The sequence below is a fragment of the Marmota monax genome, unplaced genomic scaffold (genome assembly GCF_021218885.2).
Source record: "Marmota monax isolate L192 unplaced genomic scaffold, Marmota_monax_Labrador192_F-V1.1 WCK01_AAM20220418_F8-fsc00050, whole genome shotgun sequence".
Taxonomy (NCBI): Eukaryota; Metazoa; Chordata; class Mammalia; order Rodentia; family Sciuridae; genus Marmota; species Marmota monax.
In genome coordinates, this window is record NW_026694552.1 from 8,863,312 (window position 1) to 8,997,684 (window position 134,373).

Sequence of the window (134,373 nt, forward strand, 5' to 3'; positions counted from 1 at the left end):
ATGCTTTATACAAAATATAAATACAATGCATAGTCTTAATATCATAGAGGACATTACAGATAAAAGAATCAGTAAATTTGAACAGGGAGTGACAAAAAATGACTTGATTTGAAGGAAAGAGAGAAATAATGTTGAAGAAGCCTCCCCTGAGTCTTAGGGTCCTATGAGACAATACCTCGAAGTTTAACATAGATGTAATTAGATTTCTAGAAAGAGAGAAAAGTATGGGTGGGAAAATATTTGAGGACATAATGACTAAAAACATTCTAAATTTAGTGAAAGTGCCAATAAGCTCAGTGAACCCTACTGTAGGGTAAATACAAAAAAAATCATTCATGGACACATCTTAGATATAATTCTAAAAAACAAACTCTCTTGAGATGGATAGAAAATTATACTAGAGGGAAATTGGGATATTCAAGAATGACAGAAGAGTGACAGAAATAATCTCTGGGTAAATATAATACACTATTCTTAAAGTTTGAAAATCAGTTATAATGGTTGAAAATAAAAATTATAATACAGATGGGGTTTCAGTATATATAAATGTTATATATACAACATATCACAGAGTTTAAGGGGCTCATAAAGTGGTAAAATTTCTACATTCCACTTGAGGTGATGAAATATTAATTCCAAAATTAAAAATTCTAAGTCAACTAGTTCTAAATCCCTATAGCAATCACTAAAGATATGAGATTTATTTAAAATTAAATGAAGTACAATAGTGAAAAATACCCAAATGATAGAAATAAAGCTGGAGGGTAGAAGCAAAGCACCAAACATAAAAATAAATGAAAATTGTAAACTAAATCCAAATATTGCTAATCATATTAAATGCAACCAATACAAAAGACACTAAACAAAAGATAGAAAATCAAGGTGACAAACACTCTTGTGATAAAAGAAACTGAAAAAGACAGAAAGAAACAGATAAAAGTAAAAGTATCTAGTGTTCATGATTGGAAGAATTAATATTGTAAAAATGCTCACAACACTCAAAGGGATCTACAGATTCAATATAATATCTTTCAAAATTCCAATGGTATTTTTCACAGAAAAAGCAATCCTAAAATTTGTATGAGACCACAAAAGCTGCCAAGTAGCTAAAGAAATCTGGAATTTTTTTAAAAAAAGCTGATCTGAAAATCTACTATAAGATTCTAGTAATCAAAACAGCACAGTACTGGCACAAAAACAGACACATAGGTCAATGGAACAGAGCAGAGAGCTCCAAAATAAATTCGTTTGTTTATATCCAACTGATTTTTGACAAAGATGCCAAGAACATACCATGGCAAAAGAATAGTCTTCAACAAACAGTGATGGGAAAACTGAATATCCTCATAGAGAAAAATGAAATTGGACCCTTATCTCATGTAATACACAAAAACAACTCAAATAGATTAAAAATTTAAATGTAAGACTTGAAACTATAAAAGTATTAGAAGAAAATATAACATTTTAAAATATGCATGCATTTAACAATAGAGCTTTAAATACCAGAACAAAAATGGTTTGAAATAAGGAGAAATACACAAGTCCACAATTATTGGCGAAACTTCAGTACTCCTCTGATAGTACCTGGTAGAATGAGAATACAGAAAATACTATGAAAAACTTGGAACTAATTGCCATTTATACAACACCTCACTGAACAACAGGACAATACACATTCTTTTCAAATGTGTGTGGAACATATACCAAGAGAGGGCATATTCTGGGCTATAAAACAAACTATGAGAAAATTTAGAATAGAAATCATGTAATGATCTTAAGAAAATTAAACTAAAAGTCAATAACAATGATATTCAGAAAAGAAAGAACTCATTTCTACATAACTCATGGGTCAAAGAGTAAGTCTCCAGGGAAACTTATTTTTAAAATATTTCAAGCTGAAAGTAAAAGTGTAGCATGTCATAGCTCTGAGACACAATTACAACAGCATTTAAAAGGAAGTTTATAATATTTAATACTTAGAAATAAGCAAGGTTTCATTTGGTTAGATGAAATAAGCCAAACTCAGAAAGTCAAGGGTCATATGTTTCTCCTCATGTATGGAAGCTGGAGAGGAAAAAGAAAAGAAAGTTGGGGGTGGTAGAGATCTCATGGAAATCAAAGGGAGATCAGTAAAGGACCAAAAGGTGGGAATCAGAGAGGGAGAGTGGAAGTGATGGGGATTGATATTGGCTAAATTATATTGTTATACTGTACATATGTATGAATGTTAAAACAAACCCCTTCAATATGTACAACTATAATTCACCAATAATAATGTAGGAAAAACATTCACAAACCATTGAGGATTTTTTTAAATGGTGGAGCCATTATATTTGAGATTGCTGACTACATAAGTAGTGTTTAATCATGAATAAATACTATCCATGAAAACTAAGAAAGAAAAGGGAAAATTAAAAAAGAAAAAGAAATAAGCAAGGTGTCAAATCAGTATTCTAATATCCATTTTGAGAAACTAGCAAAAGAATAGCAAACTAAACCCAAAGCAAGAAGAAATGATAAAAATAAAACCAGAAATCAATTGAAACTAAAACTTGAAAAGCAGATGAATATCAACAAAACTAAAAGCTGCTCCAAGGAATATGAAAATCTGCCTGTGGACAAGGTGTTGTTCTCATTTTGAAAATAATATATCTCACACATACATTTACTAATATTTTTCAAGATAATATGAGTGCTATTCCAATTAATAGAGCATTAGATCTTTTAAACATATGGCTGAATTCCTAGTAATTTTTCATTGTATATATTCTCTTTTTTTATTGGTTGTTCAAAACATTACAAAGCTCTTGAAATATCATATTTCATACATTATATTCAAGTGGGTTATGAACTCCCATTTTTACCCCAAATACAGATTGCAGAATCACATCGGTTACACATCCACATTTTTACATAATGCCATATTAGTGACTGTTGTATTCTGCTACCTTTCCTATCCTCAACTATCTCAATCAGTAAACACTAGAAGTACATCTATTGTCATGAAATAATCACTGAAAGTTTTGATTGACAAAAGAAGTCATGTGTGTGCAAAAAGTTGAGAGAAAACATTGAATTAAATATAGTACACAATTTCCTCACTTGGTAAGGCATCAATTTGTTAGCAATAATTAACACATTAGTTTGAATTAGTTGGTTTGCTTCAGGGTAAGGCGTTAAACAATTCCATTCTAAAAGCAGAATGGAAATCAGAAATAGTCCTTAACAGTTCTGGTGAGTTCAAAAAGTCAGTCTTTGGGGTACCATGTGTACTTGGGAAAATCAATTACTTTTGTATTTATGAGATTCACACTTCAATGGATGGATTATTGTTTGGTTGGTAGCATTCTAAAGAGCCAAACTCCAAATGTTAGAAAACACTCAAGGAGAAATCAGAGGATTCAACCAGGGATGGGAACTAAAAGGGTGAAGTAGGCAACCAAATATGCAACCAAGACTAAAGTTTGTTGGGAGGGCAAGGACAAATGTTCCCCAAATTTTAACAAACTGCAGTCCAGAGAAGATGGTTAGGTTTCCTTTCCTTTTGAGGGTCTCCCTTCCCTTTCTTCTTTCCCAGAAGCTTCTCCTCCCATACTTGCTATCAAGCCTTGCCCATCTCATCAACTCAGAGTCACATTTTTCTATCCAAAGTCATACAGTCAGCTGGAATGGTCTTTGTTTTTCTGGAGGGGTTCACTTTCCAAAGTAGTCAGAATGTCTCAGTATTCTTGGAGCATTGTCCTCAGTTTCTGAAACTTCAAGGTTCCCCCCCATAGGTCACATTTGTGACTTCAAATACACACTGACCTTTTCCTTTCAACCAAACATACTTCTTCTTCCCCTTTGTGCACCAGAGCCTTCTCTCAAGGCTGTTGTCTTGCTCCAGGCATCCCCCTGACCACGGCTTGGGGTTAATATCTGGTCCTTTCCAATCTCACCCCATGTGATTATGCCTTTGTTTCAGATCCAGGAAAGTAATCATACTCAGACTGGGTCTTCACTAGCAAAATCAAAAGGGACATTTGAGGAAACAATCAGCCAGTCCTTGCAGAAGGGATTTTTTCGATTGCCTGACAACCAGCTGATTGCCTCAATTCTTCTCCCTGCCTGACATGACCTCAGGGCCATAAGTGGCTACTCCACCCGCCTACCCCCCAACACACACTAACACAGCAAGTGCACAGTGATGACTTCAGCTGTTTGAGAAGAGGCCATATCCCAAGAGGTCCTCCAGAGAGCTGATTTTCTTAGAATTTTAGAGAACAAGTCTCCTGAGAATTGGGCTGAAAATTCGCCTTTCTCCAACTTCTGTCTGACTGCCACCTAGTGGCATATGGGGGTGGGGTGCAAGTGCTCCAACAAGGTGCACTCAACTAATGGATGCATTGTCTATAAATTCCAAAACATATTTAAAACAATGAAATAAATGGTCAGAGTTTTATTATTACCATGCACCTACAATTCTATACAATATCATTGGTAAAACACTCCTCATTTGGTATATCACTGTCCCCATTTCACACCTGAGTGGTTTGCTCATCCCCTTTGGAAAACAATACAATACATTAGACTGAGTTGTCAGGAAATAGTTTGTATTTATATCCTTTCACCCCATAAAATTTTCCCTGTCTTGTGTCCCTTCTCCTTAGGGTCCTATTTTTTTATTTTTTCTTGGTGTAATTACTTGGGAAGTTCTTTATAGGGAAAGGTTTGTAGTGGGTGCCCATCTTTCCCTACTAAGGACACCTACATTGTAACAGGAGTCACCTGAAGAAACAATGTTTTAGTCCAACAGTTGTACAAACCCTTTTAAATCAGTGAGACCCTATTTTAAAGTAAAATATGCTGTGGAACCCCAACTTCTAACTCTTAAGTCTCACCTTCATACCATTTGCTCTGGAAAACAAGCCCCCAAGACCTTCACTGTCATAGCACCTTGAACTTGTCCATTTCCTACCATGTACCACATCTTAATTATTTGTTCAGTGTCTATATTCTCTAGTAGACTGTCACCTCTTTGCAGGCAGCTACTGCTTCTATCTGTTCACTGGAATCCCAGAGCCAAGCATAATGTTTGTTCCATTGGAGGTGTTTCATAAATAGCTGATGAATGAACAGAAGCCAGCCCTCCTATTACTACAACCCCAAAGTAAGTGAACACTGGAAATAGCCATGATACATATTATACTGTGAGCTTTTGTTGAAATTATGGTTAATAATAATCCTCAGATAATGTTTTAGATAAAAAGGACAGTTAACCAGGTTTCCCCTACATTGTAGTCAAAAAATGACATTTTAAAAATAAATGTAGCAGCTTCAACTTCTGGTTTCTGGTGGGTAGCTTTTTCCTCTTCTCCTTGGTACTAAAGTCAGATTCTTGTTCTAAGTCCTAGCTGAAAATTTCCTGTCCTTTTTTATACCAGGACCCCCAAAGGCTTCTCTGCTGGCTATCTCAGGTTGACACTTCCTTCAAAGCCATGCTCAGGTTCTGCCTGAAATTAACCCAAGAAGAAACTGATTTCTCCCTTCTTTGAACTACTAGAGTTCCAGGACTAATTTTTAAAGACATTTACTGGTCACTTGCTATCATGAGGACTTTACATGATCTCATTGAACCCTTACAAGAACCTATAAGACAGGGGTTGTTCTTGTCCCCATTTTACAGAAAAGGAAACTGAGATGAAATAGAACAGGGAAAAAAGGAAATGAATCATAACCATGTTTTAACTCTCTGTCTCCTGGTTTCCTCATCAGAGTGGACTCCTCACTGGCTTTGCTCCCAAAATTCTTATTTTATTATTGATTTTGGTGATTCTTTGAATAAAAATGAAGACTTTAGGCTAAAGCCTTTCTGAAGCCTTTTCTTTTTCCCCTGCCTTACTTTCTGATGAAGAGGGTTCCCTACAGGAATACGTTCCCAAACTTCAGAATTCCTTTTGCACCCGTTTCCTCCTAGGGTAGCACAGAACCAGGTCCAAATGAGTACTAACAGACAAATATGCAGATTGGTCTCAGTAACCCAGCAGCCCCTTCCCTTCATCAGAACCTCTGCTACTTCCCACAGTAAATAAACCCCAATGTGGGCATTTTAGAGAAGTAGCAGGTTCAGAAGTAAAAGAAGGAGAAAGCCAGAAAAGCAGAAGTAACATTAATTTTTCTTACAAATGGTGGAGGTTAGGGCTACAAAACCAGGAACAATACACATAGCCTTCTTAGTGCTGCCCACTTTTCTTACTCCCCCAAACACACACAGACACACACACACACACACACACACACACACACACACACTCCTCTGCTGCTTCTACTGTCTGAAGGATCTCACTCACTTTAACTGTAATTATGTAATTGGGAAATTCAGCTTGAGGGTAATAAAGAATAATAAAGTCTTTAAAAGTGAAATGGCATCTGAAAGTTAAGTAACGATCATTCATTTCACTAAACTTGCTTCCTTCCTAATGCCAGACAGCTGCCCTGAAGAGATTCAAGGTTTGATTCGTGAGCCAGGTGGTTAATGGTGGTGCCTATGGTTGTTTGTGGAGCAATGCAAGTGGGGTAGTTGGATCCATAGTTGAATTCAAAGGGTGTAATGAAACCACTGGGTACCTGGAGAAGGCATGATGAAATGGAGGAAGAAGAGGAGACTGTCAAGTACAAACTTTGTCTTTTTTGAGATTTTTCCTAGAGCCTACCCTTCATGACCCCTGCCAGCCATTCTACCCAGAAAAAGGAAAGGAAAATCCCTGTTCACTTCTCTTTTCACCACCTGCCACTGCCCCTAGCCCCAGGACCAAACATAGGCAGGTACTAATTAGTAGTACATCTAACTTGGCTACATTTAGGATTCAAGAGGTTTGTGTGGACTGGCTTGAGAATCTGAGCATCAAATAGAATGGTGTTTCTATAAGAAAATGCACGCTTAATTGTAAACTTTTGGCTAATACTTCATTTCTAGATTAGGGTCTGCTTAGACTTGGAGACAATTCAAAACTCCTCTTGTCTACATTAACTTGAAGCCAGGCCTTGAGTCTCTTGTATGTGTAGTTTTGTGAAGGCTTCATACAAGTCAGCTTGGAGCCTAATTATTCACACACACACACACACACACAGAGAGAGAGAGAGAGAGAGAGAGAGAGAGAGAGAGAGAGAGAGAGAGAGATACAGAGATATATAAGCATTCAAATATGTATTATAGGTATTCTAAATATTATAATATGGCATAAATAGCATATATACTATATACAATATAAACACAGAAGTTACTTCTCAATCATAATACTGAAGTCATACCAAGAACCCTCCACAGCTGAGAATCGCTGTGAGACCTATACCAGAAATGCAGAAACATCCGATTTAGAATTTTAAAGATGGAATTTAAATTTAAAAAGTAAATCCAATATTTATCACTTGTTCTAGATGACATTTTGTTGTAAATCATTAAGTAAAGCAAGCAATTTTTCATTTGTATTTGTTAACACAGATTTTATTGGTTTTCCTTAGAATAGGGTTAGAAAAAATATCCTGAAGGACTGTCTAGCCCCAGCATATTTAAGCATTCCCTGAGCTGCTTTCTTTTCCAACTGGAGAAAGAATCTCATCTGATGGACTCTTCACTTGGCAAATATTTACCAAATGTCTGGAAGTGTTAGGCACTGGGTCCCTGCCTTCTCAGAGCTTGCCAATCTAATTAGGAAGACTGTGGCTGGTCAAATATTTCACATTTTTACATATACAGTCATGTGTAATTTAATTACCAGGATATGGTCTGCGAAATGTGTTGTTAGGCAAATCAGCTATTTGTGAACATCACAGAGTATACTTACACAAATCTGGGTGGTATAGCCTACTACACACCTAGGCTACATGGTATATAGTCTATTGCTTCTTGGCTACAAACCCATATGGCATTTTACTATACTGAATACTGTAGACAATTATATCAAAATGATATTTGTGTATCTAAACATATATAAATATAGAAAAAGTACAAAAAGAATATGATGGAAGATAAAAAATGATACAAGTATATAGGGCACTTATCATGAATAGAGCTTGGACTGGAAACTTTCCAGGTAACAGTGATTGGGAGTGAATGTCAAAGCCTATGACATTTCTGTACATGACTATAGGATTTATAAATGCTGTATACTTATGATGACATGTAAATATTCATAATAATTGAACCTTAGATTACTGTAACTCTTTTACTTTATAAAATTTTAGATTTTTTCCAAACTCTTTGACTCTTTGGTAATAGCATTTGAAATATAAGCACATTGTACAGCTGTCCAAAATTATTTTCTTTCTTTACATGTTCATTCTGAAAGTTTTTTCATTGTTATTATTATTATTTACTTTTAAAACTTTTGTGTTAAAAATTAAGGCACAAACACACACATTAACCTAGGACGACATGGGGTCAGCATCATCAGTATCACCGCTTTCCACCTCTACATGTTGTCCCACTAGATCATCAAGGGTGGTAGCACCCAGGGAGCCATTATCTCTTATGATATAATGGTTTCTTCTGGAATACTCCTGGAGAATTACCTAAAAGTGTTTTAAAGTTAACATTTTGGGATGAGGGTATTGGGAATCAAATCCAGGCATGTTCTATGCCACTGATCTATATTCCAAGCTCCCATATTTTTATATAAGTAGAAGGAGTACATTCTAAAATAATAATAAATAATACACTATAGGAGCTGGGGTTGTGGCTTAGTGGTAGAGCTCTTGCCTAGCATGTGTGAGGCACTGGGTTTAATCCTCACACCACATAAATAAATAAATAAATAAATAAATAAATAAATAAATAAATAAATTGTGTCCAACTACAACTAAAATAATTTTTTAAAAAATATACTACAGTAAATGCAATAACCAATAGCAGACATTTAATATCATTATCAAGTATTATGTACTCTATGTAATTGTGTGTGCTATACATTTTATGAGTAGCAGATGTGGCAGCATGCCATGTTTTCTTTTACACCAGCATCACCACAAATATATGAGTAACACATTGGTGTACCACATTACAACAGCTAAGACATAACCAGATAATAAGATTTTTTTTAGCTCCATTATAATCTTATGGGACTACCATTATATATGCAGTCTTCCATTGACTGAAAAATTGTTGTGCAGTGCATAACACAGCATGTGAAAGGTAAAAATCTTTAATGTCCCCATCTCTAAAATAGGTTCACAATGGTCCCTGCCACATATAGCTGTGGGGAGGATTAAATGAGAAATAATGAATACTACAGTGGCTGGTGCAGGGTAAGAACTTCTGTTTTTATTTCCTGTGACACAGAGGAGGGAACAACTAACTGTGCACTGAGGAAGTGGACAAGATCTCACATGAGCAGGGTGAAGTCTTAAAAGATGATGTCTTCATTAAGTAGAGACATCAGAGGATGAATATTCCAGGCAAAAGGTGCTCTGTGTGAAGGCATAGAAGCATTAATGATAAATTCCAGGAATAGGTATTAACCTGCCATGGTTGGATGATATAGCACATAGAAAGGGAAACGGTGGAAAACTACGAGGGGGAAAGGCAAGGCTCCACAGAAATGGTAATGTTTGGAATGGGTTTGAAGGTTGAGAGTAGAGTTTACCAGTCAAAGAACAGAGAAGAACTTTCTGGTGGTGAAAAGAGCATATAGAAAGACAAAAAGTTATAAATGTATGAAATATTTTGAGGACTGGGTGCTGTTACTGAAGCCCTGAATTCAAGGAACCACCTATACCATTTGGAGATTTTAAGTATGTCTAGGCATGTTGGTTAAATTGGTAAAATAGAACTTGAAGTTAGTTTGAATGAGAGTTTTGGTGAGAAACGGAAGCAGTACATGAGCCCCAATGGGGAGAGTCTTGTAGAACAGTCTTATCTGTGTCTTGGAGGGATGTACTCAACACAGACCCTGCACACTGGCAATTAATCCCTGAGAAAAGGGTGAAAGTAGTATGTGAAGGATTTGTTTCTATGAGAACTCTGTATAGAATACAAACTCCCAGAATGATTTGATCACTGCTTTAATATAAGGTGACATTAAAGTAATATGGGGTGAGGCATTTTCTCCACTTATTCACAGAATAAAGTGCTGCTGAGAAACAGAGGATTACAAAATTCCAAGCACCACCACCACGGTGACAACTGTAGGCCCTCAGAAGAAATCCCCACCACCAATAGCACAGGAGGTGTGTGGAGATGAGGACAGTGAATGGGCTTTTTTTTTTTTTTCCTAGCAGTGCCTATCACAGAGGTAGGTGTTGGGGAAGAAAATCATCTTTCACTTTCTTAGGTGTAGTGATAGTGACCCATGAATTAAATTAGCAAAGGATGGATTAACAGAAGAAAAGGCACATTATTTTTATGACTATTTACATGTACAGAAGTTCACAAAAAGAAAGTAAAACTCAAAACTGTGGTCAGACTTAGGGGCTTAAATACCTTTTAACATAAGAAAGAGGATTTGCACTTCAAGGGATGATAAATTATGGAGAAGTTACTAGGAAATAAAATTCACATGGGGGAACTGATGGGAGATAAAAGCTCTTTCAGTAAGATTTGTTTTTACAAACTGATTTGGTGTTGACTTCCCCCCCTTTAGTGATGAATCACTCTTCTATCTTTGGTACAGGGGAAGGGGGACTGTCCTCAAAGGGAAATTTGTGTCAAATAAGGAAAGGGCATAGAACTCTTCCTGCAGCTATTGATTCTCATTTGCCTTTAGTTCAGAATAATCCTTATGCCAAGTGGCAATATTTTTTGAGTGGCAAATTCTTCAAGTCATATTCTTTGACTTTTCTCCAAGAGTTAAAGCAAAAAATGAATAAAAGGGAAGGTAACATGAGAGTAGGCAAGACTTCCTGTTGAACCCATTTGAGATGATCTTTGGTGCTTCCTTGGAATCATAGTGGGGCTAGGTGGGTGAAGAAGATGAGGTTGGGGAAAAGATCCTGCAAGAGGAGTTGACAGAGAAAGCCTATAAACTTTATCTCCATTTAGAAGACCAAATTCACAAGGCTGGATGAAATCTGGATGCAGCTAATCAGGAAAAGGGAAGAGAGCAAATGAAACCAAGATGTCAAGGGAGGTGGACCAATATTGGGATTTATAGCTCATCATTCCAGAAGAAAGTAAACTGGATTTATAAGCTAACAGATCAGTAGGACTAGGTGTACCTCAATGTAAGGGGTTGGTAAACAAAGGCTAAAATTTCATCTAAGTTGTGAGTCAGGAATTTTGAGTTCTGGGTGCACCATGGGGGAATGGCTCCTCACTCATCTCAGATACTAGGTTAACCGCCATTGTCCACTATCTTCAATTTTTCCTTTCTATTGTATTTCCCCCATATTTAAGAAAAAATTGCTTTTCTTTAACCTCATTTCCTTCTCTAGCTACTTCCTTCACCATACCTCTTTACACTCTGCAAACTCTTCTCCAAAAAGAGTTGTTCTGAGCTGCTATCTCCAATTCCTCATCTTCCCATTCACTTCTACAATCCACTCCAACTAGGCCACTGTTCCAGTCACTCCAACAATACTTACTCTTTTTTACTAACCCCAACACATAATTGTGTCCGTATATGTCCTTATATTATTCAACATCTCAGTAGGAGTTGATACATTTGAGTCCTCTCTTGAAGCACTCTCATAGTTTGATTTCTGTCATCGGTCACATTTACCTGATATTGGAGGTTTGAGGGAATTTAGTCTGCATCAACATGCATGACAAAACTCTTCCCCTCCTCTTTATACACATTTTTTGTATAAAAATGACTAGCAGAGGACCAATATTGAGTTCCTTTTTGAATACATGTCAACAGCATAAAGGGAAATGGTCAAATTTCAATTTCATGCTATCCTTGAATATCTATGATCATTAACGAATGCTCATTATGTACCAGACACCATTCTAATCACTTTATATGTGTTGACTAAAGTAGAACTCACTATAACTTTGCAAGCAAAGGGTAATGGTACTACTATTATCCCATTTTCCAGTTGGGGAGACTGGCAAACAGTCGGCAAGTGAAGAACTGGCTGAAAGATCCAGGTAGCCTGACTGCAAAGTTCACACTGTTAACCTCTATGCTATGGTATGAGAGGGGTATCAAGAGGACTGTAAAACCACCAGGCTTACCCATCACATGTTACCCAGTCCCAGGTCAGAAAGTCAATTACTCACAAGACTTGCCGGCAGATGACTTTTCAAAATTAAAATTTTATTAATTTAAAAATCCAGAAATACAGTGACTACATAAATAAGTACCATATTCAGGTACATGTCCTGTGAGAAGACTGTAAGGGTAATACTGTTATGTTACTCTTTACTTGTTTACATGAGTTAACTAGAAAGTGGCTAAACTGCAAGATGGTGCTTATGGTCTTTGTTGTTCCAAGGGTTTATGATACAAATAAATACACAAGAAGAACCACATCCATTCTTCTCTACTAACTACAGCTGGCCTCTTTTCTCCCCTTTTTCTATGTCCTACTCCCTACACAACACCAAATACTGGGGTTTCTAAGTTGACTTAACACAGCTCCCAGCTCATGCTTCCCACAGCACTTTGGAAAGGTGTGTCCCAGCACTGGGAGCCTATCTAGGGAAGCTCTCTGGTGTTCCCTTAAGGCTGAGCTTTCAGAGAATATCTGGGTGGGAAGGCTGTAGGGGGAATCATCTAGAAGGGAAATCACCACTTTTCTTTAGGATCTGGTTACTGGCCTCCATGCTATCGAAACACTGCCACCTCGGAGAGAGACAATGGCTGCCTAACCACCCCTTCCCCCACCAGACACACACAATATTGTGTGGGGCATTTCAGCCCAGGACGCCCTACTTCCCATTCCTAAGGGGAATGTGTGTGATGGGCTTGGTAAGGGCTTGTTCTATGAAGTCCTGGTCACAGGGCCCTTGCATCTCTTATGAGGACTGACTGTTATGCCAGGATGCCATCAAGACTGGACCTTTTATGTTTTACCCTACCAGTGTCAAAACACTAAGGAAAACATTATCTCTCCTATGCCATGGAATAGGAAATAATGGGATTTCTTGGTCTTTAATATTTCAAAGTACTCACTAGAGTTCATTCATGTTCCTTAGAGGAGACAAATCCAGAGGGACAGCTTGAGATCCTTGCTGTGAAAAATTTACGTTTCCCAGAAAGATGATTTCTAAAGCTGAATCTCCGAATGGATAATTTATGTTCTGGTATTGGACTGCAAATAGACATTTTAGGAGTAGCCTTCCCTAGAATCCTCAATTCAAATCCACTCTCCTTAGTAGATAAGGCAAGGATGATAGGAGGGTTTAATCTAAAGATCTTTATCAGAATTCTCAGCTCCCCAAATGCACAATAACTCAACTCTCTTAACTGAAGAACCAGCATTCAGAAGCTCATGAGGGTTGAGCCTCTTTGCAAAGTAAAAAATAAACTCCTGTAACTTCCCTTTTAAGGAGCTTCTACAACTTAATAACTCCACCTCAATTTTCTGGCTAGACAACTATGGCCTTAAGAAAATTAGTATCACTCTATTAGTGGGTGAGTTTTATTGCTGTGAAAACAAAAATGACCTATTTTATTATTATCAATTCCTTTCTTCAACAATTGCTTTGTCTTATATTGATTTAGTTTCTGGCAATTTTACCTAATTCTAGCTTCTTTATGGAGACTCCATATGCTCAGGGAGAAAAGAGAAAGTATATCATTAGGGAAAATTTATTTATCACTTCAAAGTGATTAAGGCCATGACATAGTGCTCTTATTCTTCACCTTGCCACTATTGTTGGTGACTTCAATGGCCACCTCAAAGGCCTAGAGGCAGAGCCTTTTTCTTCCAATTCTTTTTTGTTCTCCATGGGTACCAACACTCTCCAAGGTACTTCAGAGCCAGACTAAGGAAAGAAGGGCAGAGTCTAGGCTGGCTTTGCCTCAGAGTGGACACTGTAATTTCACATGCGTGTGGTTGTAATATGTATGTGTTCATGCCTGTGAGTATGGGACGTAATGTTTTTATAAAGAACAAAAGACATTCTGAGATTCAAGGATTATAATTTCATACAAATAATTGATCTAAACTCCAGAACTTCTACTAAGCAATTCCCTTCTCTTTCTTTCATTTGAATAACTTTCTAGATAGAAACCCTAGGGTTTTGTTAGCTCTTTAACCTGCAAAGAAATGTGATTCTCCAAGAAACTAGAGCTGCAGTGTGATCTTCAATCTCCGCTCCTCCCATTAATCATTCAAGACTCTTTGAGTCTCTTTAGAGAAGATGTTTAAGGGCTGACACAACACTTCACATAAAGGAGCAAGTTATGCTGTGCATGGCATGAATAATTGACTGCATCTGAGTTTGGGGTTTGAGGGCACTGTTGACTTAAGCAAAATAAGCCGGCAGTCCAGCTGCAGCTTGGGTTGTCTTGCTTGACCCTATCAAATACTGTCTGTCTCACCTAACAGTGGCCCTTTTCAGACTTCTCCAAGTACAGAACCTTGACCAAATCTTCAAGTTCTGTTCTGCACACACGACTTGAACACATCTGGCTGATCTGAGCTTCTCCTTCGGTGAATATCTTCCACTGGCCTAAAAGGCAAACACACAATGTCCAAGAGACGGTAAGAGCAGAGCACAGCAAATTTAGAATAGAACCAATACACACCCCCATCCTACTCATGGACCCACCAGGAAATCTGAAACACAAACATACAAACAGCAGGTAGTATCAGCAAAAATGGTCCCCAAAATACCTTTCTGGGAGCAGATATGGAAAACAAGGCATGAAATTTTTACTTCAACACATGGCATTTGTAAGAATCCCAAGAATAATACATAAATGCCTCCTTAAGAGTAAAACCTAAGAATTTTAGAGGGAATATTTATAGTATATTTAGCATTTGCAAATGCTCTACTATCTGTTAGCTATTTAGGAGGTTCATTTGGCACCAGGTCAGAAAAGGCACCGTGGAAAAATAATACCTACTACATTACTAGTGCCTTGCTTAATCTTAGGGACCTTACATACTGTTGTGGATTACTGGATTATTTACCAACCTTTTCTTTATTCCTGAAATGTTTTTGTCAAAAGCCTTTCACTTCTACTTCCTTCATATTCACGTGTTGTTCTTTGTAATTCCTCAACCTCTTTAAATTCTGTCTCTTGGCTCCTTACAGTGTTTCATTCTCATGTCCCCATATCCCTTTCTACTTTAAGTAAACTCAGCTATATCCCTTCATTCCCGTTGTCTCTGCCCACTCTGGAAATTCTCTTCATTCTTCTTATTATGATTATGGGGATGATCCTGGAGAATCCCTAATCCAAGGTCAGAAAGCTCCTCTTAACCCCAAACCTATTGTGAAACTCTTGCTTTCCTTAGCTACAATTGAACATGACTTCCTCCACTTGAGACCTGATGTCGTCTTTTATCCTTTCTCTCTTGGATTCCTCACTTTTCCCAATTCTCTCTGATTCAATGGGAAGTTAGAAGAGAAAAAGAAGGTCTAGGCAAGCAACCAGGCTCTGCTAAGTGCCCACTGTAAAGGAGTTTGGTTTATTTTTCTTTGTTCCCAGGTGACCCCATAGAATCATCTCAATATCTGTTTCCTTTAGATGCATACAGTTTGAAGCAAATACTATCTACCTCCATTGTACATTCTAAATCCTAATTGCTAAATCATCTTTTAAGTCCCCTGGAGCCGAGTACAGTACCTTGCTAGGTACTTAAATACATTCTTTGAAATTAAATGGTAATTTCCAAAGTCACATCATTGATCCTCGGATGCTAGACTGTGCCTCCTTTACTCCTTACACACATGTAAGGACTCCCACCACTTTCATTCAAATTTTTATACTATTCATTTAAATTTCTATCAGTCCAGCAGAAGACTTTGGACTTAATTAACTCTATTTCCAGCTACCTATTAAATAACTGTTTTCAGATGATCCTCAAGCATCTTAATTTAAACATGTTCCAATTGATGGGAATTTAAATTAGTACAGTCACTATGGAAATTAGTATGGAGATTAAAAAAAAAAAACCTATGAATGGAAACACTCCATATGACCTAGCTGTACTATTCCTTGGCATTTGTCCAAAAGAACTAAATTCAGCATACTATAGTGATATAAACGCATCAATGTTTATAGCAGTGCAATTCACAATAACCAAGTTATGCAACCAGCCAGATGCCCGTCAATACATGAATGGATAAAGAAAATGTGGTGTGTATGCCCAATGGAGTTTTACTCAGCCATAAAGAAGAATGAAGTTATGTCATTTGCAGGAAATGGATGGAAGTAGAGAGCATCAGGTTAAATGAAATAACCCAGACTCAGAAAGTCAAGGGTCATATGTTTTCTATCATATGTCAAAGCTGGGGAGGAAAATGGAATTTCATGAAGATAGAAGACCAGTAAAGTAGAGGAAGGGGATCAAGTGGAGGGAGGAGTGGAAGGAAAGTGGAGGAACTGGGAAATGAAACTGACTGATTGTTATGTGCATATAGTTTGTATGCCACAATGAATCCCACTCTTCTATATAATTATTATGTACTAATAAAATCTTTAAAATATAGACACAAGAGTTTAGCTATAATATAGCCTGTATATGGACTCTAATAATAATGATAATGATAATGAAATTCGTATCTTCCAAGTGAAACACACATACTCTCTATCTTTTCTACTTAATACCTGCTATTCTTAAGAGTTTCCTATGGGTACATGGAATTACTATTCTCTAAGTCTACGGAGTTGATAATATTGGAGTCACTTCTCTCTTTGACACTTATCTTGTTGATTTAACCTCAGAAATGCCCCTCATAGGAAGCTCTCCTCCCCTGTCTCACCAAATTCAGAAAGAATCATAGTTCCTAATTCAGACTGTTGCCAGCTCATTCACTAATAGTTCACTTCTCACTCCAACATCAAGGACCTCTGCCTAAAAAACAGATCTGAACACATTCACTTGCTTAAGTGCTTCCATGGGGGTTCTTTGGCCTGTAGATCAAGTCTAACTTCTTAGCACAGAAAATTGAACACTTCTAAATCTGGCTTCATCAAAATAGGGGCTTAATGAATCTATCCAAAAGCCCAGAGACATCTTTCCAAAGCACCATTTTGATACCACTCGGCTGTGTATACTTTGTGGCAACTCCCTCAGTTACCTGTCCTACCTGTGAACTTTTCACTGGCTTCTTCTAGGCCTACTACTTCCTACCAATTCTTCTCATCTTTCAGTGCACCCTATGTGGCTTTGTGATTGTTCCTCACCCCCACCCACATTTCTTGTTTGCTCCTGTCTGAGGCTTCTCTTAGGCTGCACCCTCTTCCTGGACTGATTTCTTGACCTGGTGCCCAGTCACACCCTTCTCTTTCAAAACACACCTCCTCCCCAAGTCTTCCCACCTGGCTCTCATCTCATTGTTCTTTGCAGATTCCCCTGAGCACTTAGGTATTTAACTCCTCAGAACTATACTAATTCATGAAGGCATTTTCATGTTCTGTCTCGCCCATTAGAATTCCCTGTGGATAGAAATTTTGTGCCTTTTATTCCATTAGATGTGCTCCCCACCCCACCTCCCCAATGCCTAGCAGTATCTAGTCCCTAGGCTCCATCTAGTGTAGAAAGTGGGAGAGTTGCAAGCATGTTTGAATGCCTGAATGCTTTTAAAGAAACATGACCACCCAGGGACATTTCTGAAGAAGTCAAAGAGCTTCGATACAACACAGGAATTGATATACATTCCTTTTTTCCTCTCATCTCCACCACTAGGGAACATAACCTTCCAGATGTGAACTGTTCACAATTATACCAGACCTGGAATATTGGGAGGCTTTCTCCAACCCTCTTGAGACTTTGGGTTTAGCAGTTTTATAAAAGACATTCAGGGATGCTTGACCTGAGGTAGCTTATACTCACACTACATCTGGGTTTGTATTCATCATGTCCAAGCTTTTCAGTTCACATTCAGAAATCTTATTTGCTTATAAGTCCCCCAGGGAAGAAATTGAGCATCCTATAATTTTAATACTGCACATTGTTAATGTTCACTGGGAACACAGAGGGACTACAGTTGTAGCTATACTATAGTGAAAAGCTGGATGCATTTTTCAGGGAGGAATAAAGAGAGGTACCACTTACTCATGGTTGTCCTGGTCACCAGCTTGAAATGATGGAGCTCCTCAAACATCCTTTTGGAGATCTTCTCAATGTGGAAGTGCTGTAGAATGCCTGGGGCCGAGCACAAAGTAGGGCAGGTGGTCAGGCACTCTCTATGAGCATATCATCTCATTACTGGGGCTTAGGAGTATCGAGCTAGGCTGTGTAATGTGCTTAACCAGGAACTTGGATGGCTCAAAGGTTATAATTGACTCCATTTGTTTCCTTGGCTCACTGGCCTCTACTTGGCTTCTCTAGGGAATGGAGATAAGGGAGATAGTGTTGTTGACCACAGGACCTCCTCCTAGGGAAAGCCACATGGAATCAAGCATGGGTGCTGGTTGGAGCTTCTGCAGCCAAAGGCAGTATTAGAAATTCTGCCTTTGCCCCAAATCTGGGTAGACTACTATATTTATGCCAAACCACTGGGCTGCCCTCCTGGCTAAACAATGAGAGCCAACAGTAGGATAGCAGGCAGGTTATTTGTATAGATGGAGAAGCCATGCCTGTTCCTGAACTCACTGAAGAGCACATTTATCTTTGGGAAATATTCACAGCTCCTTTAGCCTTTCTTTATTAAAAGTAATAGGGAGAGTTAAAATAGAGTAATCTGCAGTCTCAACCTGGCCTGGGTAGCTTTAATCAGAATAATAGGTAAATAAATGAAAACTGCTTATTAGTTAAGCAGCAACATGTCCCTAGCCCACTTAAATAAATCCTCAAGAGGTCTACAGGGGGCAAATGAGATTAAGTCTGAGTTTTTCTCTGATCACCAACACAGACCTTGATGACCCAGCACTGTGAACAGGAGGCTATTTAGATGCTACACTAGAGAGTTGCAAACCATCCACATATCTTAGTGGGGAGAGAAATATGAGGTGACAAATACTGGGCCTACTGCTGGGGAAGCCAATAGACCAGTGCCTAGATGACCAGTTATAGACCCACTATGGAGTTAAAGATGGAAAAATTGACATGCCTAAGTATAAAGCCAAAATAAAAATGGCCAAAAAAGCACGTGCATTCTAGCATATTTCTTTTCTTTTCTTTTTTTAAGTTTTTTTTTTAATATTTATTTTTTAGTTTTCGGCGGACACAACATCTTTGTATGTGGTGCTGAGGGTCGAACCTGGGCCGCATGCATACCAGACGAGCGTACCACTTGAGCCACATCCCCAGCCCTAGCATATTTATTTTCTAAGGGGTGAGGAAGAACATACTCTTCAGAGAAACAAAGGCTGTTATGAAAAGGGAGAGAAAAAAATCCCCTTTTTTAAAAAAGTATGCAAGCAGTATTCCTGAAAGTGTGGTTCAAGTGTCACCTGCATTATAATCATCAGGCTATGTTTTAAACATGTAAATATTTAGGTCCTACCTAAGGACTGCTGAATATGCACCTCCGGGATAGGGCCAGATAGCTGCATTTAAAACAGCTCTCTGAATGATGCTGAAGCACACCAAAGGTTGAGCACTTTCAAGCTTTAAATGGGAGCCAGTAGCAGGAGGATGTGTAAAATTTTCCAACACTTGTGTATAATTTTTTACACTTGGATTCCTGGAAAAGTTGACCAGACTAGATCAATACCAGCCTTATACCTATAGAATGGTGTGAAGAGCTGTAGGATCTCAGTGAATAGAATGTGGCTTGTTATGGTTGTCACTGTGAGTAATCAGAAAAAGAACTGGACATCATGACTGGGATTGTTTCTCCATAGAGTCTATAATCTTGTCAAGTCAGTGATGATGTTTTTAATTTCATACCCCAGAACATACAACATAGTTCTAGGGACTTAGCTTCACACTGAATAAATGGGTTTCCTGTTTGTTAAGCTTTGTATTGGAGAAGCAGAGCACAGTTTGGTAGTTTGCAATCCTGGCTACAGATTAGAATCACGTGTGGAGCTGGAAGAACAAACACTGATGCCCAGGCGCTACCAAGACCAACTAATCAGACTCTTGGGGTAGAGCCCGGATATTTGATATTAAAACAAAGCAAAATCGAAAAACTTGCCCAGATGATTCTGATATTCAGCCAGGATTAAGACTCACTCCTTCAGCTTTTGGTGGCATGAGAAAGACCATAGGAACAGCAAGGGTTAATATTAATACTAATCTTTAGCACAGACCATGGTTAAATATGAAAAGCCATAATGACAACTGTGTTAGACATGTCAGTTTCTAAGTAATCAGAAAAACTTCTGATTCAAACAGAGAAACATGTTGAAGCAAAATTAAGATGAGTCTTTCCTTCCTTCTCTGCCCCCATCTTACAAAGACAAAAAAATAATGTTATCTTGCTCACCCTTTCGAATGGTCCAAACATGGACCTCTACCTGAGGTGGTCTCTCTGTTTCCAGTGCTATTTTTCTGGTAGTCTCCCCATCCTCCATGAACACAGACTCATACACAGGCATTGTTTCTTCTCCACAAAAGTATCCTTTGCTGTCAAAGTTTTGGCCTGGAAGTTCTTCTGGAATTAGGGAGCAAGTAGAAAAAGTAGAGTTTTATCATGGGTTTCTAAAACTCAAAGTGAACTTGTGCATTTACCTATCTCACTGTTAGCTATAACACCTTAGATAATCAACAAGAACATTTTTACAGAGACAGATTCCACTCATATTTTATTAGCTCAGGCTACCCTTTAGCAATCACCAAATCAGAAAGCAGCACGCAGCTATTGATTGAAATCCACATGATGACAGAATCCATAGTTGTATAGAACACTGGCCCACCAGCTAAACTGGATCTCCTTACCATCATCCTTGAGAAACGGACTTTTATGAGGAAAAAGAATATAGCCAGGTATAAATATCTTTGGCACTAAAGGGAACATAGGATTTTCCATACTGGATCAGGATAATTCTCTGTCCAGCCCAGTGCTGCCAAGAGAGGCCCAGGGAATGGGCAGACAGAGGGCCTTGGTTAACTTCCCTGACATCATTTACGTAGAAAACATTCATGACACTCATTTATGTGCATATACTTGCCCAACGGATCTATCCAAATTGGCTTGACATTTCTGAATGCTCTTTGATTTGTTTGTAAGGGGAATGATAATACCGGATCAACACTAGTGCCAAAACCTAGATGTCAGATTAGTCATATGCATGCTATGCCAAATGAATGGTTAGGAGACACAAAAAATTGATCAAATCCCTCAACTATGGATCATTTCACGTGTAAACTAAACTGCTGGATTTTAGCTCCCAGGCATAAAGGTGCCAGCCCCCTAATATGTCCCCATTCTACTTCACCCTCCCCTACCTCAGCCCTCTTCCCCCAAAAGTTCCTCCTGGTTGGTTATCAGTGAGTTAAGTTTCTTTGCTAGCTTCGTAATCAGCACCCTCTTCAGCTGTGTATTTAAAGTGTACACTCAAATCAGGAACAACAAAGAGAAGCCTTAGACACCCTGAAAACTTTGAGTATGTGCAGAAGCCATCTGTAAGAATGTCTGAATTGTCGAGGATGAACCTGCTGAGTGTTGAGTGCTTTGGAGCTGTGACTCTAATTGGGGAGACTCACTGTCAGCCAATCAGACACATTTGGACGAGAAGTTGTAATCAAATTGCTATTGTATGTCTCTTGCTGACCTGATTAGCTTTCCCACCCCCACCACCATTTGGCACTGTAAGGACAAAACTATCATCTTTTCTTGACAATTCCAGGTTGGATTACTCAATTTGTGGATTATCTCAGAATCCAGCTTCCTTTCTCCTTTTGTCTTTCTTTTCAGCTATTTAATTACTTGGCAGCCCAGTCTTTTTGGTGATATGTTAAGCAATTAAAGGATGTTTGCTAGCACTTTCCAAATGGGTGGAGGGAGGAGGTCACTGAGTTTACAGGGACTTGTATGTGTACAACTATCACCTTTAGAACAAAAGATAAGTTCATTTGTTAAACTTTGCTCATATCATTGGCTTAATATTGGCTATGGCTATCACTGATGTATGAAATTCATGATGTCACTGGAAATACCTGTAATATGCTCAAAGTCCTTGCAGTATACTGAAGAGTCCTTCTACATCACCACCCTCTCCCCTCCAAGAGCTGAATTTATTAGACCAAAGAGATCTACAAACAACAAAAGCCATTAGTGACTCAGCCCTGGCTGGCACTTGAAAATACTAAAGGAAGCAAAATTTGTCTTTAGAAGGACCTATTCAGCAACATCTTCCACTTTCCATACTCTTACTTGAAGGTGCTTTCTGACCACTGCATGCTCACCTTACTTTTATTTCCTTATGCCAGGCATGCCACATTTGACGTCACTTCTGACGATTCCCATTTCCTGTACGAATGCTCTTGTCAGGAACCCTCTAGAACTATGAAATTAATAAACCATTCCTTATGGAAGTGGTGACGACTGATGAAGAAAATATGTGAACTCAGTTCAGGTAAGTTTGAAGTCACAATGGGGCATTTTATGCCAAAATGCAAAAGGAGTATATAGGGACTTTCAGGTATCAGGGTGGCATAACGTATGTGAGAGGTGAGTTGAGGAACCTTCAGGAAGTTGAAGTCTTACCCAACCCTGTAGGTGACCACTGATGTGCAAGGCAAGGCCAGCTTCTCCCAGAGTAAAGGGAAGAGAGACAGGTAAGATACATCCTTTTATTTTGGTCCTTGTTCATTACTGGTAGAGTCTGCAATCAGTTGTTGCAATTAAACTTTTGGCTGGATTATTAGTGAATTTTATTTCTCTATTACTTTATCAATATAACTGAATACACACTTCTTTTTCCTTAGATCTTCTTCCCTCTTCACTCCCTTGTTCTTTTTCCTCTATTGTCATTTTTTAAAGAGGCTCACAATGTCGTGAATTTCCCATTTCTCATCTCTTCACATCATAGAGGACTCTACTCAAATATTATCTTTTTAGAGAAATCAGTCTTTGGAAAGTGCTTCCTACCACAGTCACTATCAGTCCTTATCCCATTTGGATTTTTTTCACAGTGCTTCATCACAACCAAAAATTATTTTATTGATTTGGGTTCACTGTCTTCTCCACTAGAAAGTGAGAATCGTCTCTTCCCTCAGTGTATATAAGTTTTTTTTTTTTTGCACACAGTAGGCACTTAGCACATATGTCTAGATCAGATGTATACAGAGAGGCACATCCGTTGGTGTTCTGTAGTTGCTGAGTACCTGGAACAGATGCCCTATGTCATGTTACTGGGACAACGTGACTAGCAGGGATGATTCAACCTGGAGACAATCATGTCTGGCCCAGGGAGAAATACATCACCCAGAATGGGACAGAAATTCTCTCCTTCCATGTTGCCAAGTCAATCTATCTCCACACATCTGATCAGGATAGGAAATAGGAAAAGCAGGCCTTTTAGAGAAACTGGTTTAGTCAATCAGATTTTTCAATATATTGCCCACTAGCATTTTGCAGGCCAGGTTTTTCAATGTCTATTGATCATTTAAAAAAAAAATTATTGGTACTTTTTAGTAATACATAATAATAGAATTTGTTTTGACATATAAAAAATATAAGTGCATGGAATATAATTTGCTCTCATTCAGTCCATAGTAGTTCCAGTTTCCCTCTCCTCCTCCCTCCCCTATTCCCTTGTCTCTACTCTGCTGATCTTTCTGATATCTATCTATCTATCTATTTATTTATTTTTAAGGTAGTGCCTTGTGAATATACACGAAGGTGAGATTCACTGTGGTATATTCATATATGTACACAGGAAAGTGCAGGGCAGTTTTTAAAGTAATGACTTCCATTATCTTTTCGAATTTAGAAATATTACACATTTACTACTGAAAATTTAGAAAATACAAACAAAAAAAGAAATAAGAATTACCCATAATTAAGTTACCCACAAATGACCAGTGTAAACATTCTGCCACATTACCTTCCAGTTTAAAAAGTCTAAGCATATATGAGCATATTTATTTATATATAAATATAATCTAAGCATATATATGCATATACTTTCTTTTTAACACAAAAATGTGTGACCATACTAAACACTTTTGTAGCTTGCTTTTTGTACTTAACATATGGCAAATAACTTTCCATGCCATCAATTCTTGGTGTACAATTATTTTTAATGGCTATTTAATACTACATAGTACAACTACACCATAATTTCAACATTCCCATGATGGTGGATTTACAGATTATTTCCAATTTTTCAAATCCTTCTTTGTATATTTTTGTGTATCTCTGATTATTTTCAGAGGACACCTGGGAGTGGAAATGCTTATCCAAATATTTTAGTAAACATTACAAACCTGAGAGGAAAACTATTTGAAAATTAATGCCTACTTTGTATACTGTTCTCACAACTTTTAAGTTCTTTTCCTTTTTGTTTGAATCACCAACATCAATAAAATCCTAAGCACACAGTGAAATGTGATTTGGTCTGGAGGTCTGAGATTCAATTGGAATATTATATAGCAAGAGGGTTTATTTTATCTTGGGTATTTGGGTAACTATTATATTTTGTCTGAAGTAGCTTCTATTACTATTTAAACTATAGATGTTAGACCCTTGACAGAAAATTATGTTGGTGGAACTACAAAGATGATGCTAAAGATTTGGAGATCCAGTGAGACCACAGATGTGGAAGTCATAACAGATCACCATAGCTGGATGACCTCAATATCCATATCATCCTTAGAATGAGGTTTCTCTCTCTCCCCCTAATAAATACATTTCATGAATTCTTATCCCTTCTTTCTACTCTATGTCAGTTAGTTCTTATCCTTCCTATCCATTCCATGCCCCATTTACTCTGGAAGATTGGGGTCATTATATTGAGGAAGATTTTGTTTGTGCCTTAAATCAGCATCTCAAAGTTTAACATACAGTAAATTAAAATCAACTGGGGATCTTGTTAAAATGCCAATTCTGTTGTAGTAGGTCTGCACTTGTAACTGGCTCTCAGGTACTGCTGATCTACCAGCCACACTTGGAGTGTAGTTCCCAAATTGTCTGCGCGTTAATATTACCTGGGGATCTTTAAAAATTTCCAAAGCCCAAGACACACATCAAATTGATTAAATCATAATCTCTGGGGATGGGACACAGGTATTTTTAGAAGCTCTTGGGGGATTCCAATGTGAAGACAAGTTTGGGCACCGCTGGCCCACATGAAAATGCTTCATTAATACACATCGACTAAGTGCATGTTTGCCTGTTAGTAAAGAGGGATTGCCTAAAGTGAAGGAATGAATGATTTAGCTCTCTGCCTACATTAAAAAAAAATGTTTGGTTTCTCATCTGTGTTGATACAACTTATTTGTAGAAGGCATGAGAAATGAGAAATTCATGTGCCTGGGAGTAGCTACTTCATTGACTGTAGAATATTAGAACTGAACAGACTCTAGGATATCAGCTGCTCTAACCCTCTCATTTTGCAGAAAGGGAAACTGAGGCTCAGAGAAGTTGTTACTTGGTCTCAATCACACAGGAGACCAGTGGCAAGCCACAGTTAGAATACTTGATTACTCATCTCATATGTTGTCATTGCCAGGACTACTGATTATGTTTTTATTTAACTCATGTCTTTAAAACAAACCACAATTTAAATAATTACCTTGCCTTTTTAAAAAATTAGTAAACATTTTCTGCTGGAGAAGACAATACGGCTGAAGTTGACCTGAGTTACAGGCCTTGGTCTTTTTGTTTATTTGCTTGTTTTTTAGCTTGGCCAGATTTACTTTTTAGTTATTTATTTTTATTGGTTCGTTTTAGTTACATACGACAGTAGAATCCATTTTGTCTTAATTACACAAACATGGAATATATCTTGTTCTAATTCAGATTCCAGTATCTCTCCTTCCCCTCCCCTCCCCCCTACTCCCTCCCCTCCCCCCTACTCCCCTCCCCCATGCTTCTCTCCCCTCCCCTTCCCCCTACTCCTCTCCCTTCCCCCCTACTCCCCTACCCCCTACTCCCTTCCCTCTACTGATCTTTCTACCATTTACACATAGTGATCTGTTTTTATTAATTTATTGTGGGCTTTGGTTTTTGTTTTGTTTTGTTGGTACCAGGGATTAAACCCAGGGGTGCTTAACCACTGATCCACATCACCAACCCTTTTAATATTTTTATTTAGAGACAGCATCTCACAGAGTTGCTTAGGGCCTTGCTAAGTTGCTGAGGCTGGCTTTGAACTCAATCCTCCTGCCTCAGCCTCCTCAGCAGCTGGGTTTACAGGCATGAACCACTGCACCCAGCAGGGCCTTGGTTTTTAATATCAATTAGTTCCATGACTTTGGTGAAGTCACTTTGTACACCTCAGTTCCCTTGTCTTTAAAAGGCAAATAATATAATTATAGGATTTTAGTGTTGGGAGACAGGGCAAGAGGGGAGATAGAGAGCAGTTAGATAATAGGTGCCAAAATACAGGTAGGAGGAATTGGTTCTGGTGTTCTACAGCATAGTAGTATACATAATTAAAAGCAATTTATGATGTATTTCAAAATAACTAGAAGAGTCCAAAGGTTTCCAATACATAGAAATTATAAACGTTGGAGGGGGTAAAAATGACAATGACCCTGATTTGTCCATTACACATTTGATACATCTATCAAATTGTTATAGTATGCCCCATAAATAAATACAAATATTATGTCTCATAAAAAGAAAATGCAAACACAAAAAAGAAAAGAAAGGATCCTAGAGATCAATTGTTCTAACCTTTTCACATGAGGCTGATGAGGCCAGGAGTGGATATGGCACATTTTTAAAGTTACACAATAACTTACGTTTGAAGCTGAACCTGGTCTCCTACTATAATTCATCTATATTTCCTCCTACCTGAAAAGTGTAATGGATGTGACTGTGCTTTGATGAGCTAAACAGTAATAAAATTAAGAGGTTCTACTGTTTTTCCTAACAATTATAATAACCTAAACTCTCTGCTATTTATAAAAGCAAGAGTAAATAAAGCACTTAGGGCTGTCTGGGAGGTGTGGTAGACATGAGGAAATCCCCAGTATATCTCAGAGTAGTAAATTTCTTCTAAGTAATCATCTTATCAGTCCCTCAATTGAAGTTAATTCTTACTAGAACTATTATCATTAGAATTATATGACAGGTTAATTATGTTTCTGATGCCCAATGAAAGTTGAGAAGAACTATGTGTGGATCTCAGTCAACCAAAGGCAGGGCCTCCAACCAACGCACCTTTTGCCTTTTTACCTGGACACACCTTGCAGCACTTTCCATCTATTTTTTGAGGATACTTGCAGGGATATCGATTGGGGCAGTGGATTTTCTTACACTCTTGCTTGGTGACATTACAAGTGCACAACACACACTCCACAATGCCAAATGCCCGGAGGTTTGGATGCCAGGACTCGCCATGAGAATAGGTCTTTCCATTGGAAACACACACTGGAAGAGAACATAGGACTCAAAATTAAAGGCAAGGGAGCTAAGATGGGTTCCTAGGCATGCAACCCAAGGCCTAAACTCCTTAACACATGGAGCATCCTTTGTTCTTGTCATGGGCATGGAGATACATTTACAGAGCAGTCTGTGTGACCAAAGCTCAGCTTGGGCCACATTCTACCATCATCAGTTATCCAGGTTCTTCATCTGCAGTGGCCTTTGAATGCTCACAAATGGCCTAATACATATAGGCAGATAGTGAACATTTTTCAAATATTTATTTTTTTAGTTGTAGTTGGACACAATACCTTCCTTTTATATATTTATTTTTATGTGGTGCTGAGGATGGAACCCAGGGCCTCACACGTGTTAGGTGAGCATCTACCGCTGAGCCACAACCCCAGCCCTAGTGAATATTTTTAATGCAGACATAAATGAACACGTGAAAGTGGAGTTCTATCTATCCTGAGAACCTGCTAAAGAGTCTACAGTAGAATGTGGTATTAATATCTACAGTGCCATAGAAGATTTCTATGGCACAAGTTGATACATTTTTAGGCATGAAATTTCCCAAGCAAATGTGCTGATGAGGGAGGATAGATGCAAAAACTACTGCTGTTCCCAAAGGGCCAGTCTCTTCCAGACCCTGAAGCCAATCCATTCAAAATTTCAAATAGTATGAGAGTCTGATCCACCAATATGGGTGGGTATGGAGCTTAATGCTGCTTGTCCACTCTGTGGTGTGGAAAGGCAGCTGTTAAGAAAAGACTGAAAGGGAAAGGGCCTATAACTTGTGAAGGGGTGTTTTTTTATGACTCTAAGCTTCAGGAAATTTCCTCAGTCTCCCTCCTTGTAGTGGCTGTAGAGATTGGCTACAGTGAATTACTGCCCGCTCCACAGATATCCTTCATCACTCTGGCATTTGTTGAGTGGGAAGTATAGTTTGTTTCTGAAGGGCCTTGAAAGACCAAACACCCGGGCTGCAATCTGAGGTGCCCGTGAATGGAAAGGGTCACAGGAGCATCCTTCCATGCGAATCAACTTAAAACTTATTAGGCTCCTACGGTAAGCCATGGACTTAAGCCCCAGGGAACAAAAAAACTGTACAGGTCTGTGAATGGGGGAATTCTGAGAATGAGTTCTCTCCCCTTTATAAAGTGCTGAGATTGTGGAGATTTCAAGCTGTGAGTGGGTCTGAGTATGTTTTTCATTATTCCCATCACCTCATCACACCAAGAGAGACCTGTCGGCATCCCAATCAACAACATCTCTAGGGTGGGTTGTATCACTTTGGGTGGGGTTGGGGGGTGAGAAATAGGCCCACTTGGGGCGTTTCTAGGAATTGACTGATTTGGCTGCAAGACAACAGCTCAGGATGAATCACTGGGCTATTTCTTTCTCATCAAGTCCACTGGGTCACATTAAGAAATATGAATGATATTGGCTGCCTCTTACTGTCCTTTGCAAGAGCTGCTAGAATGCTGGGCACTCTATGGGGTCAATCCATGTAAAGATTTCCAAGAACCTCAACATGAGTCAGAATAGAGACTTGGTACCTAAACTGGGGCTTAAGGCTGTAGACAGAACAACAACAAAAAAAAACCAGACCAGATGTGTTATTCTCTTGCGTGCCCTCACCTCTTGTTTCTCCTCAGAGAGTGACACTCCCTTCTAGGTAATGTGGGCAAGTGCATATGTAGTATGCTTTAAGAAAATTTAGGCTGGATTCAAGTTCAAAATGGTGAAGTACTATTGCTTCTCCTCTTTGGTTCCAAGAGGGAACCAATAGATATATCTGAAAGGACCACATTGTTAGCAAAAGGACTAAGGAGAAGGGTGAGCCATGCTGAGGAGCAAGGCAAGAAAGGCCTCTCAGTATCATATAGCTAGGTTCCCTCTCCTCTAAACATGTGGAGTAAGGGAATAGTCCAGACTGGGTAAGAGCCCACACTCAACAGTGGGATATGATGAGGTCAGTTCTCTAGAGGAAAACCCAGCCTTCTCCCCACCAACAAATTCTCAAGATGATTTTCAATCATCCAGCTGGGGAGTTGGGAGCTGGGGGTGGACACAAGTGATTCTCCAGTGAACTATAACAGAAAGGTCAGAAGAGAACTGCTGCATCCAAGTCAATGGGCACAGATGAATAAATGTAAACCAGCTGGAGCTTTTATAGAACACAGAGACAATCAAGGGATGAGCCTTACCCTGAAAATGAAGAAGCCTTATGGAAATTATGGGATTTAGGATTTTTAAAGTCCATTTCCCCACACTTGCTTTAAGGCTTTGAAATACTTTCAAAGCAAATGAAATCTACTAGGGGAAATTTGGATTGAAAAATAAAACTGCATCTTTACTTAACTCCTCCTCATTTCATAAACTGGTATCAAAATGCTTTAGAACATAAACATACTAAGTTTTGAATCAAACACAGATCAATAGCAAATATTTCCAATTATTTTAATACATCACCATTTTATTAATAATCTTATTTAGACTATTCTTTTAAGCCTGTAGGTTTCAAAAGCAATTTAATTTTTATCTGTAATCTGAAATTTACATCTAACTAGTAACAGATGTGATCAACTAGCTTTGGCTTGACGAGCATTGTTGAGATTTATAGTAGGGGTTCTTTGTAATGGATTGTTTTTCACCCCTGTTATTCAATCATTTCGTTTAATAATTTATTACTTTAACTCATTCAGAGAACTGCCTTTCATTTGTTTTTCCTTTAAAGGAAATAAAACATGTTTGTGGTTTGGTAAAAAGGAACCAGCTGAGCTGTTAGTTTGAAGAGCTGGTTGACAGGATGCCTAAAAAAGTAAGAAGCAGTCAATTGTTTGATTGAATTTCTCCTCCTCCTACCTCTGCTACTGGGGTTGGATCAGTGGAGGCCAGATAATTCAGTAAAGGAGAAAACAGGCCCTGTGCATGTGTGTGGGTGCTTGCTGCAATCACTTGGTCAGTTGAGTGGGCTGTAGGTCAGTGTTAACCTGATCAGTTGTCCTGGTGCTCAGCCAGGTGGTTTCTGGATTTTCCCTAAATTACTCATTTCTCAAGACAATCTCATATGCTCCACATTGAACCAGAATTTCTGAGCATGGGGCCTGGAATATTTAGCAAGAGACCCAAGAGAATCTGGTTTGCACTGAGGTGTGTGAACGGCTATTTCTAAGGTGTGGATAAGAGCTTCAGAATGTTTGGCACTTTCAATGTTGGGTGCCCTACTGAATGAAGACCCCAGGAATTTTCTCAAATGATCCATGGAGGCAACTGAGAAAGCATGGGGGGTGCTGTTTCAAAAGCACAAAGGGAATTTGTCCATACTCCTTTAGCTGCATTGAGGGAAGTCCAAAGATTACCCTGGAGTCACTTGTTCACAACCACTTTTGTAGACTTCTGAGTGACCCACATGCAAATATGTGCTGTTGGTGGGAGAAAGGGTCCTTACCGGCTTCAGCCCTTAAAAAAATATGTGGCTGTAGTACAAAAGGAGGATGGTCCCTTACCTTGTCCGTGCTTGTGTTTGTTATTGATGACAATCTGCACGATGGTCCCTGATCCTTGCTGGGAATCCATAAGAGCTCCCCGGTGACTCCTAGCCCCTGGAAAGCGAGACAAACTTCCAGCCTGTCGGTTTGGTGGAGGATCATGATGAGGGCGGTGGTAAGAATGTCTCTATAAAATGATAAGAACACATTTTGTACAAAAAAAATCCTCCAACGAAGTGGCACAGATTGAGTTAGATACATTAGATGACATTTGATGATTCTGATTTTTAGTGATGAACTCAGATCTTAACTGCATGTTTCCCTATACCAACAGAAGTGAGAATGTGATCATCTGAAAGCAGCACTGGCAATGTCTGAGGTTTTTCTCTTTCCTTGCAGAAGATCAGACTAGATTCAGAAATAAATTCCTGAGAGAAAAAACAACCAAAAAGGCTAAAAGTGTCTTTCCTGCTCCTCAGACTCTCAAATTTTCCAGTTTCAGGGTTAAGATAGTAGTCCACAACACACAGCAGAGGTGATGAAGGGCACAGGAGAAGTCTAAAATGCTGTGCAAATCAGGAGAAGAAAGAGAGCTGCTACTCAGGAGGGTTTGTGACCTGGGCCATTTCGGGTGGGTAGACTTTTTACAGGCAGTTTCTGGGGAAAATTCCAGGCAGAGGTTTCCAAGTTGAGAAGGTGTAGCAGAGAACATAGAGTCCATAAAAGGGAACAGCTGAAGGATAACATTCCAAATGGGGGTTGGTGCCGGATCATGGAGGACTTTAAATGACAAGCGAAGGGGTGAGGACTTTATTTGGTAAACGATAGAGGTGGGAGTGTGGAACCATTTGAAGGAATTTTTTTTAATGAGAGAAATAACTTGATTACAACTGTGTTTCACAGCATTGAACTCTGATTATGTGTAGGGTAAACTAGAGAGGAGAAGGTGGGAATCAACTACAGTCTTAATAAGATGTACTGAGACTGTAAACACAGGCAAAATGGCATAAGATCATACAGCAGGCCATTTTAAAGACAGCACAAGACAGGATTACAATGCAAACTCCAGAGAGTCAAGGATTTTGTTTTTTCACTGCTGCAATTCCAGTGCCTAGAACGGTGTTTACCATCTAGAAGGTGGTCATCCAATACTTGTTGAAAGAGAGAAACTATGATCCTTAGGAAAGCTCAGAGTCTTGTAGTATAAATAATCTAAACATTCTTTGTTTGTGTATGTGTATGTGTGTGTATGTGTGTGTGTGTGTGGGGGGACTGAAACCAGGGGCACTTTACTACTGAGCCACATCCCCAGCCCTTTTTATGTTTTATATAGAGACAGGGTCTTGCTAAGTTGCTTAGGGTCTTGCTAAGTTGTTGAGGCTGCCTTTGAACTTGTGATCCTCTGCCTCCCCAGTTGCTGAGATTACAGGCATGAGCCACCATGCCAAGCTCCAAGCATTGTTCTTTCATCAGGGGTTCAAGACACATGGTGAGCTCACTATCCTGCTACCTACTCTTCTCCCAGGAGTTGTGGCAGGCTGTGAGTACAGGATTATACAATGGGAGAAGAATAGAATCTTAAGGTTTAAAGCCTTTAAGATAAATAACATTAACTGTGTTATGAGTGAAGGAGGGGAAAACCTATTTAAAAATCTTTCATAGGCAATTAAAAGGGAAGATCCTTATATTTAGTGATAGAAATAGCAGGGAATGTTGGGAAGATAGTTATGGGGTCCTTTGACCCCACCATCCATTAAAAAATGATTAAAGTTATGTACCACAGACACACATGTTGCAAATTTAGCTTTGGGAACTAATATTGCTCTCTTGGCAGGAGGAAGGAAGAGTGAACAGGAGCTAGAGTAAGTGGACCTTTTCTAGCCTTTTGAAAAAGAACATTATTATCTATATCTAAAAAGAACTCATTCTGGTGCATTGTTATAAAAATTCACACACATCAAATGTTACAAAAATTTGTTATCATGCACATGAATAGGATTTTCAGAGCAAATATTTCTCATTCCCACAATGGCTCATATGTTTTTTTTTTCTGCCATAATCACTCACATTCCACAAAGGCCATTACAGATCGTTCTGTCCTTTCAAAGTTTTGCCAAAGTAACACAGAAAAGAAAGTTTGCCTGGTGGGTGTCCGACTGATGCTAAAAGAAAGGAGTTCAACAGGGAGAGAATTAGAGGGAAGGTCACTAACCCAGGAAAAGTTGCAAGTACAAGAAGTTCTCTGATTCATAATGGTGAGCACAAATTGAAAAGCTGTTCTTCAGCACCAGGAACTGGTAGGGTGGGAAAATGATTTGAGACAAAAAAAAAAAAAATCTCAAGGATTTTTATCAGAGGCACTGATGTAGACTAGTAGTCTCTCACAGTTTCACCTTGTTGTATTTTGTTTTGCAAGTAGAGAAATTGAGGCCAGAGAAGAGAGGCAATTTATTCAGGATGACAGTGAAGGTTGAGTTTTTAGAAATGGTAGGAGAGTAAGAATGGGGGAAAGCAGAGAGGATGGTGAACAGGAGGAAGAGGAAGTGGAGAAAGAATGGTCCACAAACATTTGGCTAAAAGCTGCTCCAAAAAGAACTTTTTTTCAAAATAGAGCTCTTTCAGCTATAGTGTTCATAACCACTGGTTCTCCAACTTGGCTGCACAGTAAAATTGCCTGAGAAGCTGTAAAAATACTGGTGTCTATGTATGAACATGGCATAATAAATACAACTATTAGGTTTAATTATAATGTACTAATAAAACTTTTTTTTAAATGCTAGTACCTGGATCCTAATTCCAGAGACTCTGAAGTAACTAGTCTGAAGTGAGGTCTGGACAGTAGGATTTTTCTATAAACCTCAGGAGTCTCTAATTTAAAGCCAAGATGGAGAATCACTGACATGGATTTTCTGTTTGGGGTCAGGGGTGAGTAGTGATGGTGTGTGGTTTTGATTTAATGGTTCTTTTTGAGTTGTTCTTCTATACAAATGAAAAAGTCTTATCGAGGGCCATTCTGACTTTGTAACTTTGAGTAAAGGAGGAAAGACGTAAATACCTTGGATTTGTAAGTGAAACTGTGGCTTATCATAGAAGTTGGTTGCAATTAGGCAACGTGCAGAGGCTGCTTGAGAAAACAGGTCAAAATCAGTTCATTAGAAATTACCATCAAGCTATGCTTTGTTGTATTTTGCTCAATATTTTTGTATGTCTGGTTTACTGACTTGAAAGACTGAAAAAAAATTTAGGTTTTTGAAATAGGCTCTAAAACAGTTATTTTCTGGTGTTGGAAAATACCCTCCATTGTAAAGGCTCCCCAGGATTTTTTTTCTTCACTTTTCTCGGTTTAAGACATAAGAGTTGGGAAAGTATGGGTCAGGGAAGGATGCAGAAAGATCAATTAATAAGTACTAAGTTTGATCAGTAAGTACTAAGTTACAGTTGGATAAGAGAAAGACGTTTTGGCTGGGCACAGTAGTATGCTGGGAGGCTAAGGCAGGAGGATCACAAGGTTGAGACCAGCCTCATCAATTTTGCAAGACCCTGTCTCAAAATAAAAAAATAAAATAAAAAGGGCTGAGGATGTAGTTCAGTGAAAAACTAACCCTGGGATAACAATAATGTACCTTTTTTTTCAAAACCTAGAAGAAAGGATATTGAATGTTTTCACAATTACTAAATGATATATATTTGAGAAGTTAGATATGTTTAACATGATTTAAACATTACACAATGTATATATGTATCAAAACATCACATGGTATATGTATAATTTTTATTTTTGTATAATTTTTATATATGAGGTAATTTCTAAAAAGATGTAAAGGTTTTCTTGTCAGAGACAGGAGAACATCTGAGTCCAGAAAGGGCCTTTGCAGTGGTAACTTTGTACTATAGATTTGTAAGATGTTACCTTGGGGTAAAAAGTGGGCAAAGGGCATACAGATCTCTCTGTATTATCTCTTACAATTGCCTGTGAATCTATAGTTATCTTAAAAGAAAAATCTTTAATTTAAAAAGTGTTTTCAGAAAGTATTCTAAACCACATAGCCATAAAAGTATTATATTCTAGTCACTACTAACCTACAATAATCCCTGGCTGGAAGACACTTAGGCCAGTTTTCTTCTTAAACCACTGTTCTGACAATGTGGATGAGACCTGGATTTTTACCTCTTTTATGTTGTTTCTATTCCAAACTCCTTTTCTTTTTGAATAGCAAATTTCAATGCAATTAACTGGGGGCAAAAATCAGTCTGGCTGTTGTGCAAAAGAAAATCATGCCTGCTTTCATGTTTTAGCTTTCCACTCCTTGCCTCCTTTTCCTTCCTCACATCGTATGAGCATGCACATGCGCATACACACACACACACACACACACACACACACCCCACTTTGTCCAGTGGCATAACGACCAATTTATGTAAAATTATGACCTGGAAGTAAAACAAAAATGGTTTCAGGTTTTTACAAAGGAGACATATTTGAACCACTGCTTCCTCTTCCTATTCACTTCATAAAACTTGGTAACCTGATGGTTTTCAGCCTACTTAGCCAAATAAACCAATCAGCTGTGTTTCTGTAGAACTGAGGTTTTGATAATTCCCCATAAAATAGGAACAGTCTACTGGATAGACAAAACGTTTTGGGAGCTGCCTTTTTGTTTTACCCCAGTGCAAGAAGTTGAGCCTGCAAAGGATATTCAGAAAGGATTCTCTTATCTTTTTACATTAGGCTGGGCAAAAGAAAATACCAAATTTAAAGAATTTCTCTCTGACTTGAGACAAACTAATGTGCATTAAAATCAATGAAAAGCCCCATCTCTACTCCAGCCCTCCCTCACGTACATTTCATTGCACCTTCCACAGCCATTCAGTCAACATGAATTTATTGGGTGCGTGCTATGCACCAGGTATATATTTTCATTACTACAGATGATATTTATTATTCAAATCATATCCCATAATATCTATCCACTTTAGAACAAAGAAAAATATTTACTTATAATAAAGTGGAACCATCTGGCCATTTTATTCTACCATTCCCAAATGTTTATAACTCCTTTGAAAATCAATAACTATCTCAAGGTCCTGCATTCTATACATAACCTCTTTTGCTAGAAGAAGTCCTAGATGAAGTCTTTCCCTATCATAAACAGTTTAGAAAAATATTAAATCTGAAAGACCAGAGATGAGGTTTGTGTACAGCATAAAATGAAGTCAAGAAGAAAGGCTAATTAATAGCATTACCAGAACAACCAGTAAGGTGATCACAGTGCTTACCATGAACCCTAATAATTTCAGGTGACTGGGCCATAAATTTGGTTTGGAATGACATCTGATTGACAGCCACTACTTTAGTTACTCAGCTTCCTACCACAATAACAAAAATTCGGGGCTGAGATAAAGAGGGCATTCACACAGAAAACTGAGACTGATCCCATTTCCTGCCATGATCTGGAAGACATCTTACTGTTATGGTTTAGATATGAGGTATCCTACAAAATGTCACATGTGATACAATGCAAAAGTGCTTAAAGTGAAATGATTGGGTTATGAGAGTCTTAACCTAATCACACTTAGTCTTAATGTAATCAGTGCATTGAACCCCTGAAAGGGATTAAGTGAGTGGTAACTATAGACAGGTAGGGTATGGCTGGAAGAGGTGGGTCATTGGGGGCATATCTTCAGGGTTTATATTTTGTTGTGATGAGAGCTCTCTCCCCTTGCCCCTGCTTCATGAGCCATGTCCTAAGCTGCTTTCCTCCTCCACATTTTTTTTTCACCATGATGTCCTGTCTTGCCTTGGGCCCAGAGTGATACAGCTGGCCATCTAATGACTAAGACCTCTGAAATTATGATCCCACCCCCCAATTTTCCTCCTCTAAAATTGTTCTTGTTAGGTCTTTTGGTCATGATTGTGAAAAAGCTGACTAAAATTCTCACTATAAAACAAATACAACTGGATGGAGAAAAGCTTCCTCAAGATCTATATTAAATGGCAAATGGGGAAGCCCACCCTGTCCTGTGGGATGCTGCTGTTTTGAGATATCCAGAGGATCGTTCTCCACTCCTGCCATAGTCCTTCAATATTCACTCAGAAACATCAATGTCTAGTAAACAATATCACTGGAGAAAAATGCAAATAGAAAGTATTTAATCTCACTGCTCAGGCTTTGGGTTGAATGTTGGCAAGCAGGGGGCATGTAAATTAGATGTGATCCATGTGATGACCAGGAAGCACAGACTCAGCAACACTGTGATGTTTGTATTGGTCATTTGATTACAAAAATTCTGGACCCTTTCCTCACACCCTCACTATCCTCAGGTGTGCTCTATAATTCCCTAGGCTCCTATCTTACCTCCAATGCTTGCTGAGAACTGGCTCCTAAGGCTTTAGAAAATTAAATTTTATGCATTACAAAACTAATTCATGCTTATGGAAAAAGCATCAAATAATATAGAAGACAAAGTAAAAAGATAAATTTTACCAAGCCTCCCATTCTTCCTGTTCATTTCTACACTTCTATGATTACCATTTTTAACATGTTGGTATGTGGTCTTCCAAATCTTTTTTCTTTTCTTTTTTTAATTTGTTCCTTTTAGATATACATAACAGTACAGTGTATTTTGACATATTATAAATACATGGAGTATAACATAGATTCTGATTAGAATCCCTTTCTTGTGGTTATACATGATGTGGTGCTTCACTGGTGTCCAGATCTTTTTTACATTCATTTATATACATGCACACACAATTTTTATGTAAGGAAAGCACCTTGTTTTGTTAGATAATATATCTCGGAGTTATCTCCCCTTGACTATATTTATATATACTGCATATACCCATAGATTCAGTGTATTTAACCACACTATTATTAATAGATGTTTAAGTTATCTCCGTTCTTTTTTTTATGAAAACAATGCTGAAATGAATGTCCCTGTACACTTTATGAATAGGGTGCAGTGAACACATTTATGTAAGTCCCTTCTGAATCAGAACATCTCCTTTTCAGACACTAAGAACTTAGGAGTGTTAACTCTTCTTACACATACATTTTTGTAAAGGGGTTCTATTTTGTTAATTATTTCAAAATACTACAAAGGAACAAAAGATAATATTACTGTATGTAGAAAGATGTTTACTTGTGTGGTTTATTCTAAGATTAGCAGTGATAGCAGAAATGAGATGCTATGGGGTGAAGGGAGGAGAAGCTGGCCCTCATCTTTCCTTTATTTTAACCATCTGATTGAGAGCCTTAAGGCTTATGGGAAGATTTATATGAACAAGTCCAAATTGATCCAAAAAATCCCATCAAAAGGATGGAATGGACTACTTTACAATCACACAGAAGACGCTCATTGTTGAGGATGGGGTAATGACTTGCCTTCTTTACAGGGGACATAAGATTTGGAGAATCATCCTGAAAGGGTATAAACTTCTGATTTAGATGAAGGGCTGTGGTTTCTTTGTGTTTGTATCCTGGCCTCAGTTAACCTAAATGGTTATAGGTTGGTGATGATGTCATGCTAATTTCTGAGGAAAAAGAAGAAAACTGGTGTTAAAAAGGACCCTTTTTTTGGATTGCTGGGATAGTAGCCACAAGGAAAGGAAAGCTTGGCTGTGGAGTATTGAATTATTTGAGCTATTCACACTTACTGCTTCTCTGTTGGCAGGTTGCCGGAAGATATCACCATCAGAATGTTCCCACGACAATTCTCCATCCCCTGTTTATTAAAAAGGAATAAAGAAAAAATAATACATACATAGAAGGGAAAACTATCACCCTTGTGACCCCAAAACATTTTTGGTAGTATGATTCCAAAGTTCTCAAGACGTTTTAGCTCTTGTGGCTACTCTTCAAGAAACAGTACTGAAGGATTTCTCTGGGTGTGCCTCATGGTTCAAAACAACTCTGAAGAAAGCTGCCACTTTCTAAATAGATCATCTAGCAATATTATCGTGAGTTGGGAAAATAATCACTTTCCATGTAATATAACCAGCATTGTCACTTTTGCTTATTATTCCAGTGACAGTTTAGCATTTTACAGGTCATATTTAATTTGTGTTTAAACTAGCCTTACACAATGAGTTTTCAGAATTTGGTCTGTCTTGATTTGTTCAGTTCACTATTATGTCTCTGAGAAGGTATATGCTTATTTGAAAGTTAAGATAAAACTTGCTGTGATTACAGTATTTACATAACAAATATCCAGAATGCTCTCATCTATTTCTGCCTGACACAATTTTCTGTAGGTCTAATATGGCCCAGTTTTTGAACAGCAAATGCCTATCATTGCTGTCTTCCAGAGTAAGTGCTTTTAACAGGAGGATTCTACTTTAAGCATTGAGAGCAACAAACATGCAACAGATATGAATATTCCTTAGCTGACTGAAGGTCAAAATAATAGGTTAATTTCCAAGAACCTTGTTTTATCTATGACCAAACAAACAGATGGGAAATGGTCTTAGAGATGGTCTTACAGATCTTTTCACCACTCTAAATAAGTACTATATAAATTATACATATGGCTGAAGTTAAACACAATATTCAATCAGATATTTTGTGGGATAACAAGAAATATGCAAAAGTATAATTTAAATTTTTCTTTTCTAATTAATCTCTCAAGCCTTTAAAAACCTAAAACTAAATATTATTTAGTTAATGGTTCAATCATTGTTCAATAAACTGTTAGGGAAATTTATGCAATATCATTGGCTTTAAAGGACTTGAAAAATACCTGAAAATTAGTTTGATGGCAATAATATTATCAAGTAGTCTCTTGTTACAAAGTATGGATTTAACCCTTCATAATTCAAAGATAATCTTATGGAAAAAATGATGAATTTTGAAGACTTAATTGTGATTACTAATCTTCCTAAAACACAGCTTTGATTGTATAATCATATCATTCTCTGATCAAAACCCTAAGTGAGTCCCCATCCAAGACTCTCTACAATCAGCCCCTACTTCATCTTTATTGAATACCTACCTTCTATCCAATTATCTCAGCTACTCTACAATGGGAACCATTTGACCTCGTTGTTTCTCATTAAATATGTGACTCCCTCTCTTGCTTCTATGCTTTAGCTCATGTTCTTTTCCCACCCCTCCTCCTTTTATTTCTTTTAACAAAATATTGTTAGTTATATATGGACACAATATTTTTATTTTGTTTATTTTTATGTGGTGTGAGGATCGAACCCAGTGCCTCACATGTGTGAGGCAAGCATTCTACCACTACCTAGAGCCACAAACCTAGACCTTTTCATTCTTTTTTTGAGACAAAGTCTCACCATGTTGCCCAGACAAACTCCTGGACTCAAGTGTTCCTCCCATTTTACTCTCCTGAGTAGCTGAGACTACAGGTGTGCACCACCTTACCCAGCTTATATTCTTCTTTTGAAATTACCTTACTATCTCCCAATCCCCATAGCTCCTCTATGCCTATGAAAAGCAGTTAGGATTTTCCTCCTCTACAAAGTTGTCCTCAGACACACATGTATTTCTGACTGCTTAAAAAACTTAGTGTTATGTAGCCTTAGAAATGTAGAAGATTTCAAGCATGACTTTGTTCAACTGCTCCATTTAACAGATGGAAAAACCAAGGCTCAGAGAGGAGAAGTAGCCATTTACAATCAAATCTTTAACAGTACCTGACACATAGTAAACAGTCAATACTTGGCAAATGATTAAATTGGGAGGCTTTTCTGATCAACCTAATAAAATTCAAACCCCCATCTGATTTTTAAAAATTCCTTCTTATTGCTCTTTCTCTTTAGAACTTGTCACTATCTTACATTTTACATATGTTATTGTTTATTGTTCTTTTTTGACACTATAATCTTCATGACAACAAGGAATTTGGTCTGTATTTTTTATTGATATAATAAAAGTACCTTGAACAGTGATGGGCACATAGTTGATACTTATTCAATATTTGTTGAATGAATGAATTCTAAAACATTATAAATATTTTGTGCTACTAAATGTTTACCAGGTCTGCCTTATCTCTCTGAGTAGAGTATAAATTCCTTGAAATGAAAGACCATGTTTTAGAACATCTCTATATCCCCTCAATCACTACTTCTTGAAGGGTGGTCCCTACATGACCACATCAATGTTTATAGAAGCTCAATTCACAATAGCTAAGCTATGGAACAAACCTAGGCATCTTTCAACAGATGAATGGATAAAGAAAATGTGGTATACATACCCAGTGGAATATTACTCAGCTATAAAGAAGAATAAAATTTTGGCATTTGCTGGTAAATGGATAAAACGAGAGACTATCATGCTAAGTGAAATAAGCCAGTCCCCCACCCCCAAAAAGATCAAATGTTGTCTCTAATATATGGATGCTAATACACAATAAGGCTGGAGAAGTATAGAAGGTTCTTGCATTAGACAAAAGGGGAAATGAAGAAAAGGGACGGGGGATGGAAATAGGAAAGACAGTAGAATGTCGGACATAATTTCCTATGTTCATATATGAATAACCAAGCAGTGTAACTCCACATCATGTACAACCAAAATAATTGGAAGTTTTACTGCATGTATATATGTCAAAATACACTATACTGCCATGTATAAATAAAAAGAGCAAATACAAAAAGTGTGGTCCCTAGACCAGAGCATAAACATCACTTGGAAATTTGTTAAAAATGTAAATTTTGGACCCCACAATACTGTATCAGAAACTCTGGGGTGGAGCCAGTGATTTGGTTTTTGATAAGCTCTCCAGGGGATTCTGATGCATGCAGGAGTTTGAACATAACTGTACTGGAGAATTGGCATATTGCTGGGTACATATCAGGTTCTCAATGTATGTACTGAATTAAACTGCAGTCAAAAAAATAAAAACAGAATTAAGTTTCTGGGTAGTCCACTCTCCTCTTCCTGGTTATTCCATATCTGAGGCAGACAAAGACTGCATGAAGACGTAGGAGAAACCTTGACTGTCCACTGTAAGAGTGAAGATTACAACCTTTGGTTGTAACTAGGAAATGATGCTCACGAGTCCGTTAACATTCATTAAATGCCATGTATTTGGAACGCCTGATATTGGCAGGAGGAGGACAGAAATCAGGTTGGGCTCTTGCACTCAAGATATGTACACCATGATTGGAGGTGACAGGAAACCAATATAGGAAACAGCCTCAAAACACAGGCAGATCATCAACTGGAAATACAATTGGAATATGCATGCTTAGGAAATATTGAATAGGAAGATAAGCAGTCCGATATAATTGCAGAAATCTTCCTAACAGATCTAAGCCCCATTGTTAGAAGTAGATGTTGCAGAGCATAAATGGACAGCAATGGTGGGCAGAAAGTATGTCTTCTGAATAGAATGACATTTGCAAAGAATCAGAGCTTTGGAAATAGAAGTCATATACTGGAGGTAGAAGGCACGTTGTGGCTTGAGCAGAAACTAGATGTGAAAACAAGAGAAATGGGCTGTTAACTGCATGGGACAGAGAATGCAGGGAGAAGGAAGGAGAGAATGGGGTGGGCTGTTGAGATAAACAGGGGTAGTAAAAATCACCACATGGATTTCAAAAATAAGCTCAAGAATTCATGTTTGCTCCTGTTATCAATTTTTAGGTAGGGATTCTTATGGTAAAAATGGAGTTTGTGGAAGCTTCTTCTGGCAATGAAATGTAGACTAGTCAGGGAGCAAGTGTAATCTGGAAAGCCAATCAGGAGGCTGCCACAGTAATAGGTAATAGGCCATGAGCATCTCCACAATAATAGAGAGGAAGGGTTGATTTAAACTACTGCAGATAAGAAAAGAATAAGAACCTGATGGAGGATCTGATCACAGAGGAGAAAGGCAGAAAAGAAAACAGTATAAAATGACTCTGGGGTTGCAAATCTGGAAAGCTGGAAACTGCCCTTGACAGTGATTGAGTAGGGATAAACTTAGATTTACTTGTCCCATTTTAGCTGGCAGTGGTGGGTCTGAGCCAAATGAAAATACACTAGAGAAAAGATTAGAAACCAGGAAAGATTTAGCAGCAAATGGCAAAATGAAATGTAAAAGCTATAGGATGTGGCTTCAAGCCTAATCTAAGTAGCTAAAAGAAAGAAAACAAATTACCAAAGAAAAATCATACAATAGCTCTCTTCATCAAATGCCCTTTTTAAGTGTAGATTTCATGATTGGTATTGACACAAAATGTTTACATAGCATGGCCTTCTCAGAAGTTCAATTTAGTACACTTAGACAATGGAGTTTTAAAAATGACTTTTAAGTTAAATAGTGTCTTTAAGTACTTATAATCTAGTCAGAATGTTGAAGCATTGTGGACCCATATAGTGCCTGTTACTAATTAACAGGAAGGTAAGATGGCAAAGCAATTAGGCAAGTCAGTATCAAGTATGGGAGCAGAAGATTAATATCCTGAAATGAAGGGAAGGGGTAGGGAGGGGAATAGGAAAAACAGTAGAATTAATTGAACATAACTTTCCTAGCCTTGCATTTGAATACATGACCAGGGTAACTCTGTATCATATTCATCCACAAGAGTGGGATCCTAAATAGAATAAGTTATACTCTATGTATGTATAATTTGCCAAAATACATTATCCTGTCATTTATAACTAAAAAGAACAAATACAAAAATGAAAAATAAGATTAATACCCTGTGGCACAATTCAGATGAATTTGTTACAATCTGTATTTGAAAACCTGAGCACTTTTATATAAACTGAAACAATTTTACTCATTAAAAACTACTAGAGCTATTACTTTTGAACACACACACACACACGTGATCTCTTAGGAACTGATAAAATTTCTGTTACCTTTGAGCTTTTGAAGTCATTAAAGGACATTATCTAAGAATGGATGTTTTGTTAAGTAACACCTGAAGGTTCCAATATTTTAGTTATCCTATTTAAATTTAAACTACGGTCATACTGAAATGATCTTCTTAGATGTTTACACTTTTTATGCCCATGAATGGCTCTCTAGACCTGGGTAGTATCTGTCTGGATAGCTGAAAATAGGTACTGTATGTCAATTTATTATCTCCGACATTATATCTTGAAAAAAAAAAGCACAAACACCCTAAAAAACCTGTTTCTTTGCTTTTTTTCTGATTCACTGGACAATTTTTCTTGAGTGAGATGGAACCTCTTTCTTTCAGCCAAGGCTTTTTGTAAAAAAAACAGTGATTCTAATGGAGACAGATGGATTCTAGTTAATTCTGAGAAGCAACAAGATGTAATTTTAACCAATTTTTTAAACCAAAATGAAAAACAACTCTAGTGTACTGTATGTCAAACAATATTCATTTAACCTTAAAAGCCACATGTGTTGTTTATTCAAACCTCAATTATACTCTGAGTGGTACCCTATGGGGCTGGAATGGCTTGGCTTTTTGGTAATGGGAGAAATGGAGAACAAGTATTTGAAAAGTGGTCAAAATCTAAGCTGAAATTCAGACTGTTTATAACTCCCATGGCTTCCATTAATCTCTGGTTGGCTCAAGCAGGTCAGGAAAGTAATTCCTGTGCTCTCAAAATGACCAAGTGTACAGTGAGATTCTAAGATGCCCACGAAGATAAGCCTTAGACAGCAAAACTACGCCAGCATGTGGCCACTTCTGAACCACACAAGACAACATAAATAGGATAGCCATAGGGCCTGATTTATTTGGGATAACCTAGTTTTATCGCCTATTTTTTCTGACAGGCATAATTATTAAGATTTCCCTCTTGCTTTCAAAAGCATCTTGGTTTGGATGGTAAACTACTTAGTCACTCCAACCATAAAGCAAATAGAAATGAAATGAATCCTCAAGACAGTAGAGTGATCTCTTCATTTTCAGAGGAACCAGTTGAAATCAGCAAAATTAGAGCAAATAGTGAAAGGGCTTTTGAGGAAAAGTGAAAGAGAACAGAGAGGAAGAAAGAAACCCATCATGAAATCTCCACCTACCATGTTCCAGGTTCTACATGAGGGCACTTTATTTGCCAATACTCAGTAATTGAGCTAGAGATGAAGGAGCAGGCGGAAGCAAATGCCCTCAGGGTGCCCCTGCCAATCATCTAACTTTACAAATTCTGCTAGGAGGAAGCAAGCACACTGAAACTTGAGGGAAGCTTTAATGGACACTGGAATAAGTTTCTCTCTTTATAGACATTTGACCTTCCAATAATTGTATGCATATAGTAGTATAAGAAGTCTTCCAGTATCTTGTAAGTGGACAGTCATTTTTTTTAGAATATACTTTATGGTCAAATAAAGCATTTTATTATTTGGTCTGTCAATACAAACTAGCATTTTAAACAAAATATTTTCAGAAAAATACTAAGAAACAGAAAAGGGGTAACTTCCTGCCAGAACTAACAAGCCAAATCTGAAGTATTCAAAAGTATTTATCCAAAAAATGAGAAATACTTAAATTTTTTTAAAAAAAATGCATGGGGGAGAGAGTGTGTATGAGTGTGTGTATGAGTGTGTGTGTGTGTGTGTGTGTGTGTGTGTGTAGGAGGGAATCAGAAGAGAGTAGATAAACTACTAGCTGGCTGGTATCCAGAACCTACCCTCTGCTTTTTCAATGGAGATATGACTAAACAGATCCAAGTTCATGGTTAGAAATGGAGTCTTTCCTTTCCAGAGTAGTCCCAATGTATCTGTTAAATTGTTACCATATTTTGCTCCTGGGAACACAGTCATCACAAAGACTGTCTCTTCCAGTGGCCCTGATGAAAACAGTTCCCCAAATTGCTTAATTATCCCCAAGTTGAGAGATGGTATATGTAATGACTATGAGAATGAACTGGAATGAGACAGCCTGGGTCCAATCCTGGTTCTGCTACCTCCTCCTGCATGACTTTGAGCAAATGAATTAGCCTCTTTGTGCCTCAGTTTCCTTATTACTAAAAGGAGAGACAATAATTGCTCCCTTACCTGGTTAGGATGATCAAATGAACTTGTATATACAAAGCACTTCAAACAGTGCCTGGTACACAGAAATTATCGTGCAAGTATTGTCTGTAAGTATTATTCCCCATTACCTTTTCTCTCCTCCTTTCCTTCCAGTTCTTTATTCTCTTATCAAAAATAAGTTACACATGGGGAAAACCCAGTTAAGGGACTTCCACAAATGTGATAGGTATTTCACAGAGGAAAGAGTTTAGATTAAATAAATAAAGCCTGCTGCAAAGGGCAAAGTTATGCTTTCACATAGAAAGGAAATCATTTTGTTTCTAAACCTTCAGAAGTCAGGGTCCTAGAGACACAGATACAACAATAATAGCTACAGAGATTCCTTCAGCTCAGACCTCTCTGGCTTAGAGTCTCTCATAATTATGCTACTCATCTCTTCATTTTCATCTTTTTAGAAAACGAGTAAGCATTTTAATTAAAACCCTTTTCTCACTTGGCTAAAATGAGGCTTAAAAGTATAGGTATCTTCTTCATTGAGATGCAGTTCAATTTACATAGTTATAAAGTAGGGAGTTAAAAATTCCAAGTACCCAAATAAAATTGAGTCCTGTGCCACCACATCATAAGCTGAAAATAAAAAGCAGGACAGAGAAGGGAAAGTCAATGATCTACCCGTGTTTACGGCCTGGTCAACCTAGAAAAGAAAGAGTCAGTCATAAGGTCCTTCTTTGCATGAACATGATGTTGACTTTCTGTCCTACCTGAAGAGGATTAGATTAATAGGTGGAAGTAGAGGACATGAATCTGGTTTTAATAGCCAAAGCAAAGCAGAAAGTGGATGTAGTCATACTGGTTCCTTGCTTGTAAAACAACAACAACAACAACAATAAAAAACAAACAAACAAACAGATAATCAACTTCCCTTTTCCTGGACTGTGGAGATCCAGAATTTGTAAGTTCTAGTGTGGGTAGTAGTCAAATATGATTCCTGTGCCTGACAGTACTCTTCTTTCTCATGATTCTTTCATCTGTTTTCACTGTTAGTCAACAAATCAGATTGATTCCTATAGAGGTTAGAATCTAAACTCATGAGGTCTGTTCTAAAGAGAAAAATGAGTACATACAATAGTGTGTTTCTGGGCAGTGATGCCATTCCTTGAAGTGATCAGAAAGACTAAGTCTGAAGAAAGAGTGGCTGTTAATACCTGCAAATAAATAACTGCTGTGAAATGCTTCAAAGGAAATTCCTTATTTTTATTATAGAACCAGACTCATACACACACACACACACACACACACACACACACACACCCCTCCAACGTTATGAACAGGGTAGGGCATTATTGACCCTGATAGGAGATTCCAAATGGCCAATTGGGAATCATGGTTATCAATTTGTTAAGTTCAATATGAAAGTCAACACTGTCCCATCCAGTCTGAAGGATTCTCTGTCTAGGAAGAAATATTCTAGACATAAAAGACATGCCAAGAAGGAACATGATGACCTAAGAGGGGTGGAGGTCCTGGGATAGTCAGTAAGCATGTGGAGATGAATTCTGAGCACAAGGGATGGAGAGAGAATAAAAACAACACAGAAAGTTTCCATGGAAGGAGAACAATTCTACTTAGAATTTAGAAGAGGAGAGTTAGGCAAGGATGGAAAATCTCTAAGATGGTCCCTATTTCTGAACATAAATGATTACTAATGGTCAGACTATTTTGTAGCTTTGAAAAGATCCAAATATTTCAATATATTTTGAAGCACAGGTGAGAACATATTTACTCAAATTTTGAGCTAATTTAAAAATATTTATTTTACTGTGGCAAGAACATTGAGGCATGATATTATACAGTAGATCTCTGTAACTTATTCATCTTGGAGGAATAAATGGGAATTGCTAGTCAAAAGGCACAAAGTTTCAGCTATGCAAGATGAATTTTGATTTTAAGTAGTAATTCTTCTCAATAACAAGGTTTCTTTCCTATCATTATGACCAGGAGATGGTGATGTTTCTGCAGAAAATGTGGGTCAATACACAAAGGATTCGAAATTGATTTATTAAGCTCTACATTTGGAGATGCTGTTAGCTCTTTAGTTTTCTTTGATTTAAAAAATCTGAAAAAATTAGCAGATTTTTTGATGTTTAGAAAACAACAAAGTATTTCACACACCAATTCCCTAAGATTCAAGCCGAGGTTGCATCTGAGGTGCAATTTTTTGTGTGTTTTCTATTTTTGGAAAGAGAAATCAAGAATTGCAAGAACAATAGAAGTTGTTTGATACTGAAAAATTACTTTTAAAAGGAGCTTCCACTTTCAATTACCTTGAAGGATTTAGCAGAAATATCTCAATTTCATGAAAAGAGACCACAGCTCTGTCTTTGGGCTCACTTGAGTTGGGTTGGATTGAAAAAAAAAAAAAAAACTGTGTTTAGTCTTCTGCCTCCACTGAGAACCCTATCAAGAACTTTCTGTGACTGTGACTCTCTTTGATTTTAGTGTATCCATCAGCAAAATATATGTTTTTTTTCTATAATAGGAGATACATAGGGAGACAAGATGGTCCTTTACTTACAGAGGTTCCCAAATGAGAAACCAAGATACACAAAAAAGATGGCCAATACAAGAAAATATATTTAAATGCTAAATTCTATTACTGTCATTTGGATGTGATTTTTCTTTAAGAGGTATTATTAATGCTTTTCTTGGTAGACTGGATTAGTTCTTGCAAGAGCAGGTTGTTATAAGCAGGTTAGTTCCTTTGTTCCCTTCCTCTCTTCCACAAATACTTGTTTCCCTTTCCACATTTTTGCTGCATGGAGTAGCAAGCATATGGTGGTCCTCACCAGAAGCCTAGCAGATAGGGGAGCCCAATCTTAAGACTTCCAGGCTCCAAAACTCTGAGCCAAATAAAGCTGTTTATTTTATAAATTTCCCAATCTCAATTATTTTGTGATAGTAATAGAAAATGGACTGACTTGTATGAGCTAGAGTAAGCTCTGAAGGTGGTCAAAGAAGGGGATCAATGAGGATTAGAGTGATCAGGCAGGGCAATTAGAAGAGGTAGAACTTCAGTTGGACTCTTCAAAGATGAATGAGATCTTAATTATGTAGGAGAGAGAAGAGGAACTTTTCCAAGCTTGTGGAGAATAGAGCTGAAGAGAAAGAAATGGGGAGAAACATGACAAGTTATAGGATGAAGAGCTGAGCCAGCCAAGAGCAGGTGTGTGTAGTGATGTTAAAGAAATGAGGATGGGGGGGGAGAGAAATTAGGATGGGTAATAGATTAAGGAATGACCTAACTGTTTTACAGATGATGCTTAAAAACAACCTGAAGGGGCTGAGGAAGTGGCTCTTTGGTAGAGTGCTTTCCTAGCATGCAGGAGACCTTGGGTTCATACCCCAGCACCACATAAAACAAAAACTAAAAAAAGAAAAAAAAATGCATGCACATTGCAAATGCATTCATCAAATTACCAGAATCACTTGGTAAAGATACGCATCCAAAAAAAAAAAAAAAAAAAAAAGAAAGAAAGAAAGAAAGAAAATAAGCTGAAGAATTTAGATTGCATAATATGGTAAGAAATGGTAGTAGCTACAGTAAATCAACATGACCCAGTAGTTCCTTATGAAGAAAATTCCTACAGTATTGGGGAGAACATACAACGTAGAAAAAATAGCTTAGAGACCAGTGTAGCATGGAGGGGCTGCTGGTTTCCTAGTTGGATGATAAGTTGGGAATCCCAGGAATATAACACTGCTACCAGTTATATCTCTCCCCTTCCATTCCATTCCATTCTCTTCCCTCTCTGCCGCCTTGTGTGTGTACTGGTGATTGAACACAGGGGCACTCAACCACTGTGCCACATTCCCAGTTCTTTTTATTTTGAGACAGGGTCTCATTGTTTAGGGCCTCTCTAAATTGCTGAGTCTGGCCTCAAACTTGCCATCTTCCTGACTCAGCCTCCAGAGTCACTGGGATTAGAAGCATGGACCATTGCACTCAGCTTATCTTCTTAACTTTGAGCCAGTCTTTCCTCACCTTGGAGAGGGTGAAGAAGAATGTGTGAGGCTGGAGTTGAGACTGGAGAGATAGTCCTAGTAGTCTTCTTTTACCTCTCTGTCTAGGATGGCCCCCCTCAATTACTGACTTTCATAAAACCTGCCCTTTTTGTTATATAGTACCATTGCAATTTTTGGTTTACTTATATCATTACATGCTAAATGTCTGTATTATCCACTAAAACTTCATTAGAGTCAGTTCCATGTCTGTTTTTGTCTACCATTGTTTCTCCAGCACTGGCACAGTACCAGCTACTTAGAGGTTACTTAACAAATGTCTGATGAATGAAAGAAAGTAGATATTTACCCTTGGGACTCTTTAAGCCTGAAGACAGAGCAAGAGACAGATGGGATGAAAGTGGTCCCCTGTGGTTGTGAGTGGGAGGTTGAGGCCTTGATGTGGAAAGATGGGCAGTGCAGTTACTCTCTGAGGAGTATCTGCCAATCCCGATGTGCTATGTATGTCTCTCCTCCCCCTTTACTCTCTTGCACTAGGAGAGGCCTTTGTGACCCTGCTAATGGACTCAAAAAAATGGTGTGGGGGTTAAGAATTTGGGACTCTGGAGTCACAGTAACTGGGTTCAAATTTTAGTTCTGACACTATCATGTACCTTTGGGCAAATCACATAGCTTCTCTGCCTACACTTTGTTGTCTGTAGAATAGAGATTAAAATAGATCGTACAATTGTGAAGATCAAATGAGTTATTGCATACATAAGTGCTTAGAATACCCCCTGGCACATAGTAAGTGCATATCATTTAGTATATATAGTGTACACACACACACACACACACACACGACTTTCAATATAGTCAATGACCTACCCAAAATAATATTCCCTTGTCTATAATCAAGTATATAGTCTTCCTCTTTGCTTTGGCAAGATAGACAGAAGACAGGCAAGCAGAAATGATAAATGGTCGAGAGAAGCTGGGTGTGGGTTTGGGTTTGAGGCTTGCCTGCCCAGAATGTGGCCGCAGTACAATCTTTGAAGAGATCTGGTCTTCTGATAAAGTTTCCCTTAAGGTTCTAGTGGCCGTTTATGCTCTGCTTTCAGTTCAGAAGAGGTTTGCTGAAGTGCCAGCAATGACATGTACCCTGCCAACACTCTCTTGAGTGTCCTAGCCTCACAGACATGTCTAAACAACCGAGGCTGGGTCTGAGATTCAATCCACATCTAGGATTGCTGTCTGATCCAGGGAGAAAGGCACAAATTAGTGTTTGGTGACAGTGCAGAGAGGCTTTTTCAATGGGGTCCTTTATATGAAGGTTTGCAAGTTCAGCACTCAAAAGGTTATTTCTTCTTCTGTATTTGGCCTGCAGTTAGGGTGGCCAGCACAGGGGAGAAGTGTCTGGGTTCCCTGCTGTGTGAGTAATATGCTTATATAAGGTACACCTTTGTAAAAACATCATTTCAACAGAAAAAAATAACTAGGTACTTCAAAAATGAGAACTTCAAAGGAGTTTCAACCACATTATATACAACTGAAAGATGTAAAGAAATGGGAGGCACAGAAAAAACAACAAATTTTATAAAAGTGTAGGACTTAGTCTTTATAAGGAAAGATGAAAGGAAACGGTGTATTTAGGCTGGAGAAGAGATGGCAAAGGAAGAATTTAATGAATTGTGAAGTATATGAAGGGACAATACATGGTCAGGAAGAACTAGCTTTCATGTTCTGCTTCTGAGAACAAAATAAAGGGAAAGAAATGTAAATTGTGATAAGAGAACTGAAGATACTTAGTCCCAGGATCTGTTACCACAATGAATAGAAAGAAAGTTCTATGAGGCTTAAATACACAAAAAGACAAAGCTACTGGAAATTGAAGAGAGGATTCAGTTCTATTAATTCCAGGTTAATAATTGCCACTTCTTAAGCATTTTTACAGTTGAGAAATGCAAGTTTCTAATTGGAGTAGCTTGTTTAATGTAACTGCACTGTCAAATCTATGTGTTTCTGACTTCAGAACCTATGTCCTCTGCAATTCATTGTCTCTTGAATACAATAACATGTGTTTTCACTGTTTCCTTTTCTTTCTATTATTAATTATTCTTCAGTTTATATTTCACATATCCTTTACTCAAAACAAAATAATCTTAGCCTAAGAACTGTTTTATAGTGACCAGCTGGTTATATTAACAGCCAGATGTATGTTTCTGATCAGTATGGATTATTTTCCATTTGGGGAATACTCAAATTAAGTTGCAGAAAAAGATAAGAAGGCAGGTGAGGAATAAAACATCTATTTTTTCCTGAGTGAAATGTAATAACAACACTGTACAGATATATATGAATACATTTTAAGAAATAGGTATGAAAAGACCTGGGGCCTTACCGAATGAAGCATAAATCAAATTAGGCCGTAACTGAGTTTATGTTAACTTTTAAGTGCTGGGACAAATCGCATATTAAGAGCTTTGTAATGTATTGAACAACCAATAAAAAAATAAAAGGAATGAGCATACACTGATAGTCAAAACTGGGTGAGTTATTTCAGAAAGAAATATTAACTGTTGGGTCCTAAAGTGGGATGGAGGAGAAAAAAATCTAGGGAGCAAGACTAACAACAAATCATTTCCTATTGACTATGAATTGATACATAGTCAGTAACATCTTCCACCGATGCTATATGGTGATTTGTTCCTCAAAGTTTCTGAACTTGGAGTGGAGTCCCCCATGTGGCAGCATTAAGAGGTGGTGTGGAACATGTAAAAGGTGGAATGACTATTGGAGGTATTGCCTTTGGAAGGCATTAAAATAGTTTTCATGAGATCCTAGTAGCTCTCCAGAGATGGTTGCTACAGATAAGCAAGCCTGACCTCTTCCCTACTCTCTCACCTCTTGTCTAGAGGAGATGTGATCTCTACCTCTTGTATGTGGTCCACTATCATACCATTTGCCATGAGGTGATGCTGTCAGAGGGGCCTTCACCAGAGCTGGTGCTTGGACTTGCAGCCTCCCAAATGGTGGGCTAAGTAAATCTCTTTTCTTTACAAACTTCCCAGCCTCAGGTATTTTGTTATAGCAATGACAGACTGATACAACAGTCAGTAAAAACAATAATTATATGCCATTTTAGTACTTTAGTATCTAATTCAAGTCCTGGGCAACCTTCTAGTAATCTTTCCAACCTAGTGTGCAGTCATTTAAATAGCACCTACTCCATGCCTAGTGCAGTGGGGGAAATAAACATGAACCAGAAAGAATTGATGCCTTAAGAAATTTATACATTATTAGGGATGAGAGACACAGATATAGATAATAAATGACTAAGATGACAGGTGATAAATGCTACCGGAGAGACACAGGTTAAGTGCTAAGGGATTGTAAATGTAGAGGCAGATTTACTCTTAGCTTGCAGGATTAAAAAATGCTTTTAAGTAGTACAAAAATTAGGGATAGAGGTGGGAAGGCAGAGAAGAGAGAAAGGCCTTCCATATAGTGTTTATCAAAATATGTCCTGATGATGATTAACTGCATTAGTACCTAATTAGTGCTTTGGAGATAGGTCTTGAAGGTCTGGCAGGATCTTCATAGGCAGGAATGAAGGGAAATAATTTCCCACTAAGAGGCACCATTCCCTGCTCCCACTCTTAACTTACTTTACTGTACATGTGCAGTTTTTACATAAGCGGTCATTCTATCTCCTTTTCCTCCCAGTTCCTTATCATAAAATGGCCACCACTCATTCACCCCAAACTTGGTTACTATATGATTGGAATTAGACTACCTGACCAATCAGAAATCAATATTAGTTACTTTTCTATAGTTTATTTGGGTCTCAGACTTTTAACAGGCTGTTTCAGCACACTAAGATACATAACCATGGTTCCAGGCTATCTCCAGTTGGTTATGTGATTTTGGAATGTTTTCTCAAACTGATAGTCCATACACTACCATTCTGCATCAGAATGATGATGCAATCTATCAGATTCCTGGGCCCCAGTCCAAGGCCACTAGATCAGAGTACCTGCAAGTATGTTCCAGAGATATGAATTTCAACACATTGTCTAGGAAATTTTGAAGCAAAATAAAATTTGAGAAACATTAAAAGAGGGAAGAAAGAGCAAAAGTACAAAGGTAAGAAAGCACAGGAACAATATGAGTGAAACCTGAAGGGTATGAATGGAAGAATATTGGGCTGTAGAGGTAAATGGAAGCCAGACCAATGGGGGATTCTAGCATCAGAGTCAGGGGCTTGACATGTATTCTAGTGGCAATAGGCAGCATATCTTTCAATGGCAGAGTATCATGGTTAAGAGCTCAAATCTTGAGCCAGGCTTCCAGAAGTCAGCTCTTAGCTCCTAAACTCACCAGTTACTTGACTTTGTGTAAAGTTCTTAAGCTTTCTCTGCATTGGTTTCTTCATGTATAAAATGGTATAATAATAATAGGACTCACCTCATAGAATTGTCATGAGATTAAATGAGTTCATATATGTGAAATGCATAAAATTGGGAGTGGAACATAGTAAATATGATGTGTCAGCATAAAGACTTTCGAAAAGGCGTGTAACAAGGTTAAGGCTATCTTTGTGGAAGGTTAAGATGGCAATAATGCATATAAGTCACCAGCCTGTCCTTGTTGAGCAAACCCTATATTTCCTCTAACTCATGTTTCTCAGCCTTGGCTGAACATTGGAATCACTTCCTCCTCCTCCTCCTGGTTGGGGCAGAAATCCACCAAGACAGTTCTGATTTGAGAATCAGTGTTCTAAGTATATTTCAAATCTGTCCCATTTCCATTACTGACTCCTCACTATATGCAACACAATAACCTAGGTTCTTTTGTTGTGTTATATCACTTAAATTTCAGAACCATTTTTGAGATGGATGCTAATGTTATCCTCACTTTAAAAGATTGTTTGGAAGGTTGAATAAGGTCATGTAGCTAGAAAGGAATAGGCAGTTTGATTCCAGAGGCAGTTTGATTCCAGAGGCACCACCCAAAACCACCACTTGGTACTGTGTCCCCAGTCCAAACAGTCACCCTTTCACACTAGAGAGGTCACCTCCCTGGTCTCTCTACTTGCATTATTGCATCCCTCCATTTTAATATGGAAATTACAGCCAGTGAAATCTTTTGATACATCAACTGGATAATGTCACAATCTTGCTCAAAAATTTCCATTGATTTCCCATGTGCTTAAAAGCTGAAATTAAAACTTCTTCCCATGGTCTTCCAAGTCATGTATGGTCTCACTCATCTGTCCACCTCTCCAGCCTCATCTCATTGTCCTGCCAGTTTCAACCACAATCACCATATTCTAGCCACAGTTGTCCTCAGGCTCATTGTATGCTCCAAGCTTCCCTACCTGGGGCCTTTGAACTTTTTTCCCCTCTGCCTGGAATACTCTTCCCCAGGCTCTTTACATGGATGGCTCCTTTCCATCTTTCAGATCTAAGCTTAAATGTCATCTAGTCAAAGGTCTTCCAGACCTGTTGTTTCCTCAGTCCTTTATTTCTTTAATAGTACTTATGTTGTTTACATTTGGATATTTTTCATGTATTTGTTTATTATTTGCCTGAATGGTAGAATGAGAGTTCCAGAAGAGCAAAGAACATATTTGTGCTGCCATGTATGCTACATATAGTTGTGTAGGTTATATAATGCATAAGGGTGCCATAGCTAAAAAGATGCATTCCCAAAGACTTTCTGGCAAATGGCAATAACATATCTTAATAAGGGGCCACTTTTCTGTGATACATATAATTCTGCCATATAGTCTAGGAGTACCCTATATGTCTACTCAATTTACTAATGTATACCTACTTTTAGCACCTTGTTTTGCATATAGTAAATACTCCAAAAACATGTTGATTGGATATAAGGAAAGAAGACAATATTAGGATATTGCCAGTGGGAAAACAGAGGAACACACAAGATGGCTGATAAATTTGGTTATTTATGAAGAGGGAACAAAGGCAAAATTAAAAGTGACTAGTTCTGACCCTAGAAGCCTAGAGGGGAAAAGTGGTACCATTCTTAAAAAAAAAAAAGAATGGAACCCAAAGAAGAAAAGACTGGTTTGAGAAGATGATGATGATTTAATTTTTTTTTCATTTGAGAAGATGATGCCTCCTATTTTGTTGTTAGTGAGCTTGTCATTATTTTATTGCGAGATTTTAAAAATAGAACTAACTTTGGTCTGCACAGTCTTTGAAATGGTTACACTAATACTTTGCAAGGTCTGTTCTTCCTTTAAAGGATGTGCATGGAAATGGTTGTGTTTTACGATACAATAATTTAGGGACCAAGCTAGAAAGGATTAAGGAAGGAGAGATAAATATAATCACTTTCACATTAGATGACTCCCACCCAGTATTCCCTGCTGAACTCCAACACAGTTTCTTTTAGGCTGTGGCCCTTAAAAATCAATGCTTTTATTCTTCTTTTGTGAAGCACTTCTGAAAACTATGATTACCTTAGCCAATCTCCTTTCCCTAAGAGAATAGACAAATATTTTCCTCTTTTCTAATTTCTGCTACTCAGGATGGCAGCAGCCCAGGTCTTGGTATGTGAAACACCTACCTCTGCATACCCGGCAGCAGGAATCTGGAACCGAGACTGGGAATGCACAAGTTAATTTGGGACAAGTCTTGAGACCACAATACACATTCCCCTCCTGCCAAGGAGAAATAGAATTAAAATCAGAATGATCTGGGATAATATTTTTAAAGGCTTATCTCAGTACCAAGGATATAGTAAGGACTCAAAACATGGTGCTGCTCTCCCATAGTCAGTTCTAGGTACTTCCTTCATTTCACTATGCATTTTTTTTTGCTTGCTTACTATTTCTCCTTGCCAGAGATTAAGTCTGAGAAGAGTTAGCAAGCCAATCCTAGCATCCTGGTTGGTCCCAAGTGGTAGAAAGTATTCTGTGAGGGCTGATATGAGCCTTTAAAATATCAAATATAGTCTTGCTTCTTCCTTCTTTGTAAACTACATACCTTGGTTCCCATTATACCCGAGATGGATGTTGGGAGCATAAGGGCATGAAGATTTAGGTCAAAACTACTGTTTGTAACATTCATTAGAGTACCTTTTTCAAACCAGAAAAACAGGCTCTCTTTGAGGTAATACAAAATTATACAAAATGGTTTGAATTATGCAGCTCAATCCAGTGCAAGACAAGAGAGAGGATTCAATTTGCTTGCTGGTTACATCTGTCCTTGCAATAATTTCCATTTCCTAAAATTCTATCTTTTGAATGGTGTTCCTTAAACCTTTCTCTTAGTTCTTAGAAGCATATCCTTCTGGGACTAGAAGGTTTGCTGAAAGCTCATTAAGAAATCAAGGTCACAACAAAATTCTTCCATATTACTGAGATACTACATGTTTACCATAAATCCCAAAGGGAAGATTCTAGAAATTTCCTTAGCTATCCAGTACTTAATGCCCCTTACAAGTAATGAAGTTATTTCTATACCTAACTTTATTCCTTAATGCTTCATTTTAAATATCCATTTTGTACTCCATTTCCTAGTTTTATCTATGCTATTCTCTGGAGTGCACAATTAGGTAAAGACAGAATGAGTGTATTTTATTTGTGAACTATATGCAGTTCTTTCAATAAGTGATGTCACAAGAATTATTGTAATTAAGCATATATAGAATTTTCTCATTGTAGCACACCAGGAATTATCTGGTTAGTAAAATACTTCAGAGATGGAAACCAATAGATACCACATTTTTCTTTGTGAATTGGATCGAGTGGCCCTATCCAATGATAATGGCCCTAGAATGGCACGGAATTTTCGACCAATAATATTTTCAGTGCTTCAAATAATTATGACTCCCTTAGATAAAGGCTTAGGTGGTATAACAATTATCAAAAGGAGTGAAGATCAAGTCAAACAGATCATCATCACCCATTTAAGCAGTCTTACAGCTTTAAGCCTGGGACAGAACTGGGCCTGAGCTCTTCAAAGGAGTTGGTAAAAATTGGGGAGTTTGGATTGGCAGGGAGGTTTATGATTTGAATATAATTTATCTTTCATTCAAACATCTTACAGTGTAAGCTCAGAGGAAAAAAACACAAATAAAGAGGAAGCTTTCTTATTTGGGTAGGAGTTGGCAGGGACACTGAGAGGCAAGGTCTTACCGAACAGCTGCACTGGGTGCACTGATTGGGTTGCCGGTTCTGAAAGAGCCCTTCAGCCACGAACAGCTCCCCATGTTGATAAGTAGTCCCATTGTACTCACACGACTTGCTGGTCACCTTACTGTTCACTGGGGGTAAGGAGTCTTCTGAAACAGGGTAGAGAAAACAAAAAAACACATAAAGTATTGAAAACATTGCAAAGAATTTCATAAATCCCAACAGCAGATGGGGCTGTACTACAGAGAGGGAGTTAAAGGACAATCCTTGCTTCAGTGGCTAATGATTTCACATAGACTAAAACAGCCGACAAAAATAGAAGCTGACATCATCATCCATTCATTCTTTTATTTGTTGGGCATTTATTGAGCACCTACTATGTGTCAGGCATTGTAATAAGCATTAGAGAGAGAACAGAGAACAAAGACAAGGTCCCTGCATTGATGGAGCTAATAGTCCTAGATAAATGAGATATTAACTTGCCTGAAAGGAAACAGTCCATGTTATCTCTTTTAAATCTTTTCCACCTATTCATTCAGAAGAGGAACAGTCTATTATAGCTACTATAGAAACTTTACCTTCTATTGTGTTGTTTTTTTGAGGTGGGTAACCAGGGATTGAACTCAGGGGCACTGGACCACTGAGCCACATCCCCAGCCCTATTTTGTATTTTATTTAGAGACAGGGTCTCACTGAATTGCTTAGCACCTCACTGTTGCTGAGGTTGGCTTTGAACTCATGAATCACCTGTCTCAGCCCCACCAGCCGCTGGGATTACAAGCATGCACCGCCTCATCTGGCTTCTATTGTGTTTTATATCAGTTCTTGGATGCTTGTTCCGGCCTTTGCAGGTTTTGCTTATTGTTAATCCCTCTACCAAGATTGCTCCTTCTCTCCACTCTCTTCCAGTTACTGAAATCCTAACTGATACAGACTCTGCTCATGTTTCCTTACCTCTACAAAGTATTCCCTAATAATCCCAGTCCACCGTCTGGAATTCTCAGGGAATAAGATGTCTAAATCACACAATTCAATATTTGAATATTATTAGAACTCATTTGATATCTGAATATTATTAGAACTCATATTTGTGAATCATGGTAACCTAGAAAACCATTTACAAAGAAGCTTCATATATATTGTTATAATGGAGCCTCAACAATGCTGTGGATCAAGTAGGGTAGAGTCTTATCTTGTTTTTCATTGCAGGGAAACAAGTAACTGAGATTGAGTGACTTATCTGAAGTCACAAAGCTAGTGAATGGTGAAAAGAGGAATCAAGATCTGGTTTCCTGAATCTAAAGTTCACCTTCTATCAAACAATATATGCATGTGTGTGTGTATTACTTTTTAAGAACCAGGATTCTCAAATGTCTCTTTCCTCCATGGAGTCTACTGTAGGGTTACCATGTAGCAAAGGGTCAATATACTCGGTGAGTTAATTCTAAGTGAATGATCTCTAGAAATCTTTTCACTGTGTTTCCTTCAGTACTTGATACATATATATATGCACACACATCCACACACAAACATACACACACCAAATAATAATGAACATGTTCTAAGATTAAACTGATCATTGATTTATGAATAATCAAAAGGCACAAGCAGAACTTGGAAAATGCCTGCCACAGGACAGTGAGAGAAGAGAACGAGTTGGGTGTTTCATTAGAAGCTTAGAGAGTTGGACCATCCTTGCTATCAATCAAAACTATGATGAATATCAGTTTAATTTATGTGGACAAATTATACCTCCATATAACTTCTTTTAAAAAACAAAATGAAGCCCAATGTGGTGGCACATGCCTGTAAAGTGACTTGGGATTCTGAAGCAGGAGGATTATGAGTTCAAAGCCAGCCTTAGCAATTTAGCCAGGCCCTAAGCAACTTTACAAGATGCTGTCTTAAAATAAAATATAAAAAGTACTGGAGAAATGGCTCAGGGGTTAAGCGCCTCTGGGTTCAATCCCTGGTAGCAAAAATTTAAACAAAAAAAAAATGAAAATAATTCCCAGAATGTAATGGAAATGATTGATAAAGAGCAATAATTTCTATTTTATTGTGTGATAAATGCTAAAATACCTACAATACCCATAATAATAATATAACAATACATGAGTTCTAACTCAATGCCATGCACAATGGAGAATTCTTATGCACACATTATTTCATTGTACTTACTAACCATGTTTTAATGTAGACATAATTGTGCCCTTTTTGCAGATGAGAAAAATTAAGGCTTAGAAATTGATTTGTCCAAATTGATTTGTCAAATAACTTGTAAGTCGGCAATACCTGGATAAATTAATATCTGACTGATTCTAGAACCTTCCATCCTAGCCACTATCAAGAAGGGTACTGACCACTTCAAGTCTATAAAAAGGAAGAGATCATTTAATTTGAAACCCAAACCAACAAAATGTGAAGGCTGTGTTGTCTCTCCACCACCATGTGGCCCCAGATATCCAGAAAACATAGGCATTTTCCTTCAGTTTCAACAATTAGAGTAATAATTAAATTTCTATACTTTGCAGCATTTAAAAATTTTTCCTTAATTTTGCTTTAAAAAGAAGAAGTCTCCACTCCGAGGAAAAGTTTAACTTATACTAACTGCCCCTTTCACTGGGCTAAGAATCTAGCTTCTGCCTATATGTGCATATATCCAGATAGCAGGAATGAGTAAAACTCATCAGAGAAAAGACAGGAGTGGGATCATTTGCTCACGGGATCTAATTATTCCAAATCTCAGACTTTTGTGATAAAGGAAAAGTATGATGATCTACAAAATAGTATTTGCCATGGCTTTGACAGGAGCCAGTAGATCTTTGGAATGCCCTCCTCCAGGAAAAGTTTGGAATTATTTAGCCTTAAAAAATGGTGTTGGAGAAGTTAGCCACCACCCCCCCCCCAAAAAAAAAAAAAATGCCGAATGTTTTTTCTGATATAAGGAGGCTGACTCATAGTGGGGTAGGGAGGGGGAGCATGGGAGGAATAGACAAACTCTAGATAGGGAAGAGGGATGGGAGGGGAAGGGAGGGGGAAGGGGGTTAGCAAGGATGGTGGAATGTGATGTACATCATTATCCAAAGTACATGTATGAAGACATGAATTGGTGTCAACATACTTTATATACAACCAGAGATATGAAAAATTGTGCTGTATATGTGTAATAAGAATTGTAATGCATTCCATTGTCACTTATTTTTTTAAAAAGATCAATAATTTTTTTTAAATGTGGAGCTGGTGTTGTGGCTCAGTAGTATAGCCTAGCACATGTGAGGCACTGAGTTTGATTCTCAGCCACACATGAAAATTAATAAATAAAATAAAGATACTATGTCCATCTAGAACTAAAAATATATTTTTTAAAAATGTGCATCGATTTTTATAATTGGTTTTCCACTAAGGTATAAATGGCAGTGCAACTGTGGAGTGAGTTTTTCTACTGGACGCAGAAAGTCTTCCTTAGAATAGTCTTGGGAGTAACCTGGCATTGGAATCTATTAATCTACTCAACAGGAGACAGGGAGAAAGCAAGGCAGGAAGACAAATGAGAATCAAAGAAAAATAAAGCAATTATGGTCAAGCTTACAAACAGTGTATGCAATAAAATTAACATCTTCTCACTTATCATTTTACTCTTCGAACATCCTTAACAGTGTAGGCAGGAAATTATGAAAGTGAGGCCCAAAAGATTTAACCTATGTCATACAACTGCTTCCTAGGCACTCCTCTGCCTTCAAGCTTATGTTCTGTTTGCAGAATGGATGTGAAAACTTTGGGATAGGATCACTAGGTCATAACACTAGCATGAGCACCAATTTCCATAACCTTGCACTTTACCTCTTTGGGGCTCAATTTTTCTAAGAATGGGGTATGAGACTCGATCTCCCCTTGTCTCTTTAGAGGGCCAACACAGTATGCTTCCCAATCACAGAAGCAAGAAAAGCCACCTCAGTCTCTACCCTCTCCTTTCCCAGATTTTCGGAGGTGGCTGGGCTTCTAACCAACTGTCCTTGGAACAAATTCAGTGTTTCTGGCCAAAAACTGGCAGAAAGTCAGTCTAAAGCCATGCTGGCTCCAAGACCCCTCAGGAGAATGCTACAACAAAAATGACCAGGCTACATCTCCCCTGTTTCCAGTCAAATTCCCACAATGCACTATAAAAAGGAGAGGAGGAAGAACATCACACAGTAAGCAGAGCAGCAATAAGGCATATTAGTACAAATGTGATGAGAAAAAAGCACTTCCCTCAGGGGAGGAAATCTTATATGTAAGCAGAATGATTTCTGAGGTGCTCAAAAAGCACCATTTATTCTAACTATCTCGTAACACCTTTTCTCTCACTGATGCCTGAAATGGCTGCTTTTTTACCATCAATTTTTGCAATCTCAAGACTTTCCATGAGAGGCTATGCATTGTCAGTAATATCTTAGTGGGAATAACCATGTTCTAGGTTTTTTCTGCTCTTCAAAGTGCCTGGAAATTTACCAAAAAGTCTGTGGTCCTACCCCACTTCCTTTGGTACATTATTCTTCCCTTTCCTGGTACTACCCTTATCCCCACTCACTGGAACCCCAAGTCTTCAATCTGTTTGCTCCTTTCCCCTTTCTCCCTCCACCCTCAGATTTCCATTTTCTCAATGGGATGGTTCTCAGCTAGTATATATCCAGTTCCACATCAAGCTCCCATTATGACAACATAAATGCAAACCTCCCCAGAGCTTCGAGGGATCAGTTGCTAATTTCCTCAGTGCCAAGCTGTACCTTCTTTAGACATTGCAATCATTGCTCTGGCTTCTACTTCACTTTTGATACCTGAGCCTCATTCTAATGTTTATCTGGTACTCTGACATTTTTACTAGCACATCTGCAATCAACTGGTGGGTGAAGTGATGGAGGAAGGGAATGGAGATAAAGGCTTGAAAGAAGAGGTTTATACTCCCTTTAGTTTCCTGTGAGGTACAGAGAGAGATGCACACATAGATCCATCAAAATATAATTGTATAATCCAATTGAGGAGAAAATTGTAGAAAGGCTGGGAAATTCACTGCTTGTGAATTGTGTTTTTCAGCTCTGTATCTCATCATGATGCAAGAGAAAACAACTGAGCCTGGTCTTTGGGATCTGCAAACATTGGATCTCTAGGATCACAGATGCTACAATCTGAATGTTTTTGTTCCCTCAAATTCATACATTGAAATTCTAACCCTCAAGGTGATGGTATTAGGAGTTGGGGCTTTAGGATATAAATGCTCTGCCTTCATGAAATCAATGTCCTTATAAAAGGTCTAAAGTGGCTTGTTTACCCCTTCTATCATGTGAGGTTTCAGAGAGAAAGTGTCCTCTAAGAACTACAAAGTGGAACTTCAGCAGACACTAAATCTGCTGGCAACTTGATCTTGGATTTCCAAGCTTCTATAAATGTGAGAAATTAATTTCCCTTGTTTATATTCTACTCAGTTTATAGTATTTTGTTATAACAGCCCAAAGGGACTAAAACATACACTTTGGTATGCTTCTGATTTGTGATCCTGGGAAGACTACTTATCTCTTTGCACCCAGGTTTCCTCACCTTAAATATACTTTGATAATACCTTTGATAAGTCTGCCACAATGCCAGGTTAAAGCTACAAAGATAAAGAAGATTCTTCTCTAATTTCAATAGGATAATGTTCTCATTAGAGGAGCAGGTTTTAAAAGGTGATAAATAATAATGTATTTAAATAACATGTAAAGGTTCATAATAGAAGAAGTCAAATATTACAAACTGCCAAATAATATCAAGTGGGAAACAGTATCTTGGGATTAAAAATTCTATTTGTCCCTAATATATAAAGAGTTCCTAGAAATCAATTAGAAAAAGGCAAATGATCCAATAGAAACAATGTGCAAAGAATATAGACAAATGACAGAAATGGCTTTTGAAATAAGGAAATATGTTCAATTTCTTTTTAATTCCTTCCTCCCTCCCTCTCTCCCTCCCTCCCTCCTTTCCTTCCTTCCATGCTGAGGATTGAACCCAGTGCCTCACATGTGCTAGGCAATCTCTCTACCACTGAGCCAAAATCCCAGCCCCCAATTTCTTCTTTTGTGTTTTTTAGATATACATGACACTAGAGTATATTTTGTCATATTTACATAAACATTTAGTATATCTTAATTCTAACTGGGATCCCAGTCTTGTGGTTGCCCCTAATGTAGATGTTCATTGTGGTGTATTCATATATGTACATAGGAAAGTTGTATCAGATTAATTCCACTGTCTCTCCTATTCCTATCCTTCTCCCTTCTCTTCATTCCCCTTTGTTTAATCCACTGAATGGAAAATATGTTCAATTTCATTTGTAAGATAAATATAAATACAAATTAAATCTGCATCAAGATACCATGTTTTTATTTATAAGATATCAAAAAAAGTATCCAGAAGTTTGAGTAATATACTCTCTTGGAAAGGCTGTGAAGAACCGATAAAAACAATATGGATGGCAATTCAGCAAAATCTACCAATTTGAAATACACATACACTTGACACAGCAATTTTTCTTTTAAGAATTCATTCTGCAGATATATTTTCTCACATGTGAAATATATAGCAATTATTCATTACAGCATTGTTTTTACTGGCAATACATGGAAACAACTTCTATATCCATCACTAGACACCTGGTTAAATTTGTGGTGACTCATTAATGATATATTATGTAGTTATATAAAAGAATGAATATGCTCTCTATGCAGTATGATAGAAAAATATATTATTAAATGAATAAGGTGTAAATGATGTGCACAGTGTACTAAATTTTATATAAAAATAATATAATTTAAAAAGACTATGTATTCATTTTACTTGTATTCTCAAAAGAAGACCTGAAAGATACATTAAAATGTACTATAAGATACAGGGGAGTTATTCTTGTGGGAGTAAGATAAGAATAGGTAGGATGTGAGGCAGTGGTGAATCAGACATCTGAATATATATATATATATATATATATATATATATATGTGTGTGTGTGTGTGTATACACCTATGAATATATATATATATATATATATATATATATATATATATATATATATATATATAAACACCTACATACGCATTCACATTCTTGAATTATAGAAATGTATTTCTCACTCAAAAATTAAATTTAAAAACTATGCTTGAAATAATTTTACTTGGAAGGTCATGAGCTGGACTACATGACCATTTTAGATCTCTTCTAACCATAAAAAAAAAAAAATCAGTCTTCCAAATCTGGTCATCAGAAGCCCAGATCTGTTCCTACTAGTCAGACAGACCATAGTTAAGATTCTGTGTTCTCAGTCTTATTTTGATGAAGGGGTTTTCTCCTAGCAACACTATTCAGCACCTCTGGGAGAAGATGGAGCTATTGCATTGCTTTCTTAAATAGTTTAAAGTCATTATACAAATTTGGGCTGGCTTTTAGGCCTTTAAATGGAAGGAAAGTAGAAGTAGAGGTACTGCTTCAAATTGGTCCATCAGCTGAACTGGTGATGCCTACAATCTAAGTCCTTCTTTTCAGAGCTCCAACCAGCATCACTTCTTTTTGCCCCTTGATGTGATGACATAACTGGATCTACTTTTCTTGGGCAGAGTATTATGACTTCCAGATCTTTCCCCAACTTTCTTTGGCCCACCACATTGAAGTCCTGCTAGTGGGCCTCAGCATTAGTCCCATTAACTAATTCATACTAGGGGTTAATGGAAGACAGAGTCATATTCTAGATAATTATATTGTGATATGGGCTTTTGAAAGTGCTTTATCCATATTAAGGTTGTAGAACACAGAGCAAAGGGTGTGAAACTCCAGAACTTAGGATTCATGTGAGAGAGCTTGCTGAAATTGTAGCTATCAAGATCTGTGCTAATAAGGGGAAAGGCCTTACTTTATAATGTTCCATTTGTATTCAACTAACCTACTTAGTTATTGTTTATTATCTAAATTTTGTATTCAACTAACGTATTTAGTTATTGCTTCCCATCTTTGAGCCTCAGTTCCCCTGTCTGTAAAATTGGGATAAAAGTACCTGCCTCACAGGTGAAAGAAGCAAACAAGATAAGATATAGAATGGGCTCAGCATAATACCAGATACATATTAGTGTTATAGTCTATCATTTGTATCTTTTAGCTAGCTATAAATATGGGATTTCTGGATGGAAGAAAGCAGACTGGTAAGGGAAGAGCTATGGGGTGACCTAGTCCTGTCAGTGACCATCCTCTTCCCACACTGGAGACCATGCTCCTGCATAAGGCTGATGCTGAACTCCAAACGAGCAGTAACACATTTTAGTCAGTATTCTGTATTGTAACTTAGAAATTCTCAACCCCTGCACCATAGTGACAGCACTGTTTTCACCCTCATGCAGTTAATTATTGTTTCTCTACCACACAGAAATTCTCAGCAATTGCCAGACCTTGAGTGGTGACTAAAGAGTCACTTCTGAGCCATCAGATTCATAATATGTGCTTTGGTATCACATTATGCTCCAGTTCTAAGTTGACACCGTCTGTCCCATCCCCTCAGGTCAGCAGGAGGCCAATCAGGTATGATTTTTTTTGGCCCAGCATTTTCATTATGGCCAGAGGCATTTACCAAACCCGTACACTAGATTCTGCTTTGGATTTCCTGAAGGCTCAGACAGGTGGACTTAAGGGTAAAAAAGGCCACAAACATATTTGTGATTATGAGTGGTCCTAAAGCCAAGGAAAAGAAAGAAAAAATGAGCTCCTCAGACAACTGTCCCACTGTAAGTTAGCCATCATTTCCAATCTCCCCTACTGTTGCATGTTCTCCAAAACTGCTAAACAAAAGTTATTCTTGATTGGTTTAAGTTTCATCTGTTTTGATCAGTATCTAAGCTGCTTTTCAAAGAGGATTTTACTTTTTCCCATTTAGGATGCCTCTCCACTTCCCCATTTATCGATCTTGCTACTTCCCACTCTTCATGGTCCAGTTCTAGTTTCACCTCTGCAAGGAAGCCTCACCTATTTCTGCACATGACGGTTTCAGTGGAAGAAAGAAAAATGAGCAGTCAGTAGATTACTGCCAATATGGTAGAGCTTCCAAAGGCGGCAAGTTCACCATGACCTACACTCTCTTCCTTTTTGTTCTATCAGAATGCCTGTTATACTCCCAGGTTCAAGCATTAGTTAGAGCAGAGTTTTAATAAATTTGTAGTAATGGGTACAGAAGATTGGAACAATTCCCTAATATAGAGCAATACCAGGTCAGGGGACCAAAATAACAAAACAAGATCCCAGTTTGCACCCACTAGGTTGGCTATAATGAAAAAGACAATAATAACAAGCATTGGCAAAAATGTGAAGAAATTAAAACCCTCAAAAACTGATGGTGTGAATGTAAAAACACGAAATGGTTCAATAGCTTTGGGAAACAGTTCGGGTGTTTTTCAAAAAATTAACCCATACAGGTATCAGAAGAATCAGCAATATCATTGTTAGGTATTTTCAATTCTCAAAAGAATTGAAAGTTCAGAAACAAACAGATACTTGTACATGAATGTTAGCAGCAGCATTATTCACAATAGTCAGAAACAATCCAATATCCATCAATGGATGAAAGGATAAGCAAAATATGGTATATTCACATAATGTATATATTCAGTTATAATGGATGAGGCTTGAAAACATTATTTCATTATGCTAAGTGAAAAAAGCCAGTCATAAAATATCACATATTGTATGATTCCATTTATATAAAATGTCCAGAACAGTCAAAGATGTACAGACAGAAAGCCAATTTGTGGATACCAGAACTGGTGTAGAATAGGCAATGACTTCCAGTAGGTACAGGACTTCTTTTGGAAGAATAATGAAGATATTCTGCAATAAGTTAGTAATGTTGGCTTCAATATCTTGTGAATATACTATAATCAAATATACTGTACACTAAAGAGCGAATTTTATAGCATGGAGATTGTATCCCTATCAAGCTGATACCCAAAAAGTTAAACCACTAAACATTCTACAATACAGACAAAAAGCTATGTATCAAAATGGGAGAGGCATAGACACAATAAAGGTACTTTGTAGCATGGTGACAGGGAGGCAGGTAAAGAAGGGAAGTTACGGGGCTGTGGTTGTGGCTCAGCGGTAGAGTGCTCACCTAGCATGTGCAAGGCCCTGGGTTCGATCCTCAGCACCACATAAAAATAAAATAAAGATATTTTAAAAAGGGAAGTTACTAGCAAATCAAAACTACACTGAGATTCATCTCACTCCAGTTAGAATGGCAATATCAAGATACAAATAATAATAAATGCTGCTAAGGATGTAGGGGGAAAGGTATATTTGTACATTGCTGGTGGGACTGCAGACTAGTACAACCACTCTAGAAAGCAGTATGAAGAGTCCTTAAAAAACTAGGCATATAACTCCCATATGAGCCAGCTATCACACTCCTTAATATTTATCCAAAAAAACCTAAAATCAGCATACTACAGTGATATACACCAATTCTTATAACAGCACTAGCTGGATTATTGAATCATAATGTACCTAGGTGTCCATCAATGGACAATTGGATAAAAAATGTGGTATATATACACAATGGAATTCTACTCAGCCATAAAGAAGAATGAAGTTGGATGTGTAACTGATGTAATTCTGCAATCTGTATATGGGGTAAAAATGGGAGCTCATAACCCACTTGAATCAAAGTGTGAAATATGATATATCAAGAACTATGTAATGTTTTGAACAGCCAACAATAAAAAATTTAAAAAAAAAAAGAAGAATGAAGTTATGTCATTTGCAGGAAAATGAATAAAATTGGAAAGCATCATGCTAAGTGAGATAAGCCAGACTCAGAAAGTCAAGAGTCTTATGTTTACTCTCATATGGAAACTAGAGAGAAAAAAAAAATGAAAGAAAAGGGATTTATGAAAGTAGAAGAGAGACTAGTAAAATAGAGGGAGAGGTTCTTGGGGAAGAAGGAGGGAAAGGAAAGGGGAAGCAAGAGAGAATAAAACAAAACAAAATATGCTATATGCTCATATAAATATGTCACAATGAATTCCACTATTATGTATATAATTATAATGAACCTATAAAATTAATTTAAAAAGAAAGAGAGAATCACAAAATGGTAGGGGGTCCAATCCTAAATCATAAGTTTGCTCCATGTCCCCTGTCATGGGGATCCACTTTGGAGGTGGAGTGGGTCTGTCAGACAGCTGAACTAAAGAAGACTGATAGAGGAAAGACTTTGCTGCTTGGAATATTCAAGAAGACTCTGTGTGGGCCCACACCTTCAGCAAGGCTAGTGGCTTCCCTACTCCTATCCCCAGCCCAACCCCCAGTGGGATCCCAGGCCAGGAAATTCTTGTAGCAGATTCAGCAGATCACTCTACAGCTAAACAGACAGACACAACATTCTGTCCCAACCAAGAAGGTGGCGAGTGAGAGGAAACAGTCATCTGATGCTCCAGCTGGAGAGAAGAGAGTAGGAGAGGGCGCTGAAAGCTCACACCCTGGTCTGATCCCAGTTGTCCCCATCCTCATCCGGACCCCATCTGCATGCTGTTTTTCATCCCATTTCCGTTAATGTTTCAGCTGCTGTCAGTCAGTAGCTGACCCCGCCTGAATATGCAGGCTTGTTAGGCAGATGGCTGGGAAGGATGGCTTGAGACATTGTGTGAGAAGAGACCAAGTCTCTGTGAAACCAGGGGTGTTTGCCAACTGGACCTAGATTTTTTTGGGGGGTGGTTATTTGTATTTTTGGTTGTGCCACTGCCTGGCTCTGTGATGGGACTCCTGGGACTCCTGGTTATTTTGCATCTCTCTCTCTCTCTTTTTTTTTTACACAATACCTTTACATATATATATATATATATATATATATATATATATATATATATATATATATATATTTTTTATGTGGTGCTGAGGATCAAATCCAGTGCCTCACATGTGCTAGGCAAGTGCTATACCACTGAGCCACAGCCACAGCCACAGCCCATATTTTGTATCTCTTGTCCTCAGTTTCCAAAGAACTTTCTGTATTTCTCTCTGTGTGTGTGTGTGTGTGTGTGTGTGAGAGAGAGAGAGAGAGAGAGAGAGAGAGAGAGAGAGAGTGTTATGTTGGGATTAACTATTTTACCTGCTTCTACTTCACAGAGATGTAATTACTTTTTAAAAGGTTCAGGGAGTAACAGAGCCATATGCAACACAACCCAATGATTACAGATGCATCCAGATAATTAAGTGAATTCCCTATGAATGCAAAAATATTTATGGTTGTGTCCACTCTGATCATCCAGGATTGAGACATTACTATGTTCCGTGTGGACTGTGGCAACTTAGAAAAGGCCCTTGGCTTGGGATTTGTTGCCTTCCAGGTAGCAATTCTAGCCTTGCAGTGTCAGTCATCTGTCTGGGAGCAAGCACAAAAGGGCTGAAGCCTCACAGATGGAGAAGCATCACAGCAAGGTTCAGCCAGGGTCATGAAGTACATCTCAAAGATGTCTCCATCAAAGATGTACCTCTTGGCTCATCAATGCTCTACCAGCTGGTCTGGGCCCCTGTGAGCTCCTTGCCAACTCTGCTCTGACTCATGTGAGACTCAACCACCCCGACAGACTACCCTTGGCTTACTCATATCCTACTCAGGCCCAAGGGTCTGTCAAACACATTTTGATATCTTGCAGCAATTGTCATGGTCTATCTTTCCCCTACTATCTAGTGCCTGACAACAGGTGTATCTCTTTCTAAATTATTAAAACCCACAAAAGAGATACAGCTTATATTTTCTACTTCTCCAACTTCTGCTGACTCTGACACTAGAACAGAGCATAGCATGGAGGAACAAACATGGTATATGCTTCCATGTTGAAAGTCTATTGTTAGATTCAGTAAGATATAAACATAACTATCCAGGAACAAGGTGGCTTATTATTTAAGACCCAGATAGATGGAAAGAAGTAGTGTGACTCTCAAGAGTGATTGTGAGATGAGTTACAGTATTTGAGTGAAGGAGAATGTATACATAGACATTCTCTGGGAAAAGGGTCGATGGATTCTACAAGACTCTCAATGTGTTCTAGGATGCAAAAGAGGTGCCTTCCCTATTGAAATGCAAAGCTAGTACCAGTACCAGAGCTCTGCAAGCTACTCTGATCCATATTCTAGGGCTCTAGAGTTCCACATTCTAGGGCTCTAAAGTTATACAAACTCATTTTCAGCTTTCTGTGTGATGAGAGCACTTACTGGTGGATGTTTCTCACAATCCACTCTTTCAGAGGGAACCTCTATGTTCTTCCCTATCCAAATTTCTTCCACTCTAATGAACAGCTTTATCATCAGCTCCATTATTCAGCTCATGGACCATTCCAATCTCATTACATAAGCTTCCTAGGATTTCTCACATATATCCCCAAGAGAAAACTGGAAATGGCCTTCTCTTTTGACAAAACAGAAATGAGGCACCAAGATACAAGAGGGACACTATTCTTTAGTGCAAGAGCAAGGAATCAAATTTAGGTTTTTCAATTTTACTTATAGCCACAAAACATGAGAGTTAGAGAAGCCCAGGAAAATCCAGTCCAATAACTAAGGAAGATACAATACAAATTCCACTGTATTCACAGGCTAAACTGCTCAAGCTTAAATCTTCATCTGACCTTGGATTGTGTAGCCCAACAAAAAGAAACCCTTTTACAGGGGATCTGATAGGTTTGTATTATTCCTTTACTACTAGACTATGGATTTTTTAAATTTCTAATGACCAAAAGGTATAATAAATGGACTTGCAATTGCAATGAAAATGCTAAGTCTACCATTCTGCATGATGCCTAATTGTTAATGACAGGTTTTGTGGTAACATGTGTCACTCATTGCCTTCCTCCTCTCCCTAAATAAATTAAGAATGAGTTCTACTATTACTTGGTTAGTTCTAATCCTTTGGGAACCAGGCTTTTTTTTTTTGAAGGTCAATGACCCTTTGAAATGGACAAATTAGTCACTACCCTCAAGCAGCATTTACAGAAACAATGTGAAGCATCTGGATGAGACAGTGGGGAGTTCAGTGGAGCATTCCTTTGTATTGCCTACACCAGCATTTCCCAAGTCTGCTGTGCAGAGCACTAGTAGCCCACAAGATGTTCTGTGAAAACAAAATTCTGTGATTCAAATAGAGTTGGAAAAAAGATCCATAGTCAATGTTCACAGTGCCCCTCTCAGCATGTTAAAGGATCTCAAAAGTCCCAGAGTAAAGAAACCTGTTGAACTACAACTTAGCATTTTCTTTGACTGACTTTACTAAACCACTGGGAATTTTTTTTTCACCTGGTTAACAACTAAAAGGATCCCAGGACCACCCCTTTGGAAAGTGCTGCCCTGAACCACATCTAATAAGCAGATATTCTGAGGATATGGATATTTGCCATCTCATGGACATTATTAACCACTGAATTGAGGATCCTGTTCCCACCCTGAGTTACTCCACTTTCAGCTAAAACCAAACATTATTTCTAAATGCAGCATCTCTTGTAACTCTTCTCTTCTTTCATTCATTACCAAATCCATTACATCAAAGGGGGAAAGCCCCCTCTACTCCACGAAACACTAAATAGTGCTAATAAATGAAACCTCACATTTTGCCACCTGCAAGGATAGCCCAATGCTATCTACCACCTGGGGATACAAAGAAGTCAAGCCAAGGAGTTTCCATTTTTCCTGCATATGATGAGAAGTTAGTGTAGTGATTTAAACAGTGAAGTGATTTAATGAGATTTTACATTTTTGAAAGAGTATTATGGGATGATTGGAAGAGACAATGAAGTAGGAAGCAAGACCTCCCAGAAAGTGATTGAAAAAAACCTATTGCTATCATATCACATACAAAAGGGAAGAAAAGATGCATTCAGTACTTGAAGACTGACAAAAGTTATCCTCAAACATGTATTTTGTTGTGTTTAGAAAACTGTTAGCAGCAGGCCTCAGAAAGTGGTCCCTGGGGGCCACTGGCAGAGTCTGCAGAGAAAGTGGTGGCAGAAAGGGCTCCAGACTGCTGGAACAGGGGGAACACTCTTAGGAAAATGCAATCTCCCTCTTCCTGGAGACCAAAAGAGGGGACACATCTGACATGTCATGGAATTACTATAGAAAAAGAGAAAGTATCATGTTTATTCTCCTAGGAAATCATTTAAGAACGAAAACCCAAAGGTCTAATGTTCTCTCTGATATGTGGATGCTAACACACACACACAATAAGGGGTGATGGGGGAGAATAGAAATTATTAGATTAGACAAAGGGTAATAAAGGGAGGAGAGGGGGAAATAGGACTAGGCAAGACAATAGAATGAATCTGACATAAGTTTGCTATATACATGTGTGAATACATCACAGTGAATCTTACCGACATGTACAATTAGGACTGGGATCCTAATTAGAATAAGATACACTCCATTTTTATATATCTAAAAATAACAAAAACTAAAACAAGCTAACATATTTAACACATACATACATACACACACACACACACACACACACACAAAACCAAAACCAAAGCCCCTGTAGGAGAGAGAATAATTTAGGTACCAACATACAATATAGAGAAAGGAAAGGAAAGGTGTTACAGAATTTAAATTCAAAAGAAATTCATTGCTGATTGCCATGGGATGGTGACTACTATTCATCAGGAAACAGTAGTGTCAAAGGTTGAAAAAAAAAGTCAAAGATTAACAAAAATCTGAAACTCAGATTCTTCTTTTGGCAGCCAGATGCTCCTCATAATAGTGCAAAGTTATTGAAGGGAAAGGTGATTGTAGTGGTTGGGGATTAAGCAAGTAAATAAAATGTGTTAACATCTTGGATTTACCAAGGCTGGAGAAGCAATGAGGTTCAATCATTGTTTTCAGACTGGGATTTCTCAAAAGGAGAGCAAGTAGACCAGAGACTAGTGGGAGTGGTTTCAAACTTCACATATCACTTCATCTTTCACTGAGAATCACATAACATAATGAGAGATGTCACTGAGGAAAGAGCAGAACATGCAAATAATGTGAAGACATAAAAGAGCTTGAAGGTCACAGTTCCAATAATTGCAGTAAACACACAAATATATTAACAATGAACATTTATAGACTCAAGCTTTCACTGAGGAACTTCAAGTTCCTGTTCATTAGCTCTTTTCTCCCTACAGCAACCCTCCGATGTAGGTATTGCTGTTATTTCTCATTACAGATGAGAAAACTAAAGTTAGGAAGCGGTCAAACCAGAATTGGAACTAAGGTCTGTGATCCCCAAAGTGGAGTTGAACTATATTGTTCTATGGATGTAGGCTGCATTATCTGAAAATACATGTAGGATAAAATAGCCACCTACACAGAATCTTTTCTGTCTCTAATGGCTTTTCCCAAGTTCTTTCACCTTAAATGGTTGGAGAGAGGGAGGAAGAGAAGGAGGAGGCTATATTGTCTTAGGCTGTACCCATGTCAGAATGGAATGACAAAAAGAAGAAATGTTTAAAAAATGGCACATGACTGAAGTTACTGGGCTAATGGAATAACCTGAAACAGAACAATTCCCTTTTACAGAACCTGAAAATGGCATCTCAGACACCAGCAACTCTCTCCTCAAAGTGTAGTACAGGGACTAGCAGCATTAGTGAGAGATAGTTAGAAATGCAAAACTTCACACATCCACACCAGACCTACAGAATCATTGTCTGCACTTCTATAAGACACCCAGTAACTCATGTGCACATGCAAGTTTGACAAGTGCTATTCCAGGCCTTCTGGTTTTAGAGCTCATCTTATTCAGAACCTTCAGAGATGCCTTATAAAAGAGTCAGATTCTCAAAGGTTGAGTGAGTATTGAGAAGCCTGCTCTCCTATTCTGGACACACACATGCAGAGTTGGTTTAAAAAATGTCTCACTCTAGAGTTAACCTTAAAACTAAACTACTAAACTATAACTTTTGTCTCTAAAAGTTCACCCATCTCTGTAAGAAATGACAACATGTATTTATCCACAGACTATTATCCTGGTAAAGTGAAGGTATCTAATCAAAATAATAAAATGACTGTAAAATTAGAGTGATAGTTCTCAATGGGGGACATTTTTCCCATAGGAAACATTTGGCAATGCCTGGAAACATTTTTGGTTATCACAGGTGGGGGAGGGTGTTACTGGCATCTAGTGGGTAAAGAAACCCTGGATAAAGGAAATAATAGGCATGAATGATCTAAATATTCAAAACTCAGCTCAGGAGAAAGGAAGCCTGAAAGATCTCTCTCAATTTTAACAGATTTAGATTAGACACTGAAGCTCTAGCTGCCCTTGAAGGAGTGATGTGCTCCTTTGAGCTTTTCTTTGACTTAAAATAATTCTTCAAAACTACACCATGTAAAATGAACTGCTCAGGAAATCATAATACCCACAGAAAAAAATCTTTATTATAAATACTAGTCTTCTATCCTAGCATCAAATAAAACAGGAATAAACAATATCTACATTTTCCCTTTTCTGCAACACACAGTATATAGCATGAAGTAATTAAAAATTAAAAAAAAAACCTGAACCAAGAAGTAACTAAAATAAACACCAACCAATAAGGTTAATGTAATTATCGTATTTAAATGGTAAAAAAAAAAAAAAAAAAAAAAAAAAACCTACATGCCTATAAGCCAGGGCAAAAGCAAAAAGGGAAAGATTAGTTATATATTGTATACACACACACACACACACACATTCACCTTATTATGAACTTATATAACTTTATTTTAATGGCTTTTCTTTACTTCCTAAGAGTATTAATGGTTTATGAATGGTTCTAGATTCAGAATGAGTTGACCAGGTTCATTTCAATAAATGTCATCTCCTTCATGTTCCTGCCCCAAGGACTCACATTCTAAGCTTCTGTGTTAATAAGAATATAACTGGGCTGGAGATGTGGCTCAAGTGATAGCACGCTTGTCTAGCATGCGTGAGGCACTGGGTTCGATTCTCAGTACCACATAAAAACAAAATAAAGATATTGTGTCCACCTAGAACTAAAAAATAAATATTAAAAAAACAATATAACTGCCCTTACATACAGATCCAGAGAAGTATAAAACAAGATATGAGATTTGGGAAATCAGATTTATCTTTATTTATAATACAGGGCCTCTGAAGGCATAACTAGTCTTCTACTTCACCAAGTCCTATAACGCCTATAATGAGTGGCAAACATTTTAACATTGAGGTTATTTTGTAAAGATTTCAGTCTAAGATTCAGCCAGTCTCAATTCTTCTTATGAAGAATCACCCTGGCTTCAGATATTATAGTGGCATACACAATATTGTTTGCTTATCAAACCCATTTTGGGACCCAGCTATATGACAATTCATTTCACAGTTTCACCTGTTGTTAGGAGAGTCATGTGAATGAGTTCTAGTTAATGAAATTATGGTGAGAAATGGTGTACACACCTTAGAAACCTGACCCGTAAAATCTTCTACACAATGTTGCTTCTCTTCCCTCAAAAACTGAGAGTCACATGCAGAGGATACAGTAGAGGACTATGAAGCCCTAGGGGAAGGTGAAGCCACTCAAGTGAAAGGCACCCGAGTCCCTGAATGACTACATGGAGCAGAGTCCTCCCTTTCCATGGCCACCCAACTTTACCCTCATCATGTTTAGCCACTGGGGATTTTAGGATTGTTGGGTAATTGGCTTATCCTAATTATTTTATGTTTGCAAATGTATTCCCTTCTCCAAAATCATTAGCCCTAAGTTTCACTTCAGTCCATAACATTGCATTGATATCACCTATGATTTCAAGTTCCATGTCCCTCTTCCATCCTGATAATTGTTATCCATAGCAGTAAAGGAAAGAACTGCCTAGAGTCAATGTGCTTAGAATTCCCTTTCTGATTCAAATTCCCATTAAAAGCAAATCAAAGTGAAATCAAAACCAGAGACATGGGAGGTCCAATTGTTGTCAGGCTTGTTGCCCAATGGCAATCAATTCTTGGATCCAATGGCATGTAGGACCTGGCTCAGAGGCCTGAATTGTTACTCATGGCTGGTTTACACAGCATTTCAAGGAATAATTAGTATCTCAATGCTTTAGCCCCTATGCTATGTTTCCATATATTGAGGGCTAGAAAGGCTGAGGAAAGGCAGACAGGGTTATGTAAAAGAGAAAATTAGACCAGATAGCCTATTGGTGAGGTAAGAAAGGACACAAAGAAGAAACCTAAGAGGGAGTTCTTGGAGCGTTCTATCACAAGGGTTGTTTGTCAATACTCCAGTTCTCCCAGTCCAAGCACGTGATAGCACTGCATTTCCCTATCCCCTAGAAGTCAAGTCATGGCCATATGACTTGTTCTCACCAATGACATAGGAGAAGAAGTAATCTGTGTCACTTCTGGACAAAGTTTTTAAAAGCCAGGGCACTGTTTACTATGTTCTCTCCCCATACCACTGGAACTAAATTCTAGATGGTGAGGATCTGTAAGCCAGGGTCCCTGGATGAGAATGACATGTCAATCTGAGATGGACATGTGGTCTAAGTAAGAAATAAACCTTTATAGTTTTAAGCCCTGAGCTTGGTGCATTTTAATGTATTGTGATTTAGTCAATTCCAATTATTACAGAGTATCCAATACTTGATGAGGAATGGGCTTTGTTATTCAAAATGGAAAAGATGAAAAAATTCCTACAACTTCTATATCTCCTCCCAAAAGAACTATAAGGTAAGAGCAGTTGCTTCTTCAAAGTTATCCAGATACTCTAACAGTTGAAATTGGATTATGATCTGCTAATTTGTTATATCTACAATAGGAGTTGTGGGCTAACTCCTCTGACCCATGACTTATTTTTCTAAATAAAGTTTTATTGGAACACAGCCACGCCCATTAATTTACATAGTCTATGGCTGCTTTCACACTGTAATGGAAGAGTTGTTGCAAGAGTTGCCTGCAAATGCTAAAATATTTACTATCTGGCCCTTTGCAAGAAAAAACTGTCAGACCCTGGTCTAGAAGAAGCCAAATGAAAATAGATCCATGGAGGATCTGGAAAAGAAATCCAACATGCACAGCCACTCAGAGTAAAGAGTACATACTCTTTATGGCCATGTAGCCAAAAGCAGACACAGATCAAGAGTTGGTACTGGCAGGATTTTTCATAATGAGCTTCAAACCTTTTGGAGGCAGAGAGGCAGAGGAAGCCCTAATTCATATGACTTCCAATAAGCACATCATTAAAGTTCTGTTGTTTATACCCCATTTCCCCAGAATCAAGATAGGGACAGTTTCTGAACAAAAGATATACACAGTATATGTCAGGATTAGTGAACCTGACAGTCCTCAGGATGACTCAGTGGAAAGTTGCTTAAGTGCTTGCTCAAAATGATTCACTGCCCAGAGAGTCCATGGCAAGTGAGATTCTTAGGTTAAACTGGGTGGTGCGGTTTGTCCACTTCCCTGAACTCAGCACAGGGCAAGCAGACAGGCCCTAAGTGAGGAAGCAGACTCTTGGAGGGTCTAATGAGGGTCTCAGCCTGCTGGATGTGGCCTTTGGTGAAGCCACTGGCTGCCCTCTGGGGGTGGGGGTGTATATGGTGTGGCTGGAATGCTAGGAATTCTGGGCTGGCTTAGCAGGCACTCCAATTGGCTTGGTATTCTACATGCTCCAAAGACTTTCTCCAGTGTCCTTGGCATCCAATGACTATACTTGGGATTCAGATTTTTAGGACTGGGTGGGTCCCTGGAAGCCTTCTATCTCAGTACCAGATCACTCCTTCATTAGGTGGTACCAGCAAAGGAGCCGGCCATTCCACTGGAGATGAGACACAGGCTATTTTGCCTCCTTGCCTTAGCCTGGCTCTTGGCAGGGCTGACTGGAAGAGCCAGCTGCCTGGCTGAAACTCAACCTTTGGTGGCTGTTAACAGGTTTTGCTTTAATTTAGCTATTGCTGTGTTACCATTGGTTGGCTCTGGGTTGGGGCAAAGGCCTGGCATAGCGAACAGAAAGGATAAGAAAGATGAAAGGAGAATGAACTTGAACCTATGAATTGAATTGTCTTCCCTTTTATAGCTCCAAAATCTTTTACCTGTGGCATTTTTTATCCTAGATTATTGTGGAAATGTGGGGAAGGGAAAGAGTTATATGATATCCCTGGTGACCATCACGTGTAGAAAATTCAGAATATAAAGACACTCAGAACCCAAAATATTACAGCCTCTTCATCAGTCTGCCATACAGATTCTCAGCATTCTCTAGTTTATACCTGAACACATAGAGGCCAAGATTCCCTGGACTGAGACAAAGATGGCATGAGCTCTGGCTGACTCAAAGGCACTGAGACAGAAACAGAGTTTCTTGAAAAATATAACACAAAAGATAACAGACAATAGGGTTAGAGAATTAATTCACTCCACAAGCATTTGCCTTGAGCCTACTTTGTGCCTTGGCACATGAGGAGATAAATACAGACTTGGGATCCAAATTATTTCCAAATGTCAGGGGATGAATCTCAATTATAAGCAGTGAAGAAAGTAGTATTTACTCTTCGAAAATTTGTCTGCAAGGGAGACAAGGTAGAAGAACAATCCAGGAGACAGAGAGACCTGGTTCTAGATTCACTTAAAGTTACTAAGGAGTACTGTGGCCTACAGTAAGTTACAATCTTTCTCAGTTTCCTTTGTCAGACATGGGGAGAAGGGGCTAGACCAAATATCTATGGCTTTAGAATATGTGATTACTGCCCTAAAGAAGTTTATGATCTAATTGCAAGACACTTAAACAAACAGAATGTACAAAATTAAACACAACATTAAATTCAATGCAGCACAAATCATCCAATGAATGGGAGAGAATTGCATCATAGACTACAGTAGCCTCTAGTCACATGTGCCTAGTTATATTTAAACTAGTGAATACTAAATGCAATTTAAGAAGCAGTTTCTCTCTCTCACAGTAGTCACATTCAAGTGTCCAACAGTTACACATGCTAGGGGCTATCATAATGGAGAGTGCAGAAAAAGAATATTTTCATCATTTCACACAGTTCTATTGGACAGTGCCAGTAAAGACATGTACCAAAGATGTCAAGAGAAAACAGAACTTCCCCTCTATGCCTTCTAGGTCAGGACTCACCATGGCTGTTCAGTTGTGACCAACTGCTGATCCTCTGAGATGGTGGTGTACTCTGTGTCTTATGACGGTTATTGTCTTGTTCAGAGAGCTGAGTAGCTCCACACTTTCCCCATTGTCTCTGTTCCTTTGATCTCTCCCTAGGGCCTTGAGGAATGCCATAGACATCCAGTCCTCTCATGAAAAATTCCCTTTTAAGCAGATATATGAATAATCTAGATAATCCGGGAATTCAGGCATCTTTTAGAATTCCCTGGGCTACTTTCTCAAGAGGTATTGTATGCAAAGTCCTACAAAGACCAGTTCAACTGATCAATAAAAGTCAGCATTACATTTCTGAGTCTGGACAACCAAGCATGGCCAGGACTGAGGAGAAAGTCCTTACATGCTCCCTCCACTGCACTATTAATAACATTGAAAAAAATATCCAATGTCATCCCAAAGACAGATTTCAAATCAAAACAAAGCAAATAAAGGAAAGCAAAACAAAAGAACAGCAAGACAAGCACAAGGGCTCCCCAGGGTATCTGAAGCTTGTGGGATGGGTGTGGGTATGAGAGTGTGAGAGTGTATGTGACAGTTCATGTGTTCGCGAGTGTACACACAAAAGTCACATGTGTGTGAGTGGGACTGGTGTTAGGGAGAGACTCAGAGGCTTTTATTAGGGCTAGGCAAATGTGCCTTTGACTCAGAGGAGAAGCCTCTGTTTCTCCTGGTAGGGAGAGGAGAATGTAACTTTTGTCAAACAACCTCATGCCTGTCCTTGAAAGGGGGGCAGGGAGGACAGTGTCATAACACAGAGAGTGTTAATGGCTGCTATTTTAACAATCTAAACTTACTGCCCCAGGGCGCCAGTAGAAGCTAAACAGTCTTACTGCTAAGGATGCAATTTGTAAAAATCAAATAAATAGCTGAAGGCACACTCACACTGAACTTGTGCCCAGCTCAGTGTCAATCAACAAGTTTCCATTGAATGCTAGACAAGCCAGCCCCTCTTCCAAAGAGAACACAGAAAACATTGTAAGTTCACTTTGGGGGCAGCTGGATGATCTTAAGTATCCTGTCCTTCCTAGTATTTTTCCCTCCCCTTTTGTTCCTTCCTTCCTTCTCCAGCTAAGACTTTTATTTCTTAATTCAGCCCCTCCCAAGTTAATTTCTTTATAAGTTATCTCCCTGGCTCTGGAGTGAGTGGAGGGGTTCCCCTATTGGGTGTTCCTATAATGAGGACAGACCTGCTGACCTGGGCCTAAAAGCAGGTCCTCACTTTGTAAAACAATAGCTTTTCGCCCACCACACATTCTGGAATGGAGACAGAGTACACAAATGTACATAAAATGATATCCAAATGTACACTACATAATTTTCTGTCTCCATCTGGGAACATCTACATTCTGATAAGCCAACATGTTGAAATATTATATTGTCCCAGTGTTAAGATGTGGGCCTAGGCATGTATTTGAAACTAGCCAGACACCACTGCTAAGTCTTAACATAAAATCTTGATCTCCATTCTGGCCAGCATGTTCCCATTTCTCCACACTGAGCTCTCTGTCCCTGTATCCTGAAACAATAACAACAATAGCTTAAATTGATTAAGGGTTGACTATGGGCCAGGCACTGTGCTAAAACCCTTATATACCTTAACTCAGTCAATCCTCAAAATACTGTTTTAAGATAGGAGATAGTATGGTCCCACTTCTCTCTCTCTCTCTCTCTCTCTCTCTCTCTCTCTCTCTCTCACACACACACACACACACACACACACATACACAAACACACACACATAAACACACACACATAAACACACACAATCTCTCCTGCTTGCATACTCACACATATGCTCATTTCCACTCATACTCACATTGAATTCATGTAAACTGAACCAAATCCTCCACCCCATCTCCTTGGTGCTCAGTACATCAAAGTCTCCTTCCCAAAGTCTCTCCCACTGACATCTGGAATTCTATTATTTGAGTATTCTTGTAGCTTAGCATTGATCCTTTGCTGATAAACAGAAAAACCTTCTGGAAGGAGTAACCCTGCCTCATCTCCATCAGATATGAATGACTGCTTGAGAGTTGAGTGGCTGGGAAGAGGCAATAATGGGAGAGATTAAACAAGAGGAAAAAAAGGTACAAAGAAGATGTCTGGGAGCACTGAAGACAAACTTGACCTACTTCCTACTCCTCAAAATAATGTCTAACTACAGAACACGTAAGGTCCTCTGGAACTAGGGCTCCACCAACCTGACCTTTCCAGCCTCCTCCCTCCTGCCCAAATCACATTCAACTGCAGTCAGAATTCACACACATGCCTTTGCATATGCCCTCCTGATCTCTCTCTTTCCCAACTGGCAAAATCTAATTTATCTGTCAGAACCCAGCTTGAAAGCTGACTCCTCTATGAGACTTTGCCTGGTTCCTGGCTCTTATAGATTGTCTTTAACCTCTTTCTGTCTGTACAGGCATTGTCAACACCCTTACAAGAGTACTCATCACATTCTGTTTCAATCGTCTTGTTATGCCTGTTACCCCCACTACACTATGAGCTCTTGAGGCAGAGACTATATATATATATATATATATATATATATATATATACACACACACACACACACATAGGTAGATAGATATAGATATAGACATATAGGTATATATAGATATAGATATATAGATATAGATAGATATAGATATAGACATGAATAATATGATCCAAAGTTTGTATTTCGTAAATGTATATGACGTGGATGAATAAATGAATGGATAAACTGCCATCACCAAATCAAGGTTAGGTGTGGACTGCCTTCACTGAATGTCTCTGGGTAAGGCTGCTGTCCAGTGTTTCTCAATAGGGTTACCACTGGAATTTTGTGGGGGACAATTCTATACTGCATTGTGTTCCTACTCATTGTGGAACACTTAACATCCTTAGTTGCTACCCACTAAATGTCAATGACATTCCCCACTATATCACTGTGACAACAAAAACAATTCCAAAACTCTGGGAGAAGTATTGTGTATGTGTGTATGGAGATGATCCTCTTTGGTTTGGGAGTGGCACCACATCAGTGGCTCTTTTCCCTGATCTCATTGGTCTAAAAGGCCCCTTATAGTAGGATCATGCTGTGCTCCTACAAGAGGTGCTAGAAGATGGCCTCTGACCAGAGCAAAAATTAGTAAGTAGGGACCAAAATAGTCCTGGTCAGCAAACAGGAATCATGGCAGCCTAATCAGCATGTAACAACACAGAGCAAACAATCCTGCTCCCTATTTTTATGATTTGGAAGAAGGATGGGTCGTGCCTAGTCAAAAAAAAAAAAAAAAAATTTTTTAAAAACTTCAAGTTTTCCAATCAGTTCAAGGACTTTTTGCCTTGTCTCTGAGTGCATTCTCAGCATTACCCCATGTTTCTGCTAAGGGATTTCTCAGCTTTGAAAAGAAGGTTAGCATTGTTGTGTAGTATGTTCATTAGGCACCTCTGAGAACTTACAGGAAAATAGAAAGGCAAGGCAGAAGTGATGCCATTTATTTATGCCTTCTGTGTAACAGTCATTAAACTTGTCACACTTTCCTTTGGACCTTCCACATCTTTTTCCTTAAACTGGAGACCCATGTTCAGTGTTTGGTTATGGGGTTTCTATTGGTGGCACCCCTGGGAATGTGTATCAAAATGCCAAGGTTCCAGCTTTGACCATAGTATAGATATGCCCAAATGTAATCTGGGTATGGGATTTAAATTCCCTTCTTTTCAGTAATGAACATCATCTTGCTTTCATTTACCTACTTTTCAAAGCAATTTCCCACATCAACATTTTTGTTCACTGTCAATGTAAACCTTAGGAGAAGGTAAAAATTATCACTCAATTTACTAGTTGGTACAAAAAAATCTAATCTGTGAACATACCACAGTAAACTGAAGAATTTCTTTTCTGGCCTCATATCTTTCTCAATCCATGATAGCACAGTCCACCCTTACCTGGAAGAGGGCATACATACCTGAAAGGATCAGAGTTCCCCTCTCTTTTCTAAAGGTGGCCTGATCTGCCTGACTTCTTGGAAATACATGGGCACTCTGGTCAGTGATCTAAGCTTAGAGCTAGATGGTTTCATCTACTTGCCAACTTACTATGCACTCGGCAGCTTCGAGATCAAATGCCTCAAATGACTCACGTGCCTTCTTACTAATTTCAAGGGCCCATCTAGAGGACAGAGGGCACACCATTCTGTAGACTTTGGTACTGCTCTGCTTTGTACAAAAAATAAAATAAAAAGACAAAACCAAACACCAGGAAGACCAAAACTATATAAACAACTACCTCACATGCAGTCAAATACATGTAAAGAAACTTATGCTTGGTCACAATTTTTCAAGGTCATCTTTTTCATATTTTTAATTTTTATTTCCATATTTTAATTATACATAATAGTGGGATTTGATAAGGTCTTTGGATCACCTTTGCTTCTAATCATAACTATCTCAAAAAAGTGAAACTGTAACACCTTTGAAAGGATTCTATGCTGGAAAATGTTTTCAACATGAATGTGCAGTTGAACTGATGATTATAATGCAAACACCATGTGACCACCTTGTAGATGCAGAGAGCACATTGGCAGCACCCCAGAAACCTTCCTACCCCACTGGAGGTCACCACCATATTGATTAGTGTGCTAAACATTTCCTTGCTTGTCATTGTAGTCTTATGTACATTTGTAGTCTTATGTAGTCTTACTTATGTACATCCTCAAACAATATAGTTTAGTTTTACCTGTTTTGAATTTTTTATTAATTGAGTCGAAATGCATGCATTTGTAGATTTTGTGTGTCTTGCTTTTACTCAGCATTAAGCTAGAGCTGTAATATGCTAACTTTCAGATGACTCTTGCTTCCCTTATTCATGCCTAGAAGTACCTCCTTGGGAATAACATTCTTATACTGAAGCTAATTTCTCTTCTATTAAAATGAACAAATAAATTACAATAATAAATGAATACACCACATCAACCCCTTTTGGAGATGGAAAGAGAAGCCATTTATTTTTCTGAAGCTCACTGAAGTCCTCCCTTTCTTTCACCAGGGTCAGTAATTACAGATTTCCTTCAACATTGCCTCATGGATTTATACTCTAATCCTTTAATAATCTTTCTATAATAGAATCATATTGAATGGCTCCAGACATGAATTCCCTCATGAAGCAATCTCCAGAGAGGCCCTTTTAGAAGTGTACTTCTCCATATAAGGGAAACTGGGATGCATTTATACCATTATGGATTCCTCCAAAAATAAATGGCAAAAGTTGATGGTAATCAGCTCCTAAGAAATGATACTCTCTGACATACATTAATAAGAAATATATTTGCCTTTCAAAACTTAATATCTTATACAGTCATTAATACTATTTCCTGTTTGCCATATCTGCCATTGTCAGAGACAGTGTGGTCTCTTCATTCTATGAAAGGAGCACTGAAAACCAATAGTTTCGAGATTCCACTAAGACCCTTTTGCTTGCCTCCTGACTTCACTTCCTCGTCTGTATTATCAACCTCCTCCCAGGTGTCTTCTAATATTTCTTCCCCATTTAAAAAAGAAAGAAACATAGCATGGATGAACCTTGATGACTGTGCTACATGACATAAGTCAGTCACAAAAGGTTAAGTACTATATGATTCCACTTCTATGACATACTTAGACTAGTCAAATTTACAGAGATGGAAAATTGACTGGTGGTTGTCAGAAGGTGTGGAAGGGGAAAAGTTGGCAGTTTGTGTTTAATGGGCAGAGGGTTTCAATTTGAGAAGATGAAAAAGTTCTAAAGAGGTTGTTGGTAGTTTTACAAGAATATGAATGTACTTGATGTCACTGAACTATATAGTGGCTTACATAGCTAATTTTATGTTGTGTATCTTTTATCTGATAAAATATTTTTTGAAAAGTGAATAAAATGTAGGAAGGAAGGAAATTAATAAGGGAAACAAAATAAAGTAAGGGGGAAATAAAGCATGTTTCTCTGTTCTTTCCTTAAATATCATTTCTCTTCTATTAAAATAAGAAGTGAATACACCCATAAACCACACAACGGTGAGTATGGGCTCTGATTTGGCCTTAGATCCCTGAGAGCCTGATCCTGTGAATTTGGATAAATCAAAGCTTATTGAATTTATTAAAGGAAATAAAACAAAACTTGCAGAGATAATTATTGTATCGTCACGTATTTTGAAAATCTCTGCTCCTTTTCTTCTCAATTAAACTAAAATCCAACCAAACCTCTTCCTACCCCTCCTGAATGCAACTTTGATGTATCTTAAAGGATACAGTACATATGTTTTATTTATAGCCTCTCTATAATTGTAGGAGTACAACCCTAGAAAACTCCTTATAAGCAGCCACATGTACATTGCTAAACTACTTTCCATTCTCTGGTTCTTAGCATGTATGGGGCAAACACAAGAGACAACAAACACATCAAGACATTTATAAAATTTAATACTTGGATGGCCAAAAATGGAGTCCTGTGAGGAGGTAGATTTTGGAACACATTTCAATAACTGACACCCTAAGTCTGCCAGTTTCTAAAGTCACTTTTAGGGAATAGCTGATGGTGTAAAAATCTAAATACAAAAATCAGACAAAATCATTCAATAAAGACTGTTATTTATCTTAGTGGCTACAAATAATCTGGCAAACCTTTTGGGTTATAGTTATTTTCCATCCAAAACCCAGAAGTGAAACCCTTTGGCTCTAGACAACAGATAGCAAAGATATTTGGTTACTTCAAGAACATATTGGTTTTAAATTAATAACCCCAAAGTAAAAAACTTGAAAGCTGGTAACTCATCCTAGAAACAACTATGTCCTCTGCCACGAATAAAAAATTTATCCTTAACATTGGGGAGAAGCTTGGTGCCCCGCAGGACTGTAGAGAAGGGAGAGCCTGATGCTCTAGTTTCTTCCTTTGACTCCCTGCTCCTCCATAACTCTTCCAGTTACCCAAATCCATCTAGCAGCTTCAGGACTTTTTTCTCCAATACCCACCTCCTCTCTCTGCAATCAAATTCTGCTTTCTAAATCCAGTGTTTAGATTAAGTTAAAATGATTACAGAGAGTTAAGTTGCCACTTCCAAAGGTAGACACATGAATGTATCAAGAAGCAAAGCTTACATGAAAAGGGTGAAACTGTAATAATGACAATTGCAGGTGTCAGGCAACTTGGAAGAGAACTGGAGATGAGGCTGATCTGATGGCTCAATGGGTCTTGGAATCACAGGTCACAGGAAATCAAGGTAATAATCATCTCCTCTGCTTACTCACATAGAAATCAGGCCCTGGTTCAAGGGTAAGCCCTGCAACTAGGATGAAAACCCACTATAGGACATTTTCATAATCCTTTCCTTAAAATACCCTAGATGTGACTCTTTGGAAACAGACTAAGCTGAAAACACTGATTTTATTTCAAACTATGTTGATTGCTTTTCCCTTTGAGAGTTTCATTTGTTTATCAGCAGAAATTCCTGGGCTAATTCCGAGAAATGCCATTCATTTCTTGCCAACAAGTCATGAACAATGGGTGGGGTAGAAGGGGGAGCTCCCCATGGAGGGTCCTGCTTCTCGACATGACAGCCAGGGGCTGTGAATGTGCAAAATGGCAGAAGAGAAAGGCTTTGGATGGGATCCCTGGGAAAGAAGAGGAGGCAGACCAGATGGCACACTATGTACATGCTACTACGGGGTTGGTCCTGGGGAAATGCCACACAAGCAAAATGTGTTTCCAGGGTGCCTATGCTCCCCATTATAACAGAAACAGCATTGTCATGTTTTCCAAAGCCCTTTGCAGAATTCACAGGGCCCTCTATTCCAAGGTATTGCCCAGGAATGCTCTCTCACATGTCCTGACCTCCATTCTCAAAGCCTTTCCTGGGCCCTATTATTGTAGTATATTCTCCAGTGTAAGTGATTAGAATGAATGTGGTGTTTTAAATGCATGGTACTCACTACAGATCAACAGAAGCAGAATTTCTAGCACAGAGGCTGGGAGTTAGCATTTTACCAAATTTACCTAAGGTTACCTTTGATCATGTTAGAATTTAAGTAACACTAGCTTCAAGTCTTGTGCAAAAGTGATATGCTTCCCAAATGAACATCTGTAATGAAGTATGTACCAATAGCTTATTGCTATAACAAAAATAACTTCTGGGAATAGAATGGCATAATCTAACACTTCCTAAAACACACTAAGGAACACTTATCCTACAAAGTGCTCTATTAAAAATGACTCCTAGGGCTGGGATTGTGGCTCAGCAGTAGAGCACTCTCCTAGCACGTGCAAGGCCCTGAGTAGGATCCTCAGCATCATATAAAAATAAATGAATAAGGGTATTGTGTCCAACTACAACTAAGAAATAAATATTCTTTAAAAATGAGCCCTATGGCTGAATAAATTTGAAGAACACTGCATCATACATACTTCTCTAGTAGATTCATACTGTGTAATAATAAATTAAAGGCTCTGAAAAGTCCTGCATTAAAAGAAACCTTTTTAAGTTTCTCTAATTCAGAAACTCAAATTTATCTGACCATATAAATATTTTCCCTAGTAAACCCTAATACTATTCCATAAAATTATGTTCCTAAAAGCAAACTTTGGGAAATACTGTCTAAACCCTGAAAAGTAATTATAAAAATAGATGTTTCTCTTGTATAGAAAGCAAGTGGAAGATTTATTCAGGACAAATGGAGGCCTCTTGATATCCCTCAGGAAGTGCCACCTCTGCACCTTCTTGAGGGACCAATGTTGGTTAATATCCACTGAAAGAAATAGAGAAAGCAAACAGTTTTGCTCTATCATAATGGAAAATTACATTTTTTCCCAAAATCCTTTGTTTTTATGTGACACAGGACTTTAGCATGCTAACAGGAAATCATTTTTCTTCATTCATTTTTATTGGTGTATTATAATTATACATAATAGTGAAATTCATTATGCCATACTTATACATGCACATGACATAATTTGATCAATCTCATTCCCTAGTAAATCACATTCTTTCAATGAAATCAAGTTATATAGGCAAAGATGATCTCACCTTGCAGGAGGCAAGTTAATTGCCACTTCTTTGGAAAAGGTTTTAACCCTTCATACTCTGAAAAATGTCCAAGGACTAAGTGTAGAAGAAAAAATAGAAATAAGGTATAAAGACAGTTAAAGCAGTTTAACAAAGCAGTCAGTATAGATATGGAGGGTATAGTGATCTACAGTGAACATCTTCTTTGGCAACCCTCAATAATCAGTTTAAGAACAATGATAATAACAGCATAATGACTGTAATAGAGTAAAGCCTCTGCTATCTAAACACCAATATTCCAGGATCCTTAAGCTTTTGATTAGCTTGGGATTCCAGAAAATACTTTTTTTAGAAAAGTGTAATCTTTTGCAGGCAAAGAAATGGCATCTGACAGTTTTGCATACTAAAGCTAGGGTAGTCACCTTACTAAAAATAATAGTCTATTTGACTGTTGTTGTTTAAAAGTAATTGACCTTTAAATATAATCCTAGAAGCAAGTGAATACAGAATTCAATAGAGAACAAAAGAAGAGAGAAGAAACTGAAGGGCCATCGGACATGGATAATGACAACATTAGCAAATCAGTAGCAGCCATGACAATTGCAATCAGCCATCAAAGAGATGAACCAAAAGAAGATGGGATGGTCTTAAAATTGGGGAGAAATTGTTTAATCAGTAAAACATAGAATTACCAAATGGCACAGAAACCTCACTCTTAGTTATATACCCAGAATTGAAAACACATGCCACACAAAAATACATACCCAAATGTTCATAACAGCATAATTCACAGTAGCCAAAAAGTGGAAACAACCCAAATAACCACCAACTGATGAATGGATAAACAAGTGATCTAACCATGCAGTAGAATATTATTCAGCCATAAAAAGGAAAGAAGTACTGGCATGTGCTACAGCATGGATGAGAGCCTTGAAACCATTATGCTAAGTGAAAGGAGCCAGAAGCCAAAGACTGCCTACTGATGATTCCATTTGTATGAAATATAAAAGAAAAATCTACAAGGAGAGAAAATAGATTAGTGGATGCCAGGAGCTGGAGTGAGGGGGATGAGAAGGGACTGTGTAATGTGTGCTGGGTTTCCTTTTGGAGTGGTGAAAAATTTCAGGAACTAAATTAGTGGTGATGGTTGCACAATATCATAAATGTTCTTAATGGCACTGAATTGTACACTTTTAAATGATAAATTTTATGTTATGTGCACTTTACCAAAATAAAAAAAAATAAACCCCCTCTTGAACTTTTGCCCTTTGAAAAAAGAAACTTGAAGAAGCAAAAAAAAGTCTCTCTCCTCGATTACTATAATACAGGAACTCACAGACACACCATAAACCTAGATTCCCTTTCTTATATAAATAAATGTATGAGATGGGAAGAAAGGGGAACAAAATCTTTAAGGTCAGAGCAGAAAGCCCAAAAAATAGATACAGAATGGTCACGTGAATTAAAACATCTATCTACCTCAACTTTTGTAGTCCGTTTCTGCTATATAATGAATTTGTACAATGTAAAAATGTTTATATTTGTTTTAAATAAGAGGACAAGGTTAAGAGAGAAATTGCCTATGTTCATACATAATATTTCTCAGCAAACAATTATTCTGCATTACCAAGTAACAGTAGCTAAATGCCAAGTACACTAAACTCAATTGAAATCAGGAAGCATAAAGAGATACAGTAAACACTCTATTATATTCCCATTCACTCTACTACATTCTTTTTCTTGGTTCAGTTTGACAGCATGCTATCTTTTAAGTATATATTACATGATTCTCCTGTATATTGGTGAATATTTTTCTCTTGTCTCTATAAATCATCAGCCTTAATCCTTTCTTATATCCCCTTGCTTCCATCCAATGTCACTATTTTAAAAGGTGAAGTCTATATTTCCTATATTCTTTTATTTATTATACAAGTAAGCTCTTTTCAAACCATCCTACTATTTTATTAGTATAGTTGTTTTTTAGTACTCTGGTTACAAACTTTCCTAAGTTTTGAGTGGTTTTCTCCAATCTTGTTTTTTCCTTAAGTCCTGTTATTTTTCAGTGTATAATTTTGCAGAATGTGAGGGTTTTCTGAAATGCATATTGCACTGTGGCAGTAATGCCTATGTTTGATAGCTCACTCAACCCAAATACTACTGAAAGAGAAATGACTTAGGGCTCCCAGCCTTTCCCTTATGGGAACATGGCGCATTGTTGGAATTTAGAAGCCTGGGCTCACCCCAGGTGCCTCTCTTGGCAAAACCACACTGTCACTATCCCTATTAAAACTATATGACAGAGCCAAACTTTTTCACACCTAACCAAAAGGAAACATTGTGGATTAGGTCTCTGGTAACCAGATCAAATCAGTTATTTTGGCAATTTTATAACAGCTCTTTAATAACCCAGGAATGCTGGAATCCCTCCAAGGGAACCCAAATTTATTAATTCTGAATCACAAATTCTCAGTGGAATGACCATAAAAAACCCTTAGATAATATTATTATTTAAGCTCCTGGTCAGTATAAAAGTCTCTTTGGTGATAAAATTATGTAAAAAACAAAAGGAATGAAGTTGTGCTGTTTTTCTGTAGTTCCTCTCTTTATACCACTTCATTCCACCAAAAGATAGGGAATTTCATTCCTACGTGTTTCTAATTATCAGGGACCAAACAGAGTCCTACTAAGAGATCAGGATGAATTTAATGATCTTCATGACTTGTGCAGTTTTTTTAAAAATGTGTATTGATTGGTTCATAATAATTATATATCAAACTGGGATTCATTGTGGCATATTCATACAAGCACATTGTGACTTTTCCATTTAAAACGTTACAGCCTCCATGTAGCACCAACTTCTTTGGGCCCGGTAGAGCCCTGTGGTATGTGACCAAGACTTGACCTCTGCCACAGAGACTTGGACAAGTTATGCTGAAAAAAATTCATTTGCTGTTCATGGAAATGAGTATATATTTCTCTCTGGAAACTCTGGAAAAGTAGTCTGTATACTCTGATTGCCATGGTTTAACCAGAGCTGCAGGAGAAAAACCTCAAACACAGGTGAGATGCTTAGACAATTCAAGGGTAAGGAGTTTAAAAAGTCAGAACTCTGAGAAACAGAGAAAAAATGGAAATAGACAGCTCCTCCATCTTTTCCAATGGAAAAATTTCTGCCTAAACATGGCAAGTAGGACTCCCCCATCAAGTTTGTCACTATCTAGATAATGTTCCTCCATATCATACTGCTGATATAGGACTGTACATAAAAGTAGTGCCTTATGTATGTCACTAACTGGTTTTCTCTTTTGGACAGAAAATTTGTTCATCATCTTGGCTTTAAATACTCCTTTTTTAAGTGAGGACATTTTTCACAGTGTCTTCTATTAGATTAAGACAGAAAATGAGGGCCCCTTCCTTTGACCAAACATTTCTGTGGCCCTGAAGGCATGAGTTTCTTCATGCCTAATATTCACTGGGGTGGAAGGAATACAGAGAGTCATCACATCCATTGCCCTAGCTCAAATCAGGGCTGTGCCAAGTCTATCTCAGATGGGTGGGTACATTTTATTTCTAGAAATAGTAAAGAGAGTAAAATACTCTAGTCATTTATTTCAGAATTTAACAACTGTAGCCCAAAGGCCTTCCTTTATCAAACTCCATTCTTCTGTGCTATGATTTAAACCCACTTGATTTTGTTTTATCTTTAATAGAAAGATTAGTTGCATTCTGGTTCAACATGGCAAAGATAGTACATGAGAAATCTTTTCCAAACAGAGAAGAGCAATGATGTGAGAAGCTGAAAAATGAATGAAACTTTAAAACTGAAAAATTACAGAAACAAAATGAAACTCTTTGTGGAATAAAATATAGGTAGAAAGAAAGATCAGTAGTTAAAGGGGGTCAAAAGGCAGTTGAGGCTACATACAGATAGTTGGTTCTAAACAGCTCCAGTGAACTACAGCCTGCAAGAGGCTTCCTACGTGAAAGTGGTATGAGGGCTTAGATCTTGAATGTTCCCCAAAGGCCCATGTGTCCAAGGCTTACTCATCATTATATGGCATTATTGGGAGGTGGTGAAACCTTCAGGAGGTGAGGCCTAGTGGAAAGAAGTTAGGTCACTGGGGGAGTGCTCTTGAAAGGAAATATTGGGATCCCAGCCCCTTTCTCTCACACTTTCTCTTTTTCTCTCTCTCTTTCTGCTTCCTAGCTGCTACGAGGTGAAATGTTTCCTCCAGCATGTGTTCCCCACCATGATATACAGACTAACCACTTACTCAAAGGCAAAAGGGTCAGCCAGCCATGAACTGAAATGAGACTATAAACTAATAAAATAAACCTTTCCTCTTCTAAGTTGATTTTCTCAGTATTTTATCACCATGATAGAAAGCTGACTTATGTAGCTGGGTAACAGGGTCACACTTCTCATATGTAATAAGGGGTTGACATAGTTCTGCCCACCCAAAGTTGTATCCTAAAGCACACTGATTGTCCAAAGTAGGCAGTTGTACCTGAGGTACCAGTCCAAGATCTTCGTTATTAGCGAGTAGCACTGCACAAGAAAACAGGTGGAAACAGATCACCTAGGTATGAGGAACACAAGCTGGGACACTAATACATAACCTGGTTTAGAGCTAAGTGAGCCACAAAGTCAGAAACAACAATTCTAGAAAGAAGGAAGTGCTTATGCAAGACACAACTCCCAGAGATATGAGCTTTTAAACAAAAACTAGAAAATTAAGAAAAAATTCAGAACTAAGAAGGGTTTCCAAGAAACACAAAAAGGTTCAGAATTTACATCTAAATAAATAAAGATATTAGAATGATATGAAGTACACTTTAAATGCATTTAAAATACTATGAAGAAATAAAAAAAATAAGATCCCCAAAATAATGTGGAATTACAGAAGAACAACTAGTAGATATTTTTAAAATAATTTGTAAATGTGGAGAAAAATATATTTATTGAATATAAAATAAACAGAAAAACCCAATAGATGAACTAAATAGTATACATGAAAAAATACATGAATTGGAGTATAGAGTTGAAGTAATAACATTAAGTATACCGAGACAGAAAAATAAAGGAACTATTAAGAGACATAGAAGACAAATTAAATGAGATACAAAGCATAAAATAAAACTTTGAGAATAATAAAAAAAGATAGAAAGTGAAAAGGGAATGTTTACCAAAATAATGACGGCAAATTGAAGAGGAAATTAAGTACTTTGACTGAAAAACATCATATGCAGAGCTGGCTAAATAAACATAAATCACATATCTACACATCTCACCATGTGCAACAAAGAAAGAAAAAAGATAAAATATGAAAAGCTAGACAAAGAAAACAAAAAGACCTACCCAAAAGTACAATCAAATAGTAGACTTTTATTAACAAACAAAAGAAGTCAACAAATCATTTACTAATATCTTCAAAGTACTGAGGGAAAATGAACATGCCTGATTATCATTCAAAACTCAAGACATTTTTGCATATAAGGATTACAGAACTTTAGCACTATTATCCTTAGAAAGATCTTGCATAGTTAATAAGAAGTACAATGAACTGACAAGGAAGTGAGCTGCAAGAGCAAGAAGGAAAACAAAAAGGAAAGCTTGTTTCTATACTCTGTAAAATGAGATTTTTAAGTCTTAAAAGAAAATGATGTTCAATTCTTTCCATTTCCTGTCCTCTGGGATTTAGGACCTCAATTTTTATGGTTTTTATTGAGCAATACAACTATACACAATAATGGGATTCATCATGATGTGTTTTTGTTTGTTTATGCCTTTATTTTATTTATTTATTTTTATGTGGTGCTAAGGATAGAACCCAGTGCCTCACACATGCTAGGCAAGCACTCTACCACTGAGCTATAGCCCCAGCCCACATCATGATGTTTTTATACATGCACATAGCATAATTTGACCAATTTAATCCCATAATTCCTACCCTTCTCTCCTCCTGATTCTCTTCCCTTACTGTATTGTTCTCCCATCTATTTTCATAGTATCCCCCTTTTTATTTCCCATTTCTCCCTAGCTTCTATATATGAAAGAAAACATTCAACCTTAGACGTTCTGAGCCTGGTTTATTTCACTTAGCATGATGTTCTCCATTTTCACTCATTTTCCTGTAAATCTCATAATTTCATTCTTCCTTATGGCTGAGTAAAACTTCATTATGTATATATATACCACATATTCTTTATCCATTCATCTATTTACAGGCACATAGGCTAGTTCCATAACTTGGCTATTGTGAATTGCACTGCTATAAACATTTATATGCTCAGTTCTTTGAACATTTTTTTTTTGCTTCAAATAATTGCTGGCCTATACTTTCCTTTATTTCTCAATACTTGCTTCCTACCATCTGCTTCCCAGGCAATTGGGGTAGGTGACAGCCATACTCTAGTTTATGCTTTACTAGGTTCTGTGTCATGGCCATGCCATAGTGGTTTAGATAGTTTCCTATAGTATTAGACCACTTTTGGAGAATTCTAGGAAAGAAAGCTTTTATAAAGCAAGTTGACAGGTTGCATGGAAGGTTAAAAAAATAACAACCCCAGAGTAGCCATTTTATCAGAAATATTACTCCCATTTACCAGAGCCTCTCATATATCACACCCTTGTAATCCAGCTTAAGCAGAAACAAATAATCATATACAAAAATAGTAAGCCTCATGTAGGAATTTATTCCAAAAAACAGTTTTCTGATTCATCATATGCCAAATCAATCTCTCATATCTTGAAGCATGTACTATTATCACCAATACTCAGAAGGATAAACCTGTGACCTGGTAAGATCTTTCCCATCAGGGGAAGAATTGCCTGTGTTCATCAGAGTGTATTCACTGATGCAGAAAAGTATAATTTATAAAGAAATAGCAATAACAATGCCAAACTAGGGATACCAATAAAGCTATGGATCGATCATCTCTAAAAGAATTTTCATCTGTACATAGTTACACCAAAACTGCCAACAATTTTAAAGCATTCTCTGACTCCTTAAAGTCCACCCAAGAACCCAGAATCAAGAACTTTTGTCCTAGAGGGAAACAGAATTGACTTACAGGATGACAAGGCTTCTACTTCACAGATCCGAAGACTGTCACATAGCTTTCCTAGGACTGCTGTTGGGAGCACAGACATTCTCTGAATCTTTCCATGCTTCCACGCCTTTGGTGTGGGAACCAGGCTCCAGTCAGACATGAACAGTGTCATTGACGGAGTCCCTGCCTCAGAAAAACACCCTAACCACAAATCATGAAAGTAGTGGTCCTAATGGTCTTGTGAAAAAAGTCTCTGCCTGGCTCCCCCCAGAGTTGCTCTTAACAGCATGTACTTAATAACCATGCAATGTGGAGGAGGTGACTATTCAACAGGCAGGCAGCTTTATACTGTCATAAACCTCACTGGCTCAGCTCCTTTGATTTATGAACAGCCCCTCATTTCGAAGCTATGCTTGGATGCAATTCCAGCACTAATTGCTGCAATGCTGCAACTCCCCTGGTGCCTGCTGCCCATGGCAGGAAGAGGCTGTTTATGACAGAAAATCTCTGAGCCACGATTCCCTTCCCCCAGTTGATATCCCCCTTCAAATGATTAAAAGCCCAATAAAAATTTGTTACTGGGTACCCAATAACTTATTAGAGCTTAGAATGTGTCCCGCTTGGGCTATAAACAGTATTTAGGGGCCAGTTTGGGCTGCCTAAAAGTGTCCTACTGTTATTTCTGTCTGTCAGTTTCCCTTCTGGGGAACTTAGGGTAGATGGGTTGAACTGGGTGAAGAGGGAGGAAGGAGAACCACAGATGGGAACAGAAGAAGCAAATTGGTTTACCTGGACAGCGAGGGCAGCACAGATGAGGGATATGCACAGGAGAAAGGCAATGAAGATTTGGACATCTGACTCGGCTGCAAAGCACATTCCCATTCTGAAAGAAGGAGGCACCAAGAAAGAATAAATATCTTTCAAAGGTCAGTGGGATCATGCCAGTTTGGAAAACAGTCATTCAGGGACTCACCCAGACAATGAATAACATTCCCAAGAAGCTGAATGCAATCAGCATTTTCTTTCCTTTCTCATCACTAGCACCTCTTCTGGGTTGGTTGATAGCTTACTGGCATGTTTTTCTAAGGCTGGATCACTACTGCTCCAGTTTTCAAAGACTACCATTAATTGTGGGAAGCTTCTTCTGGTCTGGCTATGGGCATTTCTACCCTTCCCTAATTCTCTAGCTGCATGTCTTTTCTAAGATCCCACTCTGATTTCATAATCACCTATCCAATGCCATTTAAGGGAAAGAATGATGAGCAATGGGTCCCTCGAGTTGTTACCCTCCCCTGGGCAAGAAAGTATCCCTAACACATGGATTTTGGATTCTATGTAAGCCTGCCTTGGTCCAGTAGGCAGAGTGACAATTCTCATTTCCCTTTGCAGCCAGAATGTTTTCTGAGAACAAGCTAGAGTTAGGAATTGAGCTGATTATCTATTATGCCTGGGTGGGGCAACTGGGTCTCCGCCTGACTTACAATTACATGATCCCAAACTCCGACAGCTCTCAGCCATTGCTAGAACAAAGAAAGACTTTCAAAATACATTTCACATTTACATTTCCCATCCATAATTCATTTGAAGCAAGGGCTACTTGTATCTGTAAGGCTGTTGTAGAGAAAAGGGTAGTGAAGAGCATGGAGAGAAGATGCCTAGTGCATCAGCTTCTGGCATTGGGATCCTATTAACATTTTCACTGCCTTGCAGACATCAAAGCCTTGGCCCCCAAGGGTTAGCTGTCTATCTCCAATGTGTTGGGTCAAGAATCTGATAAAATTATGACAAACCAGGCAGCTAATCAGTCCCCAGGTACTCTATTTAATACATGCCCTATCCATTTAAAAGGGCAGGCTTCTTTTATACAAATTGTAATCACTTTACCACAACCTATTTTCCTTTATTGTGTGCTTTCTACAATAAATTCTTGGAACGTTACATTTGGAAACACCACAGAAGCTTCTTATGCACCACACTTCTCAGAGACTGGTCATATCATCTGGAGGTGAGATCACCAAAGCACACCAAAGGCACACTTTCCAGGTGAGATCTAAACTGATCCTTAATGCTGTGTACTGAATTGTGTTCTAGGGTTAACCGTTTAATAATAATAATAATAACTACAATGATAATTATGATGACGGTGATGGCAACAGCAGTTATTGTTTCTTAGATGTTTATCATGACCGAACGTTGCTTTAAGTGATTTAAATGAATTAGTGATTTTAATCCTTGCCACAGCCTCATGAAATAGGTAATATCATTATCTTATTTTAAAGAAGAGGAAGCTGAGGTAATCTCAGAGAAGTTAGGTAACTTGTTCGAAACAACATGGCTCACTAGTGGCAGAGCCAGGGTCAGAAACTTTATTTGTCTTAAATCTAGAACCCATTGCTTCTAATATCTCCTAATATTACTTGAAGGTCAGGTTTCTGCATGCTTAAAATTGTTTAGTGTACAACCAGAGATATGAAAATTGTGCTCTATATGTGCAATATGAATTGGAATACATTCTGTTGTCATATAAAACATTAAAATTTTAAAAAATTAAAAATTAAAAAAAATTGTTTAAATGGGTGAAAGGACTAGGCTTGGAAAACCCGAATTTCTGTTAAATGGAAGAAAAAAAATGCCAAGCTTGCATGTGAGTGTTCCTGCTCTAGCTCGGCAAGTGGGAGGAATTTCATTCCTTAAATAAGTCCTCAAGTAAGACAGTAAGAGAACGGTCTTGAATTTTTTTTTCCATATGATCAAAATTCTCAGTCCTTAAGATCTAGTGCAATTTGCTTTCCTAATTTGCTTCATGCACAAGTCCTCCCCCAAGGGTGATTTTACTCCCCAGGAAATTTGACTATGTCTGAGACTTTTTTGGTTATCACAACTGGGATTTGCGCTACTGACATTAAGTGGATCCACAGCAGAGGTGCTGCTAAACATCCTACAATGCATATGACAGACCCCGCCACAAAATATCTATCCATAAATGTCAAAAGTGCAGACACTGAAAATCCCTGGCCTACTACAATGATAGAAGCTTATTCAGGAAGATAGACCGTGGCTGTGATCTTGAGTAAAGACCATGGAAAGAAGGTGAAACTACCTGCTTAATTTATTACAAAGATGGCATTTAAACTTTCCAAATGCCTGTTTAAGTGATGTGATAGAAGCCAAGGCCAGGGCAAGAGAATTCTAATCTTCACAAGATACAGGCCAAGGTACCTCAGCCTCAGTCTTAATTAAAGTTATTAGCTGAGACTACATAAAATATACTCTCCCAATGAACCAGTATATAATCTGTCCTAATCTCCTCTCTTAAGGCAAGGCTTGGAAATAGTTTCCAAAAAATATTATGTCTTATAATCCAGAGATTATATTGAGCTTTTTCCTAATATAAGCTCTTCTGCTTTCTACCACCATGCTCTATATCATTAGTCTAAAAGACCATAGATACCTGTCTATAGCAATTATTCAGAGATCCCATACAAATCAAGCCAAAAAGCAGTACAGGAAAAAAAAACATATTTTTTTTCCTTGCAATCTGCTTCATTTCTTTTTCCTTTTTCTTTTATTTCTTTCTTTCTTTTTTTTTTTGGGGGGGGGGAACTAGGGATTGAACTCAGGGGTACTTTACCACTGAGCTACAATCCCAGCCCCGTTTTTGAAATATCTGACAGTAAGTTACTTAGGGCCTCACTAATATGCTGAGGCATCCTGCTTCAGCCTTCCAAGCAGGCAACACTGCTCCTGGCTCTTTCTTCATTTGGTTTAAGCCTTTATCACCTATACTGTCTGACCATCTGAGCATTGCTAAAGAACAAACTGGGAAATTTTGAGTCATATGGGATTGTACCTCTGAGCAGATGCAGTTCACACAGTAAACCAAACCATAAGGTTCCAGGTAAGGATGCCATTTCTCACCCACTCTGTACTTCTTGTCTTGAAACACACAATATGTCTCTGAATCTGTGAGAAAGGAGATAGAGAAAATACTTGTTAGTAAACATGAACCAAGTCACAAAATCTAAAATCAATCATATATTCCATCCATTTTAATAAACATACATCAGGAGAAAAAGCATACCAAATATCAATAGAACCGTACTACTGGCTTGGTGTTTGATTGAATTCTTGCAATGACCCATAAAGTAAATACTACCAATAGTCTTTCTTTTATAGATGAGGATAATCAAGAAGCATATTATCAGTAACTGAAAGGAGACTCAAACCAAGATTTGTCTGAGTCTTAAATCTTAACTACTGTTCTGATATAAAGGTAAGAAAAGGTAGCATGTTGTGTGTCCATTTTTTTTTAAAGTTAATGTTCCCCTTGCTTTGGGAATGCAAGTTAATGTCTGCAATGTGGATGTATCAGAACATTCTAAAAGCTGCTTAGTGATAGTGTAGAAGCAGTGGATTACACAATTTGTGTTAGGTTTCTGTAAATGGCCTTGACCACACATGCTAACATCATCCAATCATTAAACAAGTATTTGAGCATTTACTGTTTGTCAAGCACTGTGCTAAGTGCTAGGGACAAAACAAAGAGCAAAAATTTTTATAGATAGTCCCTGCTCCCATTCAGCTTATAGACCCCCTTTTGTATGAACAACTCCCAATTAACTCAAACCACACACTTCCCTTTGTTGGAATAGAAATTTGGGCAGCCACAGCTTTGTAGCATAGCACACTTGAGCTCATATACCATGTTACTTGTTTTATGTTTCATGGTTTATTTCTTCATCATAGTCCTCAAAAGTAGGCAACATTCATTCTTTACTCTCTATCCACCACACGGCCTAGCACACTGTGGCCAGTAAATGTAAATAATTGACAACTGATTGGTAAACTGAATTTCCAAATCAAGCAGTTTATCCTCTAACCCCATCCTCTTCCATCTCTTAATTTTCATGAAACAAGGTCAAAATAAACCAATACTCTTCTTGTAGCAAACATATTGCTTTCCCTCACTCTAGAATACATTTCTCTGATTATGGAAATCAAAATAGTTAAGAAAAGACACATAGACAAGAAACTGGGAGAATATATTTTCAATAAATAATAAACAAGGTAGTATTAGAACATTTTTAATCATTCAAATCAATAAAAGAACAATAAATTCAATAGAAAAACTATTTAAGAACATGAACTGGCAATTTATGGAATAAGAAATGAAAACAAAGGATAAATATGAACAAATATTCAACCTCACTAATAATCAAATGAAAACAATACTGAGATAAATGCTCCATATCACTTATTGGTTTAAAGACGTTCTATAAATCTTTCCAACTAGCCAAAGGTTGAAATTTACTTTTCAAAGTTTTATTTCCATTTTCTTCAGAACCTAAGGATTCCAAAGACAATAAAGGAGAAAAACAAGAGGGCAAAACACATTTTAGCCTGTTTTACATCATTACTACTACAAATAGTAAACAGAGCCTAACTTCTAGTGACCCTAATAAAAAAATGTCATGCTAAAGGCCTATTCCCTCAGTTTCTTTTACCCAATACATCATGTCCAACTTTCAATCAAAAATTACAAACATACTAAAAGCCCAAAAACAGAGTCTGAGGGCTTGATTTTCAAACAAATCAAGCACCAGAACCAAATTCAGATATAGCAGATATTTTGGAATGATCAAGCCAGGATTTTAAAATAATTATGTTTTCATTCAATCCCCGCTACTGCAAAAAATATCTTTAAAAATAATTAGAATTAATATGACAAGGATTTTAGTAGAAAAGTGTACAATATGCAATAATATGAGAGTAATGAAAACAGTTGAAAATTCTAAGAAAGAATCAAAAGGAAATTGGAGAAATTAAAGATATTGTAACCAAAAACAAACAATGCCTTTGACAGGATCATTACAGACTGGAAAATGGGAATAAATGATTGGAACATTAAAGAAATGCCAACAGAAAGCTCAAAAACTAAAATAAAATGGAAAAAAGGAACATACCATCCCCAAACTGAAAGAAAATAAGAAAACTTTTACAGATATATAACAGGGATACCAGAAGAGAAAGAAACAAAGGAAAGGAACAAAAGAATATTTGAAGCAAAAATGTCTGGTACTTTTCCAAAATCAGTGACAGACACCAAAGCACAGATCTAGGAAGCTTTACAAACACCAACTAGAATACATATGGAAAAAAAATCTACACCTATGTATATCATGTTCAAAGTGCAAAAAAAAATCTGTTTTGCAAGGAATGTCAGTAGAAATTATTCAGAAAGAATAAAATGACATATTTCAGAAACTTGGATCTACATAAAAAAGGAAGATCAGCATATGCCTCTAATCCCAGAAGTTGGGGAGGTTACTGCAGAAGGATCACAATTTAGAGGCCTGGACAACTTAGCAAGACCCTGCCTCAAAATAAAACAAAAAGGACTGAGGATATAGCTCAGTGGTGGAGCAATCATGGGTTCAATGCCAATAAATATGTTTCTATTGATGAATCTACATTGACACATAACTATCACCAAGAGTCTATAGTTTATATTGCAGTTTACTCTGGCTATTTTACATTCTATTGGTTTTGAATAAATATATAATGACATGTATTCATCATTACAATATCATGCAAAGTAATTCCACCACCCTAAATTTCACCATCCTTTTTTCTTTGTCTATGCACTCATTCTTTCCCCAAACCCTGGCAACCACTGAACACTTTACCATTGCCATAGTTGAACATCTTCTAGACTGTCATATAGGGAGAATCATACAGCATTTAGCACTTTTAGATTGGCTTCTTTTACTCAGTTATATACATTTACATTTACCGTATGTTTTCTATGGCTTAAATAGTTCATTTCTTTTTTGCACTGAATAATATTCCACTGCCTGGATTTGCCAGTTTATTTATCCATTCACTCACTGAAGGACATCTTGGTTACATCCAAGTTTTGGCAATTATGAATAACTGCTATAAACATACGTGTACAGGTTTTGTATAGATACAAGTTTTCAATTCCTTTGGGTAAATATCAGGAACTCTTATTACTAGATAGTGTGTTAAGTGTATGTTTAGTTTTGTAAGATACCGCCAAAATGTCAACCAAAGTGACTGGACCATTTGGCATCCCCATCAACAATAAGTGTGAGTTCCTGTTACTCCACATCTTTAACAGCATTTGGTGGTGTTAGTATTTTGGATTTTGGCCATTCTTAATAGGTAGGTAGTGGTATGACATTTTAATCTGTATTTCCCTGATAACATGTACATGGTGTAGAACATTCTTTTCATATACTTATTTGTCAACTATATATCTTCTTTGGTATAGAGTCTGTTAAGGACTTTGGCCTTTTTTAAATAAATGGGTTATTTGTTTTTATTATTGAGTTTTAAGAGGTTATTTTAATATATTTTTTGAGTAAGAGTCATTTTTATCAGATGTCATTTGCAAACATTTTCTTCCAGTCTGTGCCTTGTCTTTTAATTCTCTTGATGATGTCTTTTACAGAGCATAAAATTTTAATTATAATGAATTCCAGTTTATCGATTCTTTCTTTTATGAATTGTGCTTGTGATGTTGTATCTAAAAATCCATTGCCAAACCCAAACCCAATCACATTTTCTCCTATATTATCTTCCTAGGAGATTTGCTGCTTTGTATTTTACATTTAGATCTTTGATCCATTTTGAAATTTTTGTGAAGGGTATAAGGTTTTTTTTTAATCTTACTTTTATATATTTATTTTTATGTGGTACGGGGGATCAAAACTAGTGCCTCACACATGCTAGGCATACACTCCACCACTGAGCCAAAACACATGCCCAGGGTGTAAGTTTTATGTCTAATTCTATGTATTTATTTTTTGATGCAGACATATAATTGGTCCAGAAACATCTATTGAAAAGACTGTCCTTGCTCCATTGCATTTCTTTCACTCTTTGTGGAAGATTAGTTGATGATGTGTATGTATATTTATGAGCTCCCCAATTATGTTCCATTGACCTATGTCTATTCTTTTGCCATTACCACATAGTTGTGATTATTGCACCTTCACAGTGTATACATCCTTGTATATAAATCTTTGAGTACCATGCTATTCTTAATAAAAAAATTCTTAGAAGCAGATTTCTTAAGTTAAAGATTTTGGATGCTTTCAAATTCACAATCTACATTGCAAAACTGACTTCCACAAAAGCTATGCTAATTTCCCTTCCCATTAACAGTGGACAGAGATAGATATTTTTCAGTGCTTAAAACTTTTGACATCCAGGCATGGTGGCACACACCTGTAATCCCAGTGGCCTGGGAGGCTGAGAGGATTGTGAGTTCAAAGCAGGCCTCAGAAATAGCAAGGTGCTAAGCAACTTAGTGAGACCCTGTCTCTAAATAAACACAAAATAGGGCTGGGGATGTGCCTCAGTGATTGAGTGCCTCTGAGTTCAATCCCTGGTACCAAAAAAAAAAAAAAAACTTTTGACAATTTCATGTGGAAAATGGATGGAACACATATTTTTTATTAGCAAGGATGAATATATATTCATTTTAGTAAAATATTTTATTCTACCTTTTATATTACCATTTTATGTTATTAACATAATGTATTACTATTTTGTTATATTAACATTTTATGTTAATCTATATTTCCTAAGAGTATGTGCTCAAACTCATTAATTAATTAAAAGAACATAGAAAACTAAAGAACTCTTTTTAGGCAGAAATTCTGTGTTTTTCAGCCAAATATGAGAAATATAACTTTCTTGTATAGACACAAACTAGACTTCTGCTCCACAATATTCTAGTAAGAGTAAGAAATAGTTTAAATATTTTAACAATCTCAGCATCTTGATCTGATGAGTGATGGTCAGGATATTCCCAAGACTAATGTCTAAATGTGGCATCTTTCCCTACCTTTGACATATCAGAGAGAGGAGAGTAACAGTCTATCAGTAAATTTAATGTCTCATTAAAAAATACTGAAGTTATTTGCATTTCACATACACAACTTATTTTGACATTTCAGAAAAATCTAAGTAAACTTGGAAACAAATCCATGAAGGTGGTTCCTTCAAATGGCATTATTAGGCTAGCATAAATAGTAATAATTTCATGAGTCTGGAATCACTAATACTTTTTTTAGTTCTTTCTCAATAATGTATTTTATTTCTTATTTTTTTAGCATTTTTAAATTTTTAATTTTTTTCTAATTAGTTATACATGACAGCAGAATGCATTCTGATTCATTGTACACAATTGCAGCACAACTTTACATTTCTATGGTTGAATACAATGTAGTGTCACACTATATGTGCAATCATACATGTACCTAAGGTAATGATGTCTATCTCATTTCACCATCTTTCCTGCCCCCATGCCCCTCCCCCTTACCCAATTCAAAGTTCCTCCATTCTCCCCATGAACATCTCCCCATTATGGATCAGCATCCGCTTATCAGAGAGAACATTCAGCCGTTGTGGAACCACTAATACTTAAATGGAGGAAAACTAGAAGTTATTTTGTAGGATTAAATCCACATTGCAAAGTAGGACAGAACCTGAACATTATGCATTTGTTTCTGTAATAATTTTCTTGCTTGAATTACTACACTCAGGTTGACATCAGATCTACCTATTTAAAATATGAAATTTGATGAGCTTTGCTATCAGCTATATGATTTGCATGATTGGATGATGTACTCCTTTCTTGAAGAAATTTGATAATAGAAGATATATACTTCTGGAAGACTAAGCAATCATTAAAATAAAATAAGCTATAAAACGTGGATTCCATGTGCATTTGTACATTTTTTAAACTCTCATTCAACTTGTTAAAGATTCTAACATGTAGTAAAGGCTGATTCCCAAAAGACCATATGTACTGATGCCAAAAGAAGGGTATTCTTCATTACTTGTAAGCAGGTTGCTCTTCTCTGAAATATTTTTAAAACAGATTATTTCACTGAATATTAAATAAATCACTTTAATATGTCTGAGTACACCATTATTCATGAAAAACAGGGATAACCCAAACAACTAATTTCAACCAATATGTGCAATTTTCCCCCAAATTCAGTCTATAAAGAATATTGTTAGACAAAGTGTGAAAACTGAATGGTATAAATTTTCCTCCTCCAAATTTGACTCAAAAACCAGGAGATAAATGATTAATTCCTAGAAAATAGAGCTCAATGAATGATCATGGGGCTGGGATTGTGGCTCAGCAGTAGAGTACTTGCCCAGCACGGGCGGGACTCGGGTTAGATTCTCAGCACCACATAAAAAAATAAATAAATAAAGGCATTGTGTTGTGTCCATCTACAAAAAAAAAAAAAAAAAAGATTCATTCATTCTCTCTCTCTCTCTCTCTAAAAAAAGAAGAAAATGGTGATCATAAAAATAACAGCAAAAAACACCTAATATTCGTGAAGCATTTTCTAAGAGCCAGGCTCTTTTCTAAGGGCTTTACATATATTAATTCACTAAATTCTCACAATAATCCTACAATGTTGGTCCCATTATCTCAATTTTACAAATGAGGAATCAGAGGCATAGAGAGATGTGGAAACTTGCCCAAGTTGACATGGTGAGTCAACTATGGAAATGGCATTCAAGCCTAAGTAGTCTGGCTTTAGAACCAATGATTATGGCCATTATATAATTGTGTGTCTTCTGCTATGTAGTTGGTAAGGTACAGGTCACACATTTTTAGAACTTGAGAAGGGTTTCCACACATTCTTGTCTCATCTTTTCTCAAACATCCTTGCACTTCACTTTTGACATATAACTTTGATCACCTTTCAAAGAACTGGTGTTGTTTGTAGTGAAGGCGAGTCATACTCAGACAACATCAAATGGTATAGAGAGTAAAGACATTATTTTACATTTTTTTTAATATTCTTTTTTATTGGTTGTTCAAAACATTACATAGCTCTTGACATATCATATTTCATACTTTAGATTCAAGTGGGTTATGAACTCCCATTTTTACCCCGTATACAGATTGCAGAATCACATCAGTTACACATCCACTTTTTTACATAACGCCATATTAGTAACTGTTGTATTCTGCTACCTTTCCTAATCCTCTACTATCCCCCCTTCCCTCCCCTCCCATCTTCTCTCTCTATCCCATCTGCTGTAATTTAATTCTCTCCCTTGTTTTTTTTTCCCTTTCCCCTCACAACCTCTTATATGTAATTTTGTATAACAATGAGGGTCTCCTTCCATTTCCATGCAATTTCCCTTTTCTCTCCCTTTCCCTCCCACCTCATGTCTCTGTTCAATGTTAATCTTTTCCTCCTGCTCTTCCTCCCTGATCTGTTCTTAGTTGCTCTCATTTGTATCCATATCAGTGACAAAACATAAAGTGTATGCTCATGCTCTCAAGGGGTTTGAAATCTTGTTGAGAAGACAAAAATCATCCCCAGCTAAAAGTTCATTTTCATTCTTTTTAAAACAAATAGCATTTTCCTCGTGTGTTAAATGGAATTTATTCTACATATTATACCAGTACCTTCTAAACTATGTTTTTTTTTCTCAAAAAAATATTTTTTAGTTATAGATGAACACAATATCTTTATTTATCTTTATGTGGTGCTGAGGCTCAAACCCAGGGCCTCACACATGCCAGGCAAGCACTCTACCACTGAGCCAAAACCCTAGCCCCTAAACTATGCTTCTTAAGGATATAAATATCTTCCTCAAACACTAAATGCTGATAGTAACCTGATCCTAATACAAACATAGTGGTTTTTCATCAAGTACATTAGTGTTTTTTTTTATTACAAAATCTTTTTTACTTTTAGCTTGACAAAACATCTTTATTTTTACTTATTCTTATGTGGTGCTGAGGATCGAACCCAGTGCCTCACATGTACTAGGCGAGTGCTCTACCACTGAGCCACAGCCCTAGACCAAGTACATTGGTCTTATTATCTCCATGGTATAGGATCTGTCCACTTTTATTCCAGAGAGAAATCCACAACTCCTTGAAGGAGCAAAATTCAGGAACTGGATGAAAGCAAGGAGCTGAATAGTAACATCATTGGTGCTATTAAACAATGCTTCTGCAATTACTGACAATAATATCTTTTCAAGCAGATGACACATGTAAACACCATAATCTTCAAAACCTGGTTTTGCATGGCTGTTAAAAGTGGAGTGGTTAGTACAAATTTACTGATTTCTCTATGAACACACTAGATATTATCAATTTTCAAAAATTATGATAAAGTCAATTTCAGCACATGCTTTTAAGTTTGACCTGTTAAAATTTGTTTGGCTCCACTTAGTAGAGAATTTAGTGAGTTATACGGTATAATCAACCACACCTAAAGTTCCAGTATGTCACCTTGGATCAGTCACACAAATGAGATGATTTTATTGAAGCAAAGACATCTCATCAACTTTTAGGAGACATGAGGGAAAAAAAAGTGATGTGATTACTTGCCAATACCTGAGAGATACCAGCTGAAGAATGCATGACTTTCTATTAAATAATGGTTCTCTGAGAGTAGAATTTGATCCCAAAGGAATTCCAACTAATATGTGAAATGGACCTTCAACCTGCATCATCATAGTTATTTTTCAAATGGTTCAGCTGGCATTTAATTAGAAATGGAAATCCCTGCTATTTTAGTGGCCCCTGTTAACAAGAACAAAAATTCCAAAAAGTAAATAGCAAAAGGGATGAGTCATTGTACCATCAATGTTGTGCCCTATCATTATTTCCCATCTTCCAAGATTAGGTCAAAAGGTCAATAACCCCATCACCAATCCAAAAGCAAGAAAACATTCCATGAACTGTTTTTGATAAGAGCTATTACTGTAGACACACCATCATGTCAGTATTACAATAAAATTTATTCTATTATAACACATATGGTCAGTGGAGAAGAAGAGATGGATCTTTGCTGTTCATTACATGAATAGATACAAGTAAACAAATTTTCTTCTTTTTTCCAAGGGTTGAACCCAGGGGCGCTTAACCACTGAGCCACATCCCCAGCCCTTTTTATTTTTATTTTGAGACAAGGTCTCGGTCAGTTTCTTAGGGCCTCACTGAATTGCAGAGGCTGGCTTTAAACTTGCCAATCTCTTACCTCAACCAGGGAATAAATTTCTCCTTTAATTATTTATTTTTTAAAAAATTCCTAGATGGCTGGGGTTGTGGCTCAGTGGTAGAGTGCTCACCTAGCATGTGCAAAGCCCTGGGTTCAATCCTCAGCACCACTTAAAAATAAAAATAAATAAAATAAAGGTATTATGTCCAACTACAACTAAAAAAAGTAAATATTAAAAAAAGTTTCTAGAGCAGTGAAGAAAACTAAAGACATAAATACTTTTCTTCTTTGTTTATCAGAATTGTATGAAGGGCAATATATAGTAATTGCATAATTTTTTTTCCAATTTCTCTGGCATAGAGTTTCTAAAGTTGAAGACTATCAAATTCCCTCAGGACTTTAAGACTTCATTTCTAGGCTGTGGAAACCAGTGAAAAGGGGAAGCCAGAAAGAAGCCAAATTCTTCATTCTGTAAATACAGCTGATTCCCTTCCCTTATCCTGGAATTAACTATCTTATTCCTATTCACTGGATCATTTGCCCCAAATTATATATATATATATATATATATATATATATATATATATATATATATATGGACATATATGTTGAGTGTCCTATTCACAGTATGGGCCTCCTATTATTCGTCTTGTGGCTATTTCAGATTTTTGCTAACAGGTGGGCAAATGCAATGAAAAGAAAAGGGTTTATAATTCAAGAGGTTTGACAGTCAAGCAAGGTGACACCATTGGCTAGGATAAAAACTGGAGATTTTCCATGAAATTCCAATTCATTGTGAACTTCTATCTCTGATTAGTATGGCTAACTGATAGTTGATAGTATTTTCATTAATCTTTCTTATAAGGACACGGGGAGATTCTTTCATAGAAATGCTACTTGGCTGATGTAACCTGACCTGAGTATATTTTTCTAGCAAAGATAATCTCTTCCATGTCTTATGGCCTAGGATTTTGGGCAAAAATACAAGCCCCTATTCAAAGATAAAACCAATTATTCTGTCTGTCTGCACCTCAGCTTCACAAGCCTCAGTTAAAGGACACTTTCCATTTTGTTATGAATAGTTTCTTTTTCTTTGGTCAAGAAAACAAGTTGGACTCAAACTTTTTACAACAGAATCAAATTTATATCCCATGCAAATAAATGTAAACCACCAAATTTTCACTATTTCTTCACCATCAGTGCATTTGAAGACTCCAATTGTGAATAGACATAATAAATCTAAACTGATCTAAACTGGTTACAAGATTGTGCTTCATTTTTGTAAAATAATATGTATATATAGCTGAACTTAGAAAAAAAGAACACACACCAAATAACTATGGTTGAGATTACTGCTGATTTTTGTTTTCCTTATAGTTTTATGTATTTTCTGCATGTTTAACAATGAGCATCTATTTTAAAATCAGAAAAGATATTATGGTGATGTAAAGGTTGCTTAGGGCATCTGGTAGGGTAGTTGACAATTCAGTCTAGTAAGCATATTGAACATCCATCTGTTTAAGAATGCTATGTTGTATCTTTCAATTAATTAAGGTCATTCAAAGGTAAAGGACCTATACTGCATTCCCTTACTGCTTGTGGAAAGATGTTTATTAAGTTATAATTTAATGTTTGTACTCTTACTTTCACAGAGGGTTAATAAAGAAATACAAAATAGATAAACAATTCTTCTCTCTTCTAAGAAGCCAGGATTAAGTATGATCTTCTTGTACCACCCAGAATGTGCTTTATTCAAACTCTCATAATCAATCCAAGTGGTAGATGAGAGGTGGGAATAGTCTGTAGCTGAATCTGCAAGTTTTCCAACAAGCCTGAAATTTCTATTTTTATCTTTTCAGGAGGAATAAGCCAAATTTACAGTGCAAATACTATAATCTACTAAACCACATGCTAAATACTTCTATTCTTTCTGCTTTCTTCAGATGACCTCTATTTTATTTCATCTTTAAAATCATTATTTTCCACCTAGACTTTCATCTCTAAACTATATCTAACCTTTTTTGAAACAACCAGGCTATAAATCTTGTTTTTAACTTTTTAAGTTGTAGGTGGACACAGTACCTTTATTTTATTTTTATTTGGTTCCAAGATCGAACCCAGAACCTCACACATGCTAGGCAAGCGGTCTACCACTGAGCCACAACCCCAGCCCCAGGCTATAAATCTTAAAGGAATAAAATTATTTTGCAATGACTCTGTGACAATATATAAAGTCCAGATAGTTTGCTTCAAGTACCCAAAACCAGTGCTTTGGTTTCCCTTGCCCCACCTCCCTATCCCCTATTTTGTTGTCCCTTAGTTCTCTGTCAAGGAAGCAAGAATTCTTGAATTTTTACTTCAAAGGACATGAATGACTCAACCAATACCACACAGCAAGCATCACAGGACTGACCAAAAAATCAGGTCTCTTGACTTCAAGTGCAGTCCTCTTTCCACTAAACTACAGGGACATTCCAATCCTACTGAGAAGGCAAGGAAATCTAAGAAGTATGGATATAAAGGCACATATTTTTAACCTTCCTCACAACTTTCCTTTGGCTTAGATTCCTTAGGTTCCTGAATATTTTCAGTCCTAGTCCCAGTCTTTTAACTCTCAAATATTATACTGCCTCTCTTAGGAATTCCTGCTACAAAGTTCTTTATTCATTCACTTGGATCATCTCTAATGTATTAAGTAGCTACCATGTGTAAGAGACTGGGCTTCTATTCAACAGAATGAATTGGCTTCCTCAAAGAATTGCTAGAGGCAAATTGGTGTAGTAAACAGAACACTGAATTTGGAGACATGGATTTTGGTTCCGACTCTGGCAAGGACTTGCTCTTCGTCCCTGTATGGTCATTTGACCTCATTTGGTTTCAAATATCGATCTTAAAATTAAGGGTATAATATAATTTGACTTGTTGGAGAATTGCTCTAATAGCTACCATTCATTAAAAGCTAACTATGAGGGATGGGTTGTGGCTCAGTGGTAGAGCACTTGCCTCACATGTGTAAGGCAGTGAGTGTGATTCTCAGCATTGCATATAAATATGAATAAATAAAAATCCACCAGCAACCAAAAAGGTTGTTTTAAAAAAGCTAACTATGAGGGCTGGGGTTGTGGCTCAGTGGTAGAGCGCTTGCCTAGCATGTGTGAGGCACCGGGTTCAATCCTCAGCACCACATAAAAATAAATAAATAAATTAAAGATTCACTAACATCTAATTTTTTTTTTTTTTTAAAAAAAAGCTTACTATGAGCCAGGCACTGTGCAAAAGCACTTGGTATACACAATTTCATTTATTCTTCAAATTACCATGATGATAATAATTATGCTATTGTTTCCCCTGTGTTCTGATAAGAAAACTATTGCTGGAGTGGATAAGTAACATTCCCAAGGTACATAAGACAGTCATGGAGCTGGGAGCTGAATCTAGGCTAACTTCAGAATCTCCATGCCAAGCCACATTGTAGTCTCCCAAAATAAAATAATAATTAAGAATTTAGTTTAAAAAACATGAATCTAATTTTAAAATATAATTCCTTTCTTCTACTTCCAACTACTTAAACTTCTAAGATGCGACTAGGTAACTCTTTTGCTTGCTTCTTATTATTATCCAATAATCACCTTAAATGTCCAAGAAGAACCTGGAAAACCCATGCCTTTCTGGCTGGCTTTCACAACAGAGACAGAGAGATCTGGTGGCCTCTGAAGATGGTGCTTCACATATCTCAAGCTTTCTAAATATCTTCTTCTTTCTCTTCAATCTTTTCATGGCCTTCCTTTCCTGAGAAGTCCAGAGCCCACTTTAATGCAAATATGAATGTTAGAAACTTTTTTCTCTTAAGGAGAAAAATGAATGAGAACCAGGTCCCTTGAAGATCCAATCAACTCACCTTATAAAGCAGGGACAGACTCCATGAAATAGACATGTGAACAATTTGTCTCTAAGTCTTTGCCAGACTTGGCACAGGCTGGCCCATTAGAAATATATAATAGAATATTTTTTTAATAATTCAATTTTCAACCTCACTTTGATCAATAGTTCATTACCTAAGTTAGATCTGCCAAACGGGATGAACTCTTCAGCCCATTTGTCCCATATTTGCATGAATATTATGCTGTGAATGTTACGCTCCTTTGAACTTCAAAAGAACTTCCTGGCCTCATTGACTACAACTTTAACAACAGAACATAATGGAGTTACAGAAAGATCTTTCCCTGGCTAAAGACCTCAAACCTTGCTGGGGGGTGGACAGTAACAAACTTTTACATAAGCAACAAATGGCTCATTCATCCATTGAAGTGCATTATCAGTATTTCCTGGTCTGGGAAGCCTGTCTTCTCTCTTATGAAAACAACTGTAACTGTGGCTAATTAGCTAACAGCAAGTGGCAGCACAAACCTTCACCATTTCTTGTCAAAGAGCTTTCCTCAAATAAAGCATTTTTTTCCAGCCCTTGTCATATTTCTTCCTTCAATTGAGAGAACATCTTTCACCATAAGAGTATTCCACCTACATTCCACCATGATGCCCCAAATAGGAGAGCAAACAGATGACAGAACCCCTTCCTTGACCTACAAGCTTATATTCAAACCAGCTCCAGAAAATATTTTGGGTTCCTTGGGTAAAATGGAATGAGACCACAAAGAGAGATATGAAGGTTTATTTCTCGTTTTCCCCAGTTACTTTTTAAATTTAAAAAATAAACCTGCTTGACCTTCATCAACTCCCATACCAACTACCCTTCTCCAGAACTGGACAGTAAAAACATGAGAAATGTGATATTCTTTTACTTTAAAAGACTTTTCCCTGATGAAAAAGCCATACTTGCCAACTGTGGAAACTTTGGAATAGATAGAAGCAGCACAAAGAAGAACAAAAATAACATTCATAATCTTAACATTCCGAGATTAAAAAAATAGTTCCCTACTGCATACCATGCATGAATATAAATTTCAAATGGAATAGAAAAATATGGATAAACTCCTAAATTTTGGCAGCAGCAGAAGAAAATATAAGACTATAGGTGGGAAAAACCTTAGGAATAAGAAATCCAGCAGCCATACAGGAAATGAATGACAGATCTGAATACATAAAATTTTAAAACTTCAATATGAAAAATACAACTTATACAAAGTTTAAAGCAAATGACAGAATGAGAAAAATAATATATGTTATATAAAAGGCTAGTGACAAAATTTGAAATAACAAAAGGTTAATAAATAAGCTTTTATACATAAATAAGATATGCAGCCCAAATGAAAAAAAAAAACAGGTAATTCACTGAAGAAATTTAATTGAACTAAAATATTGTTGAAAAGATGCTACTGTAATAGAAAACTCAAAGCAAAACTAAAATATGATTTCTCATATTAAACAGTCCTCTAAGTACAAAGATTAATACTCTCCAAAGTTATTATAAATGGACTCCCATAGACAGATGGTGAGATTGTTAATTAATACAACTTATTTGAGGAGAAGTTTGGCAGTATTTACCAAGATTAAAACTGAACATTTTGGGGTTGGGGCTATAGTTCAGTGGTAAAGTGCTTGTCTCACATTTATGAGGCACTGGGTTCAATCCTCAGTACCACATAAAAATAAATAAAGATACTGTGTGTTCATCTACAAATAAATATTTTTTAAAAAATTGAGCATGCACTTTGTCTACAAATTTCTCACAAATACTTTCATTAGTGTCTAAGATGTTCACTAATGCCTTGCTTATAATGGGAAAAAATGAATCAACCTTAATATCTACAAATAGAGACTAGCTAAAAAAATCTTGGTACACATACACAATTGGAAGCTATAAAACATTAGAAAGGATATGGCACTGTTATATTGCAATGTTATGACATCAAAGGATATCCTACTCATATTGTTGAGTAAAAGCATGTTACAGGAAAATGTGTATAAGCTCCAATTTCTGTGAAAGAAAAAACCATATAGACATGTGTGTATGGTTTCTGAACCCAAAGAAAAGTTTTGAAGTGCATATAGCAAATCACTAGTTATGTTTACTTTTGGAGAATGAAATGGGAGTTAAGGGGTACATGTTCTTTATGCAGTTAGATATTTTCATTTTGTTTTGAATAATAAGCATATGTTAATTATAATTTAAGAAATCTAAAAATAAGTTAATTTATACATTTTCCAGAACCACCAAATTTTCATTAAGCAGTCCTTTCAAATGGTAGTATGATATTACTTTGATCATTTATGTAACCAATCCCCTATGGATTGACATTTCTGTTTCTAACTTCTCATCATTAGAAGTGCATTGTCTCTGCATACATATTGTGTGTGTGTGTGTGTGTGTGTGTGTGTTTTAAGTCAACTTAATGGGACACACACTTTGAGGTTTCCTCTTTAGTAGAGATAACTTTATACATCTTTGAGATAGTCAGCTTGGGTGCAGCCACATAGAATGAAGCTCACTGAGGGAATGAACTTGGACTCATCTTATGACTATAATCCTGAAATATTAGACCAGAACTGGGTGCTTTAGGCCATCTGTTACACAATTGCCTTCATGCCACCTGGATATTAAAATGGCTGGGGACAAATTCATAGGCACTATGAAACATTAGAAAATACTTATTTGGGTGCATAAGTATTTTTAAAATTACAGCTCTCTTTGGTTTTTCAACAAAGCTTTAAGTTTCATGGACTATGTTCTTCAATACTTCTTAAATATCGAAGGCCTCACAGAAGAGATGGTCTAATTAGAGGTCCAAGCTTTCTCCATGAAGCCATCAGTAACAGGCCATAATGGAAGTTTCTTTCTAAGAGAGGAGGGATGATTAATTCCTGATGATTATAAACGGAGCTAAGAATAAATCTACAATATTTCTATCACATCCACTTAAATCAAGAAGAACTTTTGGAAGAGGAAGGCTCTGAAGATGGACTATATTCAAGCAGAAGCCGGAGGAGGTAGTTTAAGGAATACAAGGAGAGAGGGGCATGGATCCAAGTTTCCTTACTGAGATCATGCCCTGATAAACTTCTTTTGGTGTCCCAAGCTTACTAGATAGTACTGCAGAGCACTCATGCTTAAAAGCCTAACCAAAATCACTATTTCTCCTGGGAAGAAGATTAAGTTTACTATGAAAATCACAGTGGGACAGAAATGCATTTAACTATGGAATAAGCTTGGCACCATCCTCCCTGTCAGCAAGCCTTCTGCCTGATATATTTAACTTATGCTGATAAAGGAGATAAATGTTTAAGTGGTGGGCTTCAGATGCTGCTGTGCTGCAGCTCCTACCAAGAATATTTTCATAGCTTCTTCTCATGAATAAGTTCAGTGGAGCAGAGAATGCCCCTCTTGGACCAATTCCATTTTGTGCTTCTTTCTGATGCAGCCATAAAGGGGAACTAGAGCTATGGTTTTTCCTTTAAATATAGAGCAAGCAGCCACCTCAGAAGTTGCTGCACTTGGCCTGATGAAGGTAAAGCCCATACTATACAAAGGCAGCACGAAGCACCTAACAAGATCAGAAATGTCAATGGTTCCTCATAAATCTCCCAAATGTGGTGGTAAGGAGGGTTAATTATCACCCTCTCTTGCCACTCTCTGCTTTCTCCAATGTGTTAGCCCATCACACGGATCGCTGACTTTCTAGAAATATTCCCTGGCTTTGCAGGGACGTTCCTTTCAATAAATGACATCCAATTTACTAACGGTCCCTGGAATCTCAATTTCCTCAAAGGATTTTTCATCTGAATCCAGTTCATGTGAAGGTTTCTTCCTTCCCCGTTTTTCGGCACAAGGAAACAGGCAGAGCCTGCTTTACTTTTTCTTTTCTTTTTTTCTTTTCTGTGTTATTCTTTTTCATAAACTGAAAACCTTTTCTTCAGTATCTAAAATTTGGGAAAAAATCCAGCTCATCTGTCAGATATTTCTAGAGTTACGTAAAATGGAATGAGATTTGTACAGTTTAGAAAAGGAAAGGGGAAATAGGCTAATGTGTCATGTGTTCTATGAGATGAAAACTATATAATAATCAGAAAAACAGCACCAAACTTAGTTAGCCTTATTCAAAATCCTCATTCTTTTATCAACTCATGAATAAACCAGTAACATTCACTTTCTTCTTGTAGAATAGCAGAATGGCCACATTTGGGTTAAATCACAGTCCCTACAGAATATAGCCACATTTGCAAAGAAATTATAAGAAAGTATATTATTTTTAAACTCAAGACACTTACGTTTTACTTGTTCTGCTTTGCTTCCTTCTAGGAAAAGAGAGAACAACAGGAAGGAAAAGATGTATTTCATGCCTCCCATTTTCCACTTTTTTCTCATTTGGGTCACTGCAAAATGTAACTCAGAATCTTCAAGGAGCAGTGTACTCAAGCTGTTGGAAAGAAGCAGAAAAAAAGACTTAAAACATATCCCTTGTAACGGATAGGGATCACTGATGCTTAGGGGTCTAGCTTGCTAGAAAAGAAGTGCTGGAGAATTTACATGAGTGCAAGCATTGTTTGCCTGCATAAGAAAAAGGACTGCCTCTCTGGTCTTGCAAAGATGTAAGAGAAAATTCAAATGAATGAGCATGCATCACTATCCAACACTGAACCTAAATTTTTACAAGCAAGTCATAGGAAAATAAAAAATAAAATTTGAAATCCTTCTTTCCAAGGGAATTAAAGTTGATTTCTCAAGAGATTTTTTTTTTGGGAGAAAAGAAAAACTGGAGTTTGCAAAAGGGCTATTTTGGCAAGCAAGGTAAAAATAATAGGCATGAGACTCAAGCAATTTCTGAAATAGAAGTTAATTAATCTAAGCTTCAAGACTACTGTTATCATTAATACTTTAGGGATCAATTACAAATTGATCAATATTTCTCCAGTGTCCTCTATGAGATCCATAAGGATCTTCCGTTTGGCTACTTACATTGGAAGAGAGATGTAACAAGCAAATGGATGCAATTCAACATCTGAAAAGTTTTATTGCTTAGAATGGTTCAGACATATTCCTACCCATAAAGTCCATTGTAAAATGGAAATTTAAAATGGCCCATTTTAAGAGAAGTTAGGCCAACCTAAAACAGGTCATTTATTCACCTTGTACTACCATGCTAAAGACCATTAAAAGAACTGCAATTCTTTAAAATATGAGATTGGCATTTCCAGTCTAAGGGGTAGAAATCTTAAGCCTTTTGAGCCTTGGAGCACAGAAAATTTGCTGTAGCTCATACTCAGTCACGAGTCATTTCCATGGACTTCAGAGTTTGCAAAATTCTTCCAATAGGAGATTGGAAAATATTTAAATAGTCAAGAAACACAACACTCAATCTGGGGTTAACCCTGACTACGAACTAACTCAATGATCTTTTCAGAAAGTCCAATTTAAATATCGGGCATGAAGAATTTGAAGGAATGCAAGATGCTCATTTTGGAGCACTGAATCTCTTTGGGTTCTGAAGTAGATGCCACAGCTCCAACTTTAAATGCTAGGAAGCTGCCAGCATCATTTAACATCCATTGTTTCAAATTATGCATATGTAACTGAAATAAACTGATCATAGAGAACAATTTATGCTATCCTGCAGGATTTGCAGTGGCCCATCTGCCTTCTTTCTCTACCTTTTCCGAGCTCCTTATAAAAGAATCAAATTCTCTTAAGACACTGTTCCTAGTTTCCAACATCCTGGATTCTGAAGTCTTAGTCCTCTCCAAGAGTTTATGGTCCAATTTCAATCCCTCAGAATATCTCTGTACCCTGAGAGCTACCAGGTTCCCCTGAAGCAAGACAATTGCATGAACAGTTAAATGCAGTTTCCCAACTTAGTGAGAGGTTCTTCCTGACTCTACTTTTATAAGCTTATACCCCAGGTTTCCAAAAGAGAGAGCTTTTAAACTGCTGAAGTCCAATTTATCACAATCATATATAGATCTCAGGGGGTATTTTTAAAACCATGGCTTTTGGGTCTCCCCATGCAAGAACCAACAGAGTTGTTTTTCTTGTACAATGGTTGGGCGGTTCGGTGAACAGTAGCATTGCTTCATAACTCAAGCTGGCAAGAAAACGGCCCTTAGAATTTTTTGCTTTTCTTGGGTCCCAGCTAATGTTATGAGCAAATAGAAAAGTTGGTGACTAGAGAGCAATTAATCTCTTTTGGCATTCCTGTCATCTGTGTGGCCTCCCAGGCGGTGATGGAGAACATCAGAAAATGAATCGCTTTATAAATATTCACTTTTGATTTACAAGATCCTGAAGTCCTGCCTTTGTATTCTGTGCAGAAATATGAACTGAGAAGAGTTCCCTTCCCAGGTCTCCCTACCATTCAATTTCTCTTTATCTTTTTAATTTTTTTTTTATTTTTGGGGAAAGGGTGGTTCAAGACATTTGTTGGGACTGCAGGAGTAAACACAAGCAAGCAATGCTCAGCAAACATCCGACTCTTATTCTTGCAAAGAGCCAAACTGTCCTTAATTTTTCAAATTATACTTTGACCCAGTTAACTGGAGTTATTTCTGCATTAACTCTCTGTCGGCTTCACACAGGCTGTTGGGCCATCAAACTTGCACTGACTCTTTTACAGGTTACTTAGAAATGTAACCATTGACAAGTTTCAGGGGGATCCAGGACCCAACAAGAAAGCAACAAAGAAAACAAAATCCTACAATGAATACTGGGGGTGAGGGCTAGTCTGGGAGGGTTGTGGAATTTATAAGAGAACAGAAAAGTGTCTGATACTAAAGGAAAGGTATTGATTAAGGTGCCTGCCTGAAACAAGCATTCACATTGTTCCTTTACATCAAGTGAGGGGACCAATGCTCCTTGCCCAGCTGTAAATGCAGAGTAATCTGGGCCATCAAGTGACAGGAGCCCACACTCAGAACAGGTCTCCTAGGTAGAACAGAACCAAAGAGACATTCCCAAAGGAAGGCTAAGGGATGAGCACATGTTAGTCAGTTCTTCATACCCCACAGTGTCTCTTTAATCCTCTGGAGAGGATTGACTGACCTTGTAATCTCACATTCACTATCATCTGCGGGATAGCCCCTAGGGTAGCAATTTTCTTTCTGACAAACAATAAGAAAGACACTAGAGTCTCAGGCCCTTGTCCATCAGCTGAAATCCTCTACTCACACTACCACCCAACAAGAAAAGCTCAGTTAACTCCTGGTGGGTTGCCACCAAAAAATGTCAGGGCTTAGCCCAGGATACCGCTTGTCAGAGGCAATATCTTCCTTGCTGCTTAGGAGTAGCAAAACAATGCCTTGTATTTGGCTTAAAAAACACCTTTCTATCTGTCATTTCACTTCATTCCACACAATGCCACCTTCAACATGGGCATGGAGAGGGCGACAGAGTGGGGGACAGAGAATTCAAATAAATTGAGCTAGTGGCAGGGATGGGAGGGACTGGAAGGCAGGTTTTCCAGGCCTATGTTCTAGCAATACCACTGTTTCCTGAGCCTAGAGTCTAAGTTCTGACCCCAGCGGCCTGGCCAGAAAATGAGGCAGATGTCCAGAGGAGAGGGAAGCCTCTTGAACTCCACCCAGTTTCATTAACTTTAACACGTATTAATCAGCCACGGGTTCAGGACACCAATCAATGAGAAAACAGGCTCTAGGACACATGCAGAATTATGGGGCCTGCAGAGTCCAGTTAGGCAGTTCCGCAGGGAGTACCCTAATGGCCTCTGAAAGCACCAGAACATGTAGAAACGTAGGCCGAGTGAGGAGTGGCGAGTTGTGAGTTCAAATCCAGAGCCCCCAACTTGCCTGGGTCCAGTGCCTTGGGCCCCACCTCCATCTCAGCGGCTGGCAGCTGGACCATAGGACGACTAGGGATGGCAGGTCCCAAAGTTCAAGGCTTCCTGGGGGAACTACCAGGGATGCCTCCAGCCAGCAGAAGGCACCCCACCTGTGCAAAGGCTGGAAAGGGACGTGGGGGAAGCGGGCGCCGAGCATCGCTCACTGACCTGGGCACTGGCCTCCGTCTGCCACGCGTGCACGCGCTCCGAGCTCCCCGGGACGCTCCTCCGAGGTCTGGGGCTCGCAGGTTGTGGCGAGAGCTACAGTGCGCGCGAGGGGGGAGGGGGGACTCAAAAGTGGGTGGGAGGAAAAACATCACCGCCCTCACACCACGAGGGAGCAGCGGCTCGCTCCGCTCCCGGGGGCAGAGCCAAGGCGCGGGCGCGCCGGCCCGGGGCCACCTGCCCGCCCGCCTGCCCGCTCCCCACTTGGCCCGAGAGGCGGGCCGCTCGCGGCTGGGCGGGAAGTCCGCAAGCACGCAGCCCCTGCAAGCACGCACAACGGCTTTATTCCTGCTCCCCCAACCCGAAAGTTTAAAAACCGGGAGAAAGTGTGAGGCTCAGCGGGCGACTTTCCCATCACGCAGCGCCCCCACTACACCCCCCCAACTACACCCCCCCTCCTTTGGCTAGGCGAGCGTTGGGGTCTTAAAGGGACCGCACATCTCCTCCGGCCCCTCCTCCCCCGTGCACTGGATGCACCTAGGAGCTTCCCACAGTTCGCGCGCGCCCTGAAGACCCTAGCTACCTTCTGTCTTCCCTGCCTGGAACCCCCTCACCCTTTCTCGCGAGGCAAAACGACTTTTGCGGGCGCACCTGGTACAATCCTGGTGTACTGTATACAAGTTGGGCTGGCCCGGCAAATTACGCCCTAGCACGTCGCTTTAACATTTCGGGACATTTCGCAGATCTTTATTGTGGCAAGTGACAAAGGTTTGGCCTCGGTAAAGACGGGATGGAGATGGGGGTGGGGTCGGCGCTGGAGAGAACTTCAAAATCTACTTTCTGCTACAAAGAGAGCTCCCAAGCCCCATCAGAAAGGGCCTCTCTACTAATTGTTAAGGGTCTTGAGGAAGAAAACTGCTTTAGCAGTCCCAGAGAGTCCAAGCTGGGCCAAGACCCCAACCTTAAAATCACCCAGCACTGCTGATGTCTTGATGAACCTGAGACAAACTACTCCATATTTGTATTCATTCAGTGAAGCATAGTTGCAAAGAATTATCAAAATCCTTTAAGGCCCCTGAAAGTGCTGCCTTAACAGTACCCATTTATATCTGTAGTGCCTAAATTTGGAGGAGAGCTGGTGGGCTTTTTTACATGAACTGCATAATATCAATATTCCTAACGTGTAGATCCTTACTGGGTACTTTTTTAAAAAAATAGGGCAGGGGACTATGGCAAAACTGAGGCAGCTCAGCGACCTCCTCTTTACCCCCATTCTTGAGATCAAGACAGGAAGATTTCAGATACATCACTTAGAGTAAGGGTCATGAATTCATTAGAAGGGAAGGAAAGGCTAAAAGGGGACTCTCTCAAGGGAGAGAGTGGGTTATCTCAGAGAGGAGAGGGGAAAATGTGTCCTTCTGTTTTATTGGGGGTCCTAGGAAAGTTTCCAGATAGTATCCACCAGGTCCACCTCTTGACTTTTTACCAACAGCAGAATGACATCAGAGTTTCAAGTCCCCACTACCATGACAAGTCTAGGTCACTTTGGCCCATGCTGACCAACTCTAATTGGAACCTGGTCTAACAGATTTTGTGATTAGGAGGAATTATCCTTATCTCCCTGAGTTCTGGGATCTGCTCTATGTAAGGGGCACAAAAGTCCCCCTTTTCAGGGTAACTTGTGTTCTTATTAGCATTTCAGGCCTGTATTCCTCCTGCAGATAACAGGTAGTTTCCTGAGGAATGTAACATATCCTGTCGACTTAAGCCAGTAAGGGATGCAGGTAAATTGCTTTTTAAAAGACAAAGCATGGGGGGTTCAGCATTGTGGGCCTGGTTTATAGAATTATTCCCTTGCAGGGCTGGGTTTCTGGCTTAGTGGCAGAGCACTTGCCTAGCATACATGAAGCCCTAAGTTCAATCCCCAGCACCCACAAAAAAAAAAAAAGAATTATTCCCTTATCTTCATGTTCCCACTGCTCAAGTCTGTCAGTTCCCTATCACTGGCATATGTATTATATTAATATTATTTTTAAACCCTCACAAGAAACTGAACTATCAATGGCTTCAAGTGTGAGTTTCTGGAAACCATCTGAACCATTTGACTTAGTCAATGTTTTCATTTCACAGAAGAGAAATCTGATGTTGGGGGGTGGATGATGTAGCTAAGGTCACACAACTAGTAAATGACAGACATGAGATTCCAATTCAGAATTCCCAATTTTCAATTCTGATCATTACATTCAGTCAATAGCTGACGAAATTGACACTCTGAGAAATTGTAGTTTGTCAAAAACAAACAAACAAACAAACAAACAAACAAAAACACCACATATCAGGAACAGAGAACAAAGAAAATTTAAAATCAGAAATAATTGTTCCTGGAAGTTACTTCCTTTTTTCTTTCTTCAGAAGTGTTAATATCATCCAACTAGCCCTTACTTTGCTGGAGATGTTTATTTCACTGTTAACAAAGGAAAGGGGGCCCTTTCTGAAATGTTGCCTTCAGGGCCCAGAATGTCTAGCTCCATCCTGTTGCTTGGGTAGCCATACATTGCCACATGCATTCAATTTGTGCTGTAGTATATTAGTTTGAACTTGGTGCTTTGTTGCCTTATAACTGTTCTCATGCTATTTAATGTGCTGATGTTTTGTCTCACTATACTGTGAATTCTTCCAGGGCAAGGACTGGTTTCAAGAAATAGTCTGGGACAAACATGGATCCTAGCATTTAAAATAAATAGACTTAATGGAATTTAAAGGCTCCATCTATTTATCTACAACTATTCACTCCCATTAGTTGATGTAGTATTCAGATTACCACATAATAAGACATTGAAAAATTTACTGGCTTAAAATAGTTATTGTCAGTTGCTTCTATTGAATTCATTCTACTGAACTCATTCAGAATCTTTTATACATTTTCAGGCAACTATATATGGGTCTGCTGAAATTCTCTGAAAATTTCTGTATTATTGTAAATTGTGATCTTTGTGTCAATTCCAGTCTTGATTTCTGAATTAGAACTCTGATTTGGGTAAATCCTAGTCTAGACTTCCTACAAGGTCTTATAAAACTAAACTCATGGTTATCTCCATGCTTTATTTTCTTTATTTACTAAATAGGGATGAGAACATAAATAATTTCATATTCACTTTTTAAAATTTATTTTTAAAAATTTTGAGATAATTGTAGATTCACATGCAGTTGCAAGAAATGATTCATATGGATCCTGAATATCATATGGATATGTCTTTTACCCAGTTTTCCCCCATGGTGACATCATGTACAACTTGAGTATAATATCACATTCAGGAAACTGACATTGATACAACCCCTTCACCTTATTCTGATTTCACCAGTTTTACATGGACTCATTTGCCTGCATGTATAATTCTACGCAATTTTACCACATAGGTAGGTTCAGGTGATCACCACCACAGTCAGGATACAGAACAGTACAAGAATCCCCTGTGCTACTTTTGTACTCACACCCTTTGTTGTTTGTTCCTCCCCTTGTCTACTCCCTGACAACCATGAAACTATTATCCACTTCAATAATTTTGTCATTTAAGAATGTTACATATGGGCCGGGGTTGTGCCTCAGCAGTAGAGCGCTTGCCTGGCATGTGTGAGGCACTGGGTTCCATCCTCAGCACCACAAAAAAATAAATAAATAAAATAAAGATATTGTGTCCATCTACAACTAAAAATATTTTTTAAAAGAATGTTACATGGAATCACACAGTATGTAACCTTTAGAGAGTAGCTTCCCTGCCCCCAAACATAATCCTTGCTCCTTTTAATTACTGAGTAGCAACCCATGGTATGGATATGCCAGTTTGTTTAACCATTCATCCATTAAAGGGCCTGTTGGGGCCATTTACAAATAAAGCTGCTGTATTTGTCCACATGTTTGTATGTAAACAAATTTTCATTTCTTGGAGGAGATAAATGCCCAATAGTACAGTTCTTGGATTGTAAGGTAAATGCTTATGTAGTTTTATAAGGACTGTCAGGCTATTTTTAGATGTCTATGTCTATAGTAAACTGAGATTTGAACAGGATTACCCACCAGCAATGTATGAGAGATCCAATTTCTCTGCATTCTTGCCAGCAGTGGTTGTTGTCATTATTTTTATTGAATCATTCTAATACATATATACTGATGTGTCCTTGTGATTTTAATTTTCATTTCCCTAAAACCTAATGGTATCTACCATCTTTCATGTGAATATTGGGCTTCTGTATACCTTTGCAATATTTCCTCTGAGTCTGTAGATCGTCTTTTCATCCTCTTCTCATGGGCCTTTATAGAACAAGAGTTTTTAATTTTGAAGTAATCTAATCCATCAAAATTTACTTTTATGGATTATGTTCTGGTGTTAAGTCTAAGAACTCTTGGTCTATCTATAGGTCCCATTTTCTCCTAAACTTTTGTTCTAAAAGTGTTAATATTTTTAAGTTTTATATTCAAATCTATGGTCTATTTTGTGTTAATTTTTATATAAAGTGTGAGGTTTAGGTGGAAGTTTACTTTTTTGGCTATGGATGTCCAATTACTCCAGTATCATTTGTGGAAAAAGCTATCTCTTCTCCATTGAATTCCTTTTACAACTTAGTTGAATATTGGTTAGGCAAATTTGTGTAGGTGTATTTCTTGTTTTTCTCTTTATCCCATTGATCTATGTGTCTATCCTTTTACCAGTACCACAGAGTCTTGATTATTATAGAAATATAGTACATCTTAACATCAAGTCAAGTGATTCCCCGACTGTATTCTTTTCCAACATTGCTTTAGCTAACCTAGGTCACCCAGATCTCCACACAAAGCTGTAGAATAAACTTGTCTATGTCTACAATAAATTGAAATTTGAACAAGATTACATTAAAACTGTAGATCAATTTGGGAAGAATTGATATTAATATGTTGTATGTTCCAAATCATGAACACAGTATATCTCTATATTAATTTAAATTTTCTTTGATTTCATTCATCACTGTTTTGTAGTTTTCAGCATAAATCTCTCATACATATTTCTTTAGAATCATACTTACATATTTCATTGTCTTTGGGACAATTATAAATGTTATTGTGTTTTAATTTCTGTTTCCATATATTCATTGTTAGTATATATGCATGCATTGATTTTTGTGTGCCAATCTTCTGTACTATGTTTCAGAACTTATTTAATAAATCTATGTGTATGTATTACAGAATCATTAATATTGCACAATGTTCTGATGTCATAGATTTTTAGCTTTATAAATGCTTCTTGTCTCACTGGAACATGAAAACATCACATTATCAAATTAACTTTCAAAAAGTGGCCAGACTCATAAAGATTGTGGCATAGGTTTATCCCTTTTTACAAAATAATTAAACCAACCTAGAATTTGTATTATTCAGATACTTCATTTAATATGTAGACATTAACAATTCATTCTTTTGGGATTGGTAAACTATATTTTATGAGCCCCTTTGTCACTCGTATGTATTCATGCTTATTACTACATTTTTGTCTTTTGTTATATTTTTCTTCCTACTAGCCATTTCTAAAAAGCACTAGAAAAAAGAATTGGCTGTGACTAGAGTGGTTCATCTAATGTTTCCAGCTTTCTTCCTTTTGGGCTCATGGTAGGATTTTATTCTTTTTCCCCCTTTTTGGTTAAGCATGGCCATCTGATTTGCTTTGGTCAATGAAAGTGATATGTTGCTTCTGGGTGAAAACTTCAAAGGTGTATAATTCACCCCATTCCCTTCTCCCTCCCACAGGAATGTGTGCATGTACCGAAATGAAGCCTGGATTTCTGAGTGATTGAGATGAGCAAACCCCCTAGAAGACTTATTTTTAATATCTACAGTAAGTGATAAAAAATCATTTGTGTGTTAATCTTCTGACATTTGAAGGTTGCTTATTTTTGCAGCATAACCTAGCCAATCCTAACTGCTACCACTAGCTAAAACAATTATGTTTCCTAGAACTTCAAAATCAGAGCAGTAAATGGAGAAAGGAGCTTATAGAATCTTGGAAACAGAGTTAATAGAAACAGGTGCCTTTTTTTCTGGTGCTAGGGGTTGAACCTAGTTCCTCACACATGCTAGGCATCTGCACTTCCACTGAGCTATATCTTCAGCCCTTGAAGCTGGTATATTTTGGTTGAGTGTATTCATTTTAGTTAAGCTGTCATTTTTCCATTTATGTCTTTCAGTTATTTATAGTAAAGAAAAATAACCCAAGGTTATTTTTTATTTGGGCTTTGTATTATATCTGAATAGGATTTTTAGAGAAGTGGTTTTCCTTCTAAGTGATTTAAAGATATTTGTGGAAGTATTTTATGTGATTATTTACCCAAAGGATAATAGCTCCAGGTTTATAAGAAAGGCCATTGAGAAAACAAGATTTGGTTTACAGGAAATTTCAGGAATATATTTATTGTCAAAATCGAGGTAAACTTATGGTATACAGGATTCTAGAAAACACCTTAAAGATAAAAGGAATGACTTCCTTGATCCAAAGTTATAGTGTGCCCCTCAATTACCATGAATGGGACACATGGGCAGAGCATAAGAATTACCATTTTGGATCAAAGTTGTTTTGTTTTGTTTTGCTTTTCACAAAATTTAACTGCATTTTCAAGCAGTTTTACAAAGGTATTTTTAAAACTTGTTAACTAGGGAAAACTTGGAATGGATCCACCATTTGACCCAGCTATCCCACTCCTTGGTTTATACCCAAGAGATTTAAAATCTGCATACTACAATGACGCAGTCACATCAATGTTTATAGCAGCTCAATTCATAATAGTTAAACTATGAAACCAACCTAGATGTTCTTCAACAGACGAATGGATAAAGAAAATGTGGTATATATACACAACGAAATATTACTCAGCATTAAAGAAAAATGAAATTATGGCATTTGTTGGTAAATGGATGGAGCTAGAGACTATCATGCTAAGTGAAATAAGCCAATGCAAAGAACCCAAAGGCTGAATGTTTTATTTGATATATTCACAACAGGGGGGTATGGAAAGAATAGAATTTCTTTGGATTAGGTAGAGGGGAGTAAAGGGAGGGGGATATAAGGTAGGTACATTATTACCCTATGTATATATATGACTACTCAACTGGTGTGATTTTACATCATGTACAGCCAGAAGAATGGGATATTATACTCCATTTATGTATGATGTGTCAAAATACATTCTACTGTCATGTATAACTAATTTGAACAAATAAAACACTTGTTAACCAAGGATGCCATAAAAATAAATTGGAGATAGGATATGTCCAAATGTTATGCTATGCATAGAAAAAAATGCAACGTGATAGAGTAGAAACTTCATCCCTACACATTCTATTGCTATAGAAAGTTAATCATGTTACCAAATTGCATTTGCTTAGATAGCTTAGTATAGGACCTCAAGGAACTCACAGTCCCTGAAACTACCATGAACTTCCCAAGGTATTCAACTTTATTCCCAGAGTGATGTAGCAGGTTGATCCATTATTATTTTTTCAGTAGAATCAACAGCAGTGTCTATCTTCTTATCTTAATGACAGCAGATATCTCTCCTTGGGAAGTAACATGGTACACTCAAAGGAATCAATGCTTTGGAAACACACATACTTGTACTGGAATCTCAATCAACTGTATAACCTTCATGAACCTGTTTGCTTATATGTCAAAGGGAAATTACAGTAATGTTGCCTTTGAGATTCAATGGCCTAATGTCTGTGAAGTCCTTGGAAGATAGTATATGCACAATAGTTGCTTCTACCCTCACTTTCCCCTCCCTGTCTCCATCCACTTAATACAAATGTGAAAGCTGTTACACATTCAGTAAAGTCCTTTATTAGCTATTCAAGCTTCAGATTGCCTGTCTCATAACAGAGTGGGGATAAAAGCAGGAAGAGAAAACCAGTAATTAGCCCTATTTCCCACCCTGTTCTTGAAGGCAGGGAGTAAGTTGGAGAGTAGAGTGCCAACATACCTTCAAGTGGAATAGCGATGAGGCTGATGCCAAAATGAAAATCACTCTCTCTTTGCACACAGGTGCACAATACCAGGCTTTGTCCTAGTACCTGGAGAATATCATTAGATGTTAGGTTCAGGTCTGAGGCTAGTATCCTCTTCTTCAGCTTTGTGGCACATGAACTGGATACATTACACAAGCCAGAGTAAAATTATAAGAAGCTACTCATACACTCAGATCCAAATTGCCTGTTCTTTCAGTTATCAAGGAAGGAAAAGTTGTTTTTGATTAGGAAGGATGCTGGCATCTCAGCATGGAAGGTATAATACAGGGCATAGGAGAAAGAACCAGAGACTTCAGAAAGCAAAGATGTCAATCTGTTGATTCAAAGGCTGAGAAGAACCTGTCTACATATTTTGCCTGGACTAAACAGAGTGTTTGTTTTTCAAAATTTGAGTTGTATCGAAACAATCTTTAATTTTTATTACTGGGAGATTTCACATAAAAACTTTTATTCTAGTTCATCTTGAAAAATTAGAATTGCTAGCAACACTGGTCTCTAATTGGTAACATAGGTTGCAACAGAGTGAAGGTGGCTGCCTTGAGACAGCATATGTACTTTTGAACTGCCACAGTCCCCCACCACTCCATATCATTTCCCATTTGTTACCCTCAGGTCTATTTTACTCATTCACATTACCTTTCCAGCCCCTAGAAACATTAAGTGTGGGGCTGGAGTTGTAGCTCAGTGGAAGAGTGCTTGCCTAGCATGTGTGAGGCACTGGGTTCCATTCTCAGAACCATATATATAAATAAAATAAAGGTCCATCAACAACTAAAAATATTTTTTAAAAAGAAAAAGAAACATTAAGTGTGAACCATGGTGTACAGTGATGATTGTTTAAGAACTGGCTCCTGGGGGTGGGGGGGAAGGAGAGTCCCAATATTTAGCAATTTCCAATTTCTGTTGTGTAAATAGCCACAACATGGCCAATTTCAAACTAACAATATGTTGTCACTTAATGTGGAGTTGGTAAAAGCTGTTCCCAATCACTTTACAAGCTGGTGAGAGCTTGTAAGTACACCACTGGCTTCAATTCATTCAAAGAGCTTCAGCAGATTAATTGGTCAGGAGTATGAGCCAGGAGATTTTATTCACAGGCTAAAAGTCACATATTGACCAGAGTCAGATTCATCACCTGATATGGAACCCATTATTCACCCACACTGCTTTCTTGTTCCCTACCTTGTTATTTAGCCACAGGCCATTCTGCAGCTTTTGAGCTTGGCTAATCTGAGAGGGAGGTGTGGGCTGATGAGATCAGGAGACAAAGTACAGGGCTCCTCACAGTACTGGTGAGTTTTTCCTGTCGACTGACTACTGGACTCCTTTCCTCCTTATGAGGAAGAGATTAAGGGAGGGGACTGGGGTGAATACAGTGTTGCCTATTTAGAAGCCAAGTCCAGAGTGAAATGGAAATAGGCTGTGAATCACATCCAGAAACCCCTTCTCACACTAGAAATACGGGGCTGCTGACCTCATGTGCAGATGGCAAAGACCTCAAACAGACACATCATCTTCTCCCACCCAATAAGGCAAAATGACTAAGTTTGTATAGAGTACCCTAGAAGGTGAAAACACTGAAGTACACAACTTAGTCAAAATCTTATTCATTTACAACAGCAGAAACTGAGGCCCAGAGAGGAGGGTGGGATCAGTGATACAATAAAGCCTAGAAGCCAGGTTTTCTGACTGCTGGTCTGGGGCTTTATCTTCTGACTCTCAAGGGGTTAAAAAAATGAAGGATTTAGTCCACCAATTAGTTGTGTTGCCAAATATGAATAATATTTTTTGACTGAATCAACTGTCTGTTTAGGCATCATGTAGACACAGTCAAACACTCATCTCTAGTTTTCTCTGTTTGGATGACTTAAAAACTTAGCAGAGAATCTGCATGTCCACGGAGTTTTGCCAAAAGAATCTGAAAATCTAAACAGTCACTCTCACATTGGCCCTATAACGAATTGTCCAAGTCTTCCCCCCCGCTTTTCATATTAGAGAAAATATAATGTTTTTGACACAAGAGAAGCTGCATCAGAACCTGGAAGAATTCTTGAAGTGTAAATTAGAACTCTTGGCTCTGGTCCTGTCTCTGCTGTGGACAGGTCATATCCCAAACTCCTGCTCCCTGTGGACCTCAGTTTTCCCATCTGTAAAATGTAAGAATTGAACTCTCATAGCATTAAAGCTCAGGGTGTGCTCAATTGTAAAATCATATTCTAGATGTCCATTCACTCAGTTTATTGGCACCTTCTGGGCTGTGTTTCTTTGGCCACAACACATTCTGGAACCTGAGTGCCAGAGACATGGCTACACCTCTGAAAGCCTGCAAGACTTAGCAGTTGGGGTTGTTTTGCATAGCAGTTACACAGGCAGCCCCAAACTTCTATTCTTATTAGGGACCCTTCTGCTCACTGTCATTAAATTTTCCTACCTTTAAAGTCTTAAAAGCCACCTGAAATTGGGGGGAAAAACAAAAACAAAACAAAATAACCTCAAAGAATCATATCTTTAAAAATAAAAAAGTCTAAACCCAAATGAACCTTTTACTAGATTATGGGCTCCAGTGCTTATTCCTCAAGGGACTCTTGTGAAATCAGAGACAAAAACTTGAGAACAATCAGACAAAGAGAAATGTCAAACTAAAGGTTTGGGTTTATTTAATTTTATTGTTTTCAAATCCACCATGAGTTGAAGGGGGAGGGAGTTAAAAGAACACAGAGAAGCCCACTCCCAGCTACAAAGTCCATGTGCTAAACCATGTTTTTCTGTCATTTAGAGTTCAGCTTTCTCCAATATTAATGGAACTTAAGCCAAACAAGAGTTTCTTTTATGCTTTCTCCCCCAGCTCCCTGCTTGCTAAGTCCTGTGCAAACTTGCAGCAGTTTCCAAGCACACGGCTGTGAAATTATCAGGGCTGGACTAATGCCAGTACAAACCAATTTATTGGGGTCCTGAAATTAACTAAAACCTAGAAAGCTTGATTAATTGTGGCACAGCACAGCAAGGAGCATTCAGGAGGAGGCCATCAGGCCAGAGTGCACACCCCAGAGACTCTGTTCTGCCTCCAGTTTTCTGTGCATGTGAAGAAGAGTTCCTTCAGTGGACAGGGCTGTGTTGCTCTTATTTATTCATACAGCACAAAAATGTCGTTTCCGAGTCCAGCAGGGAAAATGGTAGTTAGTGGGTCTTAGCTACCTATGTAATCAGCCAATCCTATAATAGTAGTTCTTGGGATTAATTTCATTTAATTTAATTATCATCTTTATGCAGCCCATTTGACAAGCTCTACTTTTTTTCAAAACAACAGTGGCTAAATATGCCTTTGGAGAGTCCTTGTGGATATCCAGTACTTCTGTGGTTTCTTGGAACACCTTATCACATGGGACTAGGACAAGGGGAGTGACCGTGTGACAAAATGTCAGGGTTAAGAAAGATGGTATGTGTGCTAAAAAGATGGTAGGGTATCCTCTACAGATCAGAGCCTTCCCCTTCAGTTTCTATTCAGAGCGATACTGAACCAATCTATTGCAAAAGACTCCTCATCTAAAAGTACCTAGTACAATATCTGAAGAATTCTTCACTGTGGGACAAATGTGTGGCTTTAAATGGGTCACTTGTCAGAAGGTAAAGGTCTCAAGCTTCTGCCCAATTGTCTTTGAACACTGGCATGGACACAGTTGCCTACATGTGTGTTTTTAGATTGCTGGGCTCAGGTCTAGTTGGTTGCCTTTGTTATCATTCCCAGACCTAAAGCCCATCTGAGTAGATCCAAGTCTGGCACTTCACAGTGTCCCCTGGTGCAACTGTATCATTAGTAAATTTGAAATACTGCTTCACTTCTTGATAAATTGCTATTGGCTCCAACCTCCCTAAGTGTCCCCTACAGCCTCTACTATCATTCTACTTACAATCCACAATTAAAGGGCTATTGACTGGCATGGTAGAAGGCATAGTCTCCCACTTCAATGAACCATCTGTCCCCTTTTCTAATTGTTCATTGCCCATGCTGGACTAGAAGTAAACTATTTTGGTTAGAACCCTGAGTACTTCACAGAATATCTTTATTGCTTGTGGTGGTAAGAAGGAGATGCTCACTGAGAAAAATACTATGTAATCTTCATAAGGGAAACAACCACCATCTTTTTCACTCTTGAGGCCAGCACTGATGCCATGAGCCTGGACACTGGCAGCAGACTCCCCAGATAGAGAGCAAAGCATCTGGTACAAGGCCTAGCACAAAGTGGATGTGCACCCAAAAAGACAGCTCTTGGGTTGGGGAGTGTGGCTCAGTGGTAGAGCACTTGTCTAGCACATATGAGGCCCTGCATTTGATCCCTACCCCTGAAAAAAAATAGGCAGCTCTGGCTCCTGAGGAAGCAGTTCTCTCCAGTCTTCTCTGGTGTTATCTTCCCTAAAGGTAGTTGGCTCCTTTGAACTAAAATCTACCCTAAAGAATAACCCCCCTGGGCTTTGTAGTAGTCCTCAGAATGGAGAATGAAGTGGTAGAATGACACAAAGGACCAAGTGACCCTCATCACCATTCTGTGTGTGTGTGTGTGTGTGTGTGTGTGTGTATCAGGATGGAAAGATCTTAGAAATGGACTCCAGGAGACAAGAGCCTAGTACTGATACTGCCATTAGTAACATGTGTGCCCTCAGGCAAGTCTCTTCACCTCTCTAAGTCTATCTGGGTTTCTTCATCTATATAATCCTAAGACAACTCATTTAGGTGATTCTAGGGTTCTTTCTAAGCTTTGGGATTCTGTGAAATTGCATTTTTAATCATCAGAACACTATCTACCATTTATTAGGTACTCACTGTGTGTCAGGTATGATATTATTTAAGTTTATACATACTCTTTTATTCAGACCCCTCAACAACCCTATGAAGTAGGTGTTGTTATTGTCATCCCATCTTTTACAATTAAGGATGGTCACACAGATAGTAAGGGGCAGAACCAGGACTCAAGCCCATGTCTTTCTGAATCTATGGCCTGTGCTTTAGTCCCCCTTTGACCCCA

At 37.8% G+C, this 134,373-nt stretch overlaps 1 protein-coding gene across 4 annotated transcripts; it reads right to left on the reverse strand.

The window, feature by feature from the left end:
- Positions 1-12,212: 12,212 nt before the first annotated feature.
- Positions 12,213-121,510, reverse strand: Chrdl1 (chordin like 1). Of its 4 annotated transcripts, none has more exons than XM_046420882.2 (12): positions 121,312-121,510; positions 117,584-117,732; positions 100,186-100,298; positions 97,125-97,218; positions 58,091-58,233; positions 56,518-56,611; positions 38,678-38,745; positions 31,039-31,207; positions 27,338-27,532; positions 20,474-20,641; positions 18,154-18,243; positions 12,213-14,596 (listed from the first exon to the last, which is right to left on the reverse strand). In XM_046420882.2, the coding sequence occupies exons 1-12, from the start codon at positions 121,458-121,460 to the stop codon at positions 14,466-14,468; spliced, it is 1,563 nt and encodes a 520-aa protein (XP_046276838.1). In that variant the 5' UTR covers positions 121,461-121,510; the 3' UTR covers positions 12,213-14,465. The 4 variants fall into 4 exon arrangements, with proteins under 4 accessions (XP_046276838.1, XP_046276836.1, XP_046276837.1 ...); XM_046420880.2 differs by having other exon boundaries at positions 27,323-27,532; positions 121,312-121,508; XM_046420881.2 differs by having other exon boundaries at positions 58,091-58,236; positions 121,312-121,508.
- Between the last annotated feature and the right edge of the window lie 12,863 nt (positions 121,511-134,373).

Excerpts from the sequence above, each read along its gene's own strand:
- Chrdl1 (XM_046420879.2), bottom strand. The coding sequence starts at position 121,460 with ATGTTTTTCCTCCCACCCACTTTTGAGTCCCCCCTCCCCCCTCGCGCG. Across the intron at positions 38,746-56,517 it reads CTGCTGCCGGGTATGCAGAG|GGGATGGAGAATTGTCGTGG; the intron begins GTAGGTGTTTCA and ends TTTAATAAACAG. Across the intron at positions 27,533-31,038 it reads CAAACACAAGCACGGACAAG|TGTGTGTTTCCAATGGAAAG; the intron begins GTAAGGGACCAT and ends GTTCTCTTCCAG.